General features: G+C 34.6%; 4 protein-coding genes across 4 annotated transcripts; 3 read left to right on the top strand and 1 right to left on the bottom strand.

Annotated features, from left to right (window-relative positions):
• Positions 1 to 5,225: 5,225 nt before the first annotated feature.
• LOC131852286 (uncharacterized) lies at positions 5,226 to 22,857 on the bottom strand. The gene is made up of 12 exons (XM_059202948.1): positions 22,750 to 22,857; positions 21,342 to 21,437; positions 20,732 to 20,869; positions 16,062 to 16,200; positions 15,199 to 15,266; positions 13,075 to 13,183; positions 12,422 to 12,490; positions 11,966 to 12,055; positions 10,671 to 10,870; positions 9,776 to 9,883; positions 7,255 to 7,399; positions 5,226 to 5,595 (listed from the first exon to the last, which is right to left on the bottom strand). Exons 1-12 carry the CDS (start codon positions 22,848 to 22,850, stop codon positions 5,350 to 5,352), a joined length of 1,509 nt encoding a protein of 502 aa, XP_059058931.1. The 5' UTR covers positions 22,851 to 22,857; the 3' UTR covers positions 5,226 to 5,349.
• Positions 22,858 to 33,629: 10,772 nt separating this feature from the next.
• On the top strand, positions 33,630 to 49,534 carry LOC131852225 (aldo-keto reductase AKR2E4-like). Its single transcript, XM_059202869.1, has 7 exons — positions 33,630 to 33,735; positions 43,586 to 43,678; positions 44,669 to 44,851; positions 45,566 to 45,682; positions 46,939 to 47,106; positions 48,339 to 48,539; positions 49,268 to 49,534. The coding sequence occupies exons 1-7, from the start codon at positions 33,691 to 33,693 to the stop codon at positions 49,490 to 49,492; spliced, it is 1,032 nt and encodes a 343-aa protein (XP_059058852.1). The 5' UTR covers positions 33,630 to 33,690; the 3' UTR covers positions 49,493 to 49,534.
• A 2,073-nt stretch (positions 49,535 to 51,607) lies between these two features.
• Positions 51,608 to 73,882, top strand: LOC131852252 (F-box/LRR-repeat protein 2). The gene is made up of 13 exons (XM_059202904.1): positions 51,608 to 51,769; positions 56,477 to 56,590; positions 57,900 to 57,983; positions 59,524 to 59,631; positions 62,357 to 62,454; positions 63,849 to 63,915; positions 66,899 to 67,001; positions 67,835 to 67,920; positions 68,314 to 68,496; positions 68,661 to 68,762; positions 70,064 to 70,151; positions 72,792 to 72,916; positions 73,770 to 73,882. The coding sequence occupies exons 1-13, from the start codon at positions 51,740 to 51,742 to the stop codon at positions 73,875 to 73,877; spliced, it is 1,296 nt and encodes a 431-aa protein (XP_059058887.1). The 5' UTR covers positions 51,608 to 51,739; the 3' UTR covers positions 73,878 to 73,882.
• A 17,897-nt stretch (positions 73,883 to 91,779) lies between these two features.
• On the top strand, positions 91,780 to 116,711 carry LOC131852192 (protein quiver). The gene is made up of 6 exons (XM_059202835.1): positions 91,780 to 91,804; positions 104,532 to 104,591; positions 105,411 to 105,458; positions 111,993 to 112,139; positions 113,605 to 113,803; positions 116,672 to 116,711. Exons 1-6 carry the CDS (start codon positions 91,780 to 91,782, stop codon positions 116,709 to 116,711), a joined length of 519 nt encoding a protein of 172 aa, XP_059058818.1.
• The last annotated feature ends 9,265 nt before the right edge of the window (positions 116,712 to 125,976 follow it).

The following is a 125,976-nucleotide window of genomic DNA, read 5'->3' as shown; positions in this document are numbered from 1 at the left end:
AAAAAACTTGCTTACAGTCGTCTAAAAATTTATTCTATAGTTTGTCACCAAATCAAACCAAAATATCTTTATTCTGGTACAGTCCGCTATTCGGACAATTTGATAAATAGAAATATAAAATAATCTTTATTCAAATAAACTCAATACAAGCACTTTTGAATAGTCATATTTTGATTCTACCACTCATTCGGAACGCAGACTCATCACAAGCAGAATGAGCAAGGAACTTGTGTGTTGCTCTTTTGAATAGATATTTTTTTTATATATAATTACATAATAATAAGTAACGAAGCATGCGATAATTAACGTAGTAAAAGAAATTATTTTTACGTCTGGGTTTAAAAATAAATAAAAAATATTTATTCATCTACCTAACATTTGGTCTTTAGATATTTTGGATCCATTATTATAATCATCACTTTATCATTATCATCACATCAATCTTTACAATTTAATTTCTTCTCCGATCGAGCGCCAATTCAAACGGAGATCGACATTACGGCCTGAGTTGAGCTTCGAACCCCTAGCGGTGCCCTCAGACTAAAGTCATATCCGTCAGGCAGGAGTTGGCCTTCAGCCATTCCATAAGTTTGTAGTGCCATCTGCACTCGTCCCCTATCGTTCGGTGAAGCTGTAATGGCCAGCTGCGGCCAACAGCATTAGAGTAGTCCGAAAAAAATGTATATTAATTTATCAAAATGCTAAAGACCTTATAGATACAATCTTTCGTTTCAATGGCAACTAAATGTATTTTCTCCAGAATGTCGCAATGACTTGCGCATACTGTCGTATTTCTTGGATCTTCCTTTGTGCGGGATGTTGGGCACAAATGACAGGTCAGTAGATACTATGTTAACATGTGGACGCGCCCTTAGCTGTAGATGCAAAATTTGTTGTAAATTGTAATGTTGATTTGAAATAGTTTTTAGTTTATTGTAAATAAATATATTGTATGTTTAGACGGTACTTTGTTTTATTTTTTCATAGCGGATGGTAAGTGGTAACCGTCGCCTATAGGAGAGAAAGGAGATTGTTAATAATGTGGACTAATGGTCACATTGCTAGCAATATATGGTATATTGATAGCAATGTGACCATTCAGGTTGACCGTCAGGTTGACTTCCACGCGGTTCCCCCTGGAAACCATCGTGATAAATTCCTTGTGAATTTGTCAAGATGTGCTAACTGACCTGACCTCAAGCTCATCTTATCATCTCCATTGGTGCCCCGCGTAAACCGTTAGTGCAAGCGGGTGCAACATTCCATTATCATCCATAAAAAAAAACCGTCGCTTATATACATGAACATAATGTTATTGTAAACTACTAATACTGATGTAATACTGATTTATTACTGAACTGATACTTTTGTACAGATGGGGTGTTTGCACCTGTATATGTTACCTATGTTCCTTTCCTCCACATCTATCTCTTTCCTTGGCAAGGAATCTGATAAAGACACACAGGTGCAGATCGAGCATTTATGGGACTCAGGGCTAAATCTACTTAGGGGTCTACCTAATTATATTACTCAAATAAAAAAATACACCGACCAAAAACAAGCGACCAGAAATTCCCCGTTCCTTTCAATAGACGCGCACTTGCATGTGTTGATTGATCTCAGGGTTGCCAACCTTATGATAGGTTTTTTAATATTCTAAATATTTTTTATATTCTAAATATCGTTTCAGTGGGGACTGGGGGCCCTTTGTATCCTCGGATCTCTGGGCTGCAGCCCAAAACGCCATTAGGTAGATCCGCCCCTGAAGACAGGTGTTTCTCTCGAGTCCGATCGGAGACTCGGGCAGTCGTACACGTAGTCGCTTGGTTGTACGTTGAACTTTGTCGATATAGTTTTTCATCATAATAATTAGTAATTTGGATAATATATAGACGAATTTAGTAGATTTGTTGAAAGCAAATATTTGTTTCGTGAAGATTTGTGCAGCATGAAAGAACGAGAATATTCATATTAATTAGTAATTTGGACAATATATACCTAGACTAATTTAGTAGATTTGTTTAAAGGAAAGAAGAGAAGACATTCATAAATTTTGTAATGACATATTGTAAACTAAATATATAATGGGTGAACTGCCCATTTTAGTAATAATAATATAATTGACGTAGTGGAGTAACCTGAAACACTCTCGCTATTAAAGTTCAAACTTGTCCACGGGTGGTGGGCCCGAGCCTCCCTCAAATATGGTTGAGTGCAATGATGGCTGGCTCATCCGTCATACTCGTTAACGGGTGCTGCTTGTGGGGACTGGTCTGTTCAGGTTGTGAACACTGATTAAATTTTTTGTTCTTTGCGATAGCATATGCTGGTGGTCACTCTATTCTCCCAAATTTGAATTTTAAAAACTATATTTATTATAAACATGTTCCACTATTATTTGAAATGAATTTCTCTTCCGGTAGCCGACTGCAAAGCCTAAATCGTCATCATAATTAGTTGGATCTTACAAAAGTATTCGACGAAGAAATTCAGGTTGGGAACACTGATTAGATTTTTTCATTTTTTTGATTTTTTTTATATAGCATATGATGGTGGTCACTCTATTCTCCCAAATTTGAATTTAAATGAAATAGTATTATTGTAAATATGTACAACATTAAAAAAAAATTACGAGTTTCTTGTCAGTTCTTCTCATCTCGATATCATTCCGAACTGACGGTAGATTTGACATATCATAAGAGTCTGTAATAGACCTACATGAATAAAGATATTTTGAATTTGAATTTGAATATAGACTAATTTAGTAGATTTGTTTAAAGGAAATATTTGTTTCGTGAAGTGCCGTAGTGTGCTGGTGCAGCATCGTACAGGAACGAGAGGACGTCCGGCCTTCGGTAAGACATCGAGTGGTCCAGGTACCTTGCCTCCTTTCATCCTAAAAATCAAATATATAGTCCACTGTCCATTTTAATAATAATAATACAATGGCAGGTAGAAACTGAAAACTCTCCCAATTATTATCTCGTCCACAGGTGTCATCCCAGCATCCCTACACACTAGCTTCAAGATATTACAACTTCACCCACTTACTTACATACTTCTCCAAAAAGCTGTAATACTAAACACTTGTAGAATAGTCCGCAAATTTTTGTCTTCCACTTAAAAATTATCCATCCTCATCATTCATCATTTATACTGTTATTGTTTGGTGATTTTTACCCGCAATGATAAGTCTATTACCCTATCAAAGGGAGATATATAATATATATATAAAGAAATAAAAATAATAATAATTTATTCAGCATCATAGTACAGAGTAAAAAAGAAAATTTAAAAACTAATACCACAGATAACATAATATTACATAGCTTATTATTGGAAAATATAAAAAAGACATTTAATTAGGCCGATACAAATGACGACAATGCCATCTATGAAAGCATTTTGAAAACATTGATATTAGCACTGATTAAAGTGTAATTAAGTACTGGAAAATAACAAAATGAGTAAATACATATATGAAAATTACTTTTCTGCATTAATTCATTTTAACATGTATATATAACTATTTATAATTGATTAAACATTTTTGAAAACACAGTTTTGTTTTTTAAAAAGTTTGCAAAACTATGAAGAATTCCATCGATACCAATCACGCCATCTATATGCAACTTTTAGCAATAATAATGGCTACTTCCTCACGGAGTGCCACTGCTAATACTTCGCTATGCTGAAAGGGCCTCCACTCATCTGGTGCCGCAGCGTGTCACTACAGCGCTGATTTTCAGTGGAGCCACTTGAAAAAAATAAATGGGATTCTTGATGAATTTAAATTTATAAAATGAAGAATAAGTTAAATGGATGAATTATAAGTATGTGTGATAAATATAAGAAAAATATATACGGATAAAATTGCGTAAAAATGTTGATTGAAAGACTTTTGTGTAATATAATATAGATTGAATATAATATAAGTAACATATTTATTTATTCGTTTTTTTTCATTTCCATGATCGAAGAAAGCTATATATTATAAATAGCTGTCCCGGCAAACGTTTTGTCCTAAAATAAAAAAAAAATTTAGGGGTGGACTACCCCTAACATTTAGGGGGATGAAAAATAGATGTTGGCCGATTCTCAGACCTACTCAATACGCTCACAAAATTTCATGAGAATCGGTCAAGCCGTTTCGGAGGAGTATGGGAACGAAAACTGTGGCACGAGAATTTTATATATAAGATATATTTGAATTGCATATAATTGTTGGAAACAGAGATTTAAAGATACAAAATGGAAACATTGTATTTTTATACTGATTACATTTTTTATTGTGTCGGATGGAATAGAATAGAATAGAATAGAAAATCATTTATTCAAATAAACTTAATTTAAGCACTTTTGAACAGTCACAACAATTTGTTTTTTATCTACCACTCGTTCGGAAAGCTGTCTCATCACAAGAAGAACGAGCAAGAAACTTGTGTGTTGCTCTGTTAAATAATCCTTGTAAGTTTACATTTACAAGTCGTAACGTGTGAATACAAACTACCAACAAGCACTAATTTTTTGGGTCAAATATAAATATGCAATAAGATTAAATCAGTCGTAGTGATAAGAGCACACCAGTCCCTAGAAGCAGCACTCGTTCACGAGTATGACGGATGAGCCAGCCATCACTGCGCTCGACCATATTTTAGGGAGCCCAATGACCCGGCCCACCACGCCGCCACATGTCTGGACATTTTAGTGAGCATGACTACTCATTCCACTCGACCACGTCACATATGTTATGGACATACTGTTTTAAACATTAACTTGAATGTTTGCAAAATTTACAAGACTATGATCGGCCGGATCGTGCTGTCTTGTATGGATCAGAGTGCTGGCCCGTAAAGACGACGGATGAAAGACGACTGCATGCAACTGAAATGAGAATGTTGAGGTGGATGTGTGGTGTGACAAGAATGAATAAGATAAAGAATGAATACATTAGAGGAAGTATGAAAGTGGCGCCGGTGTCGGAGAGGTTGAAGAGTAATCTATCATGGTATGGACATGTAATGCGTAGGAACGAGGATAATATTTTAAGAAAGGTGTTACATATGAATGTGGATGGTTATAAGGGCAGAGGAAGGCCGAAAAAGAGATGGATGGACTGTGTGAAAGATGATATGGTAAGAAAGGAAGTAAATAACGAGATGACTGCGAACAGAGATGAATGGAAACGAAAAACATATTAAGATGACCACAAATAAAGGGGATAAGGAAGATGAAGATGATGATTTAATGTTTGCAAACTATTTTCAAGTGTTTTGGGTACAATACTTGTAGAAGTTTATTGTTATCATCATACCTAATTATAATTAATTGAATAGACTAAGGAACAATTCATTTGGCAGTTACATCGCTGCTGTCTTCCAAAGACACAACATTCGTGTCCAACTCCACAGTATTCAACCTATTCAAGCGTTTTCTCTTCTCGTCTTTATGGTGTTTCTTATGGTTTTTGCCTTTCCCTCGCTTCTTCTTATGGGAATGCTTCTTGTGTGTCTTCACCTCGGTTGAGGAGTCGGAGACGCTGGCGTGACTCTTCCGCCTGGTCTCGACCGGTGCCATGTAGGTCGGTGCTAGTTCCTGTTAAATTAAATATGTATATTTAAACCCTCTGACTCACGATGGACCACACGCATGGTAAATGCATGGATTTTTTTTGATTGTTACAACAGACTTACTGACCCGTACTAATGACGAATGAATTGGAATACTGAACGACTATGGAATAGAATACTGAATAAATTTTCATATTATTATCATATTCTACGTTATTCCACGCTTCTCTACAGACTATAGCGAATTGCGAGTGCAGATGGCATCATATTTAATAACCATTTTAATTGCATTGTTAAAGTAAAAGTAAGTGTATTGACTATTTAAAAACTGGAGCTACCTCCCGGTTTGCGATTCTACAATGGCGATGAGATCATTAAGGTTGCAGCGAGCGTTACGAACGGACGTGTGGAAAATTTTATAAAATAGTGTTGAAAATATAAGAAAAGTGATTATCAACTGTAAGTATTATTTTATTTATTCCCGTTTGAATTGGACGGGGGATCGATCGGAGGGGAGCATGAAATGATAATAAGTTTGTTTCTCCTTAAAAAAGGATATTATACTATTACATTACATAGTATAAAACAAAGTCGCTGTCGCTGTCTATCCCTCTCTATGTATGCTTAAATCTTTAAAACTAATTAATATACAATGAACTAGTGAAGCAAAAATTTCCTAGTGAATTTCCTGAGGTAGGGGTGGTTACAAAGAATTTTAGAAATGCTAATATGGAGCATGGCTTCAAAAAAGCTGGGAACGGTGTTTCCCAGCCTTTTTAGTGCCTTAGTAGTGTTTCAACCCCTTACAACCCTTTTATTGCATTTGGGAACGGTGTTTCCCAGCCTTTTTAGTGCCTTGGTAGTGTTTCAACCCCTTACAACCCTTTTATTGCATTTGGGAACGGTGTTTCCCAGCCTTTTTAGTGCCTTGGTAGTGTTTCAACCCCTTACAACCCTTTTATTGCATTTGGGAACGGTGTTTCCCAGCCTTTTTAGTGCCTTAGTAATGTTTCAATCCCTTACAACCCTTTTATTGCATTTGGGAACGGTTTTTCCCAGCCTTTTTAGTGCCTTAGTAGTATTTCAACCCCTTACAACCCTTTTATTGCATTTGGGAACGGTTTTTCCCAGCCTTTTTAGTGCCTTAGTAGTATTTCAACCCCTTACAACCCTTTTATCGCATTTTGGAACGGTGTTTCCCAGCCTTTTTAGTGCCTTAGTAGTATTTCAACCCCTTACAACCCTTTTATCGCATTTTGGAACGGTGTTTCCCAGCCTTTTTAGTGCCTTAGTAGTGTTTCAACCCCTTACAACCCTTTTATCACATTAAAAAGTAGCCTTCACTTTCACAGAGTCTACACTATCTGTGTACCACATTTCATTTAAATCGGTTCAGTAGTTATTGCGTGAAAGCGTGACAGATACAAGTTACTTTCGCATTTATTATTTTGGCGTAAAAGCACGACAGTGGAATATAATAGAATAGAAAATAATTTATTCAAATAAACTTAATTTAAGCACTTTTGAATAGTCTTAACAATTTGTTTTTTATCTACCGCTCATTCGGAAAACTGTCTCATCACAAGAAGAACGAGCAAGAAACTTGTGTGTTGCTCTTTTAAATAATCCAGACAGTCCAGACAGACTTGCTTGTGCATTTACATATAATATTAGTTCGGATTACCTTTGGAGTATCGGATCTTCTCAATACGCTGTTACTGGCATCACTGAAGTAACCATTCACGTTGGTGTCTTCAACGAAGAGTGGCTGCTCTGTGGTGGCGTCTGCAGTGCTGTGGATGTACTTGCTACGGCTGCGAACTGAGAACCTTCAAATAAAAGTAATTGAAGTCATTTTTAAAAGTTATTTTCACTATGAATAACAATGTTTTTCGATGTTATTACCTCTGAGATACGTTTGTATTTAATTAATTGTTATTTATATATGAACCTTACATTATTTCCTATCTATCAAGTATATGTATAAATGACACATCAGTATTTTACTTAAATATAAGGCAAAATATCTCTAACTTACACATGTTTCCACATTTACAACTTAAATTCAAATTCAAATTCAAAAATCATTTATTCATGTAGGACATTTTAGCCGCTTATGAACGTCAAGTTTTTACATTATAATTTTTTTTTCCTACCGTCCAGTTCAGTATATAGATCCAATTGAGAAGAACTGGCAAGAAACTCAATTGAATTACTTTTTTTTTTAAAACCCAGTTTATTTATAATGCATAGGTATTTATATAGGTGTCTATGTCTAACATTAAATGAAAATCCCGTACATGAACAAATATTGCCATGCACGCTCGTCATTCAAGTAATCGTTTAGTGAGTAGGCTTTGCTCAGTAAATATCATTTAACAGATGTTCTGAATTTATTTAAGGGTAATTCCAATATATCCTTTGGTATCTTATTGTAAATTTTTATACCTATTCCCATAAAAGACCTATTGACTTTTTCTAAACGATATTTGGGGACAGCAAGTTTGTCTTTAAATCTAGTATTAATATTATGAATATTGCTGTTTTTTGTAAATAAGTCAAAATTTTTATGAACCTATAGGATATTTGAATATATAAATTGAGAAGCAACGGCGAGAATATTTGCCTCTTTGAATTTCTCTCATAATGAGTCACGACTCTTCATACAAAACTAGGGGAAAACAACAACTATACTATTTACATTACTTATATATATTTAGTTACAATCATATTAACATATTATACGAATTTCTAAACTATTAAACGCTGTCCTTTATAGTAATGTTAATGAAATATATATATTTTACGAAAACCTAACCTTCGAACGATTCAAAACGAGGATCGAAATTACGACCGCCTGAGCCAAGACTAAAGTTGTATCCGTCAGGTGGGAGTTGGCCTTCAGCCGCTCCATAAGTCCTTCCTTTGGTTTGAAGTGCCACCTGCACTTGCCTCTTATCGTCCGGTGAAGCTGTAATGGCCAGCCACTAAAGTCGTATCCGTCAGGCGGGAGTTGGCCTTCAGCCGCTCCATAAGTCCTTCCTTTGGTTTGAAGTGCCACCTGCACTTGCCTCTTATCGTCCGGTGAAGCTGTAATGGCCAGCCACTAAAGTCGTATCCGTCAGGCGGGAGTTGGCCTTCAGCCGCTCCATAAGTCCTTCCTTTGGTTTGAAGTGCCACCTGCACTTGCCTCTTATCGTCCGGTGAAGCTGTAATGGCCAGCCACTAAAGTCGTATCCGTCAGGTGGGAGTTGGCCTTCAGCCGCTCCGTAAGTCCTTCCTTTGGTTTGGAGCAGGGCCATCGTCCGGTGAAGCGTCCCTGTGTGCGAAGCCGCTCCATAAGTGCCACCTGCACACAGGTGAAGCCAATGGCCAGCCACTAAAGTCGTATCCGTGCGCCGCCGTTGTTTTTTTTTTGTTGAAGCTAACGAATTTAGCTGTAACTACTTCAGACCAGAATATATGCCATCTATTAATGACATTTATGATTTTATTGTTTCCTATTTTTAACTAATTAGATTCAGTATATGCATATTAATGACAGTTATGATTTTATTGTTTTCTATTTTTAACTAATTATATTCAGTAGCATAACAGCAACTAGCAACACCTACTTTTAAATTAGAACTTTTCTTGAGGCAATTGCTTACATATCCGGCTCGAAGGACCACAAAATGGTTGCGCCAATATATTCTTCGATTTTATTTCCACCTAACTATTCTCGCGACTTCGTCCGCGAGGAAATTAACTTTATTTTTCTAAAATAAAAGTAGCCTAAGTTACTCCTTATTACATCAGCTACCTGCCAAAAAAAGTCCCATCAAAATCGGTCCAGCCATTTCAGAGATTAGGCGGAACAGACAAACAGACCGACATAAAATTGTAAAAATTTTTGGTGTTACCGCATTTATATTCATATGCATGTAGTAAAAAACGGTTATTTCAATATTACAAACAGACACTCAAATTTTATTTATATGTATAGATGGGCTGTATTTTTGGTTAGGTACATAAGGCAAAAAAAGGGGGAAATGGGAACAAGGAAAATTTCAATTACGTACTTGGTAGGACCCAGTAGACCCTCCTGAAACGTCGGGTCTACTTCTCGAGCACTCATCAACAGTGCGTCTTTATTTGCGTCCGGATGATCAAAAAGCTAGCTACTGATACAATCATTGGCTCTTGTCTATGAACAACAAATTTACCTCTTATAGTGTCCAGCGTCAGGACTCGGACTTTTTGGCTTGAATTCCTTCCCATGGTCTGTCTTATGATGCTTCACATACAGTGATCCCTCTGAATCTGATGACACCCTAAACATAAAACGAATTCAAATTCAAAATATCTTTATTCATAACAAAACAAACAAATAATTCAACATAGGGGTAGCAAAAGTAATTCAAATTCAAAGTCAAAATCTCTTTATTCATGTAGGTCTATTACAGACTGTTATGATATGTCAAATCTACCGTCAGTTCGGAATGATTTCGAGATGAGAAGAACTGACAATAAACTCAGCTTTTTTTAAATAAATGTTGTACATGTTTACAATAATACAAATTCATTCTTTTATACTACTGTACTGCGGATGGAAAATTAATTTATTTTCGGACTACTCCAATGCTGTCGGCCTTAGCTGGCTTTTACAGCTTCACCGGACGATAGGGGGCGAGTGCAGATGGCTCCAAACCAAAGGAAGGACTTATGGAGCGGCTGAAGGCCAACTCCCGCCTGACAGATACGACTTTAGTCTGAGGGTACCGCTAGGGGTTTGAACCTCGACTCAGGCCGTCACAATTTCGTATTGGAATAAAAATTGTATTTAAATATTTGTATTAGTTGTCTAATACTTATAAGACATGCTCTGCTCAGCGTGGGACTAGATTAGAATTGATTTCAATCTATTGAATTGTAGTAGAATTGATTGAATTGTAGATCGATCGATTTAACAATAAAAAACGGAGTACAATTTGAATACGGGACAGAGTCAGTTCCGTCGGGACATTTTATACTAAACCTAAAATACGGGACGTCTGACAACGCTAGACTAGATCCACCACATTCTTAACTAATGTTTTCTGTTCTATTCTATTCTCTTACTTCTTTTCAGCGCTGGCCTCTGCTCCCTCTCCCGGCTTAGCCTCTTGTACCTTCTCACTCATCCTCTGCACCACATTCTCTATATCCCTCATCCTCGTGCCGATAGCGTCTACCAGAGCTTGGAGATTGGGTGATTTCTCTTCTTTCTTCTCAGCTTCAACTTCGGATTGATGGTAGACGTTTTCATGTGAGAGCCCAACCTGCTGATTTGGAATTATTAGAAGTTTTTTTTTATAACACAGGGGACAAACGAGCATGCGACTCACCTGATGGTAAGTGATTACCGCCGCCCATGAGCACCCGCAACACCAGGAGAATTGCAAGTACATTGTCGGCTATTGGAAAGGAATAAGCTCTTTACTTGACGATTTCAATATCGTATCGGTTCGGAAATACCATTGCTGGAAGGTGATTGCACAATGTGGTTGTGCGTGGCAAAAAGTTTCTAGAAAACCGCACTGTGGAGGACCGCCATTCATCCAGATGATAAGGATGGTATTTTATTTTCTGGCGGGTGGTATTTTATATGTTTTTCTAAACCAGTTGTGGTCCCTCGATGAAAAAAATGGCAACCGTTGCCTATATACATGATAATAAATCATGACAATTAACACATCATTTGTCTAGTACGATGTTTCCCAATTAGTATGAAATATGAATGTATATGTATTAATAGTAATATGTATGAATATAGAGGTATCATTAAACTGCTCCGCGGCAGAAATAGGTGATATAGAGATATCATTAATCTGCTCCGCGGTGATATAGAGGTATCATTAAATTGGTCCGCGGCAGAAATAGGTTATATACAGGTATTATTAATCTGCTTCGCGGCAGAAATAGGTGATATAGAGGTATCATTAAATTACTCCGCGGCAGAAATAGCTGATATAGAGGTATCATTAAATTACTCCGCGGCAGAAATAGGTGATGTAGAGGTATCATTAAATTACTCCACGGTAAAAATAGGTAAAGTAGAGGTATCATTGAAATGGTCCACGGCAGAAATAGGTGATATAGTGGTATCATTAAATTACTCCACGGTAGAAATAGGTGATATAGTGGTATCATTAAATTACTCCGCGGTAGAAATAGGTGATATAGAGGTATCATTAAATTACTCCGCGGTAGAAATAGGTGAAATAGAGGTATCACTAAACTGGTCCACGGCAGAAATAGGTGATATAGAGGTATCATTAAAGTGGTCCACGGCAGAAATAGGTGAAATAGTGGTTCTTTATGCATACCAATTTGTACAATATTTTTATGACTAAGGGGTGAAAAGGAAAATTAACCTTTGGTGCAGTAATTGCCCCCCAAGTTGGGTCGTCTTCATTCCACTGGTTCTGAGGTATTTCCGTCCATGCGACTTGGTGATGTTGGTTCTGAAATATTAAGACAACATTCAAAATCGAGTATTCAAAAATAGTGTTTAAAAGATGGTTGCTATTACGGACACTGTGGTATAGCGGTTAACCGCTTTACTTCAGATGGTCCCGAGTTCGATTCCTCGCATATGAATATAAATACGGTACATACACCAAAATAACATTTTTTACAAATTTTGTCCGTCTGTTTGTTCCAGTTAATCTCTGAAATGGCTGGACCGATTTTGACGGGACTTTTTTTTGGCAGGTAGCTGATGTAATAAGAAGTTACTTAGGCTACTTTTATTTTAGAAAAATAAAGTTAAATTCCATGCGGACGAAGTCGCGGGAACAGCTAGTCAGTTAATAAGTACCAGTACTTACCTTATGGTCCACGTTTGGCGTCACCCTGTTGTCATTCGTTTTGTATTTCTCTTCAGACGATTCCAGAGTCTATAAACATTCAACATAGGTGTAGCAAAAAGAATTCAAATTCAAAGTCTAAATATCTTTATTCATGTAGGTCTATTACAGACTCTTATTATATGTCAAATCTACCGTCAGTTCGGAATGACTTCGAGATGAGAAGAACTGACAAGAAACTCAGCTCGTATTCTTTTCAAATAAATGTTGTACATGTTTACAATAATACAGATTCATTTTTAAATTCAAATTTGGGAGAATAGAGTGGACCAGAGAGCAAAGCTCTTATCCCCTCCCCCATACGTAAACATTTTTCAATTAATATATTGTTTTTATTTAACAAAGACAATGTGAGGGTTGCCATTGGTGCAAAAAAGTAAATGACTACCGATGACATAATCATCATCTAGACTCCCCTACCCCATGTCATCCAAAATAACGATATAAAGACAATGTATTTTACAACCTCTACAAACAATCATACTCATGAATACAAATGTTTTACTGTGCGAAGAATCGAACCCGCGACTATCGAAAGTAAAGCGATGTGCTAAACCGATAGACCACCGAGGCTAATAAAGAAATAGAGATAGATATAAACAGATGATACATACAGTTAATTGAGCCTTTTCTGTGGCTAGCTCCTCGTTCTCCAGGTCTTTGTGATGCTCTGCAGCATCATCATCGTACGAGTTTGACGGTTGCACTCGGGTCCGTTTATGCCTCATTTGGTCATTTCTTGACAATAAAAAAATTATATATATACCATTAGTTAAGTTGTAAAAAGTGTTAAAAGGCTCACATCAATATTGTAATAAATCCGATATTTTAAAAAGATATTAATAGAAGGTAGTTTGTGTTTAGTGCTAATGAAGTACCCAATGTAAAGATTATTACAAATATTGTAAATAGCGCCATCTAGTATTTACAGACCGAACTAAGTTATTTGTCATAAGATATCCATTATCCCCGCTTCTCTCCCTACTACACTGACTTCGATCTATAAATACGGAGGTCGGTAGTTGAATAATCCTCTTTCGTTGGGTGAGCCGCGGCATTCAGTCGACGAGCACAGAGCGTGCCGGTTGTATTTCGGATGCTAAAGTGGATTGTATTGGAGCCGGGTCTATCCCGGACTTAGTTGGTCCTGGGGGGAAGCTGCAAGTAGTGAAGGTGAGTGTTAATGCATGTTAAACCAATACCCGTGTCACAAGTCACGGGCGCTACTTGGGGTTTCTCTTCCGGTAGCCGGCTGCAAAGCCTAAGTCGTCATCATAATTAGTTGGATCTTACAAAAGTATTCGACGAAGAAATTCAGGTTGGGAACACTGATTAAATTTTTTCATTTTTTTGATTTTTTTTATATAGCATATGCTGGTGGTCACTCTATTCTCCCAAATTTGAATTTAAATGAAATAGTATTATTGTAAATACGTACAACATTAAAAAAAAATACGAGCTGAGTTTCTTGTCAGTTCTTCTCATCTCGAAATCATTCCGAACTGACGGTAGATTTGACATATCATAAGAGTCTGTAATAGACCTACATGAATAAAGATATTTTGAATTTGAATTTGAAATCCGGTGAATCTACTTTATTTATTTTATTTGCGGGAGCCCATTTCATTATTTAATTGATTTATATATTCTGCTACCATTAGCATGTGAGACCATGGGTGTAGCCAGCCATGGTAGGCCAGTAAAATTTAAAATTAAACCATGTATAAAACATATAAATATTCAGAAAGAAATTGTTTCAAGTTGACGCGAAATGGATGAAAATATTGAAAAAGGGTTGAAAAATGCATTTTTTCAAAATAACTCGATAATGGTAAGAAATATGAAAAAATATTTTAAATAAAAGCTGTAGAGAAATAAATTCTGCACAAAACAGGTCCTCTTCAATTTTTCATTATCTACTTTCGTTTAGCCACAAAACACACAAAAACAATTAGGGGCTCAGTGTGGGGCAGCAGTCTAAAATATTGTAAATTCCCTGTCGATGGCGAGCGGTGATAAGGTATTTGAAATGAAATGAAAATTATTGTTCTCTCTTAGTATACAAACAAACATTTATATATATTATTAATATATAAATAAGTATAAATATGTATAACACAATGGACATATTTGTGTACCTATATTGTATAGGCCTACCATATAACTGCGCGCGCAACATAAATATGTCATTTTCTTGTCTCATAAAATTAAATCAAATTTATAAATATATATAAATCATTCATGGACCCATCGCAAAAACGATTACAGACTCTTATGAAGAGTGTATCCAAATCATATTTGTGTATTTATTTTCAAATTCTAAAGCAAATGACATTTATCTGTGTGTGTGTCAAATTCAAAATATCTTTATTCCTGTAGGTCTATTACAGACTATTATGATAGTTCAAACCTACCGTCAGTTGGGAATGACTTCGATGAGAAGAACTGACAAGAAACTCAGCTCGTATTCTTTTCAAATATAAGTACTGTATTATTACAGATTCATTATTAAATTCAAATTTGGGAGAATACAGTGACCATCAGCACATGCTATTGCAAAAGCAAATACAATAAACATCTATTCAAAAGAGCAACACACTTTTCTTGCTCGTTCTTCTTGTGATAAGTCTGCGTTCCGAATGAGTGGTAGAATCAAAAATATGACTATTCAAAATTGCTTGTAATGAGTTTATTTGAAGAAAGATTATTTCTATTTCTATAAAAATAAATATATTTACCGAACTTTTTCAGATTTCTTAAATTCTTTATTATGTCCCTTCTGATCGCTATTCGTTGATAAGGCGATCTGAAAACAAAAAATATGTTTAAACTAGTGCTCCAACCAGGCTTCGATTGTCTTACACTAGAATGCCACAACAGCCTCATGATCCCCGCCCGATTTAATGGATGATAATGGTATGGTGCACCCGCCTGCGCTAACGGTTTCCGCTTGCTGGGCATCACAGGAGGATGTTAAGATGAGCAGGTCAGGTCATTTAACCCATATTGGCAAATGGCAAGTCACCATGATGGTTTCAGGGGGAATGTGAGAACCGCGGAAATAGCACTTAGAGAATACTAGAACAGACGTCGAATTCTCCAGAGTCGGACAGGTCTCCATGATGGAGTTACCACAAGTAAGAAAAGGCTGATGGGGCTGCGGCTTTCACAGAAACAGGCATCACTTAAAATTTTGTTTCATCATCATCGCAGCCCGGAAGACGTCCACTGTTGGACATAGGCCTCCCCCAAAGATCTCCACGACGATCGGTCCTGCGCTGCTCGCATCCAATGCCTTCCAGCGATCTGGACCAGATCGTCGGTCCACCTTGCTGGAGGCCTTCCCACGCTGCGTCTTTCGGTCCGTGGTCGCCACTCGAGGACTTTATTGCCCCAACGGCCAATTTTGTGTTTATTAGCATAGGGTAAGGTCAGTTAACATATTGTGAAAATTTCACCAGAAGTGTACCACGATGGTTTCTAGGAGGAAACACGTGCATGTCTATCTGACATAACATGGCTAGCAATGGTGTTCATCATCACTACGTTACTAACGTAATATCCTCAAATAGGTCCTAGATTATTACTGCAAGCTACTCACAAAAATATCTGGCGCTGGAACTGCTCGTGGAGTGGCGTTGAAGTCATGTGACTTTATGGTCTTCTTGCTGGCTCTGAGGATTTTCTCCTGCGCCCCATCCTGGTCTGTCAACTCGTAGATGGGTCCCTCATTAGGGTTTCTAGAATGGAAAGAATATTTCCATAATGTGATGGATGGAACGGCAAACAAGCTGGCGAACCACGTAACGGTAGGCTTTTTTTAATGATAATAATAACCCTGGACAAATTCAGTTTCATCACTCATTCACAGCGCTATCTTGTCCCAAGCTAAGCGGAGCTTGTGTTAAGGGTACTAGACAACTGATACAGATAGGGGGGAAGGGGATTGTTAGTAATGTGGATTGATAACCCCATTGCTAGCAATGTATCATGTCAGGTCGACCTCCACGCGGTTCCCCCTGGAAACCATCGTGATAAATTCGTGGTGAATTTGTCACGATGGGCTAACTGACCTGACCTCATGCTCATCTTATCATCCTCCACTGGTGCCCTGCCAGCGTAAACCGTTAGCGCAGGCGGGTGCACCATTCCATTATCATCCACAAAAAAAAAACTGATACAAATATGTTTTAATTACAATTTACACAGCGCCATCTAGTTCCAAGCTACGTGGAGCTTGTGTTAAGGGTACTAGACAACTGATATAAATACTTAGATTTTTTTGTAATTGGACGAATTGGACGGCGATCGATCGGTGATGTGACAAAAACGGTAGACCACCGAAATCTGCAAGTTGACTAATTTATTAAATAACTAGCTGTATCCGTGACTTCGTCCGCGTTGAATTGAATTTCATTTTCCTAAAATAAAAGTAGCCTAATAGCCCAAGAGCCCACGACTGCCAGACATACGTCATTTTAATAAACGTGAAAGTTCTTGTATGTGTGTCCCCAACACAGGTAAGAACGATCCCCAAATATGAAACCTGGATCGTGGTTCCTTTGGCAGGTACCAGGTAACAAAGGTGTAAAAAAAATCATACCAAATTCGTTATTTTAAGAAACTCCATATTTTCATATATTGTTCGTAGCACTATTATAACTTGCGCTGCTCATTGCCAGACACGTAGTGTGGTTCCAACCCCCGCCGGACCCCCCTAAACTATACTATTTTAGAAATAAACTTACGTCATTTTAATAAAGCTGAAATTTATATATATTATTGAGAGTTCTCTCAAACTGAGTTTCCTAAATTGCCAGACAGTTTTCTTGGTTCCTTATCCTACCAGACTCATTGAAACCGTATATTGGGTAACAACGGTGTATACAATTTCATATCAAATTCGTTATTTTAAGATGCTCCATTTTTTCACATATTGCTCGTTACAGTATTATAACTTGCTCAAAATCATTGCCAGACCCTTTCAGTTGGTTCCAACCCCCAGCCAGACCCCCAAACTATACTATTTTATAAATAAACTTACGTCATTTTAATAAAGCTGAAATTTATATATATTATTGAGAGTTCTCTCAAACTGAGTTTCCTAAATTGCCAGACAGTTTTCTTGGTTCTTTATCCTACCAGACTCATTGAAACCGTATATTGGGTAACAACGGTGTATACAATTTCATATCAAATTCGTTATTTTAAGATGCTCCATTTTTCACATATTGCTCGTAACAGTATTATAACTTGCTCTGCTCATTGCCAGACCCTTAGTGTGGTTCCAACCCCCGCCGAACCCCCCTAAACTATACTATTTTAGAAATAAACTTACGTCATTTTAATAAAGCTGAACCTTATACATATTATTGAGAGAACTATTAAACTGAGTTTCCTAAATTGCCAGACAGTTTTCTTGGTTCCTTATCCTACCAGACTCATTGAAACCGTATATTGGGTAACAACGGTGTATACAATTTCATATCGAATTCGTTATTTTAAGATGCTCCATTTTTTCACATATTGCTCGTAACAGTATTATAACTTGCTCTGATCGTTTTCTTGGTTCCTTATCCTACCAGACTCATTGAAACCGTATATTGGGTAACAACGGTGTATACAACTGTCTGGCAATTTAGGAAACTCAGTTTAATAGTTCTCTCAATAACATATATAAAGTTCAGCTTTATTAAAATAACGTAAATTTATTTATAAAATAGTATAGTTTGGGGGGGTCCAACGGGGGTTGGAACCACACTAAGGGTCTGGCAACGAGCAGAGCAAGTTTAATACTGTTACGAGCAATATGTGAAAAAATGGAATTTAAAATAACGAATTTGATATGAAAAAATACACCGTTGTTCACCTATACGGTTTCAATGAGTTTGGTCATAAGGAACCAAGAAAACTGTCTGGCAATTTAGGAAACTAGTTTAATAGTTCTCTCAATAATATATATAAAGTTCAGTTTTATTAAAATGACGTAAGTTTATTTATAAAATAGTATAGTTTATGAATTAACAAAAATTTAGGTTTTTGGCAACGAGCATGAGCAAGTTATAATACATTTATCATTTATAAAAAAAATGGAGCATCTTAAAATAACGAATTTTATATGTAAATATATACACCGTTGTTACCCAATATACGGTTTCAATGAGTTTGGTAGATAAGGAACCAAGACAAACTGTCTGGCCTTTTAGGAAACTCGTTTAATATAATAATATATATAAAGTTCAGCTTTATTAAAATGACGTAAGTTTATTTATAAAATAAAATAGTTTAGGGGGGTCCGTCCACACTAAGGGTTTGCAACGAGCGAGCAACGTGTTACTTGAGCAATATGTGAAAAAATGGAGCATAAAATAACGAATTTGATATGAAAATACACCGTTGTTACCCAATATACGGTTTCAATGAGTTTGGTAGGATAAGGAACCAAGAAAACTGTCTGGCAATTTAGGAAACTCAGTTTAATAGTTCTCTCAATAACATATATAAAGTTCAGCTTTATTAAAATAACGTAAATTTATTTATAAAATAGTATAGTTTGGGGGGGTCCGGCGGGGGGTTGGAACCACACTAAGGGTCTGGCAACGAGCAGAGCAAGTTATAATACTGTTACGAGCAATATGTGAAAAAGTGGAGCATCTTAAAATAACGAATTTGATACGAAATTGTATACACCGTTGTTACCCAATATACGGTTTCAATGAGTTTGGTAGGATAAGGAACCAAGAAAACTGTCTGGCAATTTAGGAAACTCAGTTTAATAGTTCTCTCAATAATATATATAAAGTTCAGTTTTATTAAAATAACGTAAATTTATTTATAAAATAGTATAGTTTAGGGGGGTCCGGCGGGGGGTTGGAACCACACTAAGGGTCTGGCAATGAGCAGAGCAAGTTATAATACTGTTACGAGCAATATGTGAAAAAATGAAGCATCTTAAAATAACGAATTTGATATGAAATTGTATACACCGTTGTTACCCAATATACGGTTTCAATGAGTCTGGTAGGATAAGGAACCAAGAAAACTGTCTGGCAATTTAGGAAACTCAGTTTGAGAGAACTCTCAATAATATATATAAATTACAGCTTTATTAAAATGACGTAAGTTTATTTACAAAATAGTATAGTTTCGGGGGGTCCGGCGGGGGGTTGGAACCACACTAAGGGTCTGGCAATGAGCAGAGCAAGTTATAATACTGTTACGAGCAATATGTGAAAAAATGGAGCATCTTAAAATAACGAATTTGATATGAAATTGTATACACCGTTGTTACCCAATATACGGTTTCAATGAGTCTGGTATGATAAGGAACCAAGAAAACTGTCTGGCAATTTAGGAAACTCAGTTTGAGAGAACTCTCAATAATGTATATAAATTTCAGCTTTATTAAAATGACGTAAGTTTATTTATAAAATAGTATAGTTTAGGGGGTCCGGCGGGGGTTGGAACCACACTAAAAATCTGGCAATGAGCAGAGCAAGTTATAATACTGTTACGAGCAATATGTGAAAAAATGGAGCATCTTAAAATAACGAATTTGATATGAAATTGTATACACCGTTTTAGGGATATACGGTTTCAATGAGTCTGGTAGGACGAAGAACCAAGAAAACTGTCTGGCAATTTAGGAAACTCAGTTTGAGAGTACTCTCAATAATATATATAAATTTCAGCTTTATTAAAATGACGTAAGTTTATTTATAAAATAGTATAGTTTAGGGGGGTCCGGCGGGGGGTCGGAACCACACTACGTGTCTGGCAATGAGCAGCGCAAGTTATAATAGTGCTACGAACAATATATGAAAATATGGAGTTTCTTAAAATAACGAATTTGGTATGATTTTTTTTACACCTTTGTTACCTGGTACCTGCCAAAGGAACCACGATCCAGGTTTCATATTTGGGGATCGTTCTTACCTGTGTTGGGGACACACATACAAGAACTTTCACGTTTATTAAAATGACGTATGTCTGGCAGTCGTGGGCTCTTGCTCTATAAGTTACTCATTATTACATCAGGTACCTGCCATTAAAAGTCCCGTCAAAATCGGTCCAACCATTTCAGAGATTAGCCGTAACAAACAGACAGACAGACAGACAGACAAAAATTGTAAAAAATGTTATTTTTTGTATATACCGTATTTACATTCATATGCATGTAGTAAAAAACGGTTATTTCAATATTACAAACAGACACTCCAATTTTATTTATATGTATAGATGAATGATAAAATTTATCAGCTTATTTTTTACTTGGGTAAGAATGGTCCATCATCACTAGGTGGAGGTTTCTTCATCTTATACATGTGACTCCAAGGTGCAGCTGGTAGAGTCTCCCAGGGTTGTCCTAGCACCCTGGTCCATACCTCACCACGGACCAAGACCAGACATCTGAAATAAATACGATTATTGAATCATTATCATCATCATCATCATCATCATCTCAGCCCGGAAGACGTCCACTGCGAAACAAAGGCCTTTTCAATGATTATTTAAAAGAGCAACACACAAGTTTCTTGCTCGTTCTTCTTGTGATGAGACAGCTTTCCGAATGAGCGGTAGAATAAAAGAATGCTAACTATGACTATTCAAAAGTGCTTAAATTAAGTTTATCTGAATAAAATCCGTCATACTCGTGAACGGGTGCTGCTTGCAGGGACTGGTCTGCTCTAATCACTACGACTGAATTACTCCTATTTAGTTTTTATATCAGTTGTCTAGTACCCATAACACAAGCTCTGCTTAGCATGGGACTAGATGGCGCTGTGTTAATTGTCCGGGGTTATTTATTTATAACATCTCAAATGTTATGATAGCCGTTTCACTTTTCAGGATTTTACCGTTTTTTTTTTGTATTTGTTACCTGAGTCTGGTACAGCAGAAAGGGAACTGCATGTTTGTATCTTCAACCACCTCCTCACACTCCAACGCTGACTCTGGAGCTTCCACGTGTTTGCAGCTGCGAAACAAAATGACGAATTATAAAGAATTAAATGATTGGCGAGCGGGGGCGCCGTGAAAAAACGCCAGGTTGATTCAGCTGTACGGTCTTGATGAGGTCGTCGTCTTCGCCGGCGAGGACGGTGTCGTGTGTTTGTGTAATAGCGTAATTAGAGGATTTGATTGAGACCGAAATTTCAATCCCGAAAATCTCGGGATTTTTTGTAACAAATTCCGAAATTTTCGGGATTACCAAAAATTTTTATGTATGAATAAATTTAGTGTTTTTGCATGAAACGAAATGAGCTTAATGTCTATTGAACATTTATCATTTATAAAAAAACGGCTATTTCTATATTACAAACAGACACTTCAATTTTATTTATATGTATAGATGATACATAATAATTAGCAGTTCTTATAATATTATGGTTTGAGCACTTTTATCATTGTCCTGAAACTCCTCGACCAACATAACTTTTTGTCACCGGCCTTTTCGCGGGAACCGACTGATCTGTCAAAATTGGCGGTGTTGCCACACATATCTTTATTTTAAAAAACTGGTAGAATAATCACAACGTGACAAAAGTTGTTTTATAATTATGCCAACACCAATAGGAATAGAGATAAAGAGGCCGGGAACAAGGAGGGAGCGGGCTGCTCTCACTCTGTTCGAGGCGACCGAGACGACCAGACGTGAATGTACAGCGACGCAATTTATGTGGAGTGTAATTTGAAAAAGGAATAAAATAAAAGTACTGCTGCATCGACGTATCATTTCTGAAACTTCCCAATATGAGGACGGTATCGTGTCTTCGTGTGATAACGTGATAGGAACGGAACGGGAATAAACAGAAATAAACATATACCCGACTGTGTATACGGCAAGGTTGCGGCCGCCTGGTTGACACCGGTGACCAAAATATGGCAAAAGTTGTTTTATAGTCGTCTTCGCCGGGGAGGACGGTGTCGTGTCTTTGAGTGATAAAGGGGCCGTTCAAGTATTACGTAAGCACTATAGGGGGGCGGGAGGTCTTTTCTTTGCTTATTTTGGATGACATGGGGGTGGGGGAGTCTGTATGATGATTACGTCATCGGTCGTAATTTACTTTTTTACACGAATGGCAACCCTCACATTGTCTTTGTTAAAAAAACAATACATAAATTGAGAAATGTTTACGTAAGCATGGGGGGAGGGGTAAAAGCTTTGCTTACTTTTGCTGACAACGGGGGATGAGGGGTAAATAATTGTGATAAATCTGCTTACGTAATACTTGAACAGCCCCAAAGTGATAGGAACGGAACGGGAATAAACAGAAATAAACATATACCCGACTGTGTATACGGCAAGGTTGCGGCCGCCTGGTTGGCACCGGTGACGGGAGCAGGAGTACGCATCAGCCCATTCCGTGTAGGCTCCGTGCTTCTTCATCGTTCTAGGGTCCGTACAGTCTGCAAATCAAATCCATATGTCATAATTTTTTTATACGTCATACTCGTGAACGGGTGCTGCTTATGGGGACTGGTCTGTTCAGGTTGTGAACACTGATTAAATTTTTTGTTCTTTGCGATAGCATATGCTGGTGGTCACTCTATTCTCCCAAATTTGAATTTTAATGACTGTATATTATTATAAACATGTTCCACTATTATTTGAAAAAATACGAGCTGAGTTTCTTGTCAGTTCTTCTCATCTCGATATCATTCCGAACTGACGGTAGATATGACATTTCATAAGAGTCTGTAATAGATCTACATGAATAAAGATATTTTGAATTTGAATTTGAAAAGTTATTATTTTATTCGATTCTCACACGTAGTGACTTTTTGTTATGGATGATAATGGAATGGTGCACCCGCCTGCGCTAACGGTTTACGCTGGCGCCACCAGTGGAGGATGATTAGTTGAACATGAGGTCAGGACAGTCAGCACATCGTGACAAATTTATCATGATGGTTTCCAGGGGGAACAGCCACAGTCCACATTACAATCCCCTTTTTCCCTCTACGCGGTTCCCCCTGGAAGCTATCGTGATAATTTCCTGGTGAATTTGTCACGATGTGCTAACTGTCCTGACCTCATGTTCAACTTATCATCCTCCACTGGTGCCCTGCCAGCGTAAACCTTTAGCGCAGGCGGGTGCACCATTCCATTATCATTCATAACAAAAAACCACTACGTGTGAGAATCGAATAAAATATTTTTATAAGTTCATCTTATGTCCAGTGGAGATATGTCGTATCTCCACTGGTGCCCCGCCAGCGTAAACCTAACGGTTTACGCTGGTGGGCGCAGGACGGTGCAACATTCCATTATCATCCTTAAAAGAAATCCCCTTTGCCCGTAGTGGTTATAATACTTATATTTAATGATATTTGTACCTAGAATTGGTATATCTGATAAATGAAGATGTAGCAATATATCAATTACGAAAAGTCTTAACCAAATCACAACCTATATATATATATATATATTTACTAGCTGTCCCGGCAAACGTTGTTTTGCCATATAAATAACGCTATAAAAATAAGGGTTGATGATAGAAGGGTGAAAATTTAGGATTGTATGTATTTTTTTATGTTGTATCATAAAAAAATAGAAACTAAAAATTTTGTCTAAAAAATAAAAATTTAGGGGTGGACTACCCCTAACATTTAGGGGGATGAAAAATAGATGTTGACCGATTCTCAGACCTACTCAATACGCTCACAAAATTTCATGAGAATCGGTCAAACCGTTTCGGAGGAGTATGGGAACGAAAACTGTGACACGAGAATTTTATATATAAGATATAAATACAACCAGACATACACACATACACAGATTGTCTTGTTCTAATGTTGAAATAACCGTTTTTTACTACATGCATATGAATATGAATACGGTACATACACCAAAATAACATTTTTTACAATTTTTGTCTGGCTGTCTATTTGTTCCGGCTAATCTCTGAAATGGCTGGACCGATTTTGACGGGACTTTTTTTGGCAGGTAGCTGATGTAATAAGGAGTAACTTAAGCTAACTTTTGTTTTAGAAAAACAAAGTTAAAGTCGCGGGTACAGCTAGTTTACAAATAAATACATAGAAAACAACAAGACCGATGCAAACAATCATACTCATGAATACAAATGTTTGTGCCGTGCGAGGCTCGAACCCGCGACCATCGGAAGTAAAGCGATGTGCTAAACCGCTAGACCACTTCATTACAACTCACATTGATCTTTATGTACCTCTGCAGAAGGTACAGCTTCCACTGTTAATATTAAACCGACAAAAATTAGTAACATTTTGCTAAATTCAAACAACTTAATCTCACTTTACGTTCTAACAAAATGAAATGAAACACTTCGTTAGGTGACTGAATGATTCTCTGAATGGTATAAGTGTAAACACAAGTGTTTCTTCATTTAAAAAAAAAAACTATTAAGTGATTTGTGCTATTACTCTGTGCTAAAGAGAGCTGCAACACTGCGACCTGTATAGATCTACAGATCTATTGTGCTCGCTTTCTTTAAGAGTAGACGAAATCGCAAATATTTTTACCTCATACTACCGAATATTTCCTAAAAAAATTTATAATACAGTGGACCCCCGGTAGTCCGACAATCATTTTGCAGGGCAGTGTCGGACTATCGAATTTGTCGGATTATAGAGTACCGCCTAAGACCCCTTATAGTCCGAATTTTTTTACAAAAGAGTACCTTGTAATCCGACAAATTATAGATCCAATGATGATTCTTTATATTATATACATATACAGTGGACCCCCGGTTATCCGACAAACGTTTTGCAGGGCAGTGTCGGACCATCGTATTTGTCGGATTATAGAGTGCTGCTTAAGGGGGTCTTCCTATGTGACGGCCTGTTTTTTAGGGATATTTTAGCTTTTTCATCTACGACCAGTAAATATTTAGAGCTTCAAATTTTTTTCATTTATTAACACATATTTGGAAATAAATATAAAATTTCAGCTAAAAATATTCACATAGAGTTACAAGCTCTGAACACCCCCGCCTCGAAAAAAAGAGCTCCCACTTCCTCCACATTCCGGCTGATCGGCTTATCTAATTTTTTTGTAGGCAAAAGCACGGAATGACCTATAATCAAATGAATATAAAAAAAATTGGATTTTTGATAGACATTTGAAATAAAAGTTGCAAATTAGGCGTTTTTTTTTTTTTTTTTTTTCTATAAAAAAATCGAAGTTTTGAAAATTTTAGATTGATAATAGTTAATTCCATGCGTTTAAATATATTGAGTGTGCCCTGTAAATTTCAAGTAATTCGGTCCAGTGTTTCTGAGATACAATGGAGGAAAGTTTGAAAAACACAGTTTTGAGAAAAACGCGTTTAAAGTTTCCAAGTCCGTTAAAAACTATTAAAATATCAACTTATAATCGGCGATGCCTGGTCCATACAGTATTCGCCTCTTCCTCGTGAAACTCTTTTAAAGCAGATTGTTCAGCTCTTGAGTCAATCAACGACAAACTTACGCGCCGCTAGAGCGTAAGATTCGCTATCATCCCGTTTCTCAACATATCTTCAGAAACAGGGCATCCCATAATCGACATAATTAAAATACCTATAAAACCTTCATTAAAGATAATAACGCTAAGTAGCTAAATTTCAACAACTTTGGGACCAGATATTTTAGGAGCTAAAGTCAAATCAAAAATTCAAAGCCTAGGCCTCGGAAACTTGATCGCGAAATAGACACGTCACTTTTACAAGTTTTAATATAACTATTTCAGAGATTGCAGCAAATCTGAAACAAACTCCAAAATGCAATATGCGAAATTCGAGCGATGGGAACATTCATGTTCATGTTTTTTTAAGTTTTTTGGCCGAAGCTGATGTAAATACCGTATCATTTTGGTGGGTAAAACGGTTTCCACTAAACTTTCTTTTTTTACTACGACCAGGATAAACATTTCCACTCGTAATTCCTTTCCGTCCACTCATTATGAAAAAAAATAATTTGTACTGTTTTAAGTCTTCGAAGTTCAAACAAGACTAAAATAACTTCGGTAAAATATTATAACAATAGAAATTTCTGTTTAAGTCTGTAGAAACATGTCTAAACTTGTATAAACAAATATATTAATAAAAGGGAGGCCAGGTATAAAGCCGACGGTACACAATAGGCCCGGTCTCTAATGCCAACTGATGAACCTTTTCTTTTACCTTATATACATTAGAGAGACGACTTCGAATTTTCTAAAATCGCTTTACTACCGTATTCTAGACCTTCAAGTTTAGACATGTTAAGGGCAGCAATTTATGAAAAAAAAAAATCGATTTTTTCAACCCATCACATAGGAAGACCCCTTAAGGGTCCTCTGCTTATAGTCCGGAATTTTTTACAAAAGAGTATCTTGTAATCCGACAAATTACAGATCCAGTGATAAGATGCTATGTTATATATGTATGTATGTATATGCACTCTGAAGTATATTGTCAAAGTAATATTCAATAACAAATAATAGACAATGTCGGATTACAAGGGGGGCCGGATTAGGCAGGGGCCGGATTACCGCGGGTCCACTGTATATAGAGTAAGAAGATTAAAAATTTAGCAAAGATTTTAGAAGCTTGGTTGTTACCCCTATTATGTTATGCTCATCTGGTACAGGCAGCGACAGGTGGAGGAAGATCAAATAACGAGTCCAGTGGTGGCTATGTACCTACAAATTTATATTCTTGCGTTATTTACAATGGTTGCATGGTTTAACTATAACTCGCCCCGGCTTCGCCCGGGTGTACATGTATTATACATATAATTCTTCTTCTTCTTGAATCACTCTATCTATTAAAAAAAAACTGCTTCGAAATCTATTGCGTAGTTTTAAAGATTTAAGCATACATAGGAACGGACAGACAGCGACAGCGACTTTGTTTTATACCATGTAATGATAATGATATATAAATTGAATATTAAATGTAAAAGAACAGAAGCGATTAGGTTCCAAAATGACAGGCTTGTTCTTCAGTCTCCCAACGTCGCTAGGCAACGGTGGTGCTGCGCTATCCGTAGATTCGCCATAAGATCGTTTAAATATGCAAACAGATATAATCGTAATTTTGATGACATTAAAAAAATACATTCTCTTTTATGTTAAGAAATTTTGAGTGGCCAGTAAGGTACCAAAACTTCACCTATTAGATGGTACAAACTAATAAAAATAAGAAAGAAAAAAAAAATTGTTTTTTTCATAAGTCCACCTAAAATATACATTAAATGGAGTTTAATAAATACAGTTTGGATTATTCATTGTGGTGCCAAATAGGTCTTCGCTCAGCATATGCCGCGACGGGGTACCACGACGCCTGTATCTGCGGATACCTGGATATAATATTATACATACGTAAATATAGACGCGTAACAGTGTGTAAAAATATAATATATAGCTGTGTCATATTACAATTTATAAATATTAAATACTGAGTATAAAATACTGTACAAACAAATAACGATCTGGTGACACTAGCAGACAGAATATGACCTTGCATTACCCTGCATTTGGAGTGCAGACATATCACAGCACAGTTTTCTGTGTAAGAAGTAGAATTTAAAAAATTACCACAGAATAAAAATATCCTTTTTTCTGTGCTGGCCATCAATAAAAGCTTTTAGTATTATTTTTATCTCGAACTTCCAGATATTATACGATTCATTATCTACTAGTCTTGTTATGTGATCTTCATTACTATCACCCGCCATGTTTAATGTTTTTATTTTTAATTATTATATTTTATGTAAATATTAATTTATTTTATTTATTTATTAAAACTTTAATGCACAAATACATAAATAAAGGTACACATGGCGGACTTAACACCTCGAGGCATTAATATAGTTTATATTATTTATAGTTATTAGCCCATAATCTGTTGAATTGGGAGATATTCCGAGTGAAATGACCTAGATTTTAATAGATATTATTAATAAAGTACAAACGACATGAAGTTAATACGTAACTTTTTAATCTATCAAAATATTTTTTTAACAATGACAGAATTTATTATTCAAATACAATTATGTATATGAACCTCTATGTTCATTCAACAATATAGCCATTGAAATTTAGAAGAAAAATAATTGATTCATTAGAGCGGCAACAAAATGGCCTCTCCGAATTTCATTATTTTTAACAAAATAAATTCTGAATTAATTTGTTTTGATAAAATCTATTTTGTGATATGTGTAAAATGTTGTTTGTATTTTATTAAGTTATTATTGTTGTGTCAATCTATTCAAAAATCTACACCTAAACTACACAGTATGTTGCTGGGCAAAGTAAAAAAATTACAAACGATACAAAATGGTGCTGAACAGAGGTGAGTGAATTTTTTTTATATACATGATAATGGAAATAATTAGCTGGAAGGATAAAGTAAGAAACGAAGAAGTACTACACAGGGTAAAAGAAAAAAGACAAATATTGAACACCCTAGAAAATAGACAAAAAATGTTAGTGATACGGCACGATGATTTCATGAAAATTATTATTGAGGGGAAAATAGAAGGAAAGAGGGGGAGGGGAAGACCAAGGAATAGCTACATCAAACAAATTGAGGACAAAATGGGAGTCGTGTCGTATCAAGAATTAAAGAGCATGATGGAAGATTTTTTATGAATGAATGAATGAATGAATGAACATGATAATGTAATGATGCACCCGCCTGCGCTAACGGTTTACGCTGGCGGGGCACCAGTGGAGGATGATAAGATGAGTATGAAGGTCAGGCCAGTTAGCCCATCGTGGTAAATTCACCATGAATTTATCAAATGGTTTCCAGGGGGAACCAGATGGAGGTCAACCTGATATAGTACATTCCTAACAACTCCCTTCCCCCTAGAGGGTGGTATTATTTTGCTGAGTTGATGTTTTATTTTTTAGAACGTGATTAGCTATTGATGATCAGCCTGGCTATACCAGCCAGGCAGCCAGCAGACGAAGTATGTTTGAATCTTTGAAAAGAGAGTATATTGTCAACTTTTCTTGCCCTTTGTTTGTTTTTTTTTGTGGATGATAATGGAATGATGCACCCGCCTGCGCTAACGGTTTACGCTGGCGGGGCACCAGTAGAGGATGATAAGATGAGTATGAGGTCAGGTCAGTTAGAATTTAAATTCACTAAGAATTTATCACGATGATTTCTAGGGGGAACCACGTGGAGGACGACCTGACATCATGATCATCACAATCACCTTTCCCCCCTCAGCTTCTCTGTTGAAATAACCGTTTTCTCTAACATAATAATTAATGTGTTAATATCCCCATTACATTCAAACGAGGATCATAATTACGACTTCAGCCGAGGTTCGGACCCCTAGTGGTGCCCTCAGACTAAAGTATCGGTCAAGCGGGAGTTGTCCTTCAGCCGCTCCATAAGTCCTTCCATTGGTTTAGAGTGCCATCTGCACTCACCCCCTAGGTGCCGTTCAAGTATTACGTAGGTAGATTTATTACAATTATTTACCCCCACCCCCGTTGTCAGCAAAAGTAAGCAAGGCTCTTACCTCCTCCCCCCATGCTTCCGTAAACATTTTTCAATTATAGTAATGTTTTTAGCAAAGACAATGTGAGGGTTGCCATTCGTGTACAAAAGTAAATAACTACCTATGACATAATCATTATCTAGACTCCCCCACCCCCCATGTCATCCAAAATAAGCAAAGCAAAGACCCCCCAGTGCTTACTTAATACTCGAATGGCCCCCCCCTCCTTCCGGTGAAGCTGTAAACGCCAGCTGCGGCCAACAGCAGATCACCGAGGCCGTCCAAATTCATTAAATTCAAAATTCAAGATATCTTTATTCATGTAGGTCTATTAAAGACTCTTATGATATGTCAAATCTACAGTCAGTTCGGAATTATATCGAGATGAGAAGAACTGACAAGAAACTCAGCTCGTATTCTTTTCAAATAAATGTTGTACATGTTTACAATAATACAGTCATTTAAATTCAAATTTGGAAGAATAGAGTGGCCACTAGCATATGCTATTGCAAAGAAAAAAAATCTAATCAGTCACAACCTGAACAGATCACTCCCCACAAGCAGCACCCGTTCACGAGTATGACACAATTCGAAAAGAAATTAATAATGTATTAACATTTGGTCTCGGCTGTACACGGTATCAATAAGTACACAATAGTTTTGTTTACAAACACTCAACTCGTGAATATCCGGAATTTTTCAGCGTATTTTGAAAGGTAATTAACCAATTTTGTACCTTAATCTATAAGCCAAAGGTATGATAATGGAGTCTGTACAGATTCTGCAGTATAAAACAAGATTTATGTTCTGTTTTTTTATGGATGATTGTGGAATGGTGCAGCCGCCTGTGCTAATGGTTTACGCTGGCGGGGCACCAGTGGAGGATGATAAGATGAGCATAATGTCAGGTCAGTTAGCCCATCGTGGTAATTCCACGATGGTTTCCAGGGGGAACCACGTGGAGGTCAACCTGACATGGTACATTGCTAGCAATCAGGTCAGTTAGCTCATCGTTACTTATAAATCCCCCTTCCCCCATAAACAGACATTGTTTCCAGAGGGACCACGTATCAAAAACAGACATTGCTAGCTTGCTAGCTAACAATGGGGTCAACAGTCCACATTACTAACAATCCCCTTTCCCCCCAGTAAACAGACATTGCTAGCTTGCTAGCTAACAATGGGGTCAACAGTCCACATTACTAACAATCCCCTTTCCCCCCAGTAAACAGACATTGCTAGCTTGCTAGCTAACAATGGGGTCAACAGTCCACATTACTAACAATCCCCTTTCCCCCCAGTAAACAGACATTGCTAGCTTGCTAGCTAACAATGTACCAAGTCCACATTGACTACTAACAATCCCCCTTTCCCCCATCGTGATAAAACATGACATTTGTCAGTAAACAGACATTGCTAACTGCTAGCTAACAATTCATCTTATCATTCCACTCTTCAGCTATCTTATCATCTTCCAATCCCCTTTCCAGCCCCTAGTAAACAGACATTGCTAGCTTGCTAGCTAACAATGGGGTCAACAATCCACATTAAAAACAATCCCCTTTCCCCCAGTAAACCCATTAACAAAAAACATTGCTAGCTTGCTAACTAGCAATGGGGTCAACAGTCCACATTACTAACAATTCCCAGTTACCCTTAAACACTTAGACTTCTTTTTCTAAGTCGGTTTATTGCGCCTCAACTATTTCCATATTTCCGCGTATAGATAAGCTCTTATTTTGTAAATATTAATAATCTTAATAAATATAATATTTTTCCTTCAAATAATATAGTTATTATCGTATTGAACGATGCAGTTATACTGTTTTGTTATCCCGTCTTTGTTTGCTTTTTATTTGACGATCTCAATGGTCTAGCATTATCGGTTTAGTTAGGATGGTCGCAGGTTTGATTCCTCGCACGGTGTAAGCTAGAGATGAAACTGATATCCAGCCTATCAGATGGACTTAATTCTATCCGGCTGAATTAAAAAAAATCTGGGTATAATTATTTTTTTTAAGTAATTATTTGCTTTATTTAGTTAGTTAGTCTTAGTATTACATAAGGAATAAAATTAATTTTAGTTTTAAATTTTTAATCACTCAATAGTAAATGACTGTTATAGAAAGAAAATGAATTTATTAGTTAGCTAAGTTCGTCGGTCACATGGTTGGCCGAATATCCGGTATACGGTATCCGGCCAAATCCGTTTCATCTCTAGTGTAAGCTTTTGTATTCAAGATTATGATTGTTTGTATGGGTCTCGGTGCTGTATGTATTTACAAAAAAAAATGTAAGTATTTATATCAGTTGTCCAGTACCCATAACACAAGCTCAGCTTACCGTGGGACTAGATGGTGCTGTGTTAATTGTCCAGGGTTATTTATTATTATTATTATTTATATATCAGTTGAAGAATCTTAACGATAATAATGTTTTTATAGAAAAACCCATAACACAAGCTCAGCCTTGACATTGCTACTTGAATTAAGAATATAAAAAATCATGAATCTTGCATTCTTCTTGTGATGAATGAATGTGGTAGAATCAAAATATGACTATTCAAAAGTGCTTGAAATGAGTTTATTTGAATAAAGATTATTTCTATTTCTATTTCTATTTCTACTTTACAAATATAACGATGTTTATATTTAAAACTACAATGCTAAATACATATATTCAACTAGCTTTTGCCCGCGGCTTCGCTTGCGTTATATTATCCCCTAGAATTTATCAAAATACTTTCTTATGGGATGCCTGCGCGCTTGAATGAATGTGTCGTATAAAGGCAGTTAATGTAGAACTTGTAGATACCATTACCACAGATAATATAATATTATATACATTACTGAATGTATTTATACTATTTTGTTTAATTCCGCTACCATAATCATGTGTGAGACCACAAATATTCAGTTCGGAAACCTGACCACCGCTACTGGAAGCGTTACGACCTTCTATTGGTGATCAAATTTCGACCGTTATCTAAGTATATATAACTCAAAGGTGACTGACTGACATAGTGATCTATCAACGCACAACCTAAATCACTGGACGGATCGGGATGAAATTTGGCATGCAGGTAGATGTTATGACGTAGACATCCGCTAAGAAAGGATTTTGATTAATTCTACCCTCCAGGGGTTAAGTAGGGGATGAAAATTTGTATAAAATTTTGTCAATTTTGAACCGATCGGGCTGAGACTTTGCATGCATAAAGCTACTATGACGTAGGCATCCCCTAATAAAGGATTTTGATAAATTCCACCCCTAAGGGGATAAAATAGGGGATGAATGTTTCTATGAATCTTCTTAGATTTTCGACTGATTGAACTGAAATTAAAGATTGGAGCTACTATGATGAAAACGTTCGCTTAAATAGGATTTTGATAAATTCAACCCCCATGGGGATAAAAGAAGGGATGATACAGGATGTAAATGTATTAGTTTGAACCTATCAGTTCCTAATGGAACGAATAAATTAAGACGAACAAAACAATTTTTAGTCCTTTAGGCTACTTTTATTTTAGAAATATAAAGTTAAATTTCACGCGGACGAAGTCGCGGGAACAGCTAGTAAATCATAAAGGTCTAACTAAACCGTCTGCTGAATAGAGGTCCTGTTTTACAAATAAACAAAATGGCGGGCCTGCAACCAATATATTCCACTCTCCAATCGTAGGCTTAAGTAGAAATAATCTTAATTGACAGGCCAGCATTGTTAATTTAAATTCATAAGCGTAATTGTCTTAGTACACTTCGTAGCCATGTCGGTGGACGCTCGTGTTCTCTTCTTATTAATTTGTACTCAAGTAAGTTTTATATATCAAATATTTTCTATACATCAGTATATTTAATTTTACTTTGTTAGTTGTAGTTAGAACTTAATATGCTATCGTCGTGGTTGATCTCATATTGTATTAATTTACTGATAAAGGCTATAACAGAATAGCAGAGAGGGTGGACTCACTGCCCTCACTGAGTTATAGACCGTTTTGTCTCATTCATTAGTTTTAAATTATATTACTGTATGTGCAACAGTTGTATTGTGTGAAAAGTTTTTGTTTGAGACAAATAAAGATAATATTTTTTTTTTCCAAAAATTCGCATCTCCCCTCTTAAGGAGAGGAGATTATTATTATTATTATTAACATTTCGCTTTTGTATACTATGAATATTGTTTTTTTTTTTGTATTTTTTATGGTGCATTAAAGGTGCAATAAAGAGTTATGAATATATAAATAAATAAAATAACATTATTTCAAAATCAAATTACTCAAGTAAGTTTTAATATTTATCACGTATTTTAATGTTTTTTTTTAAAGATGTTAATGATATAATGCACCCGCCTGCGCTAACGGTTTACGCTGGCGGGGCACCAGTGGAGGATGATAGGATGAGCATGAAGTTAGGCCAGTTAGCCCATCGTGACGAATTCACTAGGAACGAACCACGATGGTTCATTGCTAGCAATGTACCATGTCAGGTCGACCTCCACGCGGTTCCCCCTGGAAACCATCGTGTTAAATTCCTGGTGAATTTGTCATTATGGCATGACCTTTCCATGCTCAACTGATCAACAACCACTGGTGCCCCGCCAGCGTAAACCGTTAGCGGAGGCGGGTGCACCATTCCATTATCAATCCATTAAAAAAAAAACCAACGTGATGGTTTGTTAGTAATGTGGACTCATGGGGTCAGGGACCTCCACGGGCGCGTACCATCAGATAAATTCTAATTTGTCACGATATAAATTTCATCTTATCATTCCACTGGTGCCCCTCCAGCAAACCGTTAGCGCAGGCGAGTGTTTCCATTATCGTACGAAAACCACGATGGTGTCCGAGGGGGGGGGGCGTATATTAACGTGATAAATTATTAGCATTGGGGCTACTGTTCCCATTACTAATAATTCCCGCCGTATTTTAATGTTACTTCAGTATATCCAACGGTGTATCCCGGGGGGTCATGGGGGTCATGACCCCCCTCTGAGCCTAGAACTTAGGTGGACTAATTGAACATAATGATTCTATTTATATATCTTGTCAACTTACAGATTTTATTAATATTTTTAAGTACAAAAATTCACGTACATTAATAAAATAACTACTTTTTATTTGTATCTATTGTTATCAAAATTAAATTATAAGTTCTTGACTTGACAACGACTATGTGACCCCCTCCTGGCGCCAAAGCTGGATCCACCCTTGAGTATATCACATTCGTTTAAAATCAAATCAATATAATTTATTCATGTACACACATTAGAACATATTGCTGTAAATAATATAATTGACGTAGTGGAGTAACCTGAAACAGTCATGCTCGCTATAAAGTTCAAACTTGTGGCGGCGTGGTGGGCCGGGTCGATGTGCTCCCTCAAATATGGTTGAGTGCAATGATGGCTGGCTCATCCGTCATACTCGTTAACGGGTGCTGCTTGTGGGGACTGGTCTGTTCAGGTTGCGAACACTGATTATATTTTTTGTTCTTTGCGATAGCATATACTGGTGGGCACTCTATTCTCCCAAATTTGAATTTTAATGACTGTGTATTATTATAAACATGTTCCACTATTATTTGAAAAAAATACGAGCTGAGTTTCTTGTCAGTTCTTCTCATCTCGATATCATTCCGAAATGACGGTAGATTTGACATATCATAAGAGTCTGTAATAGACCTACATGAATAAAGATATTTTGAATTTGAATTTGAACACATTGTCGATCTGTTATTGTATCTATTTATTTCTTTTAAAGTTTAGGGACGTTTGTACATTCTAAAAGTAGTCCATTCCCATTGTACCCTAAAACGAATTGCTCCATTACCTCACAAGTGAACAAATTGCCTTAGCAACAGTGTCTGAAGTGTTAATCTACAATACTATATATAAAAATGAATTGCTGTTCATTAGACTCGCTAAAACTCGAGAACCGCTGAACCGATTTGGCTAATTTTAGTCTTGAAGTATCCGTGGAAGTCCAGGGAAAGTTTATACGGTGATGAAATATGAAGAATTTGCATGTTATATATATATAAAAATGAATTGCTGTTCATTAGTCTTGCTAAAACTCGAGAACCGCTGAACCGATTTGGATAATTTTAGTCTTGAAGTATCCGTGGAAGTCCAGGGAAAGTTTATACGGTGATGAAATATGAAGAATTTGCATGTTAAAACTATATATATAAAAATGAATTGCTGTTCATTAGACTCGCTAAAACTCGAGAACCGCTGAACCGATTTCCTAATTTTAGTCTTGAAGTATCCGTGGAAGTCCAGAAAGTTTATACGGTGATGAAATATGAAGAATTTGCATGTTAAAACTATATATATAAAAATGAATTGCTGTTCATTAGACTCGCTAAAACTCGAGAACCGCTGAACCGATTTGGCTAATTTTAGTCTTGAAGTATCCGTGGAAGTCCAGGGAAAGTTTATACGGTGATGAAATATGAAGAAATTGCATGTAAAATAGTAAAAACAACAATTATATTTTTCCATACAAACTGCTGATACCTGTCAAACAGGGTGCGTTCAAAAATTTATTGCGTAACTAAACTTCAAAAAAACCTTTGACATATTTAATCTTGAGGCGGAACAGAGTTTGCAGAGTCAGCTTGTTTACTGATAAAGGCTATAACAGAATAGCAGAGAGGGTGGACTCACTGCCCCCTCTGTGTTGTAGACCGTTTTGTCTCATTTATTACATTTAAATTTTATTATTATATAAGCATTGGATGCGAGCAGCGCAGGACCGATCGTCGTGGAGATCTTTGGGGGAGGCCTATATCCAGCAGTGGACGTCTTCCGGGCTGAGATGATGATGATGATGATTATATAAGCAGCAATTATATTAGTTTTTGAGACTAATAAAGATTATTATTATTTTAGCCGCTTATGAACGTAAATTTTATTGAATTAATATTTTTCACTTCCATCCAGTTCAATTGAGAAGGCAAAAAACTTAACCGAATTTTTATTTTTTTAAAAAGTCAGTTTGCTTACATGTAGGTGTCTATGTTTAGTGCATGAACAACTATTGCCATGCACGCTCGTCATTCAAGTAATCGTTTAGTGAGTAATAGACTTTGCTCAATAAATATTTAACATACTAGCTGTACCCGCGACTTCGTCCGCGTAAATAATGAAAAAATATTTAACTCAATTAACACAATATAAGTCAAATAAATAAGTTTCATCATTTTAGCTTAAAAAATGATAAAAAATAAAAATAAATATTTAATCAATAGGCTAAAAAATAAATTTCAAGCTTCTAGCTTTAAACATGACGATACATCTATATGACCTTGGATCTACCCTTTCAATCCTCTTGCAACCCTTTTTCACATTAAAAAGTAACCTGGTGAATTATGTCCTTTCTCAGGATCTAGTCTATCTATGTATGTTTCAAATTTCAATTTAAATCGGTTCAATATTTTTGGCGTGTAAGCGAGACAAACAGACAGACAAAGTTACTTTCACATGTATAATATCAGTAGGGTATTTAATAAACTAACTCTAAAAAGACAAAGAAAAAAGTTTAATCGAACTTCCACAACCACACAAACAGCAAATTTCCACAATAACTTTCATTCCCTATTTTATTTTACTATCCCCCCTCCCCCTAAGAGTAAAAATTTTACAAACATTGAATGTCTAAAAATGAGTCTCAAACTTCTAGTTTTAAAAAATGACGATTCTTCCATACAGCGTACCATTGCAAATACAATCCTTTTTTCACATTCAAAAGTACCCTATATTCTTTGTCCGGGTGTAAACTAACTGTGTACCAAATTTCATTTAAATTTTTATTTTGTTTTGGAGCGTAAGACTGACAGAAAGACAAACAGAGTTACTTTCACAGTTATAACATTAGTGGGGTATTTAAAAATCTACCCCAAAAGAACCAATGAAAATAGTATCATCGTTCTTGTTTCAAAAATTAGGAATTTACATAATAACTATCATCCCCTATTTTATTTTACCCCCTTAAGGGTAATTTTTTTACAAACAATGAATGTCATATTTATTTATATTTAATCCACAGCCTCAAAAATAAGTGCTTCTAGCTTCAAAAATGACGAATTTACATAAAAACTTGCATCCCCTATTTTATTTTACCCCCGTTAAGGGTAATTTTTTTACAAACAATGAATTTCATATGTATTTATATTTAATCAACAGTCTCAACAATAAGTTTAAGCTTCTAGCTTCAAAAATGACGTGTTTACATAAAAACTTGCATCCCCTATTTTATTTTACCCCCTTAAGGGTATTTTTTTAGAAACAATGAATGTCATATGTATTTATATTTAATCAACAGTCTCAACAATAAGTTTCAAGCTTCTAGCTTCAAAAATGTCGAATTTACATAAAAATATGCATCCCCTATTTTATTTTACCCCCTTAAGGGTATTTTTTTAGAAACAATGAATGTCATATGTATTTATATTTAATCAACAGTCTCAACAATAAGTTTCAAGCTTCTATTCAAAAATGTCGAATTTACATAAAAATATGCATCCCCTATTTTATTTTACCCCCGGGTATTTTTTTACAAACAATGAATGTCATATGTATTTATATTTAATCAACAGTCTCAACAATAAGTTTCAAGCTTCTAGCTTCAAAAATGACGTGTTTACATAAAAACTTGCATCCCCTATTTTATTTTACCCCTTAAGGGAATTTTTTACAAACATTGAATGTCATTTTTATTTATATTTAATCAACAGTCTCAACAATAAGTTTCAAGCTTCTAGCTTCAAAAATGACGATTCTTCCATACAATCTTTCACCCCACCTTTAAACCCCTTACAACCCTTTTTTCGCATTAAAAAGTAGCCTATGTCCTTTCTCAGGGTCTAGACTATCTGTGTACCAAATTTCATTTAAATTGGTTCAGTAGTTTTGGCGTGAAAGCGAGACAGACAGACAGAGTTACTTTCACATTTATAATATTAGTTTTTGTCGCAGCACAAAAATATATTTTTATCGTTTCCGTACAAATAATAATTTTACAGTATTAATCTACTATTATTTAATCTATATATACCAACATTTTGGTTCTTACAATCAGCTAAATAATTTAAATAGTTCCATAATATATGGCACAATGAAAAGGTCATTTATTTTATAAAAAAGACAGTTAGTTTTTATTTTAGTGAAAAATAAGAAAATTCTATTTTGATACAACAACCATATATTTATTAATACCTATACTTTATTAATTTTGTGTTAATGCTTTTTAAATAAACACCCACACATTATTTCTGTATAACCTACAAAAATGGGTAAATAATTTAATTTCGGATAGTGCCACACCACAACATTCTTTAAAAAATGTAAATAATAAAATTTGAAGAAAAATGTGATTGTTATTAAGTTTTTTTTTAAGTTGTTCAGAACAGGGAAACAATGTTTGACATTTATTATTATTTAACATTGGACATTGACTTTAATTTTTGTAATTTATATTGTAAAACTTTAAGTTGGGCTAAACTGGGCTTGTATCCAGAGCCGTAAAACAAATTAATAAAAAAAATCGCCAAATTTGTCTCGCAATCGGCCAATTTCAGGTTTAATAGAAAAAACACATACACACGATATATTATTTTATCATAAAAAAGTGTCAAAAAACAATATTTTCACTAAACGTCAACGTCATGTTTCCGGCAAGATCTTTCGTTTTACATTATGTTATCTGTGGTTTTGTTCTCTGTGATGGATACCTTATTGGCGCAAACGCACGCGATGAGTTGATTGGTTGTTAGCTAGTGAAATGAAAAGATCGAATGGCGCAAACGCACGCGATGTGTTGATTGGTTGTTAGCTAGTGAAATGAAAAGATGACGAATAAGGATTCAACCGCATAAAGATAACCTTGTATTTCCATTTTGAACCCCTTACAACCCTTTTTACGCATTAAAAAATATGATTTATGTTCGGCGTCTAAAATGTCTGCGTACTAAATTTCATTTAAATCGGTTCAGTATTTTGGCGTGAAAGCGAGACAGACATAAGATTAGAATATAGACAGACAGAGTTACTTAAAGCATTTATAATATTAGTAAGGATTACATTACTCCATACATACTCACAAACTTTCGCGTTATATATATATGTAGATGGGTTATTATTCGCCACAAAAAACATGAATTTTTTTATTCTCTATTGATGTAAATCACAAAAAAAAAACGATTTACATTGCAAAAATACCTGTTAGTAACACTAACAAATGGTCCTTCAACCCTTGTAACCATTTTTGAGGACACAGTAATGTGTGTGGACCAAAACGAAACGTCATCGAGGTGTACATTTGTGACAGCGCCATCTAGTGACCGGTGGCGGACAACGTGACACGCTGAACTGAATATTTGGTACTTAATATGAAATTGGCAAATTTTTCGTCGGCTTTAAGAATAAGAAAAACATCTAAATCTTTTATATATAAAAAACACCAGTGACCACCGTTATGCTGAGAGAGAAAAAACATATTTTCTATTCGCGTGCGCCGCGAGGTCATGAGAGAGTATCGTTGTTGAACGTCGTTCTGGTCATTCTAGTACTAGAAATGTATGAAAAAATCACGCGCCGGCGCACAAATGCTGAGGTCACCGGTCATCTACAAGATGTTTAACTTGTTGACTTGGGTCTAGATGGCGCTGTGTGAATTTTTATTTATTTTATTTATTCATTTACTTCAGGCAACTAGGCCCATATTATAAATACCTTATAGACTAACATACATATAATATATGTTAGTATTGTCTGTGTGATCATGGCACTGAAGACGGCAATCTACCACGGTAGCGCCGATATACAAAACTGTTTTAATCCAGCAGTTGAAGCAAATGAAGGTGGGTCAGCAAGTCGGTGGAGACCAGGGACAAACGCTTTGAAACTCGCGTTGTGACTCGACTGCTGCGTCATTACTCAATGTCATAATAATGAAGGTATATAATCGAATCATTCCTGTGATGTAATGTAGACGGGACAGGTACATTGTCGTGTATGATAATCGCAGCACGTGTCTGAATTGTCCTGAGATTATTAGAATTATTATTAACCCTATTCGGTAGGGGTTAATAAACGCTTTCATTGTAAAAATGAGATAAAAATATTCGTGTATTTTAATCGTATAATGTAATAAAGAAATTGGAGTAGACAAACAATGATAGTGTAATAACCTTTTTTGATAAGATTGCTTTGTGTGTTGTGTAATATTTAGTCACACGCCTATTTATAGCGACTCGGCCCCTTTATTTCTATTATTATTATTATAATTTTGGTCCAATAGAATAGAATACAAGTTTGTATTCCCTTCATCCGAAATCATCCGTCATACGTTGTGAACGAGTTCTGCTTGTCATTGGTCTAGAAATGTATTCACGCGCCGGCGTGTCAAAGCCAAGTTCAAGTAAGAGAACTGTTGACAGCAACGTGTGTAGATTTTACACGAACCATTTGGAATTGTCCTGAGTTTCATAACTCAAAATCTATTCCTTTGTCGTTGAAAATAACAATCAAGGCATGTATCATAATATTGAACTTGGCTATCATTTGATATTTATGTTTTTGATGCGATCATGATCGTTTAAATAATTAATGTTTTTATATTTGATTAATAAATTAGGAAGTTTGTATTCACAGTTTCGATTGTAAAATGTGAACCAAGGATTATTTAAAAGAAAGATTGCTTTCTTATATGTTGTGTAATAGTTAGAATGAGCGCGTAGATTAAAAAAATAACTTTGCTATGACTGTTCAAATTATCTGCTTAAATTATACCCATAATAGAATAAATGATTTTCTATTCTATTCTATTCTATGCTATTCTAAAGAAATCATTTCGAAGTGATGGTAGATCTGACATATCATAAGAGTCTGTAAAATACCTATACGAATAAAGATATTTTGAATTTAATATTTTTGGACGGCCTCGGTGGTCTAGCGGTTTAGTACACCGTTTTACGATAGTCACGGGTTCAATTCTATCACTATCGGTCTGGGTGTTTTCTATGAATTTAAAAAAATCTATGTAAGTATTTGTATTAGTTGGCTAGTATCCGTAATTCAAGTTCTGCTTAGCTTGGGGCTAGATGGCGCTGTGTTAATTTTTCGATATATATATATATGAATCGAACATACATGCGAGAACATTTTATTATTAAATTTTATATTTAAATATTAAATTTATTACATACATTAATATAATATTTTATGTAAAGTGTATGTATAATTATGAAAATATGTATAATATAATATATATACCCTACAGTGAAAATTTCTATTAAAAACTTCCTCTGTATCAAATCGCAGCGGAGGTGCCTTAGAATAGAATAGAAAATCATTTATTCAAATAAACTTACATTGAAGCACTTTTGAATAGTCATTACATGTTTTTTAATCTACCGCTCGTTCGGAAAGCTGTCTCATCACAAGAAGAACGAGCAAGAAACTTGCGTGTTGCTCTTTTAAATAATTTTATTATTACTTTACATTTTTAAGTTTAAGTGTGTGAATACAAACTACCAATTAGCACTAATTCAATTAAATACTCAAATTGAATTAGTGAATAAGAATTTTAAATCCAAATATATATCCGTATAAAAAAATAAACTGTAAAACCAATATTTGGAAAAAAAATGTATGGTATTATCGTCAACCGCAACTGCTGGATGTGCTGCGCAGAACTACAGAACTACTAGGCAAAGCACCGGTCACAAGAGCACTGCGTGTCCTAAACCACACAGCGTAGCAAATAGACCTATTTTCTTGTCCTCTGAAGTTCACTATTTTTTTTAGTGTATGATAATGGAATGGTGCACCCGCCTGCGCTAACGGTTTACGCTGGCAGGGCACCAGTGGAGGATGACAAGTTGAGCATGAGGTCAGGTCAGTTAGCCCATCGTGATAAATTCACCAGGAATTTGTCACGATGGTTTCCAGGGGGAAACGCGTGGAGGTCGACCTAACATGGTACGTTGTTAACAATGGGAGTTACTAGTTCCCATCGCTAACAATCCTCTACCACCCCTAATCGTGTATTAAGAGTATATATATATAAACCTTCTTGAATCACTCTATCGATTAAAAAGCTGCTTCAAAATCCATTGCGTAGTTTTAAAGATTTAAACCTACATACACTTTGTTTTATACTATGTAATGATGATGATATGCTATAATTAATTTAAAAAAACGTTTGGTGCACTATTGTATTGAGATCTGCAAATTATTGGGAAGTTTCAGAAATGATACGTCGATGCAGCAGTACTTTTATTTTATTCCTTTTTCAAATTACACTCCACATAAATTGCGTCGCTGTACATTCACGTGTGGTCGTCTCGGTCGCCTCGAACAGAGTGAGAGCAGCCCGCCCCCTCCTTGTTCCCGGCCTCTTTATCTCTATTCCTATTGGTGGTGGCATAATCGTGACGCCACCAACATCACGTGACTCACTATGGTTTTAAATTTGAAATGTAAGTAACAAATTAGTCAACTGAGTGTTCTTTATGTATTGAAGCTAACACAATAGTGTAGCAAACATTTTTCAGCTATTAAGCTGTAAGTGTGGAAATAAATAAGGAAATTAAAAAAATATTAGGCTAAGACCTACAAGAATAGCTGTAAGTGTGGAAATAAATAAATTTTCATTGCAGATGGCGACAGCAGTAGACGTGCCAAAATTACTTCTCAACAATAGACGGGAGATACCAGCGATTGCGCTGGGGACTTTCTTGGGATTCGATCAAGTAATGAAATAGAAATAGAAATAATCTTTATTCACATAAACTCATTACAAGCACTTTAGAATAGTCATATTTTTGATTCTACCACCATTTTGATCTACCATGAATTTTCGTGTTAACACGTGGAAGAACACATTGAAAAATCTTATTTCTAATCTTAGTTCCTGTGAACGGCATTTTTTATTATTAATTACGTATATTATTTAAATATGCATATAGTGACAATAACAACAATAATTTGAGGTAGACATTATTTAACCCCTAGATTTGTTTCAATTAAAGTGCCCACGGGTGATCTGATCCCAACGTGTAAATTTTCGTTGCGGAGTGACCCACCGGTGGGTATGCGGTCGTTAACGTGTTAATTACTAGTTTATCCAAAAGACGTTGTGGTATCTGTAACTATGAATATTACTTTGATTTTCAACCACCTTCCAACAAAAATATTTCCGAATTGATAAAACCTTCAAGAGCCAGTAACGTTCTTGGAATTGCTCTGGTGTTGCGGGTGCTCATGGGCGGCGGTAATCACTTACTAACATGAGAGCCGTTTGTCCTCTATGACATATATATATTTTAAATACATACAAATGTGATAATATACATAAAAAACACCCAGAACTATACAAACAATGAACCTGAATACAAAATGTTTGCGCCAACCCGCGATCCTCCCTAAAGCGGTTTTTTTTTAGGACTACTCTAATGCTGTTGGCCGCAGCTGGCCTTTACAGCTTCACCAGTCGATAACAGGCGAGTGCAGATGGTACTCCAAACTAAAAGAAGGACTTATGGAGCGGCTGAAAGCTAACTCCCGCCTGACAGATACGACTTTAGTCTGAGGGCACCGCTAGGGGTTCGAACCTCGTCTTAGGCCGTCGTAATTTCGATCCCCGTTTGAATTAGACTGGGGATCGATCGGAGGGGAGTAAAGCGGTGTGACCGTTACGGTCTAACGGAGGCCGTCTTAAAATGTTAAATGTATATTTACAGAATGGAGTTGTAAAATCCATAGACAAACAGTTGTGCAATGTAGTTCTTAATGCTATCGACCTTGGATATCGCCACTTTGATACCGCCTCTGTATATAACACAGAGGAAGAAATAGGAGAAGCCACGCAGAAGAAGATTGCAGAAGGCGCCGTCACCAGAGATGAACTCTTTCTTACCACTAAGGTAATGTTTAAGAGAAGTGTGTTCACGCAGTAAAATTTCGATGTAGGTGTTCTTCAGTATATGTTCTATCTCGAGATATATCTTCCGACACCTTCATAGTACAAAGCTATGAGGAATATCTCTTGCTTTTTTCCGAACTATTCTAGTGCTGCTCCGAACGATAGGGGGCGAGTGCAGATGGCAGTCCAAACCAAAAGAAGGACTTATGGAGCGGCTGAAAATCAATTTTTGCTTGACGAATATGACTTTAGTCTAAAGGTGTCGCTAGGAGTTTGAACCTCGGCTCAGGCAGTCGTAATTCCGATACACGTTTGAATTGGACGGGAGATCGATCGGAGGGGCAAGAACAATAGTGTTTCTTTAATGATAATGGTGTACGCTGGCGGGGCACCAGTGGAGGATGATAAGATGATAATGAAGTTAGGTTAGTCAACAATAGTGTTTCTTCAATGATAATGGAATGGTGCACCCGCCTCTGCAAACGGGTTACGCTGGCGGGGCACCAGTGGAGGATGATAAGATGAGCAGGATGGAAGGTCAGGATAACGAAAAATAGCAATTTACCAGGTTTCCAGGGGAAACCGCGTGGAGGACTACCTGACATGGTACATTGCTAGCATTGGAGTTATGAGTTCACATTACTAACTATCTCCTTCTCCCCAGAATAAAGTAACAGCATCTCTCTCCAGTCATAATTATTATGATTTATTACAGTTATGGAACACACATCACGAACGATATCAAGTCTTGCAGGCTTTGAAGGAATCCCTGAAGAAACTTGGTACGAACTACGTGGATTTATATTTGATGCACTGGCCGATGGGACTTAATGTAAGTAGTTAAGTTTAGTAAAAACAATGCATCATGACTGGGGCCTCACTGGACACTGCAAATTGAATGAACACACGGCAAACTTAGGCGTGCTTAGGGGCGGATAGTGAAATTGTTGGGCCCTGGACTGAAACTATTTACAGGCCTACCAAATTATATTACTCAACTATGACCAAAAACAAGCAACGGAGAAACGAACGGAAAAAGAACGGTCCCTGTTCCGTTCAACAGACGGGCGTATGTATGGGTTGATTGATCTCACGGCCTACCCTATGGTAGGTTTTTTTATATTTTTTTTAAGTTTAGTAAAAACAGTATATGCATCATGACTAGGGTCCTCACTGGACACTGCAAATTGAATGAACACACGGCAAACTTAGGCGTGCTTAGGGACGGATAGTGAAATTGTTGGGCCCTGGACTAAAACTATTTACGGTCCTACCTAAGGGAGAAACAAACGGAAAAAGAACGGTCCCTGTTCCGTTCAACAGACGAGCACATGTGTGGGTTGATTGATCTCACGGCCTACCCTGTGGTAGGTTTTTTTATATTTTTCTTAAGTTTAGTAAAAACAATATATGCATCATGACTAGGGTACTCACTGGACACTGCAAATTGAATGAACACACGGCAAACTTAGGCGTGCTTAGGGGCGGATAGTGAAATTGTTGGGCCCTGGACTAAAACTATTTACAGGCCTACCAAATTATATTACAAAATACACCGACCAAAAACAAGGAACGGAGAATTTCCTGTTCCGTTCAACAGACGGGCACATGTATGAGTTGATTGATCTAACGGCCTACCCTATGGTAGGTTTTTTTATATTTTTCTTTAATTCTAAATATCGCCTATTATTTTCAGTGGGAGCTGGGGGTCCTTTGTCCTCACGAGTCCCTGGGCTGCAGCCCAAAAAGCTCTTAGGTAGATCCGCCTCTGGGCATGCTCAACAGAAATCTGCAGATTTTGGCAGGCTAAAGAGCAAACGCCGCTACACATCCTATGTGGTTATAACCCACTTATGCAAAAACGAAATATCTCCTTTGGAAAGTATACACGCTATCTTGAGGAGATAAAAACCATCGTTCCTAAGAATATCCTTCAATTCTTGTCCCTGACGGGTCTAGGTAGCGAACTCTGAAAAAGGGCGAGCACAATAGATCTATGTAGGTCGCAGTGCTACAGGTCCATGCACCTGACAATATTACAAAACTCTCGACCTCAATCTTGTCTGTAATTTCACTTTTCCTTATCAGGATGATTATTCATACTCGGATGTTGATTTTATGGAAACGTGGCGAGGTATGGAAGACGCCGTGCGGCTAGGTCTAGCCAAAACTATAGGATTGTCTAACTTCAACAAGGAACAAGTGAAGAGAGTTATCAGTGAAGCTGATATGAAGCCAGCTGTCCTGCAAATTGAGGTGAGTACCAAGGATGTTATGAATATGAAATTTCGGATACGGATTTTACGTAGAAAATACCCAGACAAACAATCATAGTTAAGAATACAAATGTTTGTGCACTAAGCTTTAGGTAGCTTAACTTGGGTCTGGATCAGGGATGTTATGGTTATGAAATATCGGATACGGATAGGTTTCGGATATAGGAATGATTATTATACCAGATACGGATACGGATGCGGATATGAAATTATTTTGGATTATCCATTATTTTCGGTTACGGATATTAATTTTTTAAGGTATTTCAAAAGTAAAATACAAATAGCTAATAAAATGGTTACACAACGTGTCTCAATTAGGCTCCGATCCTATTCGATATTATCCGAAACTTTTATTTCGGATTCGGTTACGGTTATGGATATTTTCTCAGATCGGATATCCGATGGTTTCGGTTATGGAGCTCCCTAACATCCCTGATATACACAAACAAACATATAAAAACAAATGTTTGTATCGTAGGAGGAATCGAATCCGCGACCACAAACTGTAACGCCTTAAAAGTCGACAGACACAAAATATACGAACTTGTTACACAACGTGTCTCAATTAGGCTCCGCTCCTATCCGATATTATTAGAAACTTTTATTTCTGATTCGGTTACGGTTACGGATATTTTTTATATCGGATATCCGATAGTATCGGTTATGGTTACGGAGCTACTTAACATCCCTGGTGAGTACATACAGGGGCGACGGAAACAGTCATGCGACGCATGCGGAGCATGTGGTCGCCTCGTCGAAGGGGGCGCCGTCACGAGATACGAATATATAATACAATTTTATTAAAATATAGAATCAATAGAATCTATACATATAAATAAAATTGGAGTGTCTGTTTGTAATATTGAAATAACCGTTTTTTTACTACATGCATATGAATATGAATACGGTACATACATCAAAATAACATTTTTTACAATTTTTGTCTGTCTGTCTGTCTGTTTCGGCTAATCTCTGAAATGGTTGGACCGATTTTGACGATACTTTTTTTATACGGTGTTTCTGGCCATTTCAGAGATTAGCCGGAACAGACAGACAGACAGACAAAAATTGTAAAAAATGTTATTTTGGTGTATGTACCGTATTTATATTCATATGCATGTAGTAAAATCGGTTATTTCAATATTACAAACAGACACCCCAATTTTATATGTATAGATGTATAACAAAAATAAATAATTTAATTTTTTACAGATCAACCCCCAAATTATCCAGACCGACTTAGTTTCGTACGCCCAAGCTGAAGGTCTGGTTGTCATGGGGTACAGCCCGTTTGGTTCCCTGGTGAAGCGCTTCGGGATGGACCTGCCTGGTCCAAAGATGGACGATCCCGTTTTAGTGGAGATTGCTCAGAAATACGGAAAGACAACCCCGCAGGTCGTCCTGAGATGGATGGTGAGTTTGACCATAGAGATAATTGTTTTTTTTTTATACAACTCTTATAAATCTATACTGTTCATTGTATACTGGTATACAGGGAGCCCAATCCCTAAACCGATCACAGTTTTAACCCATATCTAGAGATTATTATTATTATTTGCAATGATGCCTGGCTTCAAAGACTTGCTGACAGGAGACGGAAGCGCCACCTAGGCAGCTCAGGACAGACTACTGCCGATAGTTTCCCTTGTCGGCCCTGTGATAGGCCATGCCGTTCTCGTATCGGTTTATACAGCCACGAAAAAACCTGTTCAAGGGCCAATACGACATTAATTGTCTAATAGACGCATAGGTCATTATTATATTATATTATTAATATTTCTATATATGTTTTGTATATCTCCCTTTATGGGGATGATACGTTAGGGGGCCTTTGCGAAGCGGATGAGTTTAAAAGTTTATTATTATTAGAATAGAATATAGAATAGAAAATTTATTCAAATAAACTTACATTGAAGCACTTTTGAATAGTCATTGCATTTTTTAATCTACCGCTCGTTCGGAAAGCTGTCTCATCACAAGAAGAACGAGCAAGAAACTTGCGTGTTGCTCTTTTAAATAATAATTATTATTTCTATATATGTTTAGTATATCTCCCTTTATGGGGATGATACGTTAGGGGGCCTTTGCGAAGCGTGGATGAGTTTAAAAGTTTATTATTATTATTATTACTATATTTCCAGGTTGACAAAAAAATAATACCAATACCAAAGACAATAAACATCAAGAGATTGAAGGAGAACATAGAAGTCTTTGATTTCAAGCTGCAAGAGAATGAGATTCAGCAGATAAATGGGTTCGACCGTAGAGTCCGTTTCACATTACCTTCGTTCTGGCAAAATCACCCTTATTACCCATTTGAGAAGATCGAAAATCCTATACCAGATCCTTTTGCAAAGAAATCTTAGTTCGTTAGAAGTTGATATAAGTAAATTTATAAATCACTATAAAAATACAATGTGTTTATCATTTACCTTTAAATCGATTAATATTGATATGATATAATGATATGATAATTAGAGCCAATTTTTTACGACTTTACTCACCACTAATGCTGTTGGATCCCCGTTGACATCGCTTCACCGGACGATATGAGGTGTGTGAGGTCGAGAACAGATGGCACTCCAAACCAAACCAAACTTATGGAGCGGCTGATGGTAAACGGCATTGCATCCCGACAGACGGAAAAAGGCGACTTTACATACTCTTGTATACTGAAGGGCACCACTATTATTAGGGATGTTCGAACCTCGGCTTTTTTTTCACGCTGTTGTTGGCCGTCGTAAAATCGATCCCCGTTGAATTGGACGGGGGATCGATCGGAGGACGGAGATTGATCGTAGAGGCGACCGGGGACACCGGTGTGGAGCGCCCGGGCGTACGTAGGCGCACGGATGATTGTCTGTACGGAGAGAGATGATAATTGGCAAACGCTTTTGATGTCGAAAATCGATTTGCCTTCAGCAGAGAGGTCGAGAATTAGTACAAGGTCTATAAGTGTCTTGTTGCGTGAGCGCGACTGGTACATGCGATGTACCAGTGCGCAGGGTAGTTTTGGGACTGAAGGTTCTCAAGTATGGAGTCTGTACACAGCTCCTTAGGTAAGCCACGTATTACAGTGGAGTTTTTCTCTTCCTCGAGAGCATAGGTGTGGTAGCCTATGTTTTTTATATAATTTCCCAACACGTCGATGTAATGTGTGTGGATTAAAACGAAACGTCATCGAGGTGTACATTTGTAGCAGCGCCATCTAGTGATCGGTGCGTTCATCATACGATGAAAATCTGTACATCTATACGTATAAATAAAATTGGAGTGTCTATTTGTAATATTGAAATAACCGTTTTTTACTACATGCATATGAATATAAATACGGTACATACACCTAAATAACATGTTTTACAATTTTTGTCTGTCTGTCTGTTTGTTCCGGCTAATCTCTGAAATGGCTGAACCGATTTTCCCGGGACTTTTTTTGGCAGGTAGCTGATGTAATAAGGAGTAATTTAGGCAATTTTTATTTTAGAAAAATAAAGTTATATTCCACGCGGACAAAGTTGCGAGTACAACAAGAAATTAATAAATTCCAAATATTATCCCAATTTTTAAATTAAAAATTAATTTTCATTGTAAATATATACACAAGTTATAAGTTATCATAAACATGTTCAAATGATGAAAACAATAAGAGCTGAGTTTCTTGTCAGCTCGAAAGCACTTCGCACTGACGGTAGATTTGACATAAACTTCAATCATAGACCTACAGGACAATATTGTTATTTTCGAGGATTGAGTTGTTATGCCTCTGTCACTTATAATTTAAATCCCATTTCATCATTCAAATGCCCTCAGGCATTAGGATCATCCAAAACGTCAAACCATGACTAAAGGAGGGACATCAGATTGTTAGACATTTCAGTTAAATGAAAATAAAACTATGAATTGTGTATTAGCCTGGTTTAAAATGAGACACGTTCCTAGCTCAGGCAAAATGTTCATTCAGCTACTACAGAAAACGTAATAAATATTATGGCAATAGAAAAACAATCGATATAAAAAAAGGAACTTAACGTCAACATAGAAAATATATTAAAACAAAACTAACAAAAAACTAAAAAAAGTTAAATAATGTTAACAAACGAGAGATGTATTTATTTTCTGAATGATAGCACAGATAATAATGTTACTGATCTCTATTATTCTTGTTTAACGCCATCTGTGAACAAGTAGACAAATTAAATATTTGTGGTCATTCAATTCTAGCTTCAACAGTTTCACATATTAAATGACAGATGCTAGATTTCTTTCTTTTGTTTCGTTCAGAAATATAATATTCTGAACAAAAATTGTTATTGTAATTTAATGTTTATAATATAATACTTGTTTTCTAGATAATAAATTATGTTGTAAATTTATATCAGTAATATTTGTCATGTACTTCAAAAATTTATGATAACAGAACGCACCGTAAGCAGAAAAAAAAACAATTGGACGTAGTAAAAATAATATACAGACATCTCTTGTCGATCTGCCAGTGAAAAATCAAATAAGTCGTCCATATTTCTATTGCGCTGTATCTTGGTAATAGTAGAATTTTTGAGACGTGTGTACAAGTGAAATTTTACATTGTGGCCAAGGTGACGCCGTACCCGAGTATGACATATTCCGGAAGGAATAAATTCGATGTAAGTGCGATCGATCAGTTTGTCAAATGTTTGTTTTCGTTTTGATTGGGAACAGCTGACATGCTCGCTTATAGGGCGCAGGGCTCGTTCCTTTGTTCTCAATGCACTCAGAAAGTTACATTTATACATATAAAACATAATATTTGCACAAAATTTCAATGCATTCCAAACGCATTCGTGATAACACTAGAAGTGTAAACAATGTAATTCTATTTTTAAATGTGGAAAAAAAAGTTTTATTCGGTTTTGGATACAAAACGTTTTTGAAACTTATATGGATGATATTTGTTTGTTAAATTGTTTATTGTTATCATTATTCATGCATTGACTTGCAGTTTTCTTTGTTGGGTCAGTTTATTGACCCCAAGCGGCCAGTCAACTCACACATACATGTCCCGTTACATAGGTATTATGTATGTACTTTTGATGGCCTTGGATGACTAAAACATTAGGGAAATGAGTATTTGCACAGGTGCCAAGTGGATGAATACAATTATATCATAACAAGACATAAAAAAAATCAGTGTGACATCAACCCACTTAATACTTTTGTAAAAATGCTTTTAGTGACAAGTATCCATTTCATAAAATTAAAAAGTACTTAACTTTATGTATAAAAAAAAAACAATTTTTTTTATTGTAAAAAGAAAACTAGTTACAATTATTTAATTAATTTAAATAATGTGACTCTCTAAATATCTTTCTTAATTATTTCTTTTAAATAAATTTTATTTGCTCCTCATAAACAGACATTTTTTAATGATTCATAATGAAATAGTGCAGCCACTCATGCTAACACAAACACACTCTGTTGAAGCAGTGGAGGTTAATAATAATAATGCAAACACTAAATATTCATCCTAGTATGTCCATCCATCCACATCCACCCAATATGTCTAACAAACAGCCACAATACTGAAAATATGTCCCATATCTAAAAAATCTATAATATATTCACACAGCGCAACCTCTCCCACACTTGGCTAAGTCCCGTGTGGGTGAGTATTACCTTCTTTTAATGAAAGAGGAGAAAAGAATACAAGATGAGTTTCTTGTCAGTTCTTCTCATCTCGAAATCATTCCGAACTGATGGTAGATTTGGCATATCATAAGTCTGTAATAGACCTACATGAATAAAGATATTTTGAATATGAATTTGAATTAAGGAAAAGATAAAAATAATAAGAAAAAGTTAAAATCATACTACCTTTCTACTGCTATATGATTAGTGTCATCATTGTATATATATCTTTATAGTATTTATTGTTTGATTTAGCATATATTTATGTTGTTTATCATATATTTATTATAAATGTAATTTTTTTTAGGTATTCAAGTACATACATGTACATATATGTATATTGTATTAGTATGTGTATTTTGGACATTATATTTTCATGTTTAGTTTTAATTATTTATGACATTTTTATTAAATTATTATTTGCACATTTTGACCCCCTCAACACTTCCTATGCCACACTCTATTGGGTTGACTGGAAGAGATCTCTTTTAGTGATAAGTCCTCCTTTGTTAACATTAGTTATGATTAATATACTTACGTATTTAAGTGCAATAAAGAATATTTATAAATCTGAGAAAATGTGACAATAATAATAGTGTTTTTTTCCCTAAGTGTGTTTATAAAATAAATTTCCCTAAGTGTGGTTTATAAAATAGGTGGTTTATAAAATAAAATTCATAGGCATGTAGTAAAAAACGGTTATTTCAATATTACAAACAGACACTACAATTTTATTTATATGTATAAATGTATAGATAACTGCATATATGTGGATGGTTTTAGAGATGGATGGATTATGTGGAAGATGATATGATAAAGGGAGAATAACGCGATGACTGCGAACAGGGATGAATGGAAGAGAAGAACATATTACGACGACCACAAATATATGGGATAAGGAAGAAGCAGATGATATCGTAACTGTGTAATATGTACGACGCGGTAATTGTATGATATGATAAAGGGAGAATAACGAGATGACTGCGAACAGAGATGAATGGAAGAGAAAACATTACGACGACCACAAATAAATGGGATAAGGAAGAAGCAGATGATATCGTAACTGCGTAATATGTACGAAGCGGTAATTGTATGATATGATAAAGGGAGAATAACGAGATGACTGCGGACAGAGATGAATGGAAGAGAAAAACATATTACGACGACCACAAATAAATGGGATAAGGAAGAAGCAGATGATATCGTAACTGCGCAATATGTACGACGCGGTAATTGTAGTGAGGACAGACAGAACGTAATGATATTCATATGTATCTTATCAATTAACATTTGTACAACGATAACCTTTATTGTCCTATGTTATGACTGATTTTTATTATTATTATATTAATTTTTTTATTTATTTATAGCTGTCCCCGCAAACATTGTTTTGCCATATAAATTAATAACGCTATAAAAAAAATAGGGGTTGATGATAGAAGGGTGAAAATTTAGGATTGTATTTATTTTTGTATGTTGTATCATAAAAAACTAGAAACTAAAAATTTTGTCTAACAAAAACAAAATTTAGGTGTGGACTACCCCTAACATTTAGGGGGATGAAAAATAGATGTTGGCCGATTCTCAGACCTACTCAATACGCTCACAAAATTTCATGAGAATCGGTCAAGCCGTTTCGGAGGAGTATGGGAACGAAAACTGTGACACGAGAATTTTATATATAAGATTAAACTTTAATGCATAGATACACAAATAATGGCGCACATGTCGGACTTAACATCTAGAGGCATTTTCTCCCAGTCAACCATACGGCAAACAGAGATAGATGTGGGCGGTGATTTCATCATCTGCTTCTTCCTTATCCCATTTATTTGTGGTCGTCGTAATATGTTTTATCTTCCAACACAACACAAATCGCATACATTTACAATAAGACACAAATCTTTCACACAGTCCATCCATCTCTTTTTCGGCCTTTCTCTGCCCTTATAATAATAATAATAATAATCCTCTACCGGTATTGTACCCAAAACACTTCAAAATAGTCTGCAAACATTAAACATTCATCCATCCAAAACATATCTCCTAAAAAAAATATTAAATACCTTTTTTAACATAAATTCTTATCCTCCTCAACAATATCTTCAACACAAAAAAAAATATATTAAATAAGGCCCGTGTAGGTGATACACTTTTAAATATAAATATATATAAAATGTAAAAAAATAATAATAATAATAATCATCTCAGAAATTCACACAATAAAAGATCAAAAAAAAAAAAGCTTACAAGATAAAAAACTGATACCAATACATAGATATATTTTTTTTCGTCGTAAATACATACATATTATACATAGAAAATACCCAGACCGATACAAAGAATCATACTCGTGAATACAAATGTTTGTGCCATATCATCTTTCACACAGTCCATCCATCTCGTTTTAGACTAGACCTTCCACTGCTCTTATAACCATCCACATTCATATGTAACACCTTTCTTAAAATATTATCCTCGTTCCTACACATTACATGTCCATACCATGATAGACGATTACTCTTCAACCTCTCTGACACCGGTTCCACCGGGCGGTGCATTATGATTAACATATAATACATAATACTTATATAACTTAACAATATTTATATTACAATAATCGTTTTATACTACATGCATATGAATATAAATACGGTACATATACCAAAATAACATTTTTACAATTTTTTCTGTCTGTCTGTTTGTTCCGGCTAATCTCTGAAATGGCTGGACCGATTTTGACGGGACTTTTATTGGCAAGTAGCTGATGTAATAAGGAGTAACTTAGGCTACTTTTATTTTAGAAAAATAAAGTTTAATTCCACGCGGACGCGTGTACAGATGGTACATAATAAGGTTAATACTGTTGGCCGCAGCTGGCCTTTACAGCTTCTCCCAACAGGGAAGATTGTAGAAAATCGGGATTGTAGAAAAAAAAACTCGTCGGGATTGTAGAAAAAAAAAACACGTCGGGATTGTTGAAAAAAAAAAACTCAGTCTAGTACCCATAACCCACACACGCAGGGGGAAGGGAATTATTAGTAATGTGGACTAATGATCCCATTGCTAGCAATGTACCATGTCAGGTCGACCTCCACGCGGTTCCCCCTGGAAACCATCGTGATAAATATCTGGTGAATTTGTCACGTTGGGCTAACTGACCTGACCTCATGTTCATCTTATCATCCTCCACTGGTGCCCCGCCAGCGTAAACCGTTAGCGCAGGCGGGTGCACCATTCCATTATCATCCTTTAAAAAAAAAACCCACACACGCTACATCCAAGGTCTTGCCATCATTTACCATCAGATGAGGTAAGACCAAGCGCAAACCCATTATTACTAAAAAAACAAACATAAGCTCTGCTTTTTTTTTTTATGGATGATAATGGAATGGTGCACCCGCCTGCGCTAACGGTTTACGCTGGCGGGGCACCAGTGGAGGATGATAAGATGAGCATGAGGTCAGGTCCGTTAGCCCATCGTGACAAATTCACCAAGAATTTATCACGATGGTTTCCAGGGGGAAACGCGTGGAGGTCAACCTGACATGGTGCATTGCTAGCAATAAGATCATAAGTCTACATTACTACCAATCCCCTTTCCCCCCCATAAGCTCTGCTTAGCTTAGGACTAGAGGACGCTGTGTGATTATTAACGGTTATTAACAATGTATATTTGTTCGCAGATCGCTCGGTTTTCGGGCGAAGATGACAACCACATTAACAAAAAGCTACCCAAGGAGTTACTACTACGAATATTATCATATTTAGATGTGGTTTCCCTCTGTCGTTGTGCTCAGGTAAGTCCAAATCCGTCTCACGCAGGTAGACTTTGAGGATAAGCCAGGAATTGGACGAGAAGACCAATTTCTTCCCGGTCCCAAACTTCCAACTTGCCTACTTAATGGAGTTATCTCATACTAGCTGTTCCCGCGACTTCGTCCGTGTGGAATTTAACTTTATTTTACTAAAATAAATGTAGTCTAAAGAACTAAAAATATTGTTCGTCTTAATTTATTCGTTCCATTAGGTACTGATAGGTTCAAACTAATACATTTACATTGTATCATCCCTTATTTTATCCCCATGAGGGTTAAATTTATAAAAATCCTATTTAAGTGAACGTCTTCATCATAGTAGCCCCAATCTTTAATTTCAGTTCAATCAGTCGAAAATATAAGAAGATTTATACAAACTTTCACCCCCTATTTAATCCCCTTAGGGGTGGAATTTATCAAAATCCTTTCTTAGGGGATGCCTACATCATAGTAGATTTATGCATGCAAAGTCTCAGCCCGATCGGTTTCAAATTGACAAAGTTGCTGCATACAAACTTTTACAAAGTGGTTTGGGCTGTGCGTTGATAATCAAACACATTAATCATTACGATAAATTTAAAATTGATTTTGACATAGAATCATTGACGTAATAAAATGGATTATTTTCAAAAAATTTGTTCAAAAATTTTATAAATTTTAATATTAGTAAATCGGTAAATCGGATATTTGTTTAGAATAGAATAGAATAGAAAATCATTTATTCAAATAAACTTAATTTAATCACTTTTGAATAGTCATAGTTATCATTCTTTTAATAGAAAATCATTTATTCAAATAAACTTAATTTAATCACTTTTGAATAGTCATAGTTATCATTCTTTTAATCTACCGCTCATTTGATTAATTAGAAATAATATTTATTCAAATAAACTTAATTTAATCACTTTTGAATAGTCATAGTTATAATTCTTTTAATCTACCGCTCATTTGATTAATTAGAAATAATATTTATTCAAATAAACTTAATTTAATCACTTTTGAATAGTCATAGTTATAATTCTTATAATCTACCGCTCATTCGGAAAGCTCATCACAAGAAGAACGAGCGAGAAACTTGCGTGTTGCTCTTTTAAACAATCATTGTAATTTTACATTTACAATTCGAAACGTGCGAATACAAACTTTTGGCAATCTGTTATACATTATTATCTTCAATTACAGCCCCTGCTTTTGTTATTTTTCTGATCTACATGTATTTATTACATGAATAAATAATAAATTTCTTTCTTTCAAATGATTTTTGAATTTGAATTCGTTATTTTAATTTCAGGTGTCGAAATTATGGAATTTACTGGCTTTAGATGGATCAAATTGGCAAAGGATTGACCTATTCGAATTCCAGACAGATGTGGAAGTAAGTTAACAATATATGTATATTTTTTTTATGGATGATGATATGATATAATGAATACCCGAATGGTACCCGCCTGCGCTAACGGTTTACGCTGGCGGGGCACCAGTGGAGGATAAGATGAACATGAGGTCAGGTCAGTTAGCCCATCGTGACAAATTCACCAGGAATTTATCACGATGGTTTCCAGGGGGAACCGCGTGGAGGTCAACCTGACATGGTACGTTGCTAGTAATGGCTTAAAGTCCACATTACTAACAAGAGTCAGAAGAGTCACGAGTGAAAAAAAAATCACTCGAGTCCCATCACTAATTTATTATTATACTAGCTGTTCTCGCGACTTCGTCCGCGTGGAAAATAACTTTATTTTTCTAAAATGAAAGTACTAAGTTACTCCTTATTACATCAGCTATCTGCCAAAAAAAGTCCCGCTGTTTAAGAGATTAGCCGGAACAAACAGACCGACAGACAAAAATTGTAAAGAATGTTATTTTGGTACATGTATCGTATCTATATTTATATGCATGTAGTAAAAAACTATTATTTCAATATTACAAACAGACACTCTAATTTTATTTATGTGTATAGATATACATAATTACTATTCGATTGATGTAAATCATAAAAAAAAACGATTTACATTGCAAAAATTTATGCTATTAGAAGCAATTTTTGGTCCTTCGAACGTATCGTAATCGTTGTGGAACACAGTAATGTGTGTGGACCAAAACGAAACGTCATCGAGGTGTACATTTGTGACAGCGCCATCTAGTGGCCGGCGGCGGACAACGTGACACGCTGAACATAATATTAGGTCCTTACATATGAAATTGGCGTTATGATGTGACACGTTGAATATGAGAACAATAATATGCCCCCTCCGATAGATCCCCCGTCCAATTCAAACGGGGATCGATATTACGACGGCCTGTGAGTCGAGGTTCGAACCCCTAGCGGTGCCCTCAGACTAAAGTCGTATCCGTCAGGCGGGAGTTGGCCTTCAGCCGCTCCATAAGTCCTTCCTTTGGTTTGGAGTGCCATCTGCACTCGCCCCTAACGTCCGGTGAATCTGTAAAGGCCAGCTGCGGACAACAGCATTAGAGTAATCCGGAAAAAAAATATGTGTGGACCAAAACGAAACGTCATCGAGGTGTACATTTGTAGCACCGCCATCTAGTGGCCGGCGGCGGACAACGTGAACATAATATTTACACGTTTTACTTTATTTGACGGCCTCAGTGGTCTAGCGGTTTAGCATACCGCCTTCCTATGGTCGCGGGTTCGATTCCTCGCACGGCACAAATATTTGTATTCATGAGTATGATTGTTTGTGTTCGTTATCGGTCTGGATGTTTTCTATGTATAATATGTATGTATTTACAAAGTATTTATATCAGTTGTCTAGTACTTATAACACAAGCTCTGCTTACTGTGGGACTAGTTGGCGCTGTGTCAATTGTCCAGGGTTATTTATTACTTATTATTATTAAATAACATTTGGGTAACGAATAATTCTATAATATTTATTGTTATTTGTTTCCAGGGTCCAGTTATAGAAAACATATCGCACAGATGCGGTGGTTTCCTGAGACAGCTCTCATTGAGAGGCTGCGAGAGTATCGGAGATGGATCTATGAAGACATTAGCACAAGTAAGAAACATTCAAATCGAAAATCACATAAAAAAAATACCGACTGACCGACTAAAATTTTAAACTTTTTACAATTAGACTTTATAATTCATTCATTCATTCATTCATTCATTCAGCATAGGTTCAGCATTTGAAAAATATTTTTATAGTATTAAGGATAGGTCAGTATAGGTACATTATAGGATTTTTTTGACATTTAAAATAATTATATTTGTTAATATACCTACAAACAATTTAATTTAACTATTAGAATATTAGTACATTTTAATTCAATTATTAAACATAATCTATATATATATATAAATGAATTTCTGTTCGTTAGTCTCGCTAAAACTCGACAACGACTGAACCGATTTGACTAATTTTAGTCTTGAAATATTCGTGGAAGTCCTGGGACGGTTTAAACGGTGATGATGAAGAAATTGCATGTAAAATAGTAAAAACAATTATATTTTCCCATACAAACTTTCTGATACCTGTCAAACAGGGTGCGTTCAAAAATTTATTGCGTAACTAAACTTCAAAAAACCTTTGACATATTGAATCTTGAGGTGGAACAGAGTTCGCACAGTCAGTAATGTATAGAAATTTTGGATGCCTGTGTACATTGGACCGTAATTTTAATTATAATTATAATCTTAATAATTAATTATTTCTATAATTTTTAATTATCATAATATATTTTTATAAATTTATAATTATAAGATTATTAAGACGTACTCGTAACACTATTCTGCAAATAAATAAATGTTTATATTCATGTAGAACAGAGGAACTTTATTGTGTCGTCACTTATTTATTTATTTAAATTTATTTATTCAGATAACAGAGATCCAATTTGTTAGTAACAATTGTACTTAGCCTATGTTAGTATATCTAAAGTTACATATTATCATTTAAGGGCCACCGTAACAATTTATCTTGCCATATTTTTCGGTTTTGGGTAGACCCCTCATTCTTACCAAGTATTAATTGTTTGTAAATTTCTAACTGTAGTAAAGTTTAGTGTTAAAAACATAAAGTAAAAACAAGATGGCCGCTGTCGTAGATCCCTTGCAGTTTGTCATTGTGAAGGATGGAGACCAAGACGACGAGCAAAAGTAAAACAGCACCATTGTAATTGTACAATATTTGTGTATTAAATTGACTTATGTCATATAAAAACAATATAATATTATAAAAAAACATAATTTATTTATTTATTAGCATACAAAACAGATTACAGTCAATATAATAATATAACTAGGAGCGTGTAGTTCGGTACAAAACTGGATTGTAATCCAACACTATGTATGCCTAAGAGCTAAATTATATAGACGCATTCAATATACGCTAGATAGCTAGATAAGGTTATATAATAAAAAGTAAACTAAATATAAAATGATATATACTATAACTACGTAATGCAATGAATTATCATGTTAACAGAATTTTATTTATATTAAAGAAAAGAAAATTGGTACAATGTTAAATATAATTTGTCTCTTTACGGTGGAAATTTAATTGTCTCCGGAACTGGACCAGCGTTGAATGGAAAATATCTATATTTCTATTGGAGACAAGAATTTCATTGTATTGGCGACACATTCGAACTATTGGATTATAATATGAAGTATTATTTGAGTAAACCTGAAGATAGAAGGTGTTATAATTACGGTTGCGTGATCTAAATCTCGTATTAAAGTTTAATAGTATTAGTTTTTAAATATTATATTATATGTATGTTAGTCTATAAGGTATTTATAATATGGGACTAGTTGCCTGAAATAAATGAATAAATAATAGAGAAAGAAGAGTGGACGAGTCCAACTGATGATGAATAATTTTATGTAACAAGGTTAGGTCATTATTTTGTCGTCTTATATATAAAGGGTCCAGATTAAAGTATTTCAGACGTTCACTGTAAGATGCAAGTTTACGACCTAAGCATCTATAGCTAAGTATCTTTAAATAACGTCTTTGAACACTTTCAATTAGGTTGCTATGTAGTCTATAGAATAATAAAATAGGTATAAAAATAGTTTGCAACGACGTCCCACTCGTGTAGCACTTTACTACACAATTGTTTCTTCGTTCAGTTTGCGCACGGGTCTCCTCAGTGGCCACATATGCTACTCGCACAACTCCATCTTTGCCTGGGAAGACCCTGGTTACTCCTCCCATAGGCCATACTCCTCGTGGTAAATCAGGATCGACTAGTAAGACGATGTCAACTTTAAAATTCTTGAACACGACTCCTTGCTGTTTTCTAGGTTTTAGAGTCGGTAAATACTCTCTAAGCCAACGGTTCCAGAAGTGTTCGGATAGGCAAAGTGATTTTTGCCACTCCTTCCTTAATGAAAATACTCCATCATCTAGCCTCAATAGACCCCTGGAAGTCGATATACCACTTTGGGAATTACTTTCTTGGGTACACCCACCCAAGAAAGTGATTCCCAAAGTGGTATATCGACTCCCAGGGGTCTAGGACAAACTGCATGGGGTCTACGACAGTGGTGAGAGTAAGTCTGAGTGAGTGTGAGTGTGAGTGTTAGAATAGAAGAATAGAATAGAAAATCATTTATTCAAATAAACTTACATTGAAGCACTTTTGAATAGTCATTACATTTTATAATCTACCGCTATATAGGCTGTGTTCAATAAATATTTGGACAATGTTTCTAGTAAATTTAATTATTTTAATTGTATAACCTTTGTTAACCTATCTTCTGTTCTGTTCTTTCAGTCGTGTCCAAACATAGAAGATTTAAACTTGAATAAATGTAAGAAAATCACAGACCAAACCTGTCAAGCTTTAGGAAGGAAATGTAATAAACTGCAAAGGTATGTTTTTGTATATATATGACAATAGTCTCGGTGGCTTAGCGGTTAGCACACTGCTTTACTTTCTATAGTCACGGGTTCGATTCCTCGCAAGGAGCAAACATTTGTATTCATGAGTATAATTGTTTGTGTCAGTCTAGGTGCTTTCTATGTATGTATTAAAAAAACTATTTGTATCAGTTGTCTAGTACCCATAACACAAGCATTGCTTTGCTTGGGACTATATGCTTGAATATATTTAACATATTTTTGTTAAATACATAGAAAATATCCTAACTACCTAATACACACTAGTGTGTGATACCTGATAATATAAATATTATTAAATAATAAAATCATACTCAGGAATGTTTGTGCCCTGCGAGGAATTAAACCCGCGACCATCGGCAGTAAAAGCAGTACGATAAACCTCTAGCTACACCATCGAGGTCTTCTGTAATAATATTATAGTAAACTAGCTTTTACCCGCGGCTTCGCTCGCGTTAATTTATCCCCTTAGGAGTGGAATTTATCAAAATCCTTTCTTAGGGGATGCCTACGTCATAGTAGCTTTATGCATGCAAAGTCTCAGCCCGGTCGGTTTAAAATTGACAAAGTTTCATACAAACTTTCATCCCCTATTTTATCCCCTTGGGGGTAGAATTAATCAAAATCCTTTCATAGCGGATGCCTAAGTCATAACATCTACCTGCATGCCAAATTTCAGCCCGATCCGTCCAGTGGTTTGGGCTGTGCGTTGATAGATCACCAATATCAGTCACCTGAGTTATATGTCACACTATACTAGTCCCAAGATAAGCAGAGTACAGAACTGAACCCATTATTACAAACTAATAGAAATAGAAATAATCTTTATTCAAATTGATTATATTTTTTATTCTACCGCTCATTCGGAACGCAGATTCATCACAAGAAGAATGAGCAAGAAACTTGTGTGTTGCTCTTTTGATTAGATGTTTTTTTATATAAACGATTACAAGATATGGTAACAATTTTTAAAATTAAACACAATTAAATAATTACCAATTGAGAGGGATATATTTATATAACATCATCACAAGAAGAAGGAGCGAGAAACTTGCGTGTTGCTCTTTTAAATAATTGTTGTTTTAAGTAAATTTATATTACAAAGGATTAGGGTGTATCATTATTTCTGGTTGGTAATTATTAATGAAATAATTACCAACTGAGTGTACTATTTATATAAAACTAGGCCCCGGCTTCGCACGGGTCTACATGTATTATATATGTAAATCTTCCTCTTGAATCACTCTATCTATTAGAAAAATCCGTTACGTTCTTTTAAAGATTTAAGCATACATATGGACGGACAGACAGCGACAGCGACTTTGTTTTATACTATGTAATGATGTAAAATTGCGTTATTTTTTCAGAATAAATCTAGACTCGTGTCCAAGCATAACGGATATATCGTTGAAGGCACTCTCAGACGGATGTCCGGTGAGTTTTATTAAATACTAGATGCACCTCAGACTTCGTCCGCATGGAATTTAACATTATTTTTCTAAAATACAAGTAACCTAAGTTACTCCTTATTACATTAACTACCTGCCAAAAAAAGTCCCGTCAAAATCGGTCCAGCCATTTCAGAGATTAGCCGGAACAAACAGACAGACAAAAATTGTAAAAAGTGGTTTTTTGGTGTATGTACCATATTTATATTCATATGCATGTAGTAAAAAACGGTTATTTCAATATTACAAACAGACACTCCAATTTTATTTATATGTATAGATGTATAGATAAAGGTATTTGTCTATCTCGACGTTTGAACTAGGTTGCACTAGCCGTGGTAAATAAGTAAATACCTTTATTTTCCATAAAATTATTGTTATGACCCGGTCAATAATATAAATAAAGCGTATAATGACAGTTACATCATTGTTCATATACCACTCCTTGTTAGACATACACGAAAAGAGCAATACACTGCGTAAAAAATTACTTGACACGAAATGGACATAAATTACAATTACCAAGATTACGACTTGCAAAAACAATAAAACAAGGTATTTACTTAAAAATAAAAATGTACAATAAACTATCAAATAAAACAATGCAATTAACATCAACAGAATTTAAGAACAAAATAAAATAATATTTCGAGCAACATACTTTTTACAATGTGACGGAATATCTGAATTCCAATATAAAATTATGACAATTTACATTAAGTAACTTTTATTAGTATGTTATATATTATTTAATTTATTATTTTGAATATTTAAAATAATAATTGTGACATAATATCTTAAAAATGTAATTACTATTGATGTGCTATTGTGTAACGAGATTTGTTACATTTGTGAATAAAGTAATAATAATAATAATGTATATTAACTCATTACTTATAAATTAAAATTATTGTTATGACCCGGTTAATAATATAAATTACCAAGCATCGATTTAATAGGATTAAGGTCTTAATCCATTAAAAAAAAGTTATAATATATATTAAAATGACGTAAATATGTCTTACTACCAAAAAAAAGTATTTTAATAGACAAAATATTTTAAAATACAAATTTCATTAGTAGCTATAGTAAATTCAAATTCAAAAATCATTTATTCATATAGGACATTTTAGCCGCTTATGAACATCAAGTTTTTTACATTATAATTTTAATTTTTCCCTTTTATATGTATGAGAATGGAATAGTGCACCGGCCTGCGCTAACGGTCCACGCTGGTGGGGCACCAGTGGAGTATGATAAGAGCATGAAATCAGATCTGTCAGCTCATCTTCGCAATTTACCATGTTGGTTTCAGACAAATATGAGCAACAATAGGTTATTACTCCACATTACTAAGAATCGCCTTATCCCTATTAATATATATTGTTAACTATCCCACGGGAAATCTTTAATTTTCCGTGATTAAAAGTATCTAAGATGTTGACCGGGGGTGTAAGCTACCTGCATGCAAAATTTAATTAAAATCAGTCCATCAATTTCGGAGATTAGACAGAGAAATAATAAATTTGAAAAAAATCTAAATGTGTTCCATTTCCTTCTTACATCGTCTGCCTTGGTTTTTGGCGTTTTTTTTTTTCGATGTACAGACATTTGACCTGTACTGTTTTATTATAAGTGTGTATAGATGTATGCAATTACAAAAAAAAGTATCTATGTATTTAAGGCAATTAGACGACCTCGGTGGTCTAGTGGTTTAGCACACCGCTTTACGTCCGATGGTCGCGGGTTCGATTCCTCGCACGGCACAAACATTTGTATTCATGAGTATGATTGTTTGTGTCGGTCTGAGTGTTTTCTATGTATAATATGTATGTATTTACGAAAAAATATATATCTATGTATTTGTATCAGTTGTCTAGTACCCATAACACAAGCTTTAGCTAGCTTAACTTGGGTCTTGATGAAAGATTAAATGTGTCTAAATTAAAAAAAAAATGTTTGTTGAAAAAAAAAATAATGTAGTGTCTTAAAAGTAGGACAGTGGGAAGAATAGGTTAAAAAGGATGATAAAAAACTACAGTATCTTAATACAATATATTTATACGTATAATTAGGAAAAATCACGGGATCTTACCACGTTTTATATTTATTTGCTGAGTTACCGATATTTCGGCAGTGTTTCAACCACCATGATCACGGGTACACTGAACAGCAGCGGGTAGATGGAAAATGAAATCTTTTTATGGGCAGACATATGCGTCTACCTTCACACGTCTTCGTTTGTTGCTACTACTGGAACTCGCTCGATATTCATCTCGGCAAACTGTACTCACAGTATCTTCACGTACATTTAATACACTTTTCGATCGCGTTTTTTTGTTTTTGTTTAATTAAACCAATCACTGGATTCCAGGAATTAGAGAGCCTGTAACCGTCTTATCGATTGAAATTTTTATATTTCTGTATTTCAATGACCTCTCTAAGCATTCTTGGCTTATAATGCTGTTCTGATGTTAATACTTTTGGTTGATGTAGTTCAATCCAGTGATTGGGTCCCGATCCCAACAACTTTTTTTTTTTTCTTGGGGAAATCCGTCATGGAGGCCCGCCCGCTCCAGGGGTAACGAGCGGGTACTGCCGGACTCCTACCGGCTAAAACCCCAAGGTGTACCTCTACTGCTTGTTGCCGGAGCTCCGGGTGTGCGCGAGCATTCTTCCGCAGCTCCGACGGCGGGGACCCATCTCAGTAGACGGGTCACTACTCTTCTTCAGAAGAAGTAGCGCGGGTACACGCGCGCACCTTCTCAAGGCTGCGATGTCGACGGGGAGGCAGCCGCCCCCACGGCCGCCGCCCCTGGCCCTTGCGGAGGGAGAGGAACAACATCCCTCCTCCGTCTAGCTCGTCTCCGACGAATTGGGTCGGCGGAGGAAGCAATTTCCGATCCCAACAACTTAATACAACATAACTCAACCTAAGATTGCAATGTTTTTTTTTTATTTGTCAACAGTTGCTGACACATGTGAACGTCTCCTGGTGTCAGTCGATAACAGAGAATGGCGTGGAGGCGCTGGCCAGAGGCTGTCCTAAATTAAAAAGTTTTATATGTAGAGGTATGTAGTCATTAGATAGTATAAAACAAAGTCGCTGTCGCTGTCTGTCCGTCCCTATGTATGCTTAGTTTTGTTTGTAGAGGTATGTAGTCATTAGATAGTATAAAACAAAGTCGCTGTCGCTGTCTGTCCGTCCCTATGTATGCTTAGTTTTATATGTAGAGGTATGTAGTCATTAGATAGTATAAAACAAAGTCGCTGTCGCTGTCTGTCCGTCCCTATGTATGCTTAGTTTTATTTGTAGAGGTATGTAGTCATTACATAGTATATAACAAAGTCGCTGTCGCTGTCTGTCCGTCCCTATGTATGCTTAAATATTTAAAACTACGCAACGGATTTTGAAGCGATTTCTTTTAATAGATACGACGTTTCTAGAGGAAGCTTGATTAAAGTGGAACGAGACTTGATTAGACTTGATTAGAGACGAAGGAGGAAATAAATAAGGCTATATTATGATGTATTATAATAATACAGTAAAAATTAGAAGCATAAAAATAGAATAGAATAGAAAATCATTTATTCAAATAAACTTAATTTAAGCAATTTTGAATAATGATAACAATTTGTTTTTTATCTACCACTAAATGTAAATACCAATTGAATAAGATAATATAAGAAATGGTCTGTAGGGTAAGGAAGAAGCAGATGAGGTCTGTCGGATAAGGAAGAAGCAGATGATAAGCAGTAAAATATATAAAAATCCAAAAAACTGTAAATACCAATTGAATAAGATAATATAAGAAATGGTCTGTAGGGTAAGGAAGAAGCAGATGAGGTCTGTCGGAGAAGGAAGAAGCAGAGGATAACATGAAGTGTCTAATTGCATGTTTCAGGTTGTAAGAATGTGAATGACAAAGCAGTCTCGTGTCTGGCTACCTACTGTCCAGATCTGGAGGTGCTTAACGTGCAAGGATGTGATGTAAGTAGCATAGAATAGAATAGAACAGAACGTAAACAAACTCTCTCCAATAAATATACTGGTATTTCAGGCGTCCATAAGCTACGGTAACCGTTTACCATCAGATGGGCCGTATGCTTGGTTGCCATCTACGTGGTATAAAAAAAAGTTGAATGACGAGCGTGTATGGCAGTAGTTGTTCATGCACGGGATTTTCATTTAATGTTAGATATAGACACCTATATAAATATAGAAAATAATTGTAATAATAATTTCATCTCCTCTCTCCTTACGTCCCTCCAGTCTCCCTCTCGTCTACTCCAGCGAGCACCGGTTCTGCGACAGATATGACCAGCCATCGGGACCTTAGTTCTCTGACCCATATCCTTACTAATATTATATCTTCATCCACAGAACCTGACAGATGAGTCCATCTCGAAGCTGGGTGGCAGTATGAGGAGGCTGTGCGTGTCAGGGTGTACCAGGCTGACGGATGCAGCCCTGGCATCACTGGCGGCCCGCTGTCCGGACCTGGTGACCCTGGAGTTGGCCCTGTGCGCGCAGCTTACCGACGCCGGCTTCCAGGCGCTTGCTAGGGTGGGTATACCGTTAGCTCTCACTGTTATACGATGACCTTGGTAAATGGACCCTATATGGACAAATTCACCAAGAATTTATCACGATGGTTTTATCGTTTCCCTCCCCAATTGTTCAGGGTTATTTATTATTGCTCCGCAACAGTCATATGGTTTCTCCAACAGAGCTGCAGACTGCTAGAGCGTATGGACTTGGAGGAGTGCGTGCTGATCACGGACGCTACCCTGGTACACCTCGCGATGGGCTGCCCCAGGCTGGAGAAGCTGGTAAGCCCAAATCTAGATGTCGCTGCTAAAATGTACACCTCGATGACGTTTCGTTTTGGTCCATTCACATTTTTTTTCCGGATTACTCTAATGCTGTTGTCCGCAGCTGGCCTTTACAGCTTCACCGGACGATAGGGGCGAGTGCAGATGGCACTCCAAACCAAAGGAAGGACTTATGGAGCGGCTGAAGGCCAACTCCCGCCTGACAGATACGACTTTAGTCTGAGGGCACCGCTAGGGGTTCGAACCTCGACTCAGGCCGTCGTAATATCGATCCCCGTTTGAATTGGACGGGGGATCTATCGGAGGGGGCATATTATTGTTCTCATATTCAACGTGTCACGTCATAATGCCAATTTCATATGTAAGGACCTAATATTATGTTCAGCGTGTCACGTTGTCCGCCGCCGGCCACTAGATGGCGCTGTCACAAATGTACACCTCGATGACGTTTCGTTTTGGTCCACACATATTACTGTGCTTTGCTTTGCGTTTGCTATTGTTCAGCTACTCTTATAAAGCTTCAAGAACTTCTTATTCTTACAATAAATATTTTTGCAATGTAAATCGTTTTTTTATGATTTACATCAATCTAATGGTAATTCATATCTATACATATAAATAAAATTGGAGTGTCTGTTTGTAATATTGCAATAACAGTTTTTTACTACATGCATATGAATATAAATACGGTACATACCGTCCCATCAAAATCGGTCCAGCCATTCCAGAGATTAGCCGAAACAAAGAGATCTATAGACAGACAGACAAAAATTGTAAAAAATGTTATTTGGTGTAAATACCGTATTTATATTCATATGCATGTAGTAAAAAACGGTTATTTCAATATTACAAACAGACACTCCAATTTTATTTATATGTATAGATATTATATTCTATTCTATGTCCAGACATGTGGCAGCGTGGTGGGCCGTGTAAAATATGGTCGAGTGCAGTGATGGCTGGCTCATCCGTCATACTCGTGAACGAGTGCTGCTTGTAGGGGCTGGTCTGCTCTTATCACTACGACTGATTTAATCTTATTGCATATTTATATTTGACCCAAAAAATTAGTGCTGGTTGGTAGTTTGTATTCACACGTTTCGACTTGTAAATATGAACTTACTAGGAGTATTTAAAAGAGCAACACACAAAACTTTCTTGCTCGTTCTTGTGATGAGACAGCTTTCCGAACGAGTGGTAGATAAAAAACAAATTGTTATGACTATTCAAAAGTGCTTAAATTAAGTTTATTTGAATAAATGATTTTCTATTCTATTCTACTCTATACTTGTTCTCAGACCTTGTCCCACTGCGAGCTGATTACAGACTATGGCATCAGGCAGTTATCTATGTCGCCGTGTGCCGCGGAACACCTCACCGTACTGGGTAATTTTTTTTATGTCTAATCTTTAGCCTGGCCTTGGTCCCTTTTATTTGGGGTCGGCCCGTCTGGTCAGTCTTCACCAGGACGTTCTGTCCTGTGTCGTCTGGGATGTTATTTTGGCGCTTTTTATATCCCTCTCAATAACGGACCTCCATGTGAGACGGGGTCTGCCGCGTCTTCTGGGCTGGGTACTTATGTCAGGCACTGTTCTTGTCATGTGGTCTAATGCTCGCATGACAATGACCGTACCACCTTAGGCGTACCTCTAAAATCTTCTCCTGTAATCAGGAGAAGATTTTAGAGAGCCTCTAAGATCTTCTCCTGTATGGGAGTCACCATAAAACTACCTCGAACATGGATTTTTGTTTTTTTTATGTCTAATGTAATTAATTAATTTAATTTGACATCCTCGGCTTTGGCTCGGTCTGAAACTCCGCCTAGTGTGTTATAACTAATGTGACCAGACGTCCCGTAATGAACGGGACAGTCCCTTTTTATAATTACGAGTCCCGGTGTCCCCGAAACGGCTAGTTTTCATGGGACGAAATATACTGTCCCGTTTTCGGTAACGGTGCGAAATGTTACTTGTCGACGAGCCTATTGTATTAGTTGTTGTAACTAGCAATCGAGTATAAAAAAATGTGTATATGAGATGTCATTCTTACTTAAATACTTCTAAAAAGTCAAATTTGTTCCTCCGATAACAAAACATTTTATATTTTTCAGATAAATATAAACTATCTATGAATAAACAAAATGTTTAATTATATTTATCGGATATATTTAATTCATCTCTTTTTCTGAATAGGTAAATTTAAAAAGATTTTTAATATTGGACTATCATGTCAATTGTGTTTTTGAATAAATGGTCACATTAGTTATAACCATCATAACGCACTTATAGCGTAATAACAATTGTGTCTCATGTATCGTTTAGTCAATAGGTCTTTTAGAGGAATGGGTATAAAACTCTACAATAAGATACCAAAGGATGTACTGGAATTTCCTTTAAATAAATTCAAAATATCTGTTAAATCAGATACTGACATGATCATCCTGTACCCGCAGAGATTTTTCTTATAAACTACCTAATTATGCTAGAATAAGGGCTATTTATTGTAGTAAACATATATATACATACTACATAAACATATATATACAATACTATTTTGCATGCCACTACTATGGCAAAACACATGATACTAAGTTTTAATTACCATCTTTTATACTGTGTTTTTTAAGCAAATAAATTATTATTAAATTATTATAAATTATTATTATTATTATACATAACTTTTAACAGTAGTTTTTTTATATATCAGCAAAGCCTATTACTCACTAAACGATCACTTGAATGACGAGCGTGCATGGCAATAGTTGTTCATGCACGGGATTTTCATTTAATGTTAGACATAGACACCTATATAAATATACATTGTAAATAAACTGGCTTTTAAAAAAAGTTCAGTTGAGTTTCTTGCCAGTTCTTCTCAATTCCGCACACTTTATTTATTTAAAAGAGCAACACATAAGTTTCTTGCTTATTCTTCTTGTGATGAATCTGCATTCCGAATAAGCGGTAGAATAAAAAAACTTGACTATTCAAAAGTGCTTTTATTATGTTTATTTGAATAAAGATTATTTCTATTTCTATTGAATCTATATACTGAACTGGACCGTGGAGAAAATTATTAATACAAAATACTTGACGTTTATAGGCGGCTAAAATGTCCTACATGAATAAATGATTATGTATTCGAGTCATCCGCACACTTTACATAATATCTAATTAAATTATAACCTATGTGTTATTCTGATGCATAAGCTATATTACTGTAAAGTTTCATGAAAATCCGTTCAGTAGTTTTTGCGTGACAGAGTAACAAACATCCATACTTACAAACTTCGCATTTATAATATTACTAGCTTGTGCACGCGGCTTCGCTCGCGTTAATTTAGCATCTTAGGGGTGGAATATATCAAAAGCCTTTCTTAGGGGATGCCTACGTCATAGTAGCTTTATGAATGCAAAATCTCAGCCCGATCGGTTTAAAATTGACAAAGTTTCATCCCTATTTTATCCCCTTGGGGGTAGAATGAATCAAAATACTTTCTTAGCGGATGCCTACGTCATAACATCTACCTGCATGCCATATTTCAGCCCGATCCGTCCAGTGGTTTGGGCTGTGCGTTAATAGATCACTATGTCAGTCACCTTTGAGTTATATATATTTAGATTATGATTAAGATTAGGACACTAAATCGAAATATAACAGATTTATTTTGTTACTGAAGTAATTATTATATTTCGATATGCCGAGATTGCTACATGGCAGTTCGTAGATACAATTTTTTTTTAAATGTAATTTTGAACAATATTTTTTTAAGTCTGCGTTCCGAATGAGCGGTAGATTAAAAAAAATGTGATAACTATTCAAAAGTGCTTCAATGTAAGTTTATTTTACTAAATAAATAAATAGTTTTTCATTTCATTAATTCAAAACACCCAGATCGATATAAACAATCATACTCATATACACAAATGTTTGCGTCGAGGATTCAAACCCACGATCATCGGAACTAAACCAGTATGCTAACCTACTAGACCATCGAGGTCGTCAGTAACCTCTCTTGTGGTGCAGGTTTGGACAACTGTCCCCTGGTGACTGACGGTGCGCTGGAACACCTGATCTCCTGCAACAATTTGCAGCTCATCGAGCTGTACGACTGCCAGCTAGTGACGAGGAACGCTATAAGGAAGCTGAGAGTAAGTAAACATATAGTACACAGGATATAAGTAAACATATAGTACACAAGATAAGACATAAATTGATATAATGTAATAAAATAATGTCAAATATTTAGAAACTATTTGTATTTTTTGAGTTAACACATATAGTCGAAACTAGATATAATGTAATAACTGAAAACTTACAAATATTTAAAACTAGACTTTAATATCAAATATTTAGAGTGCATTTTACAATATTTGTATTTTTTGAGTTAACACATATGTTCGACTCTAACTAGATATAATGTAATAACTGAAAACTTACAAATATTTAAAACTAGACTTTAATATCAAATATTTAGAGTGCATTTTATAATATTTGTATTTTTTGAGTTAATCACACTTATTATAATATTGGCGTAACTCAAAAATTTTAAAATTTTGGAAAGTCCACTTTATGATTGTGGCTTTAAAGACTAATTTCAAAAATTTAAAATTTCTGAACTACACCAGTATTGTATTAGATATGCGATATGTTAAATTCAAATACTTAATCACTGGATATAATGTAATAACTGAAAACTTACAATTATTCGAAATTAGACTTTAATATTGAAACATTAGAGTACATTTTACAAAATTTATATTTTTGAGTTAAAACAAACTGCGCTAACGGTTTACGCTGGCGGGGCGCCAGTGGCGGATGATAAGATGAGCATGAGGTCAGGTCAGTTAGCACATCGTGACAAATTCAGCAAGAATTTATCACGATGGTTTCTAGGGGGAACCGCATAGAGATCCTGACATGGTACTTTGCTAGCAATAAGATCATCAGTCCACATTACTAACAATGCCCTCCGCCCAGTGATAACATGTGGTTTTGCTTCAGAATCACCTGCCGAATATAAAGGTGCATGCGTACTTCGCCCCGGTGACGCCCCCGGCCGGGCCGGGCGGCGCCAGGCCGCGCTACTGCCGCTGCTGCAACATCATATGAGCCGACGCCACGGTATAACAATATCTTTTTTTTTATTTATTTCCACAGATAGCTAATTTTATCTATCTCCATTAAAATTAATTACAATTTTCTTTTATTAACATTTTATGGTATACCACCCTATATGTACATATTATAAATTACAATCAGAATCTAATCAAACTAAATTAATCAATTATAATTAAAAACAAACTTAGACCGAATATAACCCAAAAACTATCAATAAATAAAATGAAATCAACGTTATACAATAACTAGCTTTTGTCCGCGGCTTCGCTCGCGTTATATTATCCCCTTAGGGGTGGAATTTATCAAAATTCTTTCTTAGGGGATGCCTACGTCATAGTAGCTTTATGCATGCAAAGTCTCAGCCCGATCGGTTTGAAATTGACAATTTTTTTATTATTATCATTAAAAATACATACAACCATAAATTTTCGCACTTCTATCACCAACCCCTAGTTTTTACTATACTCCTCTGAAACGGCTTCATCGATTTTTATGAAATTTTATATGCATATTCAGTAGGTCTGAGAATCGGCTCTTTTGTCTTAGCGGATGCCTACGTCATTAAAAAATACATCTACCTGCATGCCAAATTTATTAATTTATATGGCAAAACAACGTTTGCCTGGACAACTAGATCCGTCCAGTGATTTGGGCTGTGCGTTGATAGATCACTATGTCCTCTATCCGCTAAGAAAGGATTTTGATTAATTCCACCCCCAAGGGGATAAATTAACGTGAGCGAAGCCGCGGGCGAAAGCTAGTTGATTTATATGGCAAAACAACGTTTGCCGGGACAGCTAGTATTAAATAAAGATTAATATCTTTTACAGAACGAAATATAAGCAGTACGCGCTGAGGATCGTCCCACTCATCATCAGATTGAGTGCCTGGTTCACCAGGAACCCAACCAGGAACAGCATTTATCACAGCATCCGGACCACCCATCTCGTTCAGTGATCTACCGTCTTTACTGGTTTGTCTTAACTAAGGATGTTACGGAGCTCCGTAACCGTAACTGAAACCGATATCCGATATAAAAATATATTTGTAACCGTAAGCAAATCTGAAATAACTTTCGGATGATATCGGATAGGGGCGGAGCCTAATTGAGACACGTTATGTAACCATTTTATTAGCTATTTGTATTTTACTTTTGAAATGACTTAAAAAATTAATATCCGTAACCGAAATTATCCGAAACTAACGGATGATCCGAAATAATTTCATATCCGTATCCGGTATAATAATCATTCCTATATCCGAAACCAATCCGGATCCGAAATTTCATATCCATAACATCCCTGGTCTTAAACTTTTTACTGGATTTACTTTTCCAAAAATAACCACTCATCCAGAGTGGTCTAACTATACTATAGTCCTCAACTGGTTTGTCTATACTTGTTTAGTGATTTTTTCACTAAAATATTACTCAATTAGTTTTTTTCTATATTCTACATCTAATAATTGTTCCTTATATCAAATAGAAATAGAAATAATCTTCATTCAAATAAACTCAATACAAGCACTTTTGAATAGTCACATCTTTGATCCTACCACTCATTCAGAACGCAGACTCATCACAAGAACGAGAGAGAAACTTGCGTGTCGCTCTTTTGAATAAATGTTTTAAGTAGATTTACATTAACAAGGATTAGGCATGCGACGTTATCATTATTTCTGGTTGGGATATTGAGAATATAACGAATTTTCGAAAACGAAACGCGATATAATTGTATGCATGTAGATAATGAGCCTTATTAATAAATTAATAAATATATGGTAATATGATAATGGTATTAGCGACAGTTATACTGACAAAAGTGGTCTTTTTACGATTGTATGTATGATTCCGGGTGTTTTCTATGTATAATATGTATGTATTTAAAAAAAAAATTTAAACTTAAGTTATGGGTACTAGACAACTGATATATTTCTACCCATAACACAAGTTTTACTTAACTTGAGACTAGATGGCGTTGTGTGAATTCAAAATTATTCAGCGTGGAAACTTGTTTACGATTATGACCTCCTCTATTGGTGATAAGTAGTCCCAAGCTAAGCAGAGCTTGGGACTAGATGGCGCTGTGTGAATTGACAGTGTATTATTATCTACTAGCTGTGCTCACGGCTTCACCCCCGTGAATTTTGTAGCCTATGTTATTCTGATGTATAAGCTATGTCACTAAAGTTTCAACAATCAATTGAGTAGTTTTTGCGTGAAAGAATAACAAACATCCATCCATACTCAAGAACTTTCGCGTACCTATATAATACTAGCTGTCCCGGCAAACGTTGTTTTGCCTTAAAATAAAAAAACATTAGGGGTGGACTACCCCTAACATTTAGGGGATGAAAAATAGATGTTGGCCGATTCTCAGACCTACTCAATACGCTCACAAAATTTCATGAGAATAGGTCAAGCCGTTTCGGAGGAGTATGGGAACGAAAACTGTGACACGAGAATTTTATATATAAGATTAGTAAGATATTGTATATAGGTTCTGGAGATCGGGAGCGTTTTGTGCTAATTCAATGAAAATTACGAAAATGCATCCGCATATTGATCCAAGTGCGTAAATAAATAAAAAAAAAATTACTTACCTGATTTGTATAAGGTAACACGGTAGTAATGGAAATAACTGTAATGCACAAGTATTGGTTTATTACTGACTGTTATTGAGTTACCGGCTATCTTACATTATTAGAAGATAATTATAGTAATAGTGTTTTTTTTTTATGATAATGGAATGATGCACCCGCCTGCGCTAATGGTTTACGCTGGCGGGGCACCAGTGGAGGATGATAAGATGAGCAGGTCAGGTCAGTTAGCACATCGTGACAAATTTACAAAGAATTTATTATGATGGTTTCCAGGGGGAACCGCGTGGAGGTCAACCTGACATGGTAAATTGCTAGCAATGGGGTCATCAGTCTACATTACTAACAATTCCCTCTCCCTCTATAATAATAGTGGTAGGTAGTTACACATAAATATCTCTATAAGTGTAACAAAAACATCTTAACATGGCAACACAAACCGCCGAAGCCAAAAGAAGAAAAAAACATCTTAACAGCTCGTAGTAGAGAAATGTATCAATTAATACAGCGCCATCTAGTTCTACTAGTATCAAACGTACCTGTACTAATGTTATAAAGCTAAAGAGTTTGTTTGTTTGAATTAATCTCAGGAACTACTAGTTCGAATTGAAAAATTATTTTTCTGTTGGATAGTCCATTTTTCGAGGAAGGCTTTAAGCTATATAACATTACGCTACGACCAATAGGAGCCGAGGTGCAATGGAAAAATATTGCAAAAGGTGGGGAAATGAAACGCAGACGAAGTTGCGCGGGTCAGCTAGTATATCTATATATACTAGCTAGCTGTCCCGGCAAACGTTGTTTTGCCATCTAAATTAATGGAACTTGTATCACTTTTCTCAATATAACTATCGCAGGTAATTTATTTTAACAAATGCCTTATTACTGTACATACATACGGTGTGGAGTGACAGTTGTGTTTCCCGCCAAAAAACAAGGAGTCGGCCATGATGCTGAAGACAACGGCTGTATGAGCGTAGACTCTTTGCCTAACCTATAAGGATAAAATAAAACTAAAAAAAAAGAGTGATCTACCCCATTTTGGTAAGATCCCGTGATTTTTACTAATTATACGTATAAAAAAAAAGAGGTCCGCCATTTTGATGTGTCAAACGTGACGCCATTTTTGTTGACGTAATAATCGATTCAATTAAAATGTATTTTTATATTCATCATTGAATAATAGTAATTTTTTACATATTTTATTTCCTCAGACCCTTTATTAGAAATATATTTATCATTGAATGTTAATACAGTTTTACATATATAATATGCAGCCCTTTTACGACAGATAGACTTAGTGCTAACTCGTCTGCGTCTGTACCTCAGTCTCACCTATATCAGCTTGCTTTGTAAGCTTTCGGTTGTAGTGTGCAGATTAGGCAGTGAAATTACAGGATATGTAGGTATGGACATATGAGTCCTTTGGAATGGTAAAGCTGGAACCAGGACATGGCGAAATAGGTAAATATCTTATTTACCATAAAATTTCTAATAATAATATGAATATTCTTTGTCTGCATTCTTAAAACGTATGATAACTCATACAAAATACTGTAGGTATATATAGTGACTTATTCGCTATGCCGAATTTGTGCTCCGAATTTAAATCAAAAGTTGATCGTGGTATAAGGCCTTTACATATAGAAACTAGCGTCTCCTGTGCATAAAATTAAAAAAAAAGTTACGTTGTTTGTGTTAAATTTAAAAGTTGATTAACTGTACGGTCTGTGGATCTTCGCCTGTTCTATCATTGAAAAGATAGACGAATATGGGAAAAAAAATATTTGTGTTAATGTGATTTTTAGTAATTATATTTTGTTATGCAGGTAGTATTATTGTAATATTTAATTTTTGGATCGCAGGTTCGATTCTGGCATAAAATCAAAAGATACATGTTTAGTAATAAATAGTAATTATATTAATAATTAATATTTTTTGTTTTAGTTTAAATTTGTGTTTAGCGTTTTTGACAATAGCTTCATATGAGCGTACTTTTTAGATCAAGCTTATTATTTTTTTATATACGTATCGGTCCATCTTGAATACAATTTATTTAAGAGAGGAGTTTTTTTTATAATTTTTTGAAACGTACTAGTACATATCAAATTATGATATACGATATACATGTATAAATATATATGTGTATAATATTAAGAACGAAAAAATTTATCTTCTAGAATATTCTAGACCATTCAATTACGTTCTTTTATTCATAATTTTTGTGGCATTTTCTAGGCGCAATAAAGAGGAATTTCTTGCCTTCCATTGTACGATAAAGCTAACTGGAAGCTATGGCGTGAAATTATTAAAAAAAAGTTTAAATAAATATTACTGTTTGAAAATAGAATTCAAGACCAGTAAATATGAAGTCAAAGTAAATATAAGTTCTATGTTCAAATGTCGAAGATGACGCTTCTTTGTATATCATCTCTTTCTCTGTTATTATTATTAGTTTTATGACAGTGTGAGTGAGATGGAAGACAACGCGAATTTGTACAAAACCTTGTACAGGTTTAGTAGATTTGATATTTAAAAAAAAATAAGTCCTTCAAACTTGTATTTCTCCTTTCAGTAATTCGTTCACTTACAAATTCCATTTTTAAATTTTTGGCGCCGAAAGGACAGTTTTATTGATTGAATCGTGTGTTTACGTAGCGACCTCCATTTTGTTTTTTGGCGGGAATAAAAGTACACATTTGTAAATGTTACAAATAATGTGCATGTTACAGACTCGGCATATCGATACATTTACAATTGTTTCACCGGAATAGGTAAAGCAAATTTACTTATTAATCAATAACTTAATATATAAAGGGATTGGTGTCGTGTTGCATCTTATATCGTTGGGTATATTGTCACGGAGGTCGCAGGTTCGATTCTCGTGCTGAGAATTTGTTTGTCACAGACTTAGATGGAGATAGATGTCGTAACTGCTTCCACCTATACGAAATTATCATAAATATATTTTAAACTCTATAAAATTACCAAGATTGCACTTTGTGAAAACTCGTCTGCGTGTGTCGCTCAGTCTCACCTAAGCAGCTTTCTTTGTAAGCTGTTTCAGTTGACGGGTAACTGACTGATGCTGGTCATTCGCCCGAGATCCCCCCGAGGTCTCATCCTTCACCCCCTACGGGGGCGTAAGGGTTGAAGGTTGGGACTTTGTCCCGGCATCAACTTCGGAGGCAATAATCCCCGGGTTTTGGATTTAAACCTCTTAGGGTGGGTTACTTAAACACTAATAGAAACCAATTAAACTTAACCTAACTTAAGAGTTAAGTAATAATAATAATAAGTTGGCCCGTAAGTGAGGTATACTCCGTAAAGCGTAAAAACTCAGCAAAACGAAGCTGAGTAAACAAAACATACCAATAATAATAATAAAATAACGAGATACTTGCCATGTCCCATTCTCGGTTCTAATCACCAGCTTAAGCTGTGAAAACAGATAATAATTCAATAAGAAATCATTCCAATCGTTATGTCGGTGAAAGGTCTTATCCCAACCAGTCTGGAACAACATCTCAGACGGTTGGGATTCCGGGGCGGCTCACTCCCGGGAAAGATGCAGAAAGCGGTGCTGTTAGATTCTGCCCGCATTGTACGCCGGTTTCTCTCCCTGGGGCCCTGAACCCCGGCCGACTGTGCTTCTGCCGGGGGTATGTTGCCATCTCCTCTCCTTAAGAGGGGAGATGAGAATTTTTGGAAAAAAAAATATTCCAGAGATTGTACTGGGCAAAGTGATTCGCCGTGTGCCCCTAACATTCACCTCTCGGGGGGTGCTGATGACCAGACAGTCAGAAACATGATAACGTGATGCCCGTGTTGCTGTTCATGTATATAGCCGACGGTTACCACTTACTTTTTTTTTTTAATAATGCTTTATTCATGACCATGGATACAAGTCCTTCAGTCGAATACATTTTTATAATGAATTGAATACAAAACATAAAAATTAAAACATAAGAAATAAACTATTATATAAGATTAGACAGTACAATTTTAGTAATTAATTACCACTTACCATCAAAGTTGCCAGCAGGGGCAGATCGTGAATTTGTGGGGCTATGGGCTAAATCTACTTAGGAGTCTACCTAAGTATATTACTCAACTAAAAAAAATACATCGACCAAAAACAAGTGGCCAGAAATTTCTCGTTACTTTTGATAGACGCGCACTTGCATGGGTTCAGTGATCTTTAGGGTTGCCAACCTTATGAAAGGTTTTTTAACATTCTAGATATTTTTTTTTTCTATTCAAAAAATTTGGTTTCAGTGGGGACTGAGGAGCCATTTGTATCCTCGGTGCCCTGGGCTGCAGCCCAAAAAGCCCTTAGTTAGATCCGCCCCTGGTTACCAGCCTGTTTGTCATTGTATTGCCATAACAAAAATGCAGTTACGATGTCCATAATAAATCTACGTCTGTGGTATTTCTCTTTGAATCTCTGTCAGCATTGGGAGGTGTTTTTTTTTTATTTTTTGTTATGTGACATGACACTAAACTGTTAGTAGGTATGTAATTAACTAACTATGTATTCTTAGTTTAAAATAAGACTGTTAAGTGTTGACCAATCAGAGATGCAATATATTTATCATCTGCTTCTTCCTTATCCCACTTATTTGTGGTCGTCGTAATATGTTTTTCTCTTCCATTCATCCCTGTCCGCAGTCATCTCGTTATTCACTCCCTTTCTCACCATATCATCTTTCACACAGTTCATCCATCTCTTATTCCTTCCTCTGCCCTTATAATCATCCAAATTCATATGTAACACCTTAATGTATATTATTGTTTTCAAAAACTTGAATGCAATTATTTTGTTACTTGACTAAAAAAAATCATTGCTAACTTATTGAAATTTAATTTTATGATTATATAAGAAAGATTTGATTGTTGCAGATAGAAATAGTGGTGTTATATTAATTTTGAGTTTCTGATTGGTCGTTCAATGTGATTTATGTAACTTTTTTTATAGAATGAGAATGAATGACTATTTGAATATGTAATTATATATAAACTTATCTAAAGACACGATTGTGTATTGGTTGTCGTTACCCATAACTGTTTGGAAGCTGAATAGAGGGTAGCTCGCTATTAAGTTTCTACTTTTCAATAGCAGTAGAAAACAATTATTGTGTATTGAATTATGTAATTAATCCATGGTTGTGAACGCAGAAATTTGAATAAATTGTAATTATATATAACCCACTTTTCAATAGCAGTAGAAAACAATTATTGTGTATTGAATTATGTAATTAATCCATGAAGTGAACAAAAAGTGAACGAAATTGAGCCAATACCCATGTTATTGTTTGGAAGCTGAATTGATGCTACTGATATATGTTTCTATCCATTGAAAACAATTATTGTGTATTGACAAAATGATCCATGAAGTGAACAAAATGAGAACGCAGAATTTGAGCCAATAACACTGTTACCCATCATTGTTTGGAAGCTGAATAGAGGGTAGCTCGCTATTGCTAACCATATGTTTCTATCACCCACTTTTCAATAGCAGTAGAAAACAATTATTGTGTATTGAATTATGTAATTAATCCATGAAGTGAACAAAATGTGAACGCAGAATTTGAGCCAATAACACTGTTTCCCATCATTGTTTGGAAGCTCAATAGAGGGTAGCTCGCTATTGCTAACCATATTTTTCTATCACCCACTTTTCAATAGCAGTAGAAAACAATTATTGTGTATTGAATTATGTAATTAATCCATGAAGTGAACAAAAAGTGAACGCAGAAATTGAGCCAATACCCATGTTACCCATAACTGTTTGGAAGCTGAATTGAGGGTAACTCGCTATTGCTAACCATATGTTTCTATCACCCACTTTTCAATAGCAGTAGAAAACAATTATTGTGTATTGAATTATGTAATTAATCCATATTGTTTCTATCACATATTTTTCCATTCTGTTGCAATAGTAGCAACAAAAGAAGACGTGTGAAGGTAGACGCATATGTCCGCCTATAAAAGATTTTATTTACCATCTACCCGTGACAATGGCGGTTGAAAACTGTCGAAATATCGGGAACTCAATGAAAATTAATAAAACGTGATAAAGACCTCGTAATTTTTCCTAATGTTAAGTATAAATAATGACCGCGTCAATTTTAAAACAGTATGCACTCTGTTACTCAGATTGTGAGATTGTAAAAGAGATGGAAGACATCCGAAAGTTCTAAGTTAAAAATTTGCATCAAAATTTTGTGTTCATATTGCAATCATGGTGTTGATAAGATTTTTGAAAATTGACTACTGTTAATTTTTTAAATTGGTTTATGTGTTTTTTTTTTTAAATATAAACTAACCTTATATATATAATCGTCGAAGGGATATTGGAATGTATTGTCTCTTTCTTCCAAGCAATTTTCTTCATTTGCTAGAAAGGGACAAAACATACAAATATAAATGGTTTTATGACGATATTATATTTCGATTCGAATCTCGCCCCTATTTGTTTGACTGTTGTAAGTCTGTATTAGTATGTATAAGTCATAAACAAGAAGTTTGTATCGAATGTTGAGCTGGGTTCAGTACCTATATATATATTTATTTAACAATATAGAGGTAGAGTCTAACTCATATTATATATATACATATATATATATAATCATATATAATGTCAGCAAACAAGTTTTAACTAATGTCTGAAATGTATCTACATTATATAGGTATAGGGTGCTACCATTTGCAGCAGTGTTTCCCAACGTTGGCCCATGCCCCACAGTGAGCAGTTTGATTCTTAAGGGGTGCAATTTGAAAATATCTATTCTTCATTATATGCTTTGAAAATTTCCTGACGATTTCATTAATAATTTCCTATAAAATTCCTACTAAAACCTATTATTTCAATTTAATTTTTTAATATTATAAAAACTTATGTATGTTAGATAGTTGCATAAGAATTTTAAACAGGCCTAGTGGGGCATAGGTCTAGAAAGATTGGGAAACACTGACCTACAGGCTATAGTATTAGAAGTATATATATGATACAATAATTTGAAATATAAATATCATGTTTTATGTACTTTATTTAAAACAGCTGTTGCTGCTTCAGTCACTATATTCTTTGGTTGATACATTAACGGATCAATAAAATACCTATGTACTGAAATAAAGACCTATTTACATGAATTGATGTAATTTTTATACGTTTTAATTTAAAAAAAAATCAATAATTTAGTTATGGCATGAAGTTATATTCATTAATTCATATTTTATAGATACAGAAATAGAAATATTCTGTATTCTAATAAACTTAATACAAGCACTTTTAAAGTCATTATTGATTCTACCACTCATTCGGAATGCTGTCTCATAACAAGAAGAACGAGCAAGAAATTTGTGTGTTGCTCTTTTAAATAAGTGTGTGCGTTACATATTTAGGATTTTGTATAAATACATACTGCTAAATGGCAAGATTAACAATCTAAATATATATAACTCAAAGGTGACTGACATAGTGATCATCAACGCACAGCCCAAACCACTGGACGGATCGGGCTGAAATTTAACATGCAGGTAGATGTTATGACGTAGGCATCCGCTAAGAAAGGATTTTGATTAATTCTACCCCTAAAAGTATAAAATTGGGGATGAAAGTTTGTATGAAACTTTGTCAATTTTAAACCGATCGGCCTGTGACTTTGCATTCATAAAGCTACTATGACGTAGGCATCCCCTAAGAAAGGATTTTGATAAATTCCACCCCTAAGGGGATAAATTAACTATAGCTAGTAGTCAATAAATGTAATAGTTACTTGTACTATATCAGTTACCTTTGTGTTATATATATTTAGATATATATATATTTATCTAATACTATGTCGTGTATGCAAGGATTGCAAATAATTTGGTAGTACCTTACATATTTATGTAAAAATAATAAAAAATTAAGCTTTTATTACAAACGAACTATTAAAAATGTACAACTGTTTGGAAATTTGTTTTATTTATAATGTTACGTTTACATTCAGCCGCTTCCCCTGTCACTCGCGCTGCCGGAAATATTGCCGGGCGACAACTGAGCGAGAGGGCTGAATGTAAAAACACGCTGCCACTCGCGCTGCCAGTCTTTGACTCGCGCACAAAAACCGACAATCGAGGGAGCGCCGGGCAGCGCGAGTGGCAGCGCCAATGGCATGGGAAGTGTTTCCCCTCGTGTTTACACTCTCGCGCTGCTCACTTCCCTGCCCACTCGGACTGAGTGTAAATTGGGTATAATACATCCAAATTTACGTCCCGGGAAGTTCATGATTTTGGCTTTTGGCCCCTCCCGCCGTCCTTTTGCATACTGCTTTATTTACAAAAAAATAATACCAGGAAAGAATGGGGGGTCAACCCAAAACCGAAAAATATGGCAAGGGGTCTACGACACAAAATAGTTTGGGAACCTCTGCCTTAGAGAAACTCTAAGTAGACATAGCTCCAGTAGTATAGTTCGTTACATAAATTTACAAGCACTTTTGAATAGTCATATTTTGATTCTACCACTCATTCGTGCAGATTCATCACAAGAAGAACAGCAAGAAACTAGATGATATTTTTATATAAATAATTGCACAAGTATCCACGTTTCTAAACAGATATATTACTAATATTATAAACAGGAAAGTTTGTGAGTATGGATGGATGGAACTATAGTTGTTACTGTCTCACGCAAAAACTACTCAACGGATTTTGATGAAACCCCAATAATATAGTTTATACATAAGAAACACATAGGCTATAATTTAAAAAGATATTGTGTGAGTTGGTAGGAAGAAAATGATAATTGTCAAGTAAGTATTATGCAGGCCAGGGATGTTAAGGAGCTACGTAATCGTAACCAAAACATCGGATATCCGATATAAAAAAATATTCGTAACCGTAACCGAATCCGAAATAAAAGTTTCGGATAATATCGGATAGGGACGGAGCCTAATTGAGACACGTTGTGTAACCATTTTATTAGCTATTTGTATTTTACTTTTGAAATTCCTTAAAAAATGAATATCCGTAACCGAAAATAATGGATAATTCGAAATAATTTCATATCCACATCCGTATCCGTATCCGGTATAATAATCATTCCTATATCCGAAACCGTATCCGAAATTTCATATCCATAACATCCCTGATACAGACGAAATTGCAAAGTGAATATCCATCTACATTTGTATGTTTGTAACAGCGCCATCTAGTATCCGGTTGACGTAAACATATCACTAGATAGCACATGTCATATAGTTACTTAAGCGCGTCACTGGATGGCGCTGTTACAATTATTCGTGTTACGCTGAAATTTAATTTTAGCCAACACTAGCGACTCGTTCCTGCTTCACACGGATCTAATATTTCTGGTTCTTTTATTTTATTTAATACTAGCTGTTCCCGCGACTTCGAACGCGTGGAATTTAACTTTATTTTTCTAAAATAAAAGTAGCCTAAGCCTTATTACATAAACTACCTGCTAATAAAAGTCCCGTCAGAATCGGTCTAGCCATTTCAGAGATTAGCCGTTTTAAAAAATGTTATTTTGGTGTATGTATCGTATTTATATTCATACGCATGTAGTAACAAAATGGTTATTTCAATATTACAAACAGACATTCCAATTTTATTTATATGTATAGATGTATAGATTATTAGATACTAGCTAGCTTCGCACGGGTGTACATGTATTATATATATAAACCTTCCTCTTGAATCACTCTATCTATTAAAAAAACACTTTTTCGTAGTTTTAAAGATTTAAGCCTCATAGGGACGGACAGACAACGACAGCGACTTTATTTTATACTATGTAGTGTTTTTATTTATTAGTCTGACATATCTTATCTGTGGTTTTAGGTATTAGCATAAAATCCGTACATTTAGACCGAAAGATTTTGTACATGATAAATCGTATTCTGGTTCCTACAGGACAGGCCCACTGTTAATGAGAACATATGAAACAATTTTGGTAAATAAATAAAGAAATTTCTCAATACAAACTTCAATTTATTATTAGAAACTGGATAGTCTCTGTCCAATCTAAGATACACTACAATGCGACAATATTTAGTAACCAAAAAACATATTTGGATATTATTATTGCAGCATAATAAGTTAAATTATATCTATATCTATCTTATCCAAAATTTTTTTAAGAATATATAAGCCTTGAGTTTAATAAAAGATCAAATTAAAATTACGTAATAATCTTCTTACGTAAATAATAAACCGCCTACAATTTTCTTCATAGCAAATATTTGTAAATACTAAAAATAGCATCATTGTCTAGGCGCTCGTTTCAACAGAAAACGAAACATTTGTGTTTACAGTTTTTCAGCAAGAAAGTTGTCATTTACAGCCTAAAATAAAATAAAATTACATTCGCATGTTTAACATCTCCGCATAGCGACACAGCGCAGCCAATGCCGGTGTCACTGTGTTGCCATCTTTTGATTAACTAATTTTAAATGGGTAAAAATATCCATTGAGCGTCTAGGTACATGTGCGTATTTACGAATAATAAAATTGATATTTTCAATTGTCATACACCTTATTTACAATTAACATTCAATAAAATATTACTGTCTAATCAATTTTTACAATAACTTATAATGTCAGACCCAAGTATTCGAACAACATCTTTTATACAATTATAAAATACACTTGTATTTCACTTTTAATATAATAATAAAATTTAACTAAAACCAGTCACTCTCAAAAGAAAACTCGTAAGTATTTTTCATATATATTTCCCTAAAGTAGGTTATACACGTTCAGTTATCTGGCAACATCGTCAGTCTCATTTGAGCGCGCGGTGCCTCAAGTGATTTGTCCCACGTAAAATGGGCTCAAAACTGTATTGCAATACTAATAAACCACTATAAAACATACAAAATAAACTAAACACAATCTAATTATGTTTTACGACAATTTATAACGTTTGTTTGCGCTTATAATAGTGTTAAAATTGTATGTATCGCGGTTCGCGGGTGTTATAATGATACTGGCCGGTAAGATTTCGATCAAATCATTATTTATTTTTTAAACGTTCCATTCTTAAAAATTACAGACTAATTCAAATTAATTATTAATTAAAACTTACTTAAACAAAAGTGTGTTTAGAAATTGAGACGAATTTTGTTGCATTCACAAAATGTATTTACCATTTTATTTTAATAATAGAGTAATAATAAATGTGTAGATTATTAAAAGGTAATAGTTGTATACGAGTGGTTTTTGTAAACATTTCTAATAAGGTAAACGAAGCAGTGGCTTTGAGTAAAATCGATAATGTCCGCGCATTGTAGGTACAGCGTCAGAATAATTCTACGCTATACGTTTATATAAACCCTTAACGCATTTTGTCTTTCATTCTTTGTTTAGTTCGTGTCTTACATTATATTTATTAAATATATTATTTACAAATACAAACTACATTTTAAAATATGATTTCTTTAATAAAAATATATTGTAACTTACAATTATTATCAAATGATTGAACACGTTAAGAATTTTTTATTTATTAATGTTTCATTGTTAAAATTAAACAAGTTATATGTAGGAAAGCTTTGGTAAATATATTTAAACTCAATTATATTGGAAAATTCGGGTAAAATTTACAATATACATTTGTACCTATAAATCTTTGACATTTTCTCACAAAATTCTACAATTGATACTAGTAAAACGACTCGGCTTCACACGGGTGCTATTATTAAAATGTTTTGTGTATATTTTTAAACAAAAATTACTACTCAGTTAGCAACGATCTGCTGTAATCACTAAGTTTTAATATCATTTAATTAATTGTGTATTTTATATTCTGACTCTAATGAATTAGTGTTAATTGGTAGTTTGTATTCACATATTTCAACTTAATAATGTAATGTTAAAACGATTATTTAAAAGAGCAACACGCAAGTTTCTTGCTCGTTCTTCTTGTGATGAGACAGCTTTCTGAATGAGCGGTAGATTAAAAAAAATTGTAATGACTATTCAAAATAGCTTAAATTTAAGTTTATTTGTGTAAATTATTTTCTATTCTATTCTGTACAAAATACAGGCCGTGTCACTCGCTGATAATATAGCTTTATAGATGGGTGATTTTTTTTTAACAATAAATATTCATTCTTTCATAAACTTAAGAGCAACGCTCTTGTCGGAGCTCTTGCCACTTTCTACGATCTTCCATCACACTCTTCAAGCCTCGATACGCCACGACTCCAATTCTGTCTTTAATTTGCTTGATGTAACTGTGCCTTGGTCTTCCCCTCCCTCTTTCCTTCTATCTCCCCCTCAATTACTTTCATAAATTCATCGCACCGTATCAAGTGCTCCAACATTTCCTCTTCTACTTTCTATAGCATTCAATATCTGCCTTTTTTCTTTCAGCCTGTGCTTCTTCATTTCTTACTTTATCTTTCCAGCTAATTCTTTCCATTCTTCTCCAGCACCACATTTCAAAAGCTTCCAGTTTGTCGTTTTCTTTTTGAGTTACTGTCCACGTTTCATATGCATACAAAGCTATACTCCAGATCACAGATAACATAACATTACATACTCCAGATATAGGTCCTAATAAATCGTTTCGGTGAGTTCTTGGATATCTTAGCACGTAAAATGTATTTTTAATAATAAATATATATCATCGTAATAATTATCATAACCTCAGGGCAATTCATACAGCGCCATCTATGCCATCTACGCCAGAATATGCATTCTGCTGGTCATTTTATTTCTGTATTCTCCCAAATTTGAGTTTAAATGAATCTGTATTATTGTAAATATGTACAACATTAAAAAAAATACGAGCTGAGTTTCTTGTCAGTTCTTCTCATCTCGAAATCATTCCGAACTGACGGCAGATTTGACATATCATAAGAGTCTGTAATAGACCTACATGAATAAAGATATTTTGAATTTTGATTTTTTTTTAATGACATACTGCGCCGACCACAAATAATGGGATAAAGGCAAGGCAATGATGATGTAATGATACGATGATATCTCAGCTGTCATGCTCAATATACAACATGTCATGATGACTGACAGTTCCACACACATGTCAGTCTATTTATAGGTTAATACAAACTATAGTTTGCTGTTCATGATTCTAATTGCAAAAGCTTTTGACGGCCCCTGTGGTTTAACGGTTCAACACACTGTTTTACTTCCGATGGTCGCGGGTTCGTTTCCTCGCACGGTGCAAACATTTGTATTTATGAGTATGATTGTTTATAATTGTTTGGGTGTTTTCTATGTATGTAATTTAGTAATTTCTTCCCACAACTACAACATACTGTCAGATTGAAAAGAGCGATGGAATAAAAAATATAATTTTATTCAAAAGTATATTAATTATGTTTATTTTAATAAAGATTATTTCTATTTCACAAACATGTTTATAAGTCACTAATATCTCTTCTAAAATATATCTTAATATTGTAAACGCGAGAGTCTGTGAGTATGGATGGATGTTTGTTACTTTTTCACGCAGAAACTACTGAACGGATTGTAATGAAACTTTACAATATTGTAGCATATACTTCAGAATAACACGTAGTCTATGATTTTAAAAGATATTATGTAAATTGTGCGAAATATAGTGATAAATGTTATGTAAATTGGATGCAGCCGATGTTCCGCGAGTCAGCTAGAACTTAATACACATAGAAAACATATATATAATCGAACCCCGATCTAATTCACACGTGATCGAAATTGCGACGTCCTCAGCCGAGGTGCCAACCCCAAACGGTGCCCTCAGACTAAAGTCGTATCTGTCAGGCGGGAGTTGTCCTTCAGCCGCTCCATAAGTCCTTCCGCGGGTTTGGAGTGCCATCTGCACTCGCCCCCTATCGTCCGGTGAAGTTGTAAAGGCCAGCTGCGGACAACAGCGTTAGAGTAGTCCGGAAACATATGACTAACGGATCGCCTAGTACATGTACATAGAATAGAATAGAATAGAAAATCATTTATTCAAATAAACTTAATTTAAGCACTTTTGTATAGCCAACATTTTTTAAAAATAGAAATAGAAATAATCTTTATTTAAATAAACTTATTACAAGCACTTTTGAATAGTCATATTTCGATTCTACCACTCATTCGGAATGCAGATTCACCACAAGAAGAATGAGCAAGAAACTTGTGTGTTGCTCTTTTTAATAGATGTTTTTTTATATAAATAATTACATTATTACAAGTAAGGGGCATGCGATAATCAACATAGAAATCGCTACGCACTCATTATTAGTGTAATCAGATAATATTGTCAGTGCTATGGATTTAAAGTTTTTCTATAAATACATTATTATCGTTAATAAATTCTTCAATTTTATAGTAAGCTTTTTTGCAAAGGAACTGTTTTATTTGACATTTAAATCTTTTTCTGACAGATTTATAACAGACTGGTATTTTATTGTAAAACCTTACGCAGTTGCCATGAAACGAATTACTAACTTTAGCCAAACGACATTTAGGTAAAATCAGTTTGTTATTATTACGTAAGCTTTTATTGGTGCAATCACTAACTCTTTTGAAACTGTCTATATTCTTCCTGGCATACATGATATTACATAAAAAACATAATTAACATTAGTTTACCGCTTAAATATATAAAGAAAAAGAATAAAGAAAAAATAAGAATAAAGAAAAGTTATAAATATATATTTATATGTATATTTATAACTTTTCCTCCAATATTGTTACCGTCATTACACCTCTCCCAGACGCAAATCTAATCACTTCTCTCCATCCTAAGGTTGCCTGGAAGAGATCGCTTTTTAGCGATAAGGCCGCCCATTGTTACCTCATTGTCTTGTTTATTGTATTATATATTTTTTTTTATCATTTTGTACATAATTGTATATGTAATTGTATTTTCTGTGAGAGGAACAATAAAGAGTTTCATTCATTCATTCATTCATATATACATGTACTCACTCCTGTCATACGCCTGTGTGAAGCAAACGTGTCTCGTTAGTAATAATATAAAATATTAGCACTAAAACAATAGCAACATACTAATGCATACTAATCTTACTGTAAAAATGTTTTAAAAGATTTGTAAGTACAAGATATCTAATTAAATATATTATTTAACTCAAACAAAGCCGGAATGATACAATAGTTAAATATTAAAAATCGAGTGTAATAACTGATAACAAAGTAGCAATAAGAAGAATGATCAAGTGCAAATGTTTGAGATAGCCGTCCAGACTTACTGATATACAATGGCAATTGGAGGGGAGATCAAGTCCAGCTGAAGATTGAACTGCCCCGTTATCTGGATAACAAAATGCGCTGGATATTCCCCGTACCAGGTACGTTACTAATCTTATTTATTTATTTAAATAACTTTAATTCACGAGTTAGATATATTGTCTTAATAGACATTATTACACCGCTTTACGTCCGATGGTCGCGGGTTCGATTCCTCGCACGGCACAAACATTTGTATTCATGAGTATGATTGTTTGTATCGGTCTGGGTATTTTCTATGTATAATATGTATGTATTTACGAAAAAAAATTATCTATGTATTTGTATCAGTTGTCTAGGACCCATAACACAAGCTTTAGCTAGCTTAACTTGGGTCTAGATGGCGCTGTGTGAATTGTTCTGAGATTATTATTATTATTATTATTATTATTAAATGCAATTATTATTTTGATGTATCTAGGTGACTGTGTCCCATATCATACATAAGCAAAAAGTACATATGGCGGACTTGACACCTAATGGCATTTTCTACCAGGCAACCATGAGTTGTGTAGAGATAACTTATCTTGGCGGTGCAAATAATATTATAATAATGTTATAAAACATACACAAATAAAAATATAAATATATATAAATGTCCCTACAAATATATATATATTTACATTATAAATTAAAAGATTTTTTTTTATGGATGACTTCGTCCGCGTGGAATTTAATTTCAGATAAAAGTAGCCTAAGTTACTCCTTATTACCTCGGCTACCTGCCAAAAAAAGTCCCGTCAAAATCGGTCCAGCCATTTCAGAGATCAGCCTGAATTTAACTTTAAATAAAAGTAGCATAAGTTACTCCTTATTACATCGGCTACCTGCCAAAAAAAGTCAAAATAGGTCCAACCATTTCAGAGATTAGCCGGAACAAACAGACAGACAGACAAAAATTGTAAAAAATTACATTTTGGTGTATGTACCGTATTTATATTCATATGCATGTAGTAAAAATCGGTTTTTTCAATCTTACAAACAGACACAAATTTTATTTATATGTATACATAATGGAATGGTGCACCCGCCTGCGCTAACGGTTTACGCTGGCGGGGCACCAGTGGAGGATGATAAGATGAGCACGAGGTCAGGTCAGTTAACACATCGTGACACATCAGGAATTTATCACGATGGTTTCCAGAGGGAACCGCGTGGAGGTCAACTGACATAGTACATTGCTAGTAATGGGGTTATAGTTATAGACTCTTGAGCCCATTGCTAGGTTATAACATTTCCATTTCCCACAACTAGCTTAATATTGAGCCGCTACAGCTGTGCCCGCGACTTCGTTCGCAAAGAATAGAGGAAGACTGTGGAATTATTTTTAGGTCTTTTATGGGAATAGGTATAAAAATTTACAATAAGATACCAAAGGATATGTTGGAATTACCCTTAAATAAATTCAAAACATCTGTTAAATCATATTTACTGAGCAAAGCCTAAACGATTACTTGAATGACGAGTGTGCATGGCAATAGTTGTTCATGCACTGAATTTTCATTTAATGTTAGACATAGACACCTATATAAATATATAACAAAAAGTTATTCAATTGAGTTTCTTGCCAGTTCTTCTCAATTGAATCTATATACCGAACTGGACGGTAGGGAAAAAATAAAATTATAATGTAAAAATTTGACGTTCATAAGCGGCTAAAATGTCCTACATGAATAAATGATTTTTGAATTTGAATTTTGAATTTTGAATTTTGTATTGAGTTTATTTGAATAATTTCTATTAACTGCAAACAACAGTTAACAGTTTTTTAAACAGTTTTTCTATGATATTTAGGGACTTTGGTACAAACTAAAGTAAGTGTAGGCTACCAACCTCCTTGCATTAACTAACCATATAACATAAACACATTTAATAAAAAGTATATTGTCAAAATGTCAAATTGATTCGCTTGCAAATTACTGATTTAATAAATTGTTATTGTTACCTCCCGTCCGATCGATCCCCCGTCCAATTCAAACGGGGATCGAAATTACGACCACCTGGGCCGAGGTTCGAGCCCCTAGTGGTACCCTCAAACTAAAGTCGTATCCGTCAGGCGGGAGATGGTCTTCAGCCGCTCCTAAAGTCCTGCGGGTTTGGAGTGCCATCTGCACTCGCCCTCTAACGTCCGGTTTAGCAGTAAAGGCCAGCTACGGCCAACAATTAGAGTAGTCTGAAATAAAAATATATACCTATTGCCAACTTCCGTGTTATTATTTATTTCTTGTTTTGTGTCTTATTGTAAATTGTATTATTTGTGTTGTGTTGGCAATAAATCAATTATCTATCTATCTATCTATCATATATACCTCGTCATATATTCAATCTTTTATTAATATCACTCCTTCTGTACATCAACATGCCAACTTAACCACATAAGTAATTTATTTACATTATAGACAGATAAAAATAAACAATCACAGTAATATCTGCTGGCAGCGCTTTAATATGCCTTTTTACAGTAGGCATCACGAATGTTAAGGAATAATAATAATAAGTATGGATGGATGGAACTATAGTTGTTACTGTCTCACGCAAAAACTCCTCAACAGATTTTGATGAAACCACAATAATATAGTTTATACATAAGAAACACATAGGCTATAATTTAAAAAGATATTGTGTGAGTTGGTAGGAAGAAAATGATAATTGTCAAGTATTATGCAGGCCAGGGATGTTAAGGAGCTACGTAATCGTAACCAAAACATCGGATATCCGATATAAAAAAATATCCGTAACCGTAAACGAATCCGAAATAAAAGTTTCGGATAATATCGGATAGGGGCGGAGCCTAATTGAGACACGTTATGTAACCATTTTATTAGCTATTTGTATTTTACTTTTGAAATTCCTTTAAAAAATTAATACCTGTAACCGAAATTATCCGAAACTAACGGATGATCCGAAATAATTGCATATCCGTATCAGTATCCGGTATATCCGAAACCTATCCGTATCCGAAATTTCATATCCATAACATCCCTGGTAGGCATGCAAGTGTTAATACTAAAAGCAGATGTCACGTCATCATAAGGATCGGCTCAAATACTGTATATGGATTCAATATCCATTATACACAATTATTATATCATACAATTTCTCTCGGAGTTTCTCTGCGTGATCGAATCAGAAATGAGGAGATCCGCAGAAGAACCAGAGTGACCGACATAGCCCGAAGAATTGCGACTTTGAAGTGGCAATGGGCAGGGCACATAGCTCGTAGGAAAGATGGCCGTTAAGTAAAGTCCTCGAATGGCGACCACGGACCGGAAGACGCAGCGTGGGAAGGCCTCCAGCAAGGTGGACCGACGATCTGGTCAAGATCGCTGGAAGGCATTGGATGCGAGCAGCGCAGGACCGATCGTCGTGGAGATCTTTGGGGGAGGCCTATGTCCAGCAGTGGACGTCTTCCGGGCTGCGATGATGATGATGATGATATCATACAATTTAATGTCGCATGCCTAATCCTTGTTTTTAATTAAATATAAGTAAATCAATATTTATTTAAAAGAGTAACACACAAGTTTCTTGCTCATTCTTCTTGTGATGAATCTGCATTCCGAATAAGCGGTAGAATAAAAAAAGTTGACTGTTCAAAAGTGGTTTTATTAAGTTTATTTTAATAAAGATTATTTCTATTTCTATATATTAATTTTATGGTTTGACAACGTACGTCGTAGACTCTCGTTCCTGACACACTCCAGCAAATCATATACATCCTATATTGTACTATATACTTCACAATTTTTTAAATTTCTTTTTATCATGCCAAAAATCTACATGTATATATAACTCAAAGGTGACTGACATAGTGATCTATCAACGCACAGCCCAAACTACTGGACGGATCGGGCTGAAATTTGGCATGCAGATAGATATTATGACGTAGGCATCCGCTAAGAAAGGATTTTGATTAATTCTACCCCCAAGGGTATAAAATAGGGGATGTTGGTTTGTATGAAACTTTGTCAATTTTAAACCGATCGGGCTGAGACTTTGCATGCATAAAGCTACTATGACGTAGGCATTGTCTAAGAAAGGATTTTGATAAATTCCACCCCTGAGGGGATAAAATAGAGGATGAAAGTTTGTATAAATCTTCTTAGATTTTGTAGGCCCTAATTTTTTACACACGCCAAACAAAAGTAAAGCCGCAAAAACTACACCTAATTAATAATAATACTTACTACTACGCGAGCGAAGCCGCCGGCCAAAAGCTAGTTTTTTCTTTACTTTATTTCTCTATCCACCCAAATAAAGGTAGTCTGTAAGAGATTGTTTAGCAATAAAACCGCTTTTTGTGTCAATGTATATTTTATACTAGCTGTTCCCGCGACTTCGTTCGCATGGGTATTAAACTTTATTTTTCTAAAATAAAATTAGCCTAAGTTACTCCTTATTATATCAGCTACCTGACAAAAAAAGTCCCGTCAAAATCGGTCCAGCCATTTCAGAGAGTAGCCGGAACAAACAGACCGACAGACAGACAGACGAAAATTACAAAAATAAATATTTTGGTGTATGTACCGTAATTATATTCATATGCATGTAGTAAAAAATAGTTATTACAATATTACACACAGACACTCCAATTTTATTTATATGTTTTTTTTTGTTCTGTAACTTTTGTATTGTGGTGCAATAATTAAAATAAATAAATAATTATTTCCGTCCATAGGCTACGGTCTTCATTCGTTTCAATAGTCACTATATGTTTTTTCCCCAGAATGTTGCGATGACTTTTGCGCATACTGTCGCATTTTTTAGATATCAGGAAGATACCATTGACATACCTAGATAATGTAATAAACACTAAAGAAACTTATTCTAAATTTAGTAATGACATATTGTAATTTAAATAATGTAAATTAAATATTGTAATGGGTGAAAACTGTGATTGGTACAGTTTATGCTGTAAATAATATAAGTGACGTAGTGGAGTAACTTGAAACAGTCATGCTCGCTATAAAGTTCAAACTTGTGGCGGCGTGGTGGGCCGGGTCGATGTGCTCCCTCTAATATGGTTGAGTGCAATGATGGCTGGCTCATCCGTCATACTCGTTACCGGGTGCTGCTTGTGGGGACTGGTCTGTTCCGGTTGCGAACACTGATTAGATTTTTTTATTTTTTTTATATATCGTATGCTGATGGTCACTCTATTCTCCCAAATTTGAATTTAAATGAAATAGTATTATTGTGAATATGTACAATATTAAAAAAATATACGAGCTGAGTTTCTTGTCAGTTCTTCTCATCTCGAAATCATTCCGAACTGACGGTAGATTTGACATATCATAAGAGTCTGTAATAGACCTACATGAATAAAGATATTTTGAATTTGAATTTGAATCTAAAAAAGATCTAAATAATGCGTTTGACGATTTAAGTGACAAACACACAGTGACAGACACATATAATAATAATAATATTCTCAGGACAATTAACACAGCGCCATCTAGTCCCACAGTAAGCAGAGCTTGTTATGGGTACTAGACAACTGATATAAATACTTAGATTGTTTTGTAAATACATACATAATATACATAGAAAACATTCAGATTGATACAAACAATCATACTCATGAATACAAATGATTGCACCGCGCGAGGAATCGAACCCGCGGCCATCGGAAGTAAAGCGGTGTGCTAAACTACTAGACCATTGATGTCGGTTCACCCAGCTGCTGGCCGTCCTATACAACGTTTGCCAACTCTAGAATACGCTATGACAGTCAGTCACCTTTGAGTTATATATATTTAGATAAATAAATTATTTATTTATTTATCAGTAAGGTCCAGTTTAGTTTAGTATCGATAAATTATATCGATTTAACGTAATCTATCGATAACCTTCAATCCAAGTTTGTAACTTTGAGTTATATATATTTATATAAATAAATTATTTATTTATTTATCAGTAAGGTCCAGTTTATCGATAACTGTATCGATAAATTATATCGATTTAACGTAATCTATCGATAACCTTCAATCCAAGTTTGTACGTCTATAAAATTATAACGTCATCTTGAAATCTCGGTCGGTAGCGGCCACACTACCGCAAACACCACAGGAACAAATGTTTGGATCTATTTTTATTTATTTATCACATCAACAATAGCGGGACTCATTTAAAATGTGCGTGAACTTCAGGGTTGCCAACTGAGAGAATCTTATTGTTTTTTTTATTTTTTTTTATTTATTCATCCAAAACGATACAAATTGTGTAGGATAACATAATTGCAACATTACAGTGAATTTTTGTCAACAACATAATAGCAACTTAAATATTAAATCTAGGTATGTCAGCCAGCATAGTGCAGTAGGTCCTCATAAGTCTTTATGTCCATCATTATAATAGTCATCTACGGAATAGTTACTTAATTACTTATTCAATAAATATGACCTCAATCTGGACTTAAACAATGTGAAACTATAAACAGTTTTTAGATGTATTGGTAAATTATTAAACAATTTTACAGATTGATATTTCGTACTGTGTGTAACTGTTGTGAATTTAGGAATCATTTGGGATTGCAGATCTTTTCTCCTAGTCCTTTCACGGATAATTCTTTCTACGTTAGTTTCTATCTGGGTTAAGTTTTTCATCAAATTACAAATAATATTTATTTATTTATTTAAGGTTTGCATTCTATAATTTTACAGTAAATAGATAGACAGGTACATTTCAAAGTAGGTTAATTATGGACCCTGTTGGGCAGCAAGCGAAAGTGAAGAGAGGAGGACGAGTTATTTTTTATATAATATATAATAATAATAAAAGAAATAGTAATAATAATTAATAATTTGAAATTGTATATCTTTAATTACTAAAATTGTATAATATTTAATTCAATATGTCATTTTTATATTCTAAAATTGTATAATAACATTTTTTAATCAACAATTGAGTCTTGAGATTTCTTATAAATATTTTATCATTTTTTATCTCTTTTAAAGAAAGTGGTAAGTGGTTATATATATTTATGAATGATACCAGAGGACCACTTGAATGTAGTGCTAACGTGGAGGATGGAAGAAGGAGCCTGTTTATGTATGTATGTATTGCCAACTATGTAAGAGAATCATAAGACACTACAAGGGGTTTTTCAAGAAGGGTATATTAGTAAATGTTATAACTATTATACATATATGTGTAGACGGTATGCTGTTTAGCACACCGCTTTATCCGATGGTCGCGGGTTCGATTCCTCGCACGGTAGACACTATATATATATGTACTACTTTTTTTTTTATTCGGTTGTTTGGGCTATTGTCAGATGTTTGTAGCACTTGTAGCACTGCGACCTACATAGATCTATTGTGCTCGCCCTTTTTCAAAGTTCGCTACCTAGACCCGTCAGGGACAAGAATCGAAGGATATTCTTAGGAGCGATGGTTTTTATCTCCTCGGGAAAGAGTGTAAACTTTCCAAAGGAGATATTTCGTTTATGCATGAGTGGGCTACAACCACATAGGATGTGAAGCGGCGTTTCCTCTTCAGTTTGGCAGAATCTGCAGATACTTGTCGTGCATAGGCCTAGTTTAGTCTATATATGTACTACACATCGGGACGTTCCTGAGCAAAGATGAGTAAGTTTGGTGTTACATTGCTTACTTTGGTGTGTTCGGAGTGTGGAACACGTTCTTCCAGGTCGAAATCGTATTTCTACTTCCTTTTCCATTAATTATTTTCTTCTCAATACAGTCCACTCTCTATTTTGCGCTAAAGCTTATTATAAAATAAACGACTACTTAAATGACTACAATGCGTGGACTTAATTACAATTTTAACTTTTGTTATGAGGTATATAACTTTCCCATTGACATAGATAATGTAATAAACACTAAGGAAACTTATTCTAAATTTAGTAATGACATATTGTAATTTAAATAATGTAAATTAAATATTGTAATGGGTGAAAACTGTGCCAATCACAGTTTTCACCCATTACAATAGAGTACAATAATAATACAGTTTATTCTGTAAATAAAATAAATGACGTAGTGGAGTAACTTGAAACAGTCATGCTCGCTATAAAGTTCAAACTTGTGGCGGCGTGATGGGCCGGGTCGATGTGCTCCCTCTAATATGGTTGAGTGCAATGATGGCTGGCTCATCCGTCATACTCGTGTACGGGTGCTGCTTGTGGGGACTGGTCTGTTCAGGTTGCGAACACTGATTAGATTTTTTGATTTTTTTTTATATAGCATATGCTGGTGGTCACTCTATTCTCCCAAATTTGAATTTAAATAAAATAGTATTATTATAAATATGTACAACATTAAAAAAAAAATACGAGCTGAGTTTCTTGTCAGTTCTTCTCATCTCGAAATCATTCCGAACTGACGGTAGATTTGACATATCATAAGAGTCTGTAATAGACCTACATGAATAAAGATATTTTGAATTTAAAAAAAAATTGAATTTATTTTATATATTACTTTATGAGCATTCGTCATCCAACACATGGAAGTTTCCGCAACCCTGATATCTTGTGACATCATGGCTTACGATAAAAATATAAATATTTTATTATTATCTCCGTTGAACGTTGGTTACGTCACGTGTAACAGAATGCCAGCTAGCAATTTGTCACTAGGTATATGCCGCTGCTTTGTCCACCTGGAATGACAAGTGGTCAATGATGAGGTATGCTAACAATACGAATCTATTTAGCTTTGTCATACAAAAATTGTAGCCAAACATACAAATCATTCAAATTTTGTATGTTGCAACAAACGTACAAAACTTCTCTCTTGTTTAGAAGGCTTTCATATTTATATATTACTAGCTGTTCCCGCGACTTCGTCCTCGTGGAATATAACTTTATTTTTCTAAAATAAAAATAGCCTAAGTTACTTGTTATTACGTCAGTTACCATCCAAAAAAAGTCCCGGCAAAATAGGTCCAGCTATTTCAGAGTATAGCCGGAACAAACAGACCGACAGACCGACAGACATAAATTGTAAAAAGTGGTTTTTTTGGTATATGTACCGTATTTATATTTATATGCATGCAGTAAAACGGTTATTTCAATATTACAAACAGACTCTACAATTTTATTTATGTGTATAGACAAAATCAAATCACAATATCTTTATTCATGTAGGTCTATTACAGACTTTTTATAATATGTCAAAGCTACCATCAGCTCGGAATGACTTCGAGATGAGAAGAACTGACGAGAAACTCAGCTCTTTACAAATAAATGTTGTACATGTTTACAATAATACAAATTCATTCTTTTATACTACTGTACTGCGGATGGAAAATTAATTTTTTTTCGGACTACTCTAAAGCTTTCGAACTAAGAACTGACATGAAACTCAGCTCGTATTCTTGCTTTATATGCATATGCATATAAAAACGGTACATAAACCAAAATAATATTTTTTACAATTTTTGTCTGTCTGTTTGTTCTGGCTTATCTCTGAAATGGCTAGGCCGATTTTGACATGACTTTTATTGCCAGATAGCCAATGTAATAAGGAGTAACTTAGTCTACTATTATTTTTAGAAACATTCTTTTATTTTAGAAAATAGGATACTGTTTTCTTAGAAAAATTCTTTTATTTTAGTAAAGTAGATAAAATTTAATTCCACGCGGACGAAGTCGCGGGTACAGCTAGTGATTAATATTTCTCGAGAGACAATATAAGACTTCAAACCTAAATCCTAAAGCGAGTGAAGTTAAATTTGAACATTTTCCAAATTATTTTGCATCAAATATTTATTGGGCTTTTGCCAATAGTGTCTTAATCAATATTAATTGTGACGTAACTTTAGTTTAACGTAACCCGAAGTTTATTCGACCTATGGTCACTCTATTCTCCCAAATTTGAATTTTAAAAACTATATTTATTGTAAACATGTTCCACTATTATTTGAAAAAATACGAGCTGAGTTTCTTGTCAGTTCTTCTCATCTCGATATCATTCCGAACTGACGGTAGATTTGACATATCATAAGAGTCTGTAATAGACCTACATGAATAAAGATATTTTGAATTTGATTTTGAATTTGAATATATAATGTTCTAGATTGTAAAACTTCGTTCAAACGCCTATTTTTTTGTTATTCAAAAGATTCCATAAATTGGACATCTGTATAGAATAGAATAGAAAATAATTTATTCAAATAAACTTAATTTAAGCACTTTTGAATAGTCAGTATGCGCGATGTTAGTACTATGAGTATTAATAATCAAACTTATTTGACATATTTCAAAATCATTATATTCTGACTGCAATTTATAACAATTAACAGACGTGGCGACGCAAAACTGGATTTCCATAGCGTTATGTCATATGGACATCTTATGAATAGATATAAAAATCATTTATTCAAATAAAGCTTACGTTAAGCTATTTATTGAATAATCATAACAATTTGTTTTTTATCTACCACTCGTTCGGAAAGCTGTCTCGTCACAAGAAGAACGAGCAAGAAACTTGTGTGTTGCTCTTTTAAATAATCCTTGTAAGTTTACATTTACAAGTCGAAACGTGTGAATACAAACTACCAACCAGCACTAATTTTTTGGGTCAAATATAAATATGCAATAAGATTAAATCAGTCGTAGTGATAAGAGCAGACCAGTCCCTACAAGCAGCACTCGTTTTACGAGTATGACGGATGAGCCAGCCATCACTGCGCTCGACCATATTTTAGGGAGCCCAATGACCCGGCCCACCACGCCGCCACATGTCTAGACATTTTATTGAGCATGACTACTCATTCCACACGACCTTTATCTTTACATTACATTGTATAAAACAATGAGTATGATTGTTTGTATCGGTCTGGGTGTTTTCTATGTACATATATTATATATGTATTTACAAAAAAAATATCTATGTATTTGTATCAGTTATTTAGTACCCATAACACAAGCTTTAGCTAGCTTAACGTGGGTCTAGATGGCGCTGTCCCGGCTTTCCTTCTTGAATCACTCTATCCATTAAAAAAACCGCTTCAAAATGCGTTGCGCAGTTTTAAAGATTTAAACATACATAGGGACGGACAGACAGCGACAGCGACTTTGTTTTATACTATGTAACTAGCTACTCACCCCGGCTTCGCACGGGTGTACATTATATATTTATTTATTATACATATAAACTTTCCTCTTTAATCACTCTATCTATTAAAAAAACCGTTTCAAACCCGGACAGAAAGCGAAAGCGACTTTGTATTATACTATGTAATGATTAATTTTAATATACCTCTGCATGTGTAGCTCAGTCTCACCTATTTCAGCCAAGCAGCTTGCTTTGTAAGCTGTTTCGGTTGTAGGGTGCAGATTAGGCAGTGAAATTACAGGGTAAGAGGCGTGACATCTTAGTACTCTGGAATACCAACGTATGAGAGGAATCGTGGTTAGTAGGTACACAATCTTTATTCAAATAAACTTAATATAAGCACTTTTGAATAGTCACATTTTTTTATTCTACCGCTTCACTTATTATAAGTGACGGTTATAATTTACCATCAGGTTAGCCGTAAGCTTGTTTGCTATTTCAATTATAGTAATAATAATATAATAATAATCTCAGGACAATTCACACAGCGCCATCTAGACCCAAATTAAACTACCTAAAGCTTGTGTTATGGGTACTAGATAACTGATACAAATACATAGATATGTTTTTTTTTTCGTAAATACATACATATTATACATAGAAAATACCCAGACCGATACAAACAATCATACTCATGAATACAAATGTTTGTGTCGTGCGAGGAATCGAACCCGCGACCATCGGAAGTAAGGCGGTGTGCTAAACCGCTAGACCACCGAGGTCGTCGCTCAATTATAAAAACTTATTTGCAAATTATGAATGTATGCATAAAAAAATACATATTGATCAGCCTACATGTAGGTCCTCAGACTAGAAGCCATGTGACTCGTTGGTTTTTTTTTATGTGATGTACATATATCTATCTATCTATATATATGAAAATGAATTGCTGTTCATTAGTCTCGCTAAAACTCGAGAACGGCTGAACCGATTTATCTAATTATAGTCTTCAAATAATCGTGGGAGACCAGGGAAGGTTTAAACGGTGATGAAATATGAAGAAATTGCATGTAAAATAGTAAAAACAACAATTATATTTTCCCATACAAACTGCTGATACCTGTCAAACAGGGTGCGTTCAGAAATTTATTGCGTAACTAAACTTCAAAAAAACCTTTGACATATTTAATTTTGAGGCGGAACGGAGTTCGCGGAGTCAGCTTGTTAATTATTATAATTACAAACCATCGATGTATTTATGAGAAATATCGACATCAAAAAAGGTCGATGTTTCAATAGAAATAGAAATAAAAATAATCTTTATTCAAATAAACTTAATATAAGCACTTTTGAATAGTCACATTTTTTTTATTCTACCGCTCATTCGGAACGCAGACTCATCACAAGAAGAATGAGCAAGAAACTTGTGTGTTGCTCTTTTTAATAGATGTTTTATTTATATAAATAATTACAATAATCAACATAGAAATCGCTACGCACTCATTATTAGTGTAATCTGACAATATTGTCAGTGCTATGGATTTTAACTTTTTCTATAAAAACATTATTATCGTTAACGAATTCTTCAATTTTATAGTAAGCCTTTTGTTCTATGGCTTGTTTTTTTTTATATACTACGATGATGGCAATCAAGTTTATTGTTCTTATTAATAAATCTGTGTAAGATATCACATTAAGTCCACAGAAAAAAGACAAGCACTATTGTTTTTTTATTAATAATTGAAAGGTTAATAAATTTGTTTTCCAGTTCTTCTCGTGTCCTGGTTCGGCGTGGACCAAGTAAAAGCTAATTCCTGCATCAGAACGGGTAATAAAAAATAATATAAAACTAATAAAACCAATATGTATCTATGTTATTTTGATAGATGTTAAAACGTTTAGATTTGTGTTGTGATAATCAGCTGCAAATACTCATCGACGGTCGATTTAACTTGTAATTGTACAACACTAGTTTATGACTTAAATGTGTTATTAAAATAGTGATGTACATTTTTCATCGATTGCGGATTTTTATCGATGAATGTATTTGATGTACATTTTTTGGCGATTGCGGATTTTTATCGATGAATGTATTCGCAGCTATATATGTTTACTTTGATGTGTCTGAGTGTCCACAGGAATGTGTGTTGCAATGTTTCGAGGAATGGGTAATATTGCATGCAAACCAAAGAATTTTAGTTATACACATTATACTGGAGACAATAAATACAAAACATATCGACACACTCAATCATTACTCCTGTGAATAACTGACGTTTGTTTTTCAGAGTATTTCTAATTTCTTTTATCGATTCACACAGCAATACAACACTAACCACGGTAGCATTTAATTCGGTAAGCCTCTATGGAAACATATTTTTTTTTTTAGAAAAAAAAATGTTTCCTACGTTCTACTTCTCTGTATTAGTACGTTTTCCTTTTTCGAATCCTTCTAGCCAACCCTAGCCCAGTCTACGGAAGTTTTTTGTTTTAATTATAAATCTTAGTTATCAGTTATTTACAGGATCCTTTCTAATACTTTCTCTATTTTCTTGTGATACACTCTATTTAGCAAACTGTGTAGATATTATGTACATTTTTTCTGATATTTATTTTCTTTTTTACTAATTCAAGCATGGATTTTCAGCATTGTGGGCTCTAAGTCTCAGCCCCCTAGTACAGGCGGAATGCCAAAGTAAGTACTCGTTTATTACTAAAGAAACTAAAAACTTTTTAATATTCACAAACAAAAAATGCTTTTGCGCTTCGAAAAAAAAAGCAAACGATATAATTTTCTCATTAAAGCGAACACATTGCCAGTAGCTTCTTATTCGTTGGCTTATAAATATTTGAATATTCCTTTTTAAATTTGGAATAATCGATATCGAATAACTTTATTCTTTAAAATGCATACAAAATTGTCTATGAAAACAATATTCACATATTTACACTTTTTTTTTCACTTCTTATCATCGAAACAATGCCGTAGACTGGGTCCATTTAATTGCAATTATTTTCTTTAATAGAGCATGTTTTATGTTTTATATACTCTATGTATTATCTAGTCTGTAGTTTCTCTATTCTTCTGTATATACGCCAATTTCATACACTATTAAACGTACAGAATGTAAAAGTATTAAATACCTTGCAAATGTACAAAAATTTTAAAGAAACTGGCGTATATTTTAGAACTACTAAATATTTAAAAATAGATATACCTACTTATTATGAACACTAATACTTCTAATAACTTACTAATACACAAAATATAATTTACAATAATACATAATGAATATCTTATTGATTCCTTCTTTTATACTCGTATTTATTACTTTCTATAGAAGAATATTTATTTATGTTTATCGATAACAGCACACAATCACAAATAATTCACGTTCACAAAAAAAAAACAAAATAATTACTACTCTATGGTTTGAAACCATTGCAATATAGGCATACATTGAAAAGAACAGTAATCTAATTTATAATTTATTTAATAATGAATACTTCTTTGTTTTTAATTATTTCATTTACATAATAAATTCAATTTTATTTTTTTATTTAATATCCATCCTATTAATTCTCCTTCCTTCTATAATTATTGGATTTGAGAATCGACAAGAAATTTAAATCTAGATCAATTGTATAGTTACAGACTCTGCTTAGATTGGTACTAGATGGCGCTGTGTTAAAATTATATTATCTGTCTCTTCCTACCTATCCCACACAGTGATGAAGACAGGTTTCCTTGCATATCTTCGTCACTTCACTGTGTCCCGGACACCGTCCTCAGAGATTTGCTCGGTATAGCTCTAGCTGTATAGCTATATTTGTCTACTATATTAAATGTATTTGAATAAAGATGAATATTTCTCATAAGATGACCTCAAATGAAATTTAGTACAAGAGCTTGTCATAATCTTAAAATTACATGATGTGGTGCCACTTTTAGATTTTATTCGTGGAGTATCTAATAATAAGTGTCGCTTTGAAATAGAGACACCGTTTGACGCCATCGAAATTGGGTATTCATGCTTTAATCGAGTAAAAAAAACATATAAGAATTTTTTTATGCGTTAATTGAGTAAAATAACGTATATTTTATAAATATCTTATACTTTAATTGAGTAAAAAACCTATATTATAAAAAAATTATTCTTTAATTAAGTAAAAAACCTTTATTATAAATTTGTTATGTTTTAATTGTGTAAAAAAACTCATATTATAAATGTCTTATGCTTTAATTGAGTGAAAAATCTATATACTACATTTCTACAATAGTAGGCTCTGTTCTAAACAATTATATTGGGTACCTCTCTCTTAATTATTTCAGCAGCTTTCTTTGTGAGTATTTCCCTACTCAGAAATAATATCTGGAGTTCAGCAATCATGTCAAGTTCACAATGAGTGATATAATTAGAAAGATTTTTATTTATTATTAATGGGTTTGCGCTTGGTCTTACCTCCTCTGATGGGAAAAGATGGTTAGATCTAGGATGTAGTGCGCTTACTCAGAAAATAACTATTCACCATAGACCTGAAGAATCCGGGATTATATTTCTCCGGGAACACGAACGCTGGAAGCGTGTTCCACTCCTTGGCAGTACGTATTAAAAATAACGATGCGAAATTTTTTTTTACTTAGAGAATATAGGTCCACATCTCCACTAGAGATTTACCTACGAACTGTAATGTCTTCTGACCATTTCTCTAGCTAAATGTTTTATTTAAAACAACAATTTAGCTAGAATAATGGTAATATTGATTAAGGAAAATATTAGAGCAATTATTGTAACTTGTAGATTACATAAATTGCTTTTTCAATAATAGTATGTTATTACTGCAATGCGATGTAGTGGAATAAAAGACTGCATGTGATACTTAAGCATATAAATAGAGAATTTCTAAATATGCTCATAACGTAGCTATTATCACATAACCCATCATTTTTCTTCTATTTCCATTTATATAAATACTTTTTAATCTTATTTTATTCAATAATATATATAATAGAAAAACATTATGTTATCTATGAACTCGAATTACGTAAGTAAAGAATACTCATAATTTTTACACTGCTTTTAATATTGCATGACCTGTAACCGTTAATGAGTGGGTTGTTATCGATAAATATATAAATTTGTCGTTCGTTCGTGAGTATAATAGTTGATTTTGTAGATCTATGACTAATATTTTTATGACTATATAACGGGAAGTGTGTTGTACGGCGACTACAGTCCTGTTTTGCTCAGCTCAGAGTATGCGTTTCTGACAGATCGAATGGACGATGTAACTTTGAACGACGTACAATTTACAGCAATATTTTAAATATGTTTTATTTGCCTTGTTAACGAGTGATAACATTAAAAATTTAATCATTATTCCAAATTACAATAAAAGTATTCATTTTGGGCTAATAACAAATATAAATAACTAACAAATTTAAAATCAATAGTTTTCAACAGTCAAACCAAATCAAACTGCGCTGTTTCAAGGTTATGTCAACTGTTTGTTTTTATAGTGTTGTGACCACTTCTCTTTAAAAGTTGAAAACATATTAAATTAAATAAATTCCCGTACATATTTATAAAAATATTAGCCTAAAAAATAACATAAGTTTTAAAATTAATATAGGATTATTGACTCTAGATTTAAGTCCCTAATTCCTCTACAGTTAACAAATTACTATTTCTTTCTAAATAGTTTTTTGCACATATTACTTCTCAAGTATATGGTTATTTACTAAATAATTTGTAGAAATTTTAAAATAATACATAGTATATCTTTAGTTTTGTATATATATATATATTAGTATATCTAGATATATATATATATATATATATATATTAGAAAATATATGTATATAAACTATAAATACTAAATGCAGGTAAGTGGTTTAGCTTTAGAAAATGTCACTACCATTTTGATGCACGATTTCATATTCAATTATATTAATACACATATATTAATTTATATCCAAAAAATATCGTAACTCGTATATTAATCAGAGACTCTCAGCTATAAATTGCATATAACCTTAATACACAAACAGACAGTTTTTAGCTCATCACGATTTTACAATTTTATTATATGTAAAAATGAAATCAATAAAAACATTATTAATTTGTACAGCTTTAGTTTTAATCAGATTAAATTATTTCACTGTAACGATATCGATAAATAATATCGTTGTTTATGTGTAACATCACTTATTATATTCGCGATAGTGATTAACGCTAAACAAAATGAATCGATCGATTATAAATTATATTTATTCGAATTTTAAAATTAGGAGGGAAATATAGATTTATAATGGGACCATATGTAAGTAGGCAATTTCAAAATGTATTACAAGGACTACGTTATAGTTCGCGTGACGTGTTGACCTAACCTCGGACCTGCAAATTAGGTCTTATATATAATGCATGTAGATACAATTTGCAGTATACAGATTGAGTAGCGTGCAAAATTGCAGGCTATTACCTAGATGCCAGGCCGGTTTCGAACGGATGTTTTATTTAATTTTTCTGTACAACTCTTCACGGGTTTTCACTAGAATCTCGTAAAAAACTTCAAATATTCTTTATTGCACTTAAATACATTTGTAAGTATATTAATTAGAACTAATGTTAACAAAGGAGGACTTATCTCTAAAAGAGATCTCTTCCAGTCAACCCAATAGAGCGTGGCGTAGGAAGTGTTGAGTGGGTCAAAATGTGCAAATAATAATTTCATAAAAATGTCATAAACAATTTAAATTTGTTTTTAAATTAAAATTTGTGACAAATCCAAGCATTTGACATTTAAATTTGATACAGCTTCGTAGTAGCAACCACTATTAAAACTCACTCGATATTGGTCTCGGCAAACTATACTCACAGTATCTTCAGGAACACTTTGATAGCAATTTTTGTTTCCATATAATTTAAACATTTTGAAGGTAGGCGAATAAGAAAAAAGCTACCTATAAAAGATTTTATTTACAATCATAGGGGTTCAAACCCTGCCGTATTATCGGGAACTCAATAAAATAAAACGTGATAAGATCTAGTGATTGTTCCTAATTGCAATGGATCCACTTGTAGAAATTGCGTTTGATAGAACTCAAAACCATATACTTTTCATTTATCCATCGAGTAAAACTCTTAAATCGTCGGCAAATCCTGTTGCATAATCACTTTGAAATAACTCTATTTCCTTCATGAGCTAAAGTAACTACTATCAGTAAAGAGAATGACTTTACCATAAAAAATCGTTCATCTGTCATTTGCTTAAATACATTTTAATGGTAGAAAATATGTCTAAACACGGGTCAAACAATGCACTAGCAGGTCTATCTGGAGTTTAATCTCAATAAAGATTTCAATCCAATGCATCACTGTTCACTTAAAACGTAATCAAAATGAAAACAAAGACAATGTCAGTTAGTTCTTTCATCTGCATATTTTGCCAAGCAGAAGAGGTAACTGCACTACACATCCTATAGTTATATATTATAGCCCCAAGCATAATAAGCGAAATATCTCCTTTGGAAAGTACACTCTATCCTGAGGATATAAAAGCCATCGAATATACTTCAATTCTCTCTGTCAAAAGTCTCTGACGAGTCCAGGTAGAGGAGGTCCAGGAGATAAAAACCATCGCTCCTAAGAATATCCTTCAATGCTTGACCTTGACGAGTCTAGGTATTGAACTCAGTACACAAAATGCTGAGGAGATAAAAACCATCGCTCCTAAGAATATCCTTCAATGCTTGACCTTGACGAGTCTAGGTATTGAACTCAGTACACAAAATGCTGAGGAGATAAAAACCATCGCTCCTAAGAATATCCTTCAATGCTTGATACACACCATCGCTCCTAAGAATATCCTTCAATTCTTGTCCCTGACGGAGATCTAGGACCTAGCGAACTCTAAAAAAAACAATCGCTCCTAAGAATATCCGGGACGAGTCGAACACAATAGATCTATGTAGAATATCCTTCAATTCTTGTCGCAGTGCTACAGGTCTTAGCACCTGACAATAGCACAATACCCCCAATTTTATGTTTACTTTGTTAATTGTAGTTTAGAACTTACTGTACTAAGTTGCAATACCGATTTGGACATACTGTAATGGTGTTGTAATATTGAAATAAATAAATAAACTTAATGTGCTATCGTTGTCGTCGATCTCATATTGTTTTATTTTACTGATAAAGGCTATAACAGAATAGCAGAGAGGGTGGACTTATTGCCCCCTCTGAGTTATAGACCGTTTTGTCTCTATTACTTGTAAGTTTTATTATACTAGCTGTTCCCGCGACCTCGTCCGCGTGGAATTACACTTTAGTTTTCTAAAATAAAAGTAGTCTAAGTTACTCCTTATTACATCAGCTACATGCCACTAAAAGTCCTATAAAAAACGAGCCATTTCATAGATTAGCCGGAGCAAACCGACAGATGGACAAATTTGTAAATAGCCTTGGTTTTCCGAAAATAAACAAATTAATAAATAAATAAACATTATTATTATTATTCAATATCATTGGATTGAAATCAATTATCAGAATAAATACCCACTTTCACCTGATAAAACAACTGCACCGACAAAAGTCGCCACTAACAATCGCTCGTCTATCGTATACCTTACCACGTTGAAGACCGCATTGAAACATCTTATTTCTCACAGAGGGACCGGCATTTTTTTAATGTTAACTAGCCGTGCACGCGACTTCGTCCGCGTGGAATTTAACTTTAGTTTTCTAAAATAAAAGTAGCCTAAGTTACTCCTTATTACATCAGCTACCTGCCTTTAAAAGTCCCGTCAAAATCGAGCCATTTCAGACATTAGCCGGAACCAACAGAGAGACAGACAAAAATTGTAATAAATGTTATTTTGGTGTATGTACCATATTTATATTCATATGCATGTACATAGTAAGAACGGTTATTTCAATATTACAAACAGACACTCCAATTTTATTTACATGTATAGATAACATATATTATTTTACAAACATGTTTTTAGTGTACAATAATTTGAGGTAGACATTATTTAATTAAGTTGATCGCCCGTGGGCACTTTAATTGAAATAAATCTAGGGGGATTTATTTCAATTAAAGTGCCCACGGGTGATCCGGTCCCAGCGTGTTTTACATTGCGAACTGTCCCACCGGTGGGCATGCGGTCTTTGACGTGTAAATTATGGATGTGTTTATTAAAACGATTATTACCTTACATCCGCAGCTCGGACGATATATTGCTACGAATGCGACAGCTGGACGGATTTCCGGTGTAAGGATCCGTTCAACTACACAGCACTGCCTCGGGACCAGCCGCCGTTGCAGACTTGCAACGGGTGCTGCGTGAAGATGGTCCGGTATTCAAAGAGTCGTAAGTAATTTATGTCTAAGATGGGATAGTCAGAGGTCAAGTTATCATGGTATGTGTTTAGGAACGAGGATAATATTTTAAGAAAGATGTTATAAGGGCAGAGGAAGGCCAAAAAAGAGATGGATGGACTGTGTGAAAGATGATATGGTAAGAAAGGAAGTACATAACGCGATGACTGCGAACAGGGATGAATGGAAGCGAAAAACATATTACGCCGACCCCAAATAAATGGGATAAGGAAGAAGCAGATGAAGCAGATGAAGATGGGATAGTCAGAGGTTGTTAAGGTTTGTGTTTAATAGTATTGTTTGAATGCAGTGCCAATAGATGGCGCTGTAACAAAATTGAAACGCGCTAACGTTTTGTTTTATAGAAAAATATATGTATTTAATTTTGCCCACCCCGACCACACTTTTACACACTCACACAACACCGTCCTCGCCGGCGAAGACGATGACCTCACACACATATCGTGCATTCAGGCGGCGGTCGCCCCTCCGATCGATCCCCCGTCCAATTCATCGGAGATCGATGTTACGACGGCCTGAGCCGAGGTTCGAACCCCTAGTGGTGCACTCAGACTAAAGTCGTATCCGTCAGGCGGGAGTTGGCCTTCAGCCGCTCTATAAGTCCTTCCGGTTTGGAGTGCCATCTGCACTCGCCCCCAATCGTCCGGTGAAGCTGTAAAGGCCAGCAGCGGCCAATAGCAAAACAAATTTTGTACCTGTACCTGTATTTGAAACTGATCAATAAACCTTTATATACACGAGTGTGGTGTTTTGGTTTATACCCTTTAGTTTAGTTTCGTTAGTACCCTTAGGACCTTGTGGTTTTGACAGAGGTATTTTTAGAGGATAATAATGGAATGGAGCACCCGCCTGCGCTAACGGTTTACGCTGGCGGGGCATCAGTGGAGGATGATAAGATAAACATGAGGTCAGGTCAGTTAGCACATCGTGACAAATTCATCAAGAATTTATCACGATGGTTTCCAGGCGGAACCGCGTGGACATCAACGTGACATGGTACATTCCTACCAATAAGATTATTAGTCCATTGTCACAAACTTTTGCGTTTATAATATTACTAGCTATCCACCCCGGCTTCGCACGGGTATATATGTATTATACATATATATCTTCCTCTAGAATCACTATCTCTTTAATAAATCCGCTTCAAAATCCATTGCGTATATATATTACACTAGCTGTCCCGGCAAACGTTGTTCTGCCTTAAAATAAAAATAAAAAATTTTGGGGTGGACTACCCCTAACATTTAGGGGGATGAAAAATAGATGTTGGCCGATTCTCAGACCTACTCAATACGCTCACAAAATTTCATGAGAATCGGTCAAGCCGTTACGGAGGAGTATGGGAACGAAAACTGTGACACGAGAATTTTATATATAAGATTATATAATTTAACATATTTATATATAATAAGGTTTTTTTTGTGTTATTCCAGCGTACGAGGTGGTACGTCGAACGTGTACGTCTCAGCTACAAATAAATCTATTCATGGTGGACCACGTTTGCATGATGGAAAGTACAGGGACGGGCCATATGTGTTTCTGTGAAGAGGACATGTGCAATACGGCATCCGCAGTCGACGCAACGATAGCCACGATCGCAGCACTAGTCTTGATCGCATGTGCATGCTGCAGGTGAAGTAGGAAGGTAGTGGACGCCGGCTGAGTCAGTCGATCGATTCTATATTTGAATCGAGTTTACAATCGATCCACGAATCGATGTATTGGTTGTGTTTATATGAATATGATCGAATCGATCCGTATTTTAAATAGTGGGAATAAGTTTTTACAATACATAAGCTTTCAATTTTTAAATAAACTAATTGACAATGATGAAAGTTGAAAGTTTCTGTATATGTTACATTTTTTATTTACAATCGATAATCACATCGAACGACTGGCTGAATCGGGTTACAACCCTAGTTAAAACTTACTCTTCGTCCAACGTAGCTAAGTAGATTAGTATCGTTGCTTAGTTTTTACAACACTTGCCAATCGCTAATTCACTTTATAATAAAAATAATTAAGTAACTATGCTTAATCTATAAAAAGTATAAATATAAGATTTTTTATTTAACAAAATCATAGACGATCGCTAAGATTTCTTCCGATTAAATTTAATTGTTCACTTAAGTAATTATAAATAAAAATGGCCGAAACAGTGTTGTAAAGCTAAGCTCAGTTTTTTCATCTAAGCAAATTTCTCATGTTCAGCATTTTTTGCTCTAAATAATTATTAAGAGATCGTGTAATAAATTAGTGAATAGATTTACGCAAAAGGTTTTCCAATATAGAATTTAGCGTGTAAATATTGCTCAGTCACATAGTGATGCGAAGTTCAAGGTATCGATATCGATAAATATGCGAAGTTTTCTCCCGCGACGCTTGATTGGTCCAATTTTGACCATATGGTATTGCTCATAGGTGCACTTTATATAGACGTGTGGCACTTTTTAGATAGAGAATAAAAAAAGAGAATTGTGGAATGATGACTAGCGTGAACTGCCCTAAAATATAGAATGGATAAATTAACTAAATCTAGCTGTTAGGTGCTTAAATTACGGATACGGATATCATAAATTCAGTTATTTTATAACTAACGACGTAATAAAGAAGATATTCAACATGTCGATTGAATAAGAAGGTTTCAGTTTGAATATCGTGTCAGTTTATTGGGAATGAAATAATAAATTATATATAACGTTAAACATATATGAAATTTGTTTGAAAAACTAATATAAAATTTAATTACTTTAATATTGAAGGTTTTCATGTGTTCACAAAAAATTCCAGAGAGTACAAGTATAAGAATAAACGTTAGGACTTAATTCTGCATGTAATTTTTTAATAACAAAAAGATTTGCGTGTTTTCTGGTGTGGTTTGGCTTTTGAATGATTTAGTTATAAGTATAGTCGAGTCGAAGAAAGTAAATGCTAGTTACTAGACGCTACATATGAAGAGACCTCGTAATATTAAGTATAGTGTAAAATAATTTATGAAAGATAAACACCAAATAAATTTTAATCGTTAATGTATAATAATATTTTAATTGTTAAGTTTTCCGCTTAGAGTTTGATATAAAATTAGTATTAATTACAATTACGCTGGTATGAATCACAATTCATGAATATGGTATGATTAAGGCTAAATTAGTGATCGTTTGCGTTACCTAATTCATATCATTTTAGATATTAATGACCAGATTAAAATTACAGATATACATATAGGTTATAAACGTTCAAATTTGTCAATCTATTTCCAATTAAAATGAAACCGTCTTTAACAAAATAAACATGATGTAATCCATGCGTTAAACAATTACGATGAATTCCAAATTCCCAATAAAAATTTTGGGACATTTGTCAATCTATTTCCAATTAAAATCAATCAGTCTTTAACAAAATAAACATGATGTAATCCATGCGTTAAACAATTACGATGAATTCCAAATTCCCAATAAAAATTTTGGGACATTTGTCAATCTATTTCCAATTAAAATTAAACCATCTTTAACAAAATAAACATAATTTAATCTATGCATAATTAATATGAACCTAAAACTGTTAGGTTCAATTTGAAATTCCCAACAAAAATTTTGGGAACCGCCACTGCGTTTTCCCCAGCCGGTCTTATACTTTACATATGTATTGCACACATCGCAGTGCCTGTATATTTGGACCAAGATCTTGTTTATTGTATTTAGCGAAAAATACATAATACATACACTATTAGAGCTTAAAACCATTAAAATCGAATTGTGAAACCACAACAGCGTAAGCAAAGGCAAGCTGTATTTCATATTAATAGAGAAATAAATAATAGAAATGACTGCGAAAATAATGTACATACTAGACGTGTTTAACTCAATTATAATTGTCCATTTGGATTTACTATCCTTGCTTCTCTTAAACCTATTCTAAACACTTGCTTCGGGACATTTGTCTTCCAGCTTAAAATCTCAGATATGTCAAGCTTAGTCCTTAGTGAAGGCAAACTGAGAGATGCCATGGATCTGAAAGTATATTCTAGTAGCACTGCTTGCTGTATATAGGCTATGTTTGATTTCAATCAGATGGGCCGTCAGTTTCTTTATCATTTTAATTTCTGAAAGATCTCTCTCTCTCTCTTAAACTTCTTCCTCTGCCCTCATCCTCAGCTACTTCCTCATCACATCTTGTTCTTAAATCACCGATTTCTTTCTAATCATCATCATTCTGATGATTATTAGCATGATAAATTCCCAGTTATATAATTGAGTTAATCTACGTATTAAGGTTTTTTTATTGGGTTGTTTGGGCTAGTCAGGTATCTGTAGCACCTGTAACACTGCGACCTACATAGATTTATCGTACTCGCCCTTTTACAGAGCTCGCTACCTAGACCCAGTCAAGAATTGAAGGATATTCTTAGGAGCGATTGTTTTTATCCCCTCGGGAAAGAGTGTAAACTTTCCAAAGGAGATATTTCGAGTATTAAGGTTTATTTTTGTCTTTCTACCATAGTGCTTCGTGCAGCACCGATAACCGAGCCAATGCATTATAATCAAAGATAATATAGAAAGAATCGAGTGCAAAGCGGTATAGTAATATTTGTAATATAATAAAATATATATATGTAGATATATCCATAAATTAGATTATAAACTTCCTAATTATTGTTACTTATTAGGTAAATTAAATTTACGTACTTTTTTAAAAAATAAATTACAATAAGTTAATCGGATATTTAAATATTGACACAACAATGTATAAATGTGAAATTAATGTTTCGTTTATTTACATTTTAACAAAAGTGAGCGTGATTAAATGGCTTCGTATCGTGGCCATCTTTATGATCAAACATCAAATGTTTCGATTAATTGGATGATTATTTATGATTAACAATAGTTATTCAATTTTAACTTCAGTTGATTAAAAAAATATATAATATTTGTGACAATATAATATCGATTCAAAATAAAGTTCCACATCACTAGTGTAGTGCTGTTCCGTTCCGATGGACATAACCGTTTTTTATCGATATGTTGCGGGACTAAACTACGTTTTCAATACTCGGTTACAATACGTTAAATATACATATATTAACAATATATATATCAACCAGTACCGGATTAAGGCAACGAGGGGTCTGTAGCAAATTATTTCAAGGTTCTCTCGATTTATATTCTAGAGGTTTCTAGCCCTGGGAGAGGAAGAAATTATTAGGTATCTATCAGGCAATAATTTAAAAAATATAGTGGAAATAGGTGCAAAATTAATAGAGATATTAGGGCTCATCTATAAATTATGTCATACTTTAATGGGGGTTCACGAAAGTGTGACAACATGACAAAAGGGTAGGAATATTCTCAAATCTCGTGTCATGAAAACGATTTCGTCTCTACCCTCCTAGGAGGGGTCTTGGATTTTGTGACATAACAATTAGTTGTCACACTTTAAGAAGAGCCTCCTCTTACAGTCGATAAATGTGACATCATCGATTAAAAATCATGAAAACGTATCCCTTTTCACCCTCCTATTCATAAACTTCGTGTAAAAATCATGAATTCTCCTCCGCTCTCTTCGACAGGTCTTAATTTGTCACATAACAATTAATAGTCACATTTTAAGAGGAGCCTCACAGTCGATAAATGTGACAACATGACTAAGGGGTACGAAGAGTCACGTCTTCGATTAAAAATCATGAAAACATATCCATTTTCACCCTCCTAGGAGGGGTCTTGGATTTTGTGACATAACAATTAGTTGTCACACTTTAAGTGAAAGGTTGTCGATAAAGTGTGACAATATGACGTAAGGGTAGGAGAATTCATAAACTTCGTGTAAAAATCATGAATTCTCCTCCGCTCTCTTCGACAGGTCTTAATTTGTCACATAACAATTAATAGTCACATTTTAAGAGGAGAGTTATCGATAAAGTGTGACAATATAATATGGTAGAAGGATTCACGAAGTTCGTGTGAAACTGATGAGAACGGTACCTTCTCTACTCTGCTAGGAGGGGTCTTAAATTTTGTCACATAATAATTAGTTGTCACACTTTAAAAGGAGGGGGTGGGAGTCGACAAAGTGTGACAATATAAAAAATACACAGACTTCGTGTTAAATTCATTAAAAAGGATACTCCTGTAAACTCCTAGTAAGGTTCTTATATTTCGTAACATGTCATTTCAATAATATTATTAAAAACACGAAATTGAAACTATTACAATGTGACCAACTGTGACGATGGGGGATTACTGTGACGTAATTTATGGATGTTCCCTAAAGTGATAAACAATAAAAAATCAACTATTCAATTACATATGTTCTTTTATTAAGTCGGTTAAAAAGGGACGGAAATATACGCCCATCGCATGCGTTAAATCATATGCAATATTGTTATATAAGAGGCATGATGCACTGTAGTGGGCTTCCCACCAAACGAGACACAGCTGAGAGAAATATTGAATCCAACACGTTATGGGCCCATATTGAATTGTAAAAAACACTCAATATACATATACCTGGAAATTCCGTAACATAACCTTTTAAAAAAAAGAACTCTTCATTCATATATGTATATAAGTTTTCCGTTGCATAATTAAAAAAAAAACTTTTTTTTTACTTTTTAATATGGATCCCAATATTAAGGCAGCCTTAGGACGATCTGATTTAATAATTAAAGGTAGGAATAACCTCCCGGGGTGGGTATACCGTAAACAGTGTTTTGAGGCTGTCTTTAAAATTAATAATGTATAAGGACATATATATTGAGATAGCTGTTTGTTTTAATTCAAATTCAGGGTTAATAAAGGGTATATTAAGCTTACAATTTAGTAAATATACTGATAAAACTACATTCACTGAAAAATAATAGTAAAAGCGCAGTTTATTGTAATTTTGTTGTAATTTTAGAACTTATTTTCAATTCAGTAATTTGAAATAAAAATATATTAATTTGAAAGAAAAGAAAGAGAAATATATTTATTTGGCACATACAAAACGTTCATATCAAACATATAACAAGTAAATAGCATGCATTTATCCTGAGCCGTAAAATATTAACAAATAAAAAAATAAACCGAATAACAATAATCAAAGCCAGAAGAAAAAAATCTGAGTATTAAACATATGTCATCCGTGACATAATGCCGTGAAAATAATATTCATTTTGATTCTTGTAAAACGCTGTGAGAATAGTCTTAATTACAACGGCTGTATGGGCTGAGTCCTTTTGCCTTTTCCTTTAAAGAAAAAAATTAAGGCGTTTTTTTTGTCGGCTGAATGGGCTGAATTCTTTTGCCTTTCCCTTTAAAGAAACAAAATTAAGGCGCGTTTTTTGTCATTTTAAATTATTTATCGTGAATACTTGATTTCGGCTTAGTACACCCTTTAAAACAACCCTATAGAATTGATGAGATATATTGATGGATAATATCCAATATCTTTTGCCTTATTTTATTAAAAAAAATAATCGGAGACGTAAAGATGGCGTCACAAACAATTGCGTTTCGATTTAAAATATCATATCACACACCTAGAGCAACATTAACTAAAAAATTACAAATTTTTGAGTTTAAACTTTAATGTTAAAACTTTAAAGTGCATTTTTCAAAGTTTGTAATTTTTTAGTTAATCCAATATCAACTAGGTGTGTATTATCACAGCTAACTCAAAAATATATCTAGTTATTTGAATATATTAAACGCTGTTGATATATCATAAGTAAATACCATTTACTTTAATCGCTTTAATTTAAATTATAGAAGATAAGAATGCGATGTAGTGTTGGAATACATTTTTAAAAGCATAGACTAAAAATAAGAATTGTCATTTATTGATGTATAACATCTTATCTCTCGCTTTAACACTCCTATCGATCTGCTGTCCCGTTCTAACAAGTCTGTGCCAAAGTTCAAACATAATTTGGCCCTCAGACTAAAGTCATATCACTCACACAGAAGTTTGCTTTGGTTTGGAGTGCTCTGTGCATTCGCCTGTTGTTGTCAACAGCATTAGAATAGTTTAAGAAAATTTTGTATTTAAATTTGAAAATGCTATGATCTGTGGGAATGACTTCCTGACAAGCGACGATAGAGTGCAACAGCAAGTCTGAGAATCGCGCGTAATTTGATGTGACCAATGAGCGCGTGGTAGAGTTTACTGTCAGTTGGTACCGACCCATTATCTGACAGTTGGTACTCAGATGTTACACATCATATATGGCTATTGTAAAACGCTATGAGAATAGTCTTGATTACAATGGCTGTACGGGCTGAGTCCTTTTGCCTTTCCCTTTAAAGGGGGGAAAAAAAGAAAAAAAATATGGCGCCTTTTTTGTCAATGAGATTTTTTTTCTTTAAATAGAAATGTATTTCAGCACATATTTATTCAAAAATGAATAATAAATTTTTCTTCACTTTCTAATATTGCATATCACGCGCATATTCAGTATGAATAGCTGTTCTGATATTATTAGTCAATTATAAAAAAAATACCACGAAATGAAACTCACTTTTTTATATACACTGAGTTTATTAGAGCGAAACTCAGCTGATAGTCAGAGATACAGAAAGAAAAATAAGGCTTATATGGTATCTTTACATAAAACACTATTTATGAAACAAAATTGAGCTAGTAATATCTGAAAATGTTACCAGACAAATAAATCTAAAAAAAACTCTAAACTCATTAAACATCTCAATATTTACTGGTATAAATCAACTAAAAAAACTCAGCATAGTAAATAAACTCAATGTAACAAAAAACTCAGTGTATTTCTAAAGTGGTTGTTTTATGTGGTGTATAGAGAAACTTTTAACATATCTATACGGTTATCGGCTTATTTGTGGGTTACAATGCACCCATTGGGTTCGACCCTACAAGCATGTACCTTACATTTTTTTAAAAATAAATTGGGTAAAATTTGTCATCAAATTTAGCAATAATTTTCTTTAATTATTAAAAAGAAATGTTATAATATTTTATAATTATTAATAATGACATTGTTTTACCCAAAGAAAATAGTATTTGACTAACAAAAATATGCACATTTGATTTCTTGTTACACTAATCAGCTAAATGCTTCGCGACTGATACTGAGATTATTGTTATCTCGTTGAGTCACTGTCGGCTGCCTCCGAACCCTGTTGAGGCCACGAAACCAGCGAGCGACGACTTAGGAGCGATTCCTTTTACTCATCAAATCGCTCCTAAAACCATTATCATTCATTCATAATTCAAGAGCGACGCTCTTGTCGTTGGAGCTCTTGCCATTTTGCACGATCTACCATACATATACTCTTTAAACCTTGATACTTTTGTCTTTAATTTGCTTGTAATTTAAATATCACATATATATCGCGGGTTCGATTTCTCGCGCGGTGCAAACATTTGTATTCATAAGTATGATTGTTTGTATTCGTCTGGATGTTATCTATATATATTTAAGTATTTATAGCAGTTGTCTAATAGCCATAACATAAGCTCTGCTTAAGGTGGGACTAGATAGCACTGTGTTATATGTTCAGGGTTGTATATTTATTTATTTAAATTTATTGCAATACATATGTATATATTTGTATAATCATGTATCTCACAAATGATTATCTGACTTTATATTACACTATCAACTCATAATAAAAACTCCGCTACTAAATTTTTGTAGTTTAACTCGCTACTAGCTTGGTTCGTGGCCTCAAATGAAACACTTGTGGCCCACTTGTTGTTTTCTCATGACATCCGATGGTCCTGTGAATATATTATATGTAATGTTACATATTAAAGTTAATATTATTATAACTATTCGCTCCACATTAAATCATTAAGGATAAGCAACTATAATTATGCAATAATGGACATGTTTATAATTTTATTATAATATATACAAGCCATTTTGCTATAAAAATGATTTGTCATGTGACAAAATTTAAATCAAATTTATTTTGCAATAAATATAGTTAAGTGAAATAGCTTATAATTATTAAATATAAGATTCCTGTAATATTCTGCCTAATGCGGTATCCAAATGAAGAGAATTAAAAAGTAAATGACAGAACAGTTGAATAACTAAAACATCAGGTCTACTCTGTGCAATTTCAATCCAATATTTTTTAAACGTCATTGAGACAACTGAATAAGTCTATGACAAACCGAAGAGAAAAAAACAAACAGCCAGTACGGGCTGAGTTCTTTTGCCTTTCCCTGAGTCGAAAAACAACAATAAAAAAATTCATGACAATGTCAATTAGATCCTGACATATGGTATTAAAAATACAAAAAGGCGAAACGACGTAGTAATACAATGTTATTATTGAATATTTTATACCGTTGTAATAAAACCACGCAAAGCAATAATCTTAACATTGCTTTTATTCCATATATACAGAGTATACACATAGACTATTAAACTTACGCACAGAGTAATCTCAACAGTTATTGGATCGGAATCAATGAATGGAGTAGACCGGCCGGTTTAAGCTTATTTATACACAATTAAGTTAATAATAACTTGTAAGTGAAGAATTAGTACAACGTATAGGTATAATTCGATAAATATATTTAAATAATGTTCATATACAATTATATTATGTATACTGATGTTCATAAAGCAATTTATATATTTTTTTAGTTAATACAAGTACAAAATATAAATGTCATATTTCTTTAGCATCCAATGTATCTATTAATATGAAAAGATATTAGTTTTTGTAACAAAAATAATATTGTATATTAAGAATGTTTATATTTTTATAAAACACATACCTACTCATGTATTATTTGTTAATTTCTTTTAAAATACTGTAAAATATAAATATCATTTATTATGTAACACAGTTACTACCAAATCACAACTGTAATAGACTAAAGTCTACACATTTTGGCGATAGTCTATGTAGAGAGTTGCAAATGCTAGCGAAATTACACGCTTCGCAATTGCAACTATGAAATGAACCGTACATAATTCGAAAACTGAGTTTCAAATGAGAAATTGTTAGCAACATCTTAATTCGCCTATCGATAGCAATAAATAAAGAAAATTGCAACCAAATGTATTTTAAAACTGCCTTTTTTTATGTGAAATTTTCGCCTGAATTTAAAGACCAATTTGATGTGAAATGAATTTGGGTTTGATGTGGAGCGAAATACGATTGTCACGCTGTCTGTTTGTTTGCGTATAGACAATAAAGAACAGCGCTAGTAAATCATCCATTGCAACGAATTGCTAGATGCAAATATCCGCTCCTAAAAATTAGGGGCGAATGAAAGGTACCTACTAGGCTTCTAGTAATTAGATTAATCCTAAAATAGGAGCGGATTAATGGTAATAAATACTAGGTGTCTAGTAATTTGGTGAACCCTAAAAATTAGGAGCGGATGAATGGTAAAACTACTAGGTATCTAGTAATTTGGTGACTCCTAAAAAATTAGGGGCGAATGGAAGATAATAAATTACTAATAAGTGGCTAGTGATTAAGTAACTATCGTCAGTTAAGTTCTAACAGTGTGTATAAGTCTCTACATCACTTGCGAGTTAATATATTGTTTAACATTGAAGGATTTTGAATGGGAAAGTACAAATTTTGACGACCTCGGTGTTCTAGCGGTCTAGCACACCGCTTTACGTCCGATGGTCGCGGGTTCGATTCCTCGCACGGCACAAATATTTGTATTCATGAGTATGATTGTTTGTATCGATCTGGGTGTTTTCTATGTATAATATGTATGTATTTACGAAAAAAAATTATCTATGTACTTGTATCAGTTATCTAGTACCCGTAACACAGGCTTTAGCTAGCTTAACTTGGGACTAGATGGCGGTGTGTGAATTGTCCTGAGATTATTATTATTAATTACAAGGATGTAAGTAAAATCTCTACATTACTGAAGCGCTAAAATATTGTATAAAATATAAAATAAATATAGGTCGTGTTAAAGAAAGTACAAATTAACAGGAAGGATATAACGTTTTCTTTTGTAATTGATAAATGTACATTAGCAGAAGAAAAAAAATTAATGGGGAAAATAAGGAAAGGCGCACCCGCCTGCGCTAACGATATACGCTGGCGGGGCACCAGTGGAGGATGATAAAATGACCATAAATTCAATTATCCCATCTTAGCGAATTTACCAGTAATCAATCATGATGGTGTCCCAGGACCACATGAAAGGGTTTTTGGAAATGATGATGGAATGATGCTCCCGCCTGCGCTAAAAGTTTACGCTGGCGGGGCACCAGTGGGGGATGTTGGGATAGGGGTCAACCTTCCAACATTACCACTAACTGGGCTAAGTCCTGGAAATTTCTAGATGATTTCCGTCTGCGCTAAAAGTTTACGCTGGCGGGGCACCAGTGGGGGATGTTGGGATAGGGGTCAACCTTCCAACATTACCACTAACTGGGCTAAGTCCCTACTAATAATACCCCAGGAAATTTCTAGATGATTTCCGTCTGCGCTAAAAGTTTACGCTGGCGATGCACCAGTGGAGGATGCTGGGACAGGAGGTTGACATTACCAGCAACATGGCTAAGTCCCTTCTAATAATCCCTCAGCTAACGATAGGCCTCGGTCAAGTACCTCATCTTTGTTCCGATACTCTTCCTCAGCTGCTCAGAAACAAGGGACGGTAGGGAAAAAATTAAAATTATAATCTTTAAAAAAATTAAGTTCATAAGCTTTTAAATGCAATTTCATAATGACGATACTTTTAATAATAATATTCAAACTTATAATTTAAACTCACGATAAGTCCGCGTGGATTTTAACTTTAATCTTCTAAAATAAAAGTAGCCTAAGTTACTCCTTATTACATCAGCTACCTGCCAAAAGTCCCGTCAAATTCGGTCCAGCCATTTCAGAGATTAACCGAAACAAACAGACTTAGAAAAATTGTAAAAAATGTTATTTTGGTGTATGCACCGTATTTATATTCATATGCATGTACTAAAAACGGTTATTTCAATATTACAAACAGACACTCTAATTTTATTTATATGTATAGATGAATTATAGTCGAATTTCGACTATTAAGTCGACTATTAGAATAAATAAATACACACTGTTCAGAACTTTATTGAAGATACATATTTATATATATTATCGTATTTATAAAATCAGGTACAGCTAGCATTTCGTTTGTTTTTGTATTCATGGTTGCAATGAGATGCGGACTATATAATTTTTCAAAGCTACATTGCTGATCAAATTGTATAAGCAAATGTTTTCTTCAAATAATCAAGTGCCATACTTAATTAAAGAGAATATTGTTATATATACATTTGTTTTATTTCCAAATAGCTGTTCCCGCGTGGAATTTAACTTTACTTTTCTAAAATAAATGTAGCCTGATGAACTAAAAATTATTTTGTTCGTCTTAATTTATTAGGTACTGATAGGTTCAAACTAATACATTTACATCTTGCATCATCCCTTATTTTATCCCCATGAGGGTTGAATGTATCAAATCCTATTTAAGTGAATGTCTTCATCATAGTAGCTACAATCTTTAATTTCAGTTCAATCAGTCGAATATCTAAAAAGATTTATACAAACTTTCATCCCCTATTTTATCCCCTTGGGGGTAGAATTAATCAAAATCCTTTCTTAGCGGATGCCTACGTCATAACATCTACCTGCATGACAAATTTCAGCCCGATCCGTCCAGTGGTCGGACTGTCCGTTGATAGATCACTATCTCAGTCACCTTTGAGTTATATATATTTAGATGATGAGTTTTTACCACTCATCGGTACAATTCCAGATGATGAAGATCATGCTCTCATCATTATTATTACATAGTCATTATCATTACGTAGTATAAAGTGG

The sequence above is a fragment of the Achroia grisella genome, unplaced genomic scaffold, assembly GCF_030625045.1.
Source record: "Achroia grisella isolate CSIRO2021 unplaced genomic scaffold, CSIRO_AGI_Agris_v1 utg841, whole genome shotgun sequence".
NCBI lineage: Eukaryota > Metazoa > Arthropoda > Insecta > Lepidoptera > Pyralidae > Achroia > Achroia grisella.
This window is presented reverse-complemented; position numbering and strand designations above follow the sequence as displayed.

What these genes read in the sequence shown, in the direction of transcription:
- LOC131852192 (XM_059202835.1), top strand. Translation starts at nt 91,780, where the DNA reads ATGCGCTGGATATTCCCCGTACCAG. An exon ending in CTGGATATTCCCCGTACCAG is followed by an intron (nt 91,805 to 104,531) that starts GTACGTTACTAA and finishes TTTGTTTTCCAG; the next exon opens with TTCTTCTCGTGTCCTGGTTC. An exon ending in ATCGCATGTGCATGCTGCAG is followed by an intron (nt 113,804 to 116,671) that starts GTGAAGTAGGAA and finishes TTTCTACCATAG; the next exon opens with TGCTTCGTGCAGCACCGATA.
- LOC131852225 (XM_059202869.1), top strand. Translation starts at nt 33,691, where the DNA reads ATGTCGGTGGACGCTCGTGTTCTCTTCTTATTAATTTGTACTCAA. An exon ending in CTTTCTTGGGATTCGATCAA is followed by an intron (nt 43,679 to 44,668) that starts GTAATGAAATAG and finishes GTATATTTACAG; the next exon opens with AATGGAGTTGTAAAATCCAT. An exon ending in AACTCTTTCTTACCACTAAG is followed by an intron (nt 44,852 to 45,565) that starts GTAATGTTTAAG and finishes GATTTATTACAG; the next exon opens with TTATGGAACACACATCACGA.
- LOC131852286 (XM_059202948.1), bottom strand. Translation starts at nt 22,850, where the DNA reads ATGAAGAAGCACGGAGCCTACACGGAATGGGCTGATGCGTACTCCTGC. An exon ending in TTCTGCTGTACCAGACTCAG is followed by an intron (nt 20,870 to 21,341) that starts GTAACAAATACA and finishes TATTTATTTCAG; the next exon opens with ATGTCTGGTCTTGGTCCGTG. An exon ending in GGGCAATTACTGCACCAAAG is followed by an intron (nt 10,871 to 11,965) that starts GTTAATTTTCCT and finishes CCAAATCAGCAG; the next exon opens with GTTGGGCTCTCACATGAAAA.
- LOC131852252 (XM_059202904.1), top strand. Translation starts at nt 51,740, where the DNA reads ATGACATATTCCGGAAGGAATAAATTCGAT. An exon ending in CACTCTCAGACGGATGTCCG is followed by an intron (nt 63,916 to 66,898) that starts GTGAGTTTTATT and finishes ATTTGTCAACAG; the next exon opens with TTGCTGACACATGTGAACGT. An exon ending in ACGCTATAAGGAAGCTGAGA is followed by an intron (nt 72,917 to 73,769) that starts GTAAGTAAACAT and finishes GTTTTGCTTCAG; the next exon opens with AATCACCTGCCGAATATAAA.